Raw genomic sequence first — 121,896 nt, 5'->3', positions numbered from 1 at the left:
CTGTATATTATGGAGGAGAGAAAAAGAGAATAATAGCAGTTAGGGTTTCACACGTATGTGATTGCCACGTACATATTCTAAATGTTTTGTTCAGTATATAATACAACACAAAACGTAACTAAATATATTACATTAATTAAAATAAATATTCTGACTTAAATTGCATTTAATGAAATATTTTCAGAATCAGAAACGTAACAGTCAGTATCAGGATTTGTTAAATCCTGATACAACCAGCCCATCAACGGATAAATCCTGATCCAGGGCGTCAGGATCTGTCTCAACAAATACATCAACGGATAATGCACACTCCGTACTTCAATGGAAAAAATACATCAACGGATACTGAGTTCTGTGCATCAACGGATAATGCACACTCTGTACTTCAACGGATAAATCCATCAACGGATACTGAGTTCCGTGCATCAACGGATGTTGCTTAACAAACCCATATTGTTATACAGATTCAATATTTATCATAAAATAAAATAATAAGTCAGTAAATATTTTAATTAAAGATTAGGTAAAATTCCTCGCCCAGGTCGCCTCGTGTACGCGAGACGCCGAGACATTCGCCCAAATCGTCATTCGGTCCGGTCCATCCCGGTAACGATGTGTGGCGAGGCTAGGCGGCGGCGCGTGTGTGTGTGCGCGAGGCACACAATAACACCATGCACACCCACATGCCTTAATAGTTGTATACTACTCTTGCACATGGTACTATATAAAGCACTACACCCCTCTTTTTTTAATCAATGTGGGACAAAACCCACAAACCCATTCCAAGCTACTAACTTCACCTCAATTTCTATATGGATTACACTAACAAAATGACTTAGATCCAAACATGAAAATTTAAGTCCTCATTACAAGGAATAACATCCAACAATTAATTTTAGGAAATTACATCCAGAACATGTATAAAACATGCCTCAAACTTTCCATTTTCTAACAATCCCCCACAAGTCCGTACAGAAATGCATATCAAATTTTATCATGACTTGCTTTTCAGAGTCAGTACCCTTCCGAGTTTGAACCCTCCTAAGTCCCCTACTTGGATGGCTACCAGATATAGATGAAATGTTTCACCTTGAATCTCTATCCGTCTGGTGTAACCACACTCCATAGACGATGACAAGTTAAAAGGCTATGGTGCAGATCTACGGCTTTGAAACATTATAGTCTTGTCTCAATCCTGTTCGTCGAATGCTGCTAGTAATAACCTTTTCCTCTAATTGCGACCTCATAATTACATTCGCTTAGTTGGGCATCTCCAAAGATGTACTGCCAATATCTCGTCTTACGACTTGAGCCCATTCAAAGTTTATAAATCCTAACACAGTAATTGGTCCATCAGGATTTGTCAAATCCTGATCCAAAACTGTTTCCATCAGAGTTTATTAAAACTCTTGCTAACTAGCAGTTCAAGTACCTCTTAAGGTTTACAGGGGATAGAATCAGATACATAAGTATCTAAATGTATATGGTAGAGATACTACCAATTCATCCTTACAACTTGTTATTACCACATTAAATATACTTCGAGGGATCTCCTCTCAGGCTTATTGGGTTCCCGCTGTTGATGAATCATGATGGGTTAACAGTCCCATCCCCAACCTCGACTTAAGGACTATAGCATGCTCAAGCCCTTTAGTAAGTGGATCATCTATATTATCCTGAGTTCCTATTAACTCTATAACAATAATCCTATCAGACATAATACCCCTTATAGAATTCAGTCTAACTTGGATGTATCTCTTTGTCTTTGCATTATACTTCACACTTCTGATCTTGTCGATAGTTGTACGGCTATCACAATGAACAGAAATGGCAGGAAGCGGCTTGTTTACTATAGGTAACATTGACATGAGTCCATATAACAATTCAGGCTCCGTCCCCGTGGCATCAAGTGCACACAACTCAACCTCAAAAGTAGACTGAGTAATCAAAGTTTGTCTAGAAGACTTCCAGGACACTGCTTCATCTGCATGGGTAAACACATATCAAGTTACTCCATTGGAACCAGATTTCTTAGCTATCCAACTTGCATCACTGTACCTCTCGAGTACCCCCGGAACCTCTGGTAATGCAAGCCAAGGGAAATAGTTCCCTTGAGATATCTAAGAACTCTATCCAGTACTTCCCAATGAGTCTTGTTTGGACAGCTTCTATATCTAGCTAACTTAGACACGGAATAAGAGATATCTGGTCTAGTCACATTAGCAAGATATTGCAAACTGCCAATAATCTGAGAATACCTTAACTGAGACACATGAACTCCTTAACTATTCTTGACTAAAGCAACTTTTGAATCATATGGTGTACTAGCGATTCTACAATTTAAATAACCGTACTTTTCAAGTATAGATTTCTCTATATAATGAGATTGTGATAATGTTATTCCATCAGTTGACTGAGTCAACTTGATCACAAGAATCACACTAGCCTCACCCGTATCCTTCATTTCAAAGTGCCTCTTCAAGAAACTCTTAGTCTCGTTAATAATCTCAATATTGGTTCCAAACAACAAAATATCATCTACATACAAGCACACGATCATACAATCACTACCTCTAACCTTGTAGTCGACACACTTGTCACTTTCATTAACTAAAAAGTCAAAGTTTAAAACAGTTTCATCAAACTTTTTATGGCAGTCAATAGGTGCTTGTTTAAGGCCATAGATGGACTTGACTAGTCTACATATCTTCCTCCCATTATCAGAAGCAACAAATCCCTCAGGCTGATCTATATAAATCTTTTCTTCAAGGTCACCATGAAGAAAAGTCGTCTTTACATCCATTTGATGGATGATAAGACCATGTACGGAAGTCAATGCAATAAGCATTCTGATTATTGTCATTCGAGCAACAGGAGAGTATGTATCAAAATAGTCTATGCCTTCTTTTTGCCTAAAGCCCTTAGCAACTAACCGAGCCTTGTACTTATCTATTGAGCCATCAGGGTTTAGCTTCCTCTTGAAGATCCATTTACATCCAATAGTAGACCACCCAGGGTCCGGTCGCGATGCGTGACGAGGCTAGGCGGCGGCGCGTGTGTGCGCGCACGAGGCACATAATAATACCATGAACACCCACATGTCTTAGTAGTTGTATACTTCTCTTGCACATGGTACTATATAAAGCACTACACCCCACTTAACTTAATCAATGTGGGACAAAACCCACAAACATATTTCAAACTACTAAATTCACCTCAATTTCTATATAAATTACACTAAAAAAATGACTTAGATCCAAACATGAAAGTTTAAGTCCTTATTATAAGGAAAAACATCCAACAATAAATTTTAAGAAATTACATCTGGAACATGTCTAAAACATGTTTCAAACTTTCCAGTTTTTAACAATCTCAATCTATCTAGTACCATCTTGTTTTTTCCACAATTTTGAGTGGTCAAGACATCAAATATTGAATGGGGTCATTCGGGTTCATGATGTCTGTAATTTCCAGCAACTTTGATATATTGCTCCATGATGACAAAACACTCCTGCTACCTCTATTTTCATGGTTGAATGTCTATTTCTAAAAGGTAATAGTCACCAATTCCGTCTACTTAAATTAGTAATTTTGGCGTTTCTTTTATATCTAATTATCTATGTTTGAAAAATCTTAAACTAGTAATTTTTGCGTTTCTTTTATATCTAACTATTTATGTTCGAAAAATCTTAAACTAATAATTTTTGTGTTTCTTTTATATGTAATTACTAGTATAATAACCCGTGCGAGACACGAGTCATTTTCTAGAATTTTTTTATGCATCATGCAATTATAATGTTTTAGAGCAATTTCAACAATATCCTTATATAGGCTCTTGAGTCAAATTTTGAAGAAATGGAGATAAAATTTCTCTCCAACAAGCTTCATGTCCCCCTCTATAACATTAGTAGTTTCGAATGCTTTTTCACTTTTAGGAGTGAATATCCCTTCAACTATTATTATATTATATTTTTCTGACCCGTTATTTTATATTTAATGAATGAATATAAACAGGGTAGTAAGTGTACGTTTAAAACTAAACGATAAAACTTAATCTATAGAATGCCGTTTGTATGTTTATAAATAAAAAGCTAAAAATTAACATTCATGTTGAATACAGAATTGACCAAAATCTTGAATTTTATTTAAATAAACTATATGTCCTGCTCTATATTATTACTGTGTTCACTACTAACTTACAATTAACTTACTCAATTTAAAAAGATAAAAATTGCATAATTGAAGTCAAAATGACTTGAAATCATAATATACAATAATGTAAAATTTACATTATTGTTAATATTAAAGTTGATTTTAATGAAAAATATTAGCTTTTGAAATTCAACGTCTGTATGTATGGGAAATGTTAGTTTTTTATTTACACTACTTAAGAAATTAAGATTAAGTTATATGTATGTGTGTGTTAGCATATAAATTATTGTATGATATATCTTTTAGTAAATTATGATGGTTTCAATTATTTATATGTTAATATCTTATTTATGTACATGTATAATTATTATTAACATCTAGTGAGACAATTGATTACTTAAATAACATGTATTTATAATTATTCAAAAATTGAAATTATGTAATAAATAAATTACTATAATTTATATATGGTATTCACATTATCACTGACAAACAATCCATATCTATTTTTTACGCAACCGGGTATTAGAAAGAAAATTGTAATTATATCGTTATCTAATCCGCTTTTAAGTTTCTTTCATTATGACTCTAATATTTCTTCATATAATAATTTGATAACATTTTATACTATTCTCCTAAAATTAAAAAATTTCAGTTCGATAAAGTTTTATAAATATCAGTTGAACTGGTTAATTCCTTCAAATTATTGAATAATATATGTTTTTTCCTTAAATAATACAAAATGTATTGAATCAAATGCTACAATATAGTATATATATAACTTTTATTTGAATAAATAAAAATATTAACGTATGTTAGAATGTGAATTGTCGTATGTTACATTTCTTAGAAAATTACGATGGTTTCAATTATTTATATGCTAAATATTTGATTTATGTACATGTATAATTGTTATTAATATCTAGTGAGGCAACTCATTACTTAAATAACATGTATTTATAATTATTCAAAAATTAAAATTATGTAATAAATAAATTGTAATAATTTATATATGGTATTCACATTATCACTGACAAACAATCCATATCTGTTTTTTACGCGACCGAGTATCAATCATGTAACATAAAAATAAATTATATATTGTAAGACTTATTATTGATGTTCATGATTTTTTTCAAGAATTTGAAGGAAAAATTATAATTATATTATCATTTAAACTATTTTTAAGTTTCTTTCATTACAACTCTAATATTTCTTCATATATTAATTTGATAATATTGTATACTATTCTCCTAAAATTAAATATTTTTCAATTTGATAAAGTTTTATAAATATTAGTTGAACTGGTTAATTGCTTTAAATTATTGAACAATATATATATTTTTTAAATTGTATTGAATCAAATGCTACAATATATATATATATATATAACTTTTATTTGAATAATTCAAAATATTAAAATAATTCAAAATATTTGTACAATATTATCTTGATCAATAAATATTGTTTATCTAAAAGAATTCTTTTTAAAATGCTAGTTTTTTAAAGTGAAAAATGAAAAATAAATCGATTTAATATATCATCGTAGTTTTAACAAATCTCGTGACATCTCATATCAAATTTCAAATATTTTTAAAATCGAGACAAGTCCCAAAACACTATTGCATTTGCGCTACGAGTGAAGTTAGTAATTTTAATATAAATAATCAATTGACTTGATCCTATAAATACCTTAAACACATTAATTTATATTAATATAAGATATCAAAAAATTTCAGATTATTGATAAGATATTCTCGTCGAACTTGTAATTTAAATTTACTAAACGTAGAATGTGACAATGTTTTTCGGCTAGTCAAGTAGTCAAATTTCGAGTATTTTTTTAACAATGGGCCAAATTCTGATTTCAAATTCAAGATAAACTAAAATTCATTGACTCATTATAATTCGAACTTATCTAAATATTTAATATCAATCTAGATTATTTATATATAGGCGATTCTATTTTCAATATTTTCTTTAAAAATTATATATGTACATTTTAATTACTTTTTATAATAAAAAAATATGTTAAAAATATATGAGATATATTTTCAAACTAAAAAATAATAATAAATAAGATAATAATCCATTTATGTACTATGCCTAACTTTATATCTGAAATTCAGTTCTTTAAAATTAATTGTACAAATATTCAAGTAACTATCATTTTTTTTTGCGGAATTCAAGTATCGATCATTTTTTTTGCGGAATTCAAGTAGCTATTTTTAATGTTAAATAAAATATTCTTTTAACACACTTACATATTTTGTGTATGATAAAAATCACATGTGACACTATGGTGCATGGTACGAGCTTGTATAGAAAAATGAAGCAACTCGAGTTTGATTCCCACAAAACACAATTTTTATGTAAATATTAAAAACGGGGGTAGTTTAATCTTTTCAATGAGACTTTTTAATCTCAAAATATTAAGAGATTTATGTTGGAAAAATCTTGCAACAACCATTAAAATGATAAAAAAACCCTAATTTCATCAAAAATCAGCTACTAAGTCGGAGGTAAGCAATGTACTCGTAACGAGAAAGCCATATTAACGCCGTCTATCTTATTTTTGTGGTTTAGATCAAAGTTAAACGTTTAAGAACATGTTAGTCAAACCATGTCGTATGTGATAGGATGGAAAGCAGTAGTGAGCCGAAGGTAAACTATGCAAGTAAAAATGTCTGGATAACTTTTGAAGTGGTTACATTTAGGCCGACTAATTTAAAGTTCTTTGGATATAAAATGAGTTACATTGGTTTGCTGTATTTTAAGAGAAATTTGAGAATTTCAAGTTACATGATTGTTGTAATTAACATAAAATAGGGGAAATTTGTAACAAAGTTCCATCATAGTCATCACAAATTACCTACGTAGTTATTTAATATAAAAACTTTAATTACTTATCAAAATTAACTACATAATCTTTAATTATATATCAATAAATTAAACACGTATATTTTAATTATCTTGAAACTTATAATTGTAACCTAGTTAATGGAAAGTTCGAGTTTATATGTAACTGCACAAGTTGACGAAACAAACAATGCCTTAAAAGTTCAATTTGATTTACAAGTCAGGGATTTTCTTATTAGTTTCAGTTAGCAAGTCACGCCATCTCCAAAGGATATTAGATAAATTTATGAGCTAAATTATTGTTAAATATTAGTTAGTTAAAAATTTCCGGACCTGTAAGTTAGAGTTTGTATACTTCAACCGAACTGTATAAATATAACCTATAATAGATAAGTAAATTTATGGGTCGTTTGGTTCATAAGACGGTAGGAGTTTGAGAAATCATTCCTGATATCGTGTGTTTGGTTCGGTGCTATAAAGAAATATGTTAATTAAATATTTTTTATTCATTGACTGAATCAAATTTTTATATATTATATATGTCGAATTTAATTTTGTATACAACTTACAAACAAAAAAAATTAAATATAAGTTATTAAAAAATTAAAATTAAAAAATTTTAATGTTAATTTATAATTTTTAAAACAAACAAATAAAATATTACTAATTTATATTAAATAAAATAAGCACAACTAATTTAAGATTAAATAACATAATATTTAAGAAATATGTTTTAAAATTGTATTTAACTTTATAAATAAAAATGAAATAATAAAATTTAATTTGATACCCCATACCCCTCTCTCAAACCCACCTCCCCATAAGATATCAAATTTGATCCCAGACGGATATAAAGAATGGATATCAGATTCTAAAAAGGGTCAACCAAACACAAGGTATGTGTTTGGAATAAACGAAATTTATACATGATACCACAATAAACCGAACCAAATAACTCCTAAAAAGTTGGATATAATATCTAAAAGATGGATAGAATTGACTTAAACAATCAATTTTTTTAAATATTCTTCTCAACCGCCTCCCTTCTTTTATCCTCTCTGTTAGGGTTTATCAATTTTCAAGTAAATCGAGGGGCTTCCACTGGTTTTCTCCGGTGGAAAGCCCCAACCCCTTCATTCTCTGTTATTCTCGTTTATTTACTTTCAATAAAATCCAATTTTTTGGGTATTTGTGTGTCTCTCCTCTTGGAGTGTGTATTTTGTCTCTTCTTTTAGAGTGTTTGTTATGTTTTTATTTAGTCATGCTTGGGTTTATCTGGTGATGGATCTGTTGAGGACGAATTTATTGATATTTTTGGTGATCTGCAAAACCTGCATCGGATCTGGGTCGGTGGTGATAATTGCAAGAGCTTACCTTTCACAACTAAAGATTGTTGATCTTTCATGGGTTTATACTTTCGACATGTCTATAGCTGGTATTCGACATGTAGATAGCTGGGGTGCCTTCGGCATGTCTATAGTTGGTGTCCGACATGTAGATAGCTGGGGTGCCGCTTCTCCAATCTCATTTTATGCGATTGGTGTTTCTGAACACTGGGCTAACCATAGTTTTTATGTGATATGGTCAATTGCGATACTTCTATTTTCAGAGATGCTGCTGCAATTTGGATCGCTTGGGATGTCTTTGATTTCGTTTTTAATTTTAAAAAATTTTAAATTCTACGTGTTAAACGATCAGGAAACAAATCATCTAATTATTTTTAGTATGTTATTTGTTTTATCACCTGGTTGTATCGACAGTTGGGGGTTTATCCCGACTGTACTATATTTAATTTAATGAGAACTTTCTACATTTGTCAAAAAAAAACAATCAATTTTTTTTCTGACATGTGCTTTTTTATCTTCCAAATCTGGCGATTCAAAATATTATTTTCTAAATTTTTGCCAAACAAATTGTTATCCTTAAAATATGTTTTTTGAGGACCGTTACTTATATCAAATGTCAATTAAGATATGTTAGGCAAGACATGCATCCCAGACATAGATGCACAAAAAGCCTATGAGGCCAGAATTTATTCGAGCTTTAAAAAAACCCAGTTTTTTTTGAAAATAGATCAAGTCTGTTTTTTTTTAAATCGGGCCAGACCGGACTTCCTAAAAAATATAAGGTCCGTTTTAGGCTTGCGGGCCAGGCCGGATCGGGCCGGGTCGGGCTTTTTATTTATATATTAAAAATATTTTAATATTTTATAACTCGAATTATGAGTAGTTTAAATACCGGAGATAATAATATCTTAATATATCAGATAGAGTAGTTTAGACACCGAAATAAATAATTACTTTAATATAATATATAAATAATCATACATACCTTAATTGATTCTAAGATTAAAATATAATATTTTAAAAATCATTAAAAACATTGTATTTTTTCAAATTTTATATAAATAATTTGATTTTTTAATCGGGCTTTTCAAAAACCACGGGATTTTATCCGGGCCGAACTGGACTTTTATCTGGGCTTTTTTAGATTCGGGCTTTTATTCGGACTTCTTTAAATCCGGGTTTTTATTCGGGTTTTTCGGGTTTCGGGCTAGGCCAGATTTCAAAAAAAAAAGAGAGGCCCATTTAAAGTCCGCGGGTCAGGCCGAATCGGACCGGGCTTTTTTCCAAATCGGATTTTTCGAATTTTTTTCTAGATCAAATATCGAATTTTGGAGTTTTGAACGTCTCTACTTGGGGATGTTCTTAATCTGAAAAATTCTTATATTCAATTAGATTGATGTGAAAAATCACAACGATTTGAGATTCTTTAAATATCTTAACGAGTTGCATTAACTTCCTAACAATCATTTCGGAGTCTATCTCTTAAAAAGTTTTACTTTTTGATAAATATGAGGAGAAAAATGTACAAGGACATAAATTTATGTAAATTCGAAAATTTCATCGATAAGCAAAAGCAACAAGGGGGCGTGAATAAAATTAGGTCCCACGTGTCAGTTGATAACGGGTACTAATAAAAGAGGAAGGCCAGAATTGATTGATCCTGGCTGGGGGTGACTTGGGGTTGGTGGGGGTAAAGTTTGTGTACCCCATTCGTAGCATGCACTTCACTTCTTCTGACAAAACACCGCCGTTGGATCTTTTTCATGGTCCTGATCTTCACTTTGCTCCTAATGGTCCTCCGTATACCAATATGTCTCAGCTTTCTTTCATGGCCCAAAACAGTTCCGACTTTGGAGTTGAGCGTAATTCGAGCCGAGATTAATCGATTCGAGCTGAATCGTTTAACTCATCGAGCATAAATTTCTACCCGAACTTGAATTGTTTAATTTACAAGTCAAGCCGATTCGTTTATCTAAACAAACCGGTTTTAATTAATCGAACAAACCAGATCGTTTTATTTTACACTTAATCGAATCTAAAATTTTACCCGAACTAAATTCGTTTAATTTCATCAGTGAACTCGGCTCGTTTAACCATAAAAGCTGAACTAAGATGTAACTAAATAAAATTGATTCTTGGGTTATAACCTTGAAAAAATATATAACTAAGACATAATTTTCATAATTATAATTGTAGCATATTTACAGGTTGACAAAAAAACACCCTTTTTTTAAGGGGGTAGAGAAGGGACAATATATAGAAAGGCTTTTGAACTTTGAAGCAATCGACTGAAAAAAGAAAACATAATGCAAACATTTTCAAACAAAAAAAAAGTTTAAAGAGGGTCCCTTTAAATTTATACAAAGGACACCGTGCTTGCTGGCTAGCTTTAATAAAGAAACTCAACTTTCAGGCACACAAACAGGACAATATAGAGAACACTACCCCATCTAAGATATCAATCTCTGTTTTTTGTATAGCCAGTTATCAGTATGCTGCGGTATATCTTACAAATTTCGGAAATCGGAACTATTCGGTTGAGGTACCGATTTATAATTTATCGATGAATTTTTAAAAAATCGGATAATTTATCGGCAATTTATCGGAAATCGATTAAATCGGATAAATATTTTTGACCAATTTTTGAGCAATTTATCGATATTTTTTGAAAAATCGACTGATTTCTATAACAAAGACAGTAGAAGACTTTCATTTGTTCAAATCCAAGCGTAAATTTATCACTTGTCATATTATTTGGATTTTCGAATTTGAACCATCCTGTTACATCTTGTTTATTTAAATTTCCGCAATCGAACCGTTTAATAATTACAAACAAGGATGGCTTTGGATATTAGCGAACAACACCTGCGTCTAAGGTCTCCATACTTAAACGTCTCGCAACTGTGAAATCTTTTGTTTGTAAATTTACTAAATATGCAGCTTATAGATGTTTTACCGTCCCAAAATTTGATTTCGACTATTGGACTGAGAGATTTATTATGAAACTTTGTTTTCATTAGTTAAACAAAGGTCATTGTCAAGTAATGTGAATCAAAATTAATATAAAGATCCAAAAAGAGGAATGTACAATTTGAAGTTTCAAGTGAAGACTAAGATACAAGGGGGGGGGGGGGATGATTAATTGTGAAAGTGCTAACTTATTCTTTAGCTGCTTCTTTCACTGTCATGTGCTAGTGGTGACACTGTACATTAAAGCGATATATTTGCATGCGGGAATATACAAACATTAGGTTCTCGCTTAGCTCTTCCGTCTCCGTATATATGCTGACATTTCTGCACTAATTCACATTCATGCTTGTGCATTTTTGTAGTCTCTTCCCTCATATATAAACATCCTTGTGTATTCATCCCAGTCTTGAGAGATCAACACATATCACATACCCATCATATTGGTCTGCACTTCTCAAATGGCGTTCTTTCGAGACGAGTACTTCTGGTTGAGGCTCATTCTCTGTTTGAGCTTCCTGCATATGATGATCAATAGAGATGGTCATGGATGACTCTTGAAGTGATTGCAGGAAGGTTCTTCGTGGCCAAGAACGAAGAACCCTAATGCAGGCATGATTCGTCGTCGTATGAACAAGCAAGGGGAATCAAGATCACCTGGTCCGAGTACTTATTTAGTCTCTAGTTGAGTTAGAAATTGTTAATCTTAGTATCTGCTGAGGAGATTGAGTTATATTTCTAATATGATTCGTGTTCTTTTCGGTTCTAGTTTTCTAGTTGTTGTGTACAACATTGCTGAGTTAGTGAGTTATACTTATATATAGTACTCACCACATTCCTTTTTAGCTCAGAAGTGATAATGTTTTTAGGTTTTTCTCTGAAATTATGTTTTCAGAGCAAGTAGCAACATAGTGTCCGTGTATGTTTGATGAGTTTGTGTCAACTATTGAAGGTATTCAACACTGATGCATAACAAAGACTATATACAAAAGCATTTTCAGTTTATTTTAGTATACAGTTGTAAAACTCACCCAAAATAGTATTGAATCAACAAATAACTGGTCATGTTAACACGAATCACCAATTTGTAATGACAGATGTATGGGTTTAATCTTGACACAGTGTGGTTGTTTAAGGTTCTCCATCATAACTAAAAAGTCATAAACTTGTGTTGTGTTGTGCCAGTCATTCTGTTTTTCCAACTAATCAAGACAAGGGATTTGGTGGAGAGCTACAGCTTTAAAGACAGACAGGGAAACGAGTCAAATCTGTTTGCTTGTCTCTCTTTTCCGCTTCGTGGTGGAAAGAGATGACAACATTAGGTGCAAAAAGAAAGAGAGCTCAAAAGTTGGAGTGTGTGTGTGTGTGTAAGTTCAAGTCTTCAACCATCATAGTAAGATCATCCGCTCGTTGGGAATCGGGAACCAGAAAATCTTCTGAATAATGTAAGATATCTAAAGATAACATATAAGTAATGGAATTAAACCTGTTCAACTTGTTGCTAGTAAACGTGTAGATGCAAAGATAACAAAGATGCTTCTGATATCAGTTCCCGAAAGCATTGCTCATTCATTGAGAAACATTCTCCAAGAGTTGATGGTTATGTCTCAGTTCTGCAAGTTCAAGGTTATAGGAGCAATTGTTGCATATGTCTACCATACAAACTTCCTCTCACACACACACATTGGGACATATTAACAGCTACAAAGTTTACCAGCAATAATACTGCTGAGTGTTGATGATAGGAAGACTTAGGAAGGATGCACAAAATAATCGACAGTAATAAAATGTCGCGGAAGTTCTAAAAAAAAATTTGTCCAGCATAATCAAAGGAACAATGCACAAGAATGAGCAGTGATCTTACTCTACATATACACACCCCAAACTACCAATGAGCAATGACCATTAGATGCACTGACATGAAATATCTTAAAAGATAGTCTTGATATCCATGTTGGTAAAACAATTCACATAAAAACAAATAAATACACCAGATATTTTGGTTTCTCATACTGCCAGCTGAACCTGAACCTCGGAGGACCTCAGATCAGAAAGCAAATGTAAATTTGTTGAAATCAGATAAAGAAAACTGTAATATACTCTGCTATTCCACTGCAATGATCTAATGCTTGAATTATATGAGGTTTTATCACATCTGTAATTATCAACTAGATAATTCACAATTAGCAAAAAAACTAGACAATTCACGAACAAATATATCTAAAGTAAAAAGCATGTCAATTTGGCATGTATTTTCAGGGTCAGGTTTCACTTAGAACTGTCTAAACTTAGAACCTTAAAATTATTTACATGTTCTTCTATGTAACATAATACTCTTTTATTTTATTATTAAATTAAGCATTTACTTACATAATTGATTTTCATACATTTCATAAGAGTTAAAAACCAAATATGTTGTGTAGAAAAATAATTGATTTTATTAAAATTTTACGTAAATCAGGAAAAAGAATATTGTGCACCGCAAAAGTACATCACATACTACAATACACAAAGACACATATTGCATTCCATAGCAAAATCATACAAGTGCGTACTTCAGCCGATTAGCCGAACGAATATATGTGGGTCATTGATTAAACAATATCTAAGGTTGATATTGGTTCGAAATTCTAATTCAGAGTAGAGTTTAAATATGAACCTGGACCTAGATTGTAATTTAGATCAATATATATGTTACTCGTAGGAAAGTTTGAATATGATGCAAAACTAGGATGGCTGTGAAGATTTCATGTCAGTTACTATGTTTAAAGCCTGAAAATGAATTAAAACGCATTAAATTCAAATAATAAATACATGAGTACCAAAGTATTGTATAAGATATGCAATAATATATTACAACTTTACAAACCAACACCAGAAAGCAAGTGATGTCCCATTTTACCAACCAAAAACCATGTTGCATAAATTATTTCTCTAGAGGAGTAACTTGTAAATTAAGTTTAATAAAAAATTAAGTTTCAGAACATACCTATGCCAGCAGCAAATCACTCGGCCTAACATGCTGTATCTACCATATTTACAAGTACTGTATAGACTACAACACTAGTAAGTTGTGACGATATACAATAATAGTTCAATGTGTGCCTACGGGTTAATTAATTTTTTTTTGTAAATATGAAATTCTAACCTGCTACCAACCTTTCTGAAAAATGCTAACACTCTGTATTTCTCAAATGTCTTCAACCCAAAACTATCTGACCCATGTCCACAGCCGAGCTAGAAAGGTAAGATGGCAACACTTGAATGTGCAGCAACGACTAAGGAGCCTTTAAGAGATCACTCTTCACCACTTTGAAATGTATAGTCGGAGATCTCCACATTACAGGTACATGTGACTTTTTCACGAGTTTCTCGAGGAAGCCCTTTTAAAAGATCTGAAACCATCTGTTTGTGCTTCTTCTTAAGATTATCCAGCTCTCTTTGCTGCTCAAGTAAGAGGCACTTAAGTCTTTCTGCGATCAACTTATCATCGCCTAAATCAATGTAATTAAGTAATTTGTTTCCTAAAAGTGGATGATCTCTATCATCAGTGTGTAATTCAGGAGGAACAACTGAATGATCAGCTAAATCATATTCTTGATTTTTCCTCACATCGTCAAGCACACCGACGTCCTGCTTTTCTAGTGAAGCACCATCTTTTATATCAACCCCGGACTGACAGCTAGCTGGTGATTGTTCATCGTCATTGGTCGAACCATCTACAGGGGTTGCAGGCTCCTCAAGGGACAAGCTTGAAGGTCCCGGTGTAAGTGGAGAGCCTTCATTACCATCTTTGGGTGTATCACACCAATACTTCCTGCCTGAAGGCCTCTGTTCCAGAACAAGATTGCCAGGACGAGCTGCTGACACATTTGTTGTGGGAGAAGTATCATCCTGGCCTTCAGAGACAAAATTATCAGTGATATCTCCTTCAGTATGATCATGATCACTAAGAAGATCCCCGGGTGCCCATTCTGGATTATAGGAATGAATTTCTGTATCAATCATCTCAGCAATGGCTGTAACATCTTGGTCAGTCAGATCCAGCTCTTCAACCATTTCACTAGCAACAGCAATTGCCGTATCAGCATCAATATCGAATGGGAAGTGAATATTTCGTATATGACCTGAAATAAATGCAAAGTTCAGTTACATGCTTTAAGGAGTACAATGCTACATTTTTATGAAAATGAGAAGTAGTGTAAAGAAGTTATAAACAGAAAATAACCTGTGGAATCTGTCATTCTTAATTTTAAAAATATGGTGTTTAGGTCTTTCCTTTGACCCTGCACCGTAAAATCTCGATTCCCCTCATTTGTAAAATCTTCTGCATTTTTACCTATCATAAAGATCACTGTTATTATCTGAAAATTAAATGTGTAAGAAAAACAAGGACAATGAAATCGACCAATTGGCCAGCAATATTTACCTTCCCGTTGGTGATTTGGTTGTAAAGATTGATCTATGGCTTCAGTATCGTTATCTGACAGGAGGAATGGATCCGCTAAGAGCTCTTTGGCAGACAACCGATCAGATGCCTTTGCAATACATTTTTCTATAAATGCTCTGACTCCAGGGTCCTTCACTTTAATTAATGACGCAGGTTTAATTCCCTACAAAGGAAGACGGCAAACAGCACAAACAAGGGAAAATAATTATTTAAAATAGAATACTAAAAAGGGTCTAGAGAGTTGGAAACACATCTGGTTAGTCACAATAAAAAACGCATGCTCAATTAAAATCCAGCTTTGGTTCAAGCTGCAAATTTTACTGGATAGGAAATGTAGTAAAACATGATTTAGATATTTCTGTTTGGACTTGCATAAATTCTCTAAACTCATGATTATGAAAAACTTATGTATTTATCCAAAATGCAATCGCTCTCAGGCAAATGATAAAAATAAATTATTAGTTGATTTGAGGTGGCATCTATCTCAAGTACTAAATAACCACTTTTTATATTTTTCCTACCCATTTTATATTTACAGATAATTGATAGCTTGGATACCGTTTCCTTTCTCTAGTAAAACCAAATCGCTGATGATCAAAGGTACCAAAATTCCTGCTAGCGAGACACAAGTTGCCACATCAAGGATAAATCCAAAAAAAAGTAATTCTCGCTCCTCTATAAGAGTATCCTAATTCTGCTATATGTTAATCCTTTTTCATGGAGTTGGGATAGAGTATTTGCATGATGGCCCTAGCCTGTGTTGCCTTTCTAATGTAGCAAACAGAAATCAAGAACTTTTGAGTTATGTATGTCTTTGTAACTAAAGAGTAACATATTTACCCATGTCAGCCAATATCATCATATAAACAAGATATTAAAGGACCTAATGAAACAAAGCAAGACAAAAATGAGCCTAAAGAGTTGTAAGTTTCTTACTGATGTCACTTTCTTATAAATTTGAGCAGCATTAGTGCATTCCACATAAGGGTATTCGAATGTCACCAACTCCAGTAAGCACATTCCAAAGGCATATATATCTACTAGCTCATTATATTCCTCCTCGTAGAGTTCTGGTGCCATGAATTCAGGAGTGCCTGATTTCAAAAATGTGATTACATTTAAATTTCTCACAAAAAGAAGTAACTAACATAACATCAAACTATGATGGAAGGAACTGGGAACCAGAAGAAGCAAAACAAGGCTTTACCGATGACACTATGAGCTGCACGAGCTTGTTGAAGAATAGCAGCAAGTCCCAAGTCACCAATTTTCACTTCTCCTTGATTGCCATTAACAAAAATATTATCACACTTAAGATCACGGTGAATAACTGGAGGATCGTGACTATGAAGATATGAAAGGCCCTCTAAAATCTGCCTAGACCATTTCTTCAACGCCCGTAAATCAACATGCTTATGCTTTTTCCGATACCTAACATATTTAAGAAAATAAATCTTCACCCAATAACACGATTACAGCCACATTAATATCGGATAAAAGAAAACGGGAGAAAATCAACTTACTGCCTGAGCGTCCCAGAAGTAAAAATCTCAGTAATAAAATTAATGTTCTCAGTTTTCGTATCAACCCACGAATTGTAGAACTTAATAATATTCTTATGCTTGAGAGTTTTGAGCAAATGAACTTCGGAATAAAGACGGTCCAAGTCATCAGAATTCCTCAGCAAGTCAGCAACTTTAACCTGATTCCAAGCTATTTCAATGCCTTCCAATTCATCAAAAGCTCTATATCTACCCAAATTTTATCAAGGAATTCACATTAATGCTAGTATGTTACAAACAATAACACTATATAAAGTAATAGAATTGCAACAACAAAACTAAATCGAATAATCGACAAAGGATACACTTTCTTGAAAGCCCCCTTTCCTAGCACCTCTTTATACTGCAATTTACACAAGATCATAATCATTATAAGAAAATCAAAACTTTCATATATAAAAAAACAAAAAAGATTAAAACTTTAGTAAACAAAGCTCAAAAACAATTCAAGTACATAACAACAATAACAATACAAGTAATCAGCATCAATGGGGTTGAGAAAAAGAACAGAAAAAATCACAATTACAGCACAATTACAATAAAAAAATCAAAACTTTCATACATAAAAAAACAAAAAAGATTAAAACTTTAGTACACTAAGCTCAAAAACAATGCTAAGTACATAACACTAATAACAATACAAGTGATCAGCATCAATGGGGTTGAAAAAACATATCAAAAAAGCACAATAACAGCACAAAACTAATAATAAAAACATTAAAAAAATTTAAAAAAAAAGGAAAAAATTAATTAACTGACCCGACCATAACGACCAGAAGGATCAATCTCAACAAAGTCAGCTTCAGAATCATCAGCATCATGATCAGACGTTGATTCATGGCCCATCTTCTATATATATTTTAAATTATTAAATTTAAAACACTCCAGCTCTGGTAATAATAATAAAAAAATAGATAAATAAATTGGATCTTTATTGATTGATTGAGTAAATTATATATAGAAGAGAGATTTGTGTTAAGTAAGGATTTGGATTTGTAATCGGAGAGGTGTTTGTAGTGTATGTATGTATAGATGTAAGAATGTGTATGTAATGTATAATTATAGGATGGATTTTAATGAAGGATGTAATAATAAAAGAATGATGATATGTTGGTACGAGAATGGAAGAACAGAGTTTGTTTGTCGGACTTTGGGATTCGTGAAAACGGCGATTTTGGATTTAGTTGTAAGTTGGATAGGATCTCTCTTTACGTTTCTCTATTTTATTTTATTTTAATTAATTAATTAATTTGTAACAAAATATTATTTCTGGCACTTAAAAGTTACTACCTCTTTCTAATTTATGATTGATTTTTTGTGATCAAATTAACCTAATTTTGAGCAAAAATTCATATAATGCATAATAAAAAAAAGTTATAAAATTATATCATTAGAAATCTACTTTAAAATCTATTTTTCAGTTTTTTAAAATAATGAAAGTTTGATATTTAATTTACGGTCAAAATTGAGTTAATTTGATTATAAAAATTCAAATAAAACAGATAAATTAGAATGAAAATAATATTATCTAATGCTCTTTTTGGACCAGGTTATAATAATACTATTCAATTTAGAAAATAAAAGCTGTTTTGAGAAAACAACGGTTTGTCCGAAGTTGAAAATGATTTTAATAAGAAAAAAGCTAATTTTTACATTTATTCGTATTTGGAGTTCTAAAACGAAAGGAACACGGACAGAATTTCTGTTTCAAGTAGAAGGAAAATTGAAGCGAATAAAACTCTTACTTTTTATATTTGCGTTCAAATTCTAGAAAGAAAGGAAAACTGAAGTGAAAAGAACTCTTAGTTTTCAGAGGAACAAAAGAAGAAATACTACTAAAGAAAAGATTTATCACATATTAATCTCCTTTTTTGAAGCCTTTTTCTTATTTATTAAAATCTCCATCACCGAACATTTTTAATAAAAAATGTCCTTGGCAAAAAAAAACATTTTTAATAAAAAAAGGTCAAGTTCCACATGCTCGAAATATATAAAATAAATTATGTTCTAAACGTGTTTGTGTAGTGCTCGAGTTCTTAACTTTTCCAAAAGAGGTCAAAGATTCGACTCCCGGTGTTTGTTCAGGCCATCAATTTCACTTTGCTTCTGCTTGCTATTTATTTCTGATCATACGAAATTCAGAAACAGGTATTAAAATTTGAATGTTAAAAAAGAGTCTGTTCCTTTCGAATAACAATATACTACAGTTTATTTCGTTTCTAGGGTGAACCCCGGTGTCTCGACTCTCCGTTAACAAGAGTCGTTACAAGGCCACGAACAAGAGTTACTAAGCACAATAAGCTTGCAAGAGAATTATCATAGCTTTGTTAGGGAAGCATGAGTCAACTACTTGCACAATAATTCAATACGCAAATTATACAAGATTTTGTGTAGAGCAGAAGCAAAATTATCCTCACTTTGTTTCCAACATAATTCTATATTTTACCATGTATATCATTTGAACGATATGTTCAAGTGATTGCTGTTCACATGACCAATAATATTTTGTGTGGCCAAATAGACAGAGAGGCCAGAATTAATTGGACAAGGAAGAATTCCGCGGAGTTGAAGACATAAGTACGACTGTCACAAACCACAATAGGATGTGTGCCACTCAGATGACAAAACAGAGATATTCTAATGCAATTATGCAATAATACTATCCATTCACAGTACAAAAAGGGTAGACAGATTTAACATTACAGAAAAATTGAGTGTCCGAGGGTGAGTCTCACCGAATGAACTTTGAACCCTACCATTACTCCAACCATTAGCCTATTACTTGTTCTTGAGTGGATTCAATCGATCTCTGAGATAATAAAGCTTAGCCCTCCTCACTTTCTTCTTGTCCAGTACCTTTATCTCCTTTATATTAGGTGAATACCTGTCATAAGCCACACAACTTGGTTAACATGTGCAGCACTATCTAGGTGAAGGTCATACTCAAAAAATTGTTACACAAATGTATCATAGTTTCAATCTTATCATTAAATTAGAAAACTGTGCGATATGAAAATTTTGGTCGATATTGATCAAGTTTGCATTTCATCACGTGAAAGACCAGCTGTCAGCTGAGAAACTTGATGACACATTTGTAAGTTATACAACGATCTTAGAAGGAAAAAAACTAACATAGTTAACTTGGAAAAATGACATAAATATAATACATATATTGATGCTCGGTCTTCTGAGAAGATAATTTATTTCTGAAGATTATCACAATATTATCTTTAAACAATGAACGTAGATCAACTCAGTAAGAACACCTAATAAACAATATAATGTGAGTGATTACCGCAGATGTCTGTAAGGGGTCTGTTTATTAGTCATATACCTCTATATAAGTTGTCAGCTCAATTTAACAAAATCATAGGCTGACAGATAATACATGCAGGAAGACATTTTATTTATTTTTTTCAAATTTACTTACAATGGGAACAGAGATTCAACGCCAATTCCTGTAATCAGCCTTCTTAATCTGATTGTGGTATTCAGACCAGCATTTCGCCTTGCTATCACAATGCCCTTCAGAGTTGAAATCCGTCTCTTGTTTTCAGGTGTTTCCTGTGACAGGATGTATCATAAAAGATTATCCCATAGACCGCAAGGATGATAATGCTACTATAATAACAAGAACTTTCCAAAATGAAGTTGGATGATAAAAACAAAAAACCTTAAGACTTGACATACCACTTTAAGCTGGATTATATAACCAGGCTTTATATCAGGTATTTCCCTTTGTGCTCTTACTTCCTCAACAGCTTCCTTGTCAAGAATCTGCAACGTATAAATAAGCATCCTATGCACACAAGAAGTAAACATCTACGTTTAAAAAAGTGCATTTGTCGAACTAAAACCAATTATAACAAAAAATTCATGCCTGCATGATATTCCTGGCTGTTTTATCTAGTCTCTTAAATTTTATGCGAGGAGAAATTTCAGTGTCAGGAGTAGAAGCATGTTGCGAAACTGAATCACTTGAACTGCTTGTTGTTATGCATCTGCTAGCAATGTTTGGTGTCACAGCTGCCCACTGTAAACAACTTAGATTGGAAATTCAATAACTTCATATAAGGTTATGACTGCATGAAGTATGATAAATAATGATATACATTCAATCAATCTATTTATGAGTTGCTTAAACTATGGAACCAGGTTGGCGCAACTAATATTACTTTATCAAGTAAATCAGAAAGACATACAGATGACAACTGAAAGAAGTAAACAAGTAATCAATCATCAACTTTGTGATAGTCCAGTCCAAAATTAATATACAAATTAGCTTTCCCATAGTTATTGGAAGGTAAACCATGTTATTGGTCTTGCGTCTAGCTTGTGGGGGTAACAACTCTTGAAAAAGCATAACCAGTAAATCTGGTGTTCCAATGCGTACAAATGGCATAACATTCATTTCAGACGCATGTGTTTTTGTGATGTATCTATATAACACCAGACAACATGGTGAAAACTACTATTTCTCTTGCCACTACTTAATTAAAACAACAACGTAATAGTTTTAATACTCCGTAGCTCCTCTAAACAATTTCCTGATACCAGTAGGTCAAATAAACTAAACACTTCAAAAATTAGATTAACACGCGTGTGCAGATACATATTCAATAGTACTTTTCTGCTTTCAAAAACAATAACTGTCAATTGAGCATAGACCCTGTTGGCTATACTAGCCCTTAAGTGGTTAATACAATGCCGTAGCTTCCCTAAACAAGACCCTGTTGGCTATGCTAGCCCTTAAGTGGAATAGCGTTAATACAATACCGTAGCTTCCCTAAACAATACCCTTGTACCAGTGGGTCAAATAAATTACATACTTCAAAAATTACACTAACCAAGAGCGTAAAAATACATGACCTAATACTAATTCTCTACTTTCCAAAACAAATTAACTGTATATTGGCCCTTTACCGAGTTGCTTATACAATTTCATAAGTGGAATGCACAAGGCATCTTACTAGTCCGGTATCAGGACCGCAGCCTAATAAGTGTGTTTCAAAAGTCATCTAAAATCATGTGCTAACACTCACGTGTCACCTCAACTTTCCAATAAAGGATAAATCCATTATCAAAGAGCATCTTATACTCATCGATACAAAAAACATTGTCCAGCACAACACAAGGCTCTCCGGGTGCTAAATGCACAATCAGTAATTATCACTCTCATCACCAAATGGTAGACCCGATTAATGCCCCGGGCTACAACCTCCTCTAAATGATGGCTGTTAATTCTACATCTAACCCTAATTATAGGTTTTTAAGTCCCGGCTTAAAATCCCAATGAAATATTATAACCCAAATCTGATTTGGGTTCTATACTTGCTAAAGCTATATGATCACAGTAAAAACTAATCACATTTAATTCCCAGCTTAAATGCCAATAAAAACTTATATAACGAATCTGATTCGGGTTCGATACTTGCCAAAGCTATATTATCTCAGTAAAACTAATTACCTTTGCTTAAATGCCAATATAATCTAATAACACTAATCTGATTCGAGTTCGATACTTGCTAAATCTATACCATCACAGCAAAAACTAATTACGCAAAGTCGGAAAGTACGAACGGAAAGTGACGAAAGCAATTTACAAATTGGGGCTTACACAGGGTAACAATTTGGCGAAACAATCGGGGGAAACGCTACTAGTGTTTCGAATTGATAATAAATCAACGAGCTTTTGATTAGTAACAGAAAGTCTCGTAACAGATCGAATTTTCCCCAAAAGGGATTGCATTTCTAGGGTTCAATCAAACAACTCTGCAATTAAAAGAAAGAGTCAATAACATTTAGCAATTAATAAAAGAATCGAATTACAAATATATGTATACATGTGTGTGTGTGTGTAGAGTGAAGCTAACCTGACGCAGTGTGCAATTTTTGGACGAATTGAAGAGGGGTTTTGAAATGGAGAGGATGATTGATGTAAAAGCCCTAATCTGGGTTTATGATGTTGACGATAATGCCCCCACTATTTAGCTTCATAATTATTTTTTCAGCAAAATTATATATTTTTTTTATTTGGAAAAATAATTAGACTAAATTGCATTTTTTAGCATGTTTGCAAAAAAATGACTAAATTTTTTTTGTTAGTGTGGGTTGGTTAATTTTTGAATTTCTCAAATATTACAGTGGTTTTGCGTCCAATTTAACAATTATAAGGTTAATATCGTAATAAGGGTTTTATTTTTATTTCTCGACAAAATATAAACACGAACATATAAGCATACATATCTTATAAATACGCGCACACACGTACCCATCGAACACATGCCTTTATTTTCCATTGTGGTGGCGTACGAAACACACACATGATGAATTCGCACATACATACATTAATTACTGCACACATTCAGACTATGTATAGAATGACACACACCTCTCCCGCTTTTATTTTCTCAATTCATCTATCCCCTACTTCTCTTCTGCGGAATCCATTCAGGCCATCGCTAATGACCACAGGTTGCGATGCTAGCGCCCTCTTCAACAATCTATCATTCACAATATACACACTAACATAATCGGTATCACGTCTCAATCTATTACCACCATTCCATTACAAACTCAAAAAATACCCACTTTTTTACATGAAACCTAATTGTCAATTTTACAGAAAACTTGTACTTTCATTATTTAACATAAATTTATAATATAAAAATTCATATATTATAAACAACAGTTATGTTTAATGAGAAATCCAACATGAGGAAGGCAGAATTATTAAAATATTGAGAAATTCGACAATTAGACATTACTCAAGTCAATTAACAATTAAGCCTTTTTGTGCAAAGAATTTAAATTATAAGTCAATAAAGTGTAATTAAATCAAATAATTATTACTATTATTATGATTTTGTTGAAAGTTACTGTTACATGGATGAATTTTAATCAAATATGTCAATTGATTATTACTGAAAACTCATGATAGGAGATACTCCAAAAGAGGGCTATTCAAGTAAATCAGAGTAGTTTGGTCAACACCTCATATGTTGTGGATGAGCCTTTAAAAAAACTGAAAACTGCTAAAGTTAAGTTGAGACTTGAAGAAATTAATAAAGATTGGAGGAAGTGAAAAAGAGCATGAAACAAAAGAGAATGAAGATGATTTCTACACAATGGCTAAGCTGAAAAGAATGTAGAATATATCATATGCTTTCATGGCTAATAAGTTTCATAACCTAAGATTCAAGAAAAGCCAGCCATTATGATCAAAAGGAAATGGAAACTCATTCAAGTCTTAAAACAGGGGAAACCCCTCTGCATGAGGATTTAAGAGAATAATTCGAGTTCGTGTGCACTCAATATCTAATAGGTCTTTTAGTAATTACTTGGACTTAAAATATCTTAATGGCTTTATTGTTATAAGTTCATTTTATTTTAAAGGTTATATATAGCATTGAGATCGGGATTATATTGTTTGCAATGATGATGTTATAAATATGAAATCTTAAACTACAAAACAGGTTTAGTAGTTATGGAACTAGGTGCATGTTTGGCCATCTCCGGATGTAACATATTTTATTGGGAATAATTTACCGAAAGTCAGAGTAAGTAAAATAAATTTGTATATTTTAACCAAAAATATGTCATATATGTCATTCCCGCAGTTGTTGAATTTTAGGGGTGTATTTAAATAATTTTTTTTTAAAAAAAAAATTGGATTTTGAAAATTCAAGAGTAACCCATTTGCATTTTAAATTATCCACTAGAAATTCGATGGTATTCAAATAGGTTTTTTTAAATACTTTAAAATTCGATGATATTTAATCAAAATTTAGAACAATTCATTAAAATCACACATTATTCAAAAAGTCATGAATTTTTTTGGATTCAATTAATGATAAATTTTAATGAATTTGTTAGGAGTAGTGCTATGTACCCAAATATTTTTTCAAATGATGTGGTGTGATATATGACAACATTTAATTTGTGAGCGCATATATATATATATATATATATATTCACACGGGGTGCATATTAGTATTAAAAAAGTTACCAATTCGCTGGACATGAGTCGACGGCAACAACGGCGACAGCTGTGCGCACAGTATGGGAAGCCGAGACGGTCGGGGGCTATCGGGGCTACAGAGTTAACTAAGACTTCTGGAAAAAGTTACGGAGATGGTATTCGCAACAGTTAGAGTGAACGTGTCAAATCACTTGGTGATAGTTATTGACGATTTTGATGAGTATAAAAGTTGAATGACAAGAAAAACTGGCAAATAAGATGAGCATAAGTGGTAGGGCACACATGAGGGTAGTTGTAAGGTATGTGGAGCAGTTTTATAAACTGCCCGACAGTTATAAATTGCATCGGAGTTCAAATTCGTGGCTGACTATTATATATGTTCGGCATTCAAATGTAAACATGCATTAGATCGATTTAAATTGCTTGTATTGTGTATAAATACAGAAGAAAATAGTGGGGAAACACTTTGGTGGATAAAATTTAATTATAATGTGGGTTCATGTGTATATATTGTGGCAATAATATAAATATTGGCGTTTGTCGTATATTGTGTGTATTTTCATATATATATATTGTGGCTGATTGTGTATAAATTTTTTTATAGGCATTCGTAGGTAAGGCTGCTCTTGTGGGTTGCTGGTAGTGGTGGCCATTCGTGCGGTCCGTGCGGTCCGGGCCGGGCTGACTACGGGTCGAGCACGTTAATTTTGGACACTAAACCGGCACGCTGGAGAATCGGGCCGGGCCGAGCCGGGTTCAGATATGAAAAAAGGAAACCGTATTCGGCACTGTGACTCGCGAGCTCACGGGCTTGTGCGAGCCGTGCGGGCCGAGTCGCGCGGGTTGAACGAGCTGCTTGATTGTTTTTCGATTTTTGGCTACAATTTTAATTATTTATTACAAATATTTGTTTAATTATTTTTTACCAAATTACTTTCATTTTAAATACATTTTTAATTCTTAGTAACTTTCATTTTTTATTAACTAAATTACTTAATTCCTAATTTAATTGTTACAATATAACAGAAGTATCTATATGCTCCCATGTAGATGCATGTTTGACTTCAAAAATAAAATATTAATTTTCACATTAATGTATCTCAACAATATGAAGGAATAAAAAGATACAGCAAACTAGTAAGTGATATGAAACCCGCGAGCCAGGTGGGTTGTGCGGGCCGGTCCGTGCAGTTCCACTTGGCGTGCGGTTCATGTGCGGGCCGGTCCGAGTCCGAATTTCAACTTCCTAATTCGTAACCGGCACTCCTATTTTAACGAGCTGTGGGGGTTTGAACCGGCCCGATTCGGGCCGAATAAAATCGGGCTTCCGTACGAGCCGGTCCCGAGTGGGCTGTTCAAACCCGCACAAGTGGCCACCTCTAGTTGCTGGGCAATCGAGGCACGAGAGCTGGCTGCGCATGCGACTAGGCAAAAAATCAGGCATGTGACAAATATTTGGAGAAATTTTTGAAAAAAATTTGAAGTATCTAGTATTTTCCATTTGTTAGTACCTATTAAATTTTTTGAAATCCAATAAAAGAAGAAAATTTTCTAAAATAAAATTTTAAATAAACTCTATTGGATTTTACATCAAATCCGTCAAAAAAAAGCAAGAATATTTCAAATTCAATTCCAAAATGATTCCCAAATTACACGGGACATTCCCTGATTGGTAATGAGACAAGTAAATAAAAAGGAACGCATGTATTTGCTTTAAAATCATATAGATCATCATATTGTCCGGTCATCTATGTCACATTATTTGAAAATTTATTTGATACCCAATTTGGGACCTCTACAACTACTCGTTCGTCAAACTCTCTATAAGATTAAAATCTAACAACAAACTTTAAAAATCAATCAATTATTATTAATCCGTTAAATATTTCATAATCTGAATAGGGTAGGCCCCTTAATATTATTATTAGTCGAAATAAAATCCAACAATTATTATGAGTCGAAATAATAATATTTGCACCTTTTTATTTAATTTAAATTAAAAATATTTAGCCTTTGCTTTGGTGCATATGCTACAACTTGCATACATTCCCCTTGTATGTTAAATTCAACTGTGGTGCATATGAATATGATACAACTTGCATGCATGTGAAAATGTGATTCTTCCAATGTCTTTTAGGCACTTCAAATCTGATGAAAAGGACCCTCTGCTTTTTAACCAACCATCAAATGAGTCTTTTAACTGTAACAAAATCTAACCTACCTTGGATTTAAAAATCTGTCCAAGTTAAAGTAAAACAATGAAAAAAATAAAAAGATTCAGTAGTTAAATAAAACAAAATCAAGTAAGAGAGCCCACATAATGTTGCAAATAAATTAATATAAAGGAGGTGATCAGTGATTATTCATTCACACTCATTCATCTGCCAGTTATGTGCCAGTCCAGTTTCAAAAATATTCCTTTTTATATATCTCTATCATTTTAGTGCTGCCAAGAACACCTCTGTCAGCACCTCTGAATCATGGCATATAGTGACTAAGATATCCTCAATCCAGTTCATTCATTATCTACATCTAGTCATCCAGTTTGATAAGTATTTCAAGTAACGGTTTCTAGTCGAAAAGTATTCGAGAAAAAAAATAATCAGAATGATGCAAGACCAGATGGGAATTCCTGCTTGTTTTTCATCAGGGGAAAGGCTTGGTGATGATTCTCGTGCAGTGACTAGGTCAGGCCAGAGTGTATTCATGTCTGCATACAGGACTAAAATCGCGGATCAGTGTCGTTTGATCACAATTACATGGTGCAAGAATTTGTTACTCCATGGCCTATCTGTGTCAGTTGAAGGGCCAGATGGAGATAGCCATTATACATGTAAGGTTGAGGTGAAACCTTGGTGCTTTTGGAAGAAACAAGGCTCGAAGCGATTTTTAGTGGATGGTAAGCCTGTCGATATCTTCTGGGACCTTAAGGCTGCAAAATTTAACGGTGAAACAGAACCAAGCTCAGAGTATTATGTTGCTGTCATATGTGATGAAGAGGTTGTGCTACTTCTCGGAGATTTAAAGAAAGATGCATATCGAAAAACTGGATGCAGACCTGCTCTGATTGATCCTATATTGGTTTCGAGGAAGGAGCATGTGTTTGGAAAGAAGAAGTTTCTAACCAGAGTTAAATTCCATGAAAAAGGTAGATTTCATAATATTTCAGTTGAGTGCAAGAACAAGAGACACAATAGTGGCAGCAACTCTTTAAATGGGATTGATCTAGAAATGGAAATAAAAATAGATGGGCATTTAGTCCTTGTCAAGCATCTTCAATGGAAATTCAGAGGTAACGAATCGATTCATCTCAACAAAGTAAGAGTAGAATTGTATTGGGATGTTCATGATTGGCTTTTCAGTCCTGGTTTAAGACATGCATTGTTCATCTTTAAGCCAAGTTTGTTATCCTCCTCCTCATCATCATCATTAAAGGCCTCATCGCCACCATTTTCGTCCTCTTTGACATCGACACCATTGTCATCGAAGACGGGTAGTTCTGATTCAACCGAAGGTATAGATGGAAGTACTACAGGATCATCTGAGTTCTCCTTGTTTCTTTTTGCTTGGAAGGTTGAATAAGAGGATGGAATATGCCAAAATGTTGCATTATCACCAGACAAAGAAAGGTTGGAAAAACAAATGAGACTAGTGTGATGGGCCATTATGGAGTGTGGTGAGGATGAAAATTGGGTTGAGATTGAGAGAAGGCACATGGGAGAGAGTGGGACATAAAAATGAGGTTTGGAGTTAGTTACAGCTTGGTATAATATACAAGTTGGCAAGCATATATGGACAATGCAAACTGTAGCACATCACATGCTTCATATTCTTTTATTTCCCCTGATTTATATCCTCTTCTTCTGTCTCCTGATCTTATCTTGATATATGAATATCAGCATTTGTCTAGTATACATAATTGATAGTTCATAAACATTTTACATTTGTGGTTTTTATTTTTTCAGAAAAAAAATGTTTGAACTTATACTTATTGAAAGACAAACTAATGCAAATGTACTTGCTGCAACTTGCAAGGGTTTGATGAGTGAGGATGATGAAACAGTTAACTAAAGAGTTTGTACAATGCATCAACTGGAATTACTTTCTTTGTAGTTGTGCTATTGCCACTATATATAGTCTTAGATTTCGCCTTCCTTCATGTCTTAGATATCGCCTTCCATGATGATAATTGCGTAGCAGAATTCAAAAATAAAATGTAAATTAAGTTGCAGAAATAAAATTTTCATATATCAACATGAGATAAGAAGCTACAGCATGATCAGAATCACAGCATGCAAATATTTACTAAGGCTTTCTAAACTGTAAGCTGGTTTATCGACATGTATTAGTCTTAATCATCTAATGTATTATCTTGTCACCTGCTATGTCTAGCCTTTTTTAGTACAAGGAAGAAAAGGGAGAAAAGCATGTAGCCAGATATGGGAGACTATTGAGCAGTGAAGTCAATGTTGTCAATTTGTCATTATGAATATTCTTTTATCTTTCACTCTCCAGCGTTTGGCATCTCTAAAAATTGGTTAATTATTATCTTCATTCTTCACTAGACTTGATTAACCTGTGCAGAATCAGATTGAATGGATGCTGTTATGTGTCATGCTCTTATAACTTGTTAGTTCTGTGTCGAAACTAGAACAAAGTTAGGCTCAAGCTCTCAACCATGCTCACAAACAAGCCAACTTGAGGACTTGGATCTACGTTTTGGTTCAGACATTACGTCTCTAAAGATTCTGAATTATATATTATGGAATTTTAATTATTACCAGGGATTAATTTTCATTACAGACATAGAGAACACATGTTAACAAGAATCATATCATGGTTTTTTAGATGCTCCTTCGTCTACTCTTATTGCAAGTCCTAAGATTTACTGTCTAGTGATTTATGACCGTTAGGAACCAGTCGCTCCGGAGCCTCAGGGTGTTAGAGTAAGACTCTTTCCAGGATCTATTATTATTCCAACAATGACCAAGGAGACTCATTGAGGTTAAGATGGAGTTGATAAATTACAGAGGAAAGAGAGAAAAGTAGGTTTTATTATAATTTGACTTATTCTTGATTACAATAGAAAAGGGGCTTATATAGTCAACAACCATACAGAATAAAGGAAAATATACTAAAAAGGAAAGTATTATAATAATGAAACTATTCAATACTACAATACCATTATATATGTTAACATCCCCCTTCAAACTCACGATGTTGAATCGGGAGTTTGTCAACCAAAAGACGGAGCCACGTAGCCAAACAAATCCAAAGCTGTAACACCAGATTCAAGAGCATCCAAACAAATCCAAAAATAGAGTTACGAATCCAAACAAACCAAAAACTTCCAAACGAATCCAAAGACGCAACAACAAAGGAGAACGACAAAATAATCAAATTACCAAAGTAACAAATCTGCAACCATCGAAAACAATACCAAAATTGTATGCGAAACTGAAGTCTAATCCAAAACCAAACTTCATAATCAACCCAATACAAACTCCAAATAACTGAATTCAAGTCAACAAACTGTATCCAATCATCAACCAAACTGTATCTCAATTCAAATTGTATCCAAATCTAATCAAATTCCGCGAAGGGCCAGTGTGATTAAAACACCAGATAAACTAAACTAATGTGTCAAGAACACCAAATAACTAAACTAATCCCCGTGACGGGCCAATGTGCCTATAGCACCAAATAAACTAAACCAATCCCTCAAAGGGCCAATGTGCCTAGAGCACCAAATATACTAAACCAATGTGCCTAGAGCACCAAATAACCTACACCAATCCCGCGAAGGGCCAATGTGCCTAGAGCACCAGATAAAATAAAACAAAAAAACGGAGAAGTATACAGATGTGCCTAGGGCTACACCCATCATCAACACGAGAAATGAAAGGAGAAAGGGAAAAAAGAGAAAAAACAATATTATCAATGAGTCAATATCATCGAAGCGAGACCGAGATTGTGTATTAGAGTCCCAATCAAAACCAGCATAAAAATTATACGAGAGTTCCAACCAAAACCAGCAGAAAAGTTGTATGACCCACAAGAAATCCAACCAAATCGAAGAAGAAGAAAAAAATAGTCATGATTAAAACTCAAAATCATCCAAGAAAAAAAAGAAAATAACTGATTTGAATAAGAAGAAGATGAGAAGAAATAATAATTAGAACACATGTTTTAAACCCAACATGTGAAACCCAACCCGATATAACTCATCATTGACCTATCCCGGATCGAACCATAGCTCTTGATACCATGATAAAGTTGAACATAAAAGAGAAAAGTAATGTTTTATTATAATATGACTTGTTCTTGATTACAATAGAAAAGTGGCTTATATCGTCAACAACCATACTTAATAAAGAAAAATATACTAAGAAGGAAAGTATTATAATAATGAAACTATCCAATAATATAATATCATTATATATGTTAAGAGGAGCGATGTAAATGATTTTATGATACCAGTATCTAATCCAAAAACCAGCTCTTAAGCTTAGCTTGAGTGACATAACATTCTTGTTTACATAAAAAACAGACGACACGACATGACATCCTCGTTTAAGTAAAATCATTTCTATCTTAATTAATCATAATCAGTCTGAACAGATCGAGACTCTACGATTCAAAGACATTGTGTGCATAGATTTCAGACTTTCTTATAAAAATTTGGTTCGCCACTCAAAAATGCAGTAAAAGAAAAACAATCCATCTCACACAACGCGATGCGATACAATGGTAACGCCATTTGACCCAATTGTGACTTGGGTCCTGAATACCGATTCTGTGCTTACTATATATACTCTATGAAACATTTTTTGAGTCTGTTATTATTTGATATATATGTTTTTCTGTGTGCTTAAGTAATATTTACATTCCTTTTGCAATTCTTGCGCTATTGTTGACATCGAGCCTGCTAAATTTTTTTCCCTAGTCTGCCAGTATCATCTGCAGCTGCGTTTCACAACTGTTGTCCACCAAATCAGTTCTCAATGCATTGTACGGACATTATAGTTGTAATCTCCGTAAAATTCTTTTTTTCTTCATCACCGTATCCAGTTCATTAGTCGGTGACTCCATAGTGGCTTTTTATGTAATTTGTTCCAGAATCAGAAACGTTGATATAATATTTTTGCTCCTTTGAATTTGCCGGAGCCTTGGTATATGCTGTTTAATATATGATCCTACTGAGGCTTTCTTTAACACCTTAAGGTTTTAGATGAGCTGGTTACTCATGGTTACTCAACATGGTATCAGAGTTTAGGCTGTTTATTGTGGACACTAAAGGGCGCCGGTGTTTCACTCTTCCACCCATAAATGGACTCATAAATGGGCTTTCGAGTGAGAGGGAGTGTTAAATATATGATCCTATTGGGGCCTTCCTCTAACACCTTAAGGTTTTAGATGAACTAATTACTCAACATATGCAGCCCTGAACCCATAGAGAATCATCAGACTTAGCCTACTTTGAACATCAACAACTCGAAAACAATAGGGGTGTCAATGATGAGACTTTGAACGTTGGCTTGGTGTTTGATTCAAGATTGAATTGTTGATCCACTCATTTCACATAATTATCTGTTGAAGCTGCTTGAGACATCATATTACCCATAGAGCACAAAGCCAATGACCTTCTTCCATATAAATTTTATGCTCCGACTCCCTTATCTTGCAGCCTTCAAAAATGTCCCATTAGAGAGTTGATACAAGGTAACGAGGCTGTTCACTACTAAAATTATAGCCTCTGACATCGCACATTAGACATCAGTTAGAAAAACCACTAATGTTAAAAGCCTTTAAAAGCAAGAGTAGCAACATGAGGCTTAGAGGGTAAGTCCACGACCTTTAATATCATAATCAAGCTGAATGAGTGATATTAATATTAGAAAAACGCAACTTGAGGTAATATTTTTATACATGTTTCTTGTTAGATTTATGGTAGTCGCTGATTTTGGTCCTTTGGAAACCTTTGTAGCCTTTCGAGCCCTGTTCTGGAATACAAAGTGAACTTCTGACTTCTCTAAGACTTAAAAAATACTCATGCTGATCCTACAAGAGTACAATTCCACTTGATAGTTTAGTTGTTCGGAGCTTAGACTAGCCATTTCATTTTGCTATCTGATGATCCGGGAGTTTGGCACCACGGGAGGAACCAGGATTATAGTTTAGGGGACCGCATAATTTTCAGGGGAACTGTGTCAAATTATTTCATATTTTTTCAAAATTTTATGCTAAAATTTATGTGAATTTTGACGGTTGACGGGGACCGGGACTCACTCCTATCCCCCTCCCCCCCTAGTTCCTCCCTGCTTGACACGGATAGGAGCAGTCGACAGCAAAGAGTAAATTTCGGTATGTTACATATTTTTCAGTAAATTAGTTTATCTAGAATACGGTAAAGGAGACTATTCCAAGTCATGACCTTTGTCGTCTAGTATCGATTGTCCAAGAAAAGGCGGAGCTACCATATGTTTTGCAGGGCCAATGAGCCAAGAAAATTACAGTAGATAACTTTTCCCAGAGAAATTAAGAATTTGCATAACCATTGTAAAACATCCAAATATCTCAGTACCTTAAACAATATTCAGTATAAAATATAACTGTACATTAATAATCCATCTCAAAGTCAAATTTTAATAAATTAAACTCTAAAAGACAGACTTTCCGTATCAGCATAACCCTACCCCTTGAACAATCTTGATGGCCACTGTCATTTTTAAAAATATCTTACTATCCTTCACTTATCTAATATCCTTCACTGCAATTGTCGAATCAATCATGAAGCTCTTAACTATTTTGTTTTTAGCTTTAAGCTCACTTTCCTTCTTCGCGTTAAGCTGCTATGCTAGCGGAACTTTATCTGCCCTACCAAATTCACTTATTGTCACATCATCACCAAAAGCCGGACAAGGTACGTACAGGTTCAAAAGAGATATACATGTTGATATCGGTTTAATATTGCTTGGTATTCACTTATTGCAATATTTGACAAAATACTTAGTTATGTTTGTTAACATTTTTTTTGCTTTCAAGACAAAGTTCTATAATAGGATGTTAAAATGAATTGCAGTATTAAAAGCCGGGGAACTAAACATCACAGTGACATGGTCTTCCAACAAAACCTTCCGAGCTGGAACAGATTCGACATACAAGACTGTCAAGGTGAAGCTCTGTTATGCTCCCATCAGTCAAAAAGATCGTGGATGGCGCAAAACAGAAGATGAGCTTAAAAAGGACAGAACATGTCAACACAAGATTGTGACAAAACCATACAATGCTTCAACTAATTCTTTCACTTGGACTATAGCAAGAGATATCCCCTCGGCAACATACTTTGTCAGAGCTTATGTTTTCGACGCAAAGGATAAAGAAGTTGCATACGGCCAAGCCACTGATGATGCTAAGAAAACAAATTTGTTTGAGGTAGAGGCAATCACGGGACGCCATGCGTCCCTCGATATTGCATCTGTGTGCTTCTCTGTATTTTCTGTAGTGTCTTTGGCTGGTTTTTTCTACTTGGAGAAAAGAAAGGCAAGAGTTCCGCAGCAAAAGTGAGGGAATGGCTAATTAGGACACTTTTATGGTTTCTGTCTGAGTGTATCCTATTGAAGATGTGGTGTTTAACTACTGGTGTTGTGAGTTTTCTGAAATATATAATAAAATTGTAATTTTAATGGAAGGATCACAAAAAGACAGGGAACAAATGTTGAACCTGTCATCTTTCAAAACACAGTTAGTCGGTCCATCAAGGAAATTCTTGTTATGAATATGATAGTAGTAGTAGTAAACCAAATCAAGGAAGAATTCAGAGAAAAAGAAGAAAGCTGAGAAGAATCAACAACTTGGTTTGATCGTTCAGATCTAGTAAATCTTTTTTGTGACTAATGTCGTATTTCTACTGTTGATGTTTTATCTTGGATAAAATGAAACTGACGTCTTGGATATTTTAAATCATATATATTTACGCGGTGACGGTATGAAAGATAAGACAATATTAAATTTTTAGTCGAGTAAAAGGACTCTACATCATGTATGGTATATGATACGCCACTGACAAAAAATCACAAGGTGATAACACTAAAAGATAAACGGTACTATTTTAGAAATAACGTGAGGTACTACGTGTCGTTATAATAAGATAATGACGATATAAGATAAGGTTATGATATCACGGAAAATAAACAATACTAATTTAGAAATGGCGGATACAAGATACAAGTAATACAAGTAGAGCAGTCAATTTGATATACGACACGATATAAATGAATATGTGTTCAGCTTTTGGTTACACGACACGATGAAACACCAAGTCTCAATGGGTACGGATATCTGTTTATCCTTGAGTACATGACACGACACGAAAGTACACAAAATAAATAAATTTATGAATACATATATAAATACATATAAGAGATTTATATATCCATTAATATAAACAAACATATTTTTGTAATATTATATGTATATAAACATATAATTCATATATATTTATAAAAAATATATCCAAAAATATACCATTTACATATCCAAAGATATACCATTATATGTAAATATATATTTTTAATAAATATATATATTTTTTCAAAATTATAATATATATATATTCATTTATTTATATATTTTTACAAGAAACGATGAATTATGAATATGTGTTTACCCTTTAATACATGAATGCTAAACATGTCGGTTATGTATTTATTTTTCGATAAACGAAAACGAAAGTACACCACACGAAAGGAAAGTACACCACACCAAAGGACAAGAAACGATCTGAATTGCCCGCTCTGAATACGAATAGCTCTGAATACATACAAATAGACTTTTACCTATGCGATCGATACGAATTCACTCCCACATGACATAAGTTGTTCAGTCCATCATACTCTCACGTTTTACATCAATTTAAAGTTTTATTTTATGTCTTTGAGTCGGGTGACTATCATTTCTAAAAATTTGCTTCTAGGCTATTCGAATTGCATCGATTTTGGGGTAAAAGTCGAATCAAACCCTGAATAGCGTTTTCAGGAAATTGTCATTCGCCGCCGTATTTGCGATTCTGATTAACCGCATCAATTACGGTTGCGATTTTGCGATTATTGCGGATCGGTTGTGGCTCAACCCCTCATTATAAAATAATTAATAATTTGCAAAAGGAAATAAATTCTAAACATTAATAAATTTAAGTTTAAGTTTATTGATAATTTTACATTCAAAAATAAAATATAAATTATTGTACTATCCGACTAATAGCTAATAAAGTTTTAATGAGATATAGAACTTGAGACGGAAGTGGGGATAGGTATTGAACTACTAGTTGGGCTTCAAGTAATGTGTTTTCAAGTCGTGACAATTAAGAATTAACAAAGGCACGTTAAAATTAGAATATTAAAAATAGCTCTTTTAACAAATAAATATGTTTACATATTAATTTATATAATATTAAGTATATTTTTAAAAATTATCTTATTATAGATATATGTAGCGGTTTGCAGTTGCGATTTTTTAAAATTTTAAACCGTATCCAAACCGCAAATAAGCAAAAGATATTCCCTCGGCAACATACTTTGTCAGAGCTTATGTTTTTGATGCAAAGGATAAAGAAGTTGCCTACGGCCAAGCCACTTATGCTGCTAAGAAAACGAATTTGTTTGAGGTAGAGGCTATCACGGGACGCCATGCGTCCCTTGATATTGCATCTGTGTGCTTGTCTGTATTTTCTGTAGTTTCTTTGGCTGGTTTTTTCTATTTGGAGAAAAGAAAGGCAAGAATTTCGCAGTAAAAGTGAGGGAATGACTAAGGGCACTTTTATGTTTTCTGTCAGGGTGTATCCTATCGAGGATGTGGTGTTTTAACTCCTGGTGTTGTGAGTTTTCTGAAATCTATACTATACTATTATAAGCAAAACACCCTCTATTTCGTAGTTGCTCGGTACAGTTGTTTAGTACGACAAATAACAAATCTCAATTTTACGACAAATCTGGTTCGATGGCCGTCAGATCTAAAGTCAGAAAAATGAGAACCATTTGATACAATAATAAAATATTATTATATTAATATTTAAACTACTCTTATGGATTCAGGGTTCGAACCCTGTCAACAGCTTATTATATTTAAACTTTTATATTCTTTATTTAAACAATATATTATATTATATTATTTATTTTCAGTCAAGTCTCAAATTATTATAAAACATATATTGTTATAATTTATTATATTCTTCGATTTATTTTTCAACTATTGAAAATTATATTATAAAATATATTATTAAAAACTATCGAATGTTAAAAACAATCCGTGCATCACATGAGTTATAGGCTAGTATATAATAAAATTGTAATTTTAATGAAAGGAGCGCAAAAAGAGAGGGATGAACTTGTCATCCACAAAACACAGTCGCTAATCAGAGTCCATCAAGGAAATTCTTGTTATGAATGATAGTAGTAGTGGTAAACCAAATCAAGGAAGAATTTAAAGAAAAAGAAGAATGAAGAGAAGATTCAATAACTTGGTTTGATCCTTTAGATCTAGTAAATCTTTTCCGTAAATGATGTCATATTTCTACTTGATATTGTCGGATAAAATGAAACTGACGTCTGAGATATTTTAAATGATATATATTTATACGGTGTGAAAGATAAGACGATATTAAATTTTTAGTCCAGTAAAAAAGTCTCTACATCATGTACGATATTTGATACGCTACTGACAAAAACAATAAGGTGATAACACGAAGAGATAAACTGTGTTATTTTAGAAATGACGGGAGGTACTACGTGTCGTTATAATAAGAAAATGACGATATAAGATAAGGTTATGACATCACGAAAAATAAACGGTACTAATTTTGAAATGACGGGACATAAGTAATACGAGTAGAGCGATCAATTTGGCATACGAAATGATATAATTGAATATGTGTTCAGTTTTTCGGTACATGAACACGAAAATACATGATATGATGAAATATGAAATCTAAATGGATACGGATATGTGTTTACCTTTGGTTACACAACTGGACACGAAAGTACACGAAATAAATAAATTTGTTAATAAATATTTAAATATGTATAACAGTATAAGAGATTTATATATTCATTTATATAAATAAACATATTTTTGTAATATTATATGTACATATACATATAATTCATAAATATTTATAAGAATATATCCAAAAATATATCATTGTATATATATATGTGTGAGATTATAACCGAAATTATAATTTTTTATTAATTTATTTAATTATATTTTTACACGAAATGTACACGAAAAGAATACGAAATAATAAGTTACGAATATGTGTTTACTTTTTCGTACACAAATGCTAAAAATGTCGGATATGAGTTTACATTTCACTACACGAAAATGAAAATATACGACACGAAAATATACGAAACGATATGAATTGCTAGATCTAAATACGAGTAGGCTTTTATCTATACAATCCATATAAATTCACTCCCACGTAGCTCAAATATCGTCTAAGAGAATCCTCAAATGTTTGATAAATATACTTAATAGACGTAACTGTCTTACGTATTGTTTGGGAGATGCTGGAGAATTGGTTTTAGTAACTATAAGTGATCCAAATGGAGATCTACAACAGTGATTCAAAGATCCAAATTTAGGGCAGATTATCCCAAATTCTCCTTTAACAGTGATCTAAATGGAGATTCAAATTTGGATCAGTGTATAGTACTGATCCAAATTTGGATCACCCCAGTTCACTGATCCGAATATACTTTAATATAAAATAATGATTTTATTACTTTTATAATTTTATTTTATTAGATTTAAAATTAATTTGTGAGTAATTAATATATATTAATGATATTTTAGATGTTAATTAATCAAATGAATATGTTTTTAGCTAATTAAGTGTATAACTTTATTATTTTTAAGTGTGGTAAAAGAAATTATTTTTGATTTAACTAATTTATTAGATATAATACAAATAGTTACTAATGTTTAAAAAATAAATTTAAGAATAAAGAGTTTAATAAGATATTTGCGTATTATAATATGTAAAAGTTAATTTGGATCACGATGTTGGAGTTCATCAGAAATTTGGATCAGAGTTTGGATCAGTCCAAATTTGAATTTTTGGATCAAAACTGTTGGAGGTGGTCTAAATATCGCTCGAGAGATACTCGAGAACATATGCTTGAGTATAATTAGGCTCGAGTGTTTTAGTTTTGATTATGTATTATAGATAATTATTTTGATTAATAATATCAGTTTTGATAGTGTCTTTGGCTGGTTTTTTCGAAAGTGAGGGAATGGCTAAGGGCACTTCTATGTTTTCTGTCTGAGGGTATCCTATCGAGGATGTAGTGTCTCAACTACTGGTGTTATGAATTTTCTGAAATATATAATAAAAATGTAATTTTAATGAAAGGAGCACAAAAAGAGGGTATCCTATCGAGGATGTAGTGTCTCAAGTACTGGTGTTATGAATTTTCTGAAACATATAATAAAAATGTAATTTTAATGAAAGGAGCACAAAAAGACGGGGAACAAATGTTGAACTTCTCATCCACAAAACACAGTCGCTACTGCTAGTCATGCTAGTCAGTCCATCAAGGAAATTCTTGTTATGAATATGATAGTAGTAAACCAAATCATGGAAGAATTCAAAGAAAAAGAAAAAAGAAGAGAAAAATCAATAACTTGGTTTGACCTTTTAGATCTAGTAAATCTTTTTTTTGTAAATTATGTTATATTTCTATGGTTAATATTGTATCTCGGATATAATGAAAGTGACGTCTTGGATATTTTAAATGATTAGATGATATTAAATTTTTAGTCGAGTAAAAAAAGACTCTAAATTATGAATGTACAATATAAGATATAGTACTGATGAAAAATAATAAGATGATATCACTATAAGATAAACGATACTATTTTAGAAATGACGGGAGATACTACATGTCGTTATGATAAAATAATGACGATATACAATAAGCTTATGACATCACGTAAAATAAACGGGAATAATTTAGAAATGACGGGACATAAATAATACGGGTAAGCTTTTACCTATATGATCGATACGAATCCACTCCCACCACGTCACGTTTAGATCAATTTAAATACTCTCGCCGTTTCAAAATAAATATCCACTTTAAAAAAGATTGCGTATATTAAAAAATTCTAAAATTGATAATAAAAATTTAATAGTATTAGTATTTATTGCATTGACTCCATTAAATACATATTAGTTTATAACATATAATTAGTTTTGGAAATTCAAAATAGTGATACAATAATTATACGTGTCATAAATTACATCTTCCATAAACTACATATTCAAGGGTAGTGGTTGCAGGTTATCTACAATAAAAAAAACTATTTTGAAACAAATTTTTGTCATAAAAAATAGAAAATTATTTAAAAATGGATGGAGTATTTAATATATGTCTTCGAGGGGGGACTTTCATTTTTAAAAGTTTACTCCTCCGCTAGGAGGTTACTTATTTGATCCAAACTTGCTGAAAATTCGATAGTAGCAACTACGAGTTGATCACGTTTGCTGAAAACCCTTTGATGACAAAAGACGTAATTTGATTATTTAATAAGTGCATGGTAGATAATTATTATCATAATTGAATTGAATAATAATTGTACGAGTAGATAATTATTATAATAATCAAATTATGTATGTTTTGGTGGCTAAATTTTGAATGGTTATTGTTGATCACCGGAAAATTGGTGTCTACGTGGCTGTCCTAGCACAAGCCTCGTGTGTTCCTTTACGTGACTCAGTAGTAGCTATGATTGGGCCAGGGTTATAAACCATAAAGCATTGGGCCTACAACTTCCTTATTGGGCTAGGAATATTTGCGGACCATTACTCGCTTAAAGCTTCTACAAGTATCGTAGGGAGGCCTAGAAATTTTTTATAACCCGGAGGTAGACCTGGTAACGTTCCGTGTCGTGTACAAACGTTCCGTGTACTTTCGTGTTTTCGTGTACCAAATGTTAAACCCGAACCCGACCCGTATTTGGATTTGTGTACCTATTTGGTGACACTAACCCGACACTAATATATTCGTGTTTACCCGCTTTAGTACACTAAAGTACACAGATTTTATAAGAAAAAAATTAAATATTAAAAAATACAATAGATAATTAAATTATCTTTAATAGTGAACAACAAAGTTCTGAATACAAAAGTACGAAATAAGTGAAAATATTTTTGCGTATAACAAATTACAAATTGTTCGACATTCAAAAGAAAATAAAATCATAAAGTCAACTACTTGATCTAAATTAAGTAATATGTATGGATCTAAATTAGAAAGAGAAGAGTTTAGAAGCGGGATATAAGTTTGTACAAGATGAGCGGCCTCTTAAATTGGGGGAAATGAAAAGTAAAGGGACAAAAGCTAAAACCCTAAATGCTCACGGCTACTCAACTAGTCAAATGACCAATAAAGTGTATTTTAGACTTTTAGTATTTACAAATTACACTTATATATATATATTATTTAGAATACGTAAAATTCATATTTTGTATGTAATATATATATTATATTTTTTTAAAATTTTAATTATTTATTTATTCCGTGTACTTTCGTTCCATGTCGTGTACCTATATTGGAAACCCAGACCAGGCACTAATTATATCTGTGTTTTTTCGTATTCGTGTACCAAATTTTCGAACCCAAATACTAAGTATTCGTGTCGTTTCGTTCCGTGTTCACGTGTCGTATACCAGTATTGTCAGGTCTACCCGGAGGCAGTAGGGAACTTAATATGACTCCGACATGAGTTTGATTTCATTTGCCATCAGTTATATATACATAATCATATTATATTTGATAGGTTTGCTTAATAAATATAGTCGTCTTAGATATCGTCTGGGAGATACTTGAGTATTGGTTGCTTCAACTTTCGATAAGAATAATGTTGAGCTTAAGATGTAGGACTTAGGTATCGCTCAATAGATACTTGCTAGCGGATATTGAGTATTGTTTGACTTGAGTGTTATAATTTTGATTATGTATTATTAATAACTATTTTAACTAATGATACTACATTTGTTCCCCTCACTTTTTTTCATTTCTTTTTCACTGTTCGGCACACATTTAAGGCATATATAAAGTATAGTTTCATAACTTATTTTTAAAATTTTCTTTTTCTCAATAAAAATTTAAGCATTGAATTTTTATTCAGAATAATTTTTAAATAATAATAATTTATGAACGTATATTATAGAGCAGTTTTAAAATACGCGCCGAACCATCTCATAAAAAATTGAGAGGGGCGGAGTGTTTACAATTTAGGGATCCGGACATATATTTTGTGTGCGTACTCTCCGTTCTCAATTCGTAGATTCGTAGATTGAACGGATGTGTTGCCTCCAAACACTACCCCCATCATCGAAAATAAAACAAGGATCTTCTTTTGTTGTTCATACAAATTCCTACTAGTAGAGCCGGTCAGACAAACGGTCCGTGCGGTCCGGGCTGAATTTTTAACGGGCCGGTTTACTTACAACATAACCCGTGAACGACCCGTGTAATTAAACGGTCCGTACCGTGCTGAGCCGGTTATTAAAAGGTCCAACCCGCGTACGGCCCGCGAATCAGGCGTGCTACACGGTTCCACGGTTCTGCGAATAATAGGCGAATAAGCCTTTTCTTTAATTGGTTTGCAGGGTTTAATTGGTTTACAAACTAACTTGTACAGTCTACATATATATAATTTTTACTTTTACCTTTTACTTCTTCTGTTTTACTTTTACTTTTAACTTTGTTTTTTTTGTTTATGTTTTTCTTTTTATCTTTGTTTTGTTGTTTTCTGTTTTACAGTCACGTTTTTTTCTATTTTTTTCTATTTTTTTGTTTTGTACACTATTGTATGCAAATTGTACATATGTTAGTTTTATTTTTACCGTTTTTTTTTCGATCTGAATTTTTTTTGTTAAAATATATTTACTTGAAAAACTAATATGTATTAAAATATAATATGTATTAAAATAAGTAAAAGAGGACGATACCTCTATAAATTTTATTAATTAAAAAAATATTACAATTGATTTGAGAGGACTCCTCTCTAAAAAAACGGAACATACCGTGTTTACATTTTAAATAAAATATAAAAATATAACAAATTCTAAAAATACATGGCAAAAATATTCCATCAACTATTAAAATTCTTCTTCTTCTTGTGGATCGTTCGCTGATGTGTCCGATTCCGATGAAGTATCCATCGTCATCCAAGTATCCTCTTCGCCGTCCGAGTCATCTTTTTTCCTCCCTTGTTGTCTCTTTGCCGCTTGATCCCAATCCTTTTTGCAAACACATATCTTGACCACATCCGGTGCAAGACTTGATCTCTTCTCGCCCAACACTCTTCTACCGGCACTAAAAGCGGACTCAAAACAATTGTAGAGGCCGGAACTACTAAAATGTTCCTTGCAATTTTAGCTAATACCGGAAATTAGTTCTCATGATTCTTCGACCACGTTAGTATTAAAAAATCCTCATCCAACTCATAGTTATTTGAAAAAACTCTCTAATCATGCTAAATGAATTTGTAGGTTTAGATGCATTTTCGGGAATTTTACACTTTTGTTTTTTAGTTAGGATACCAAGCAATGTGGGATTAAACCTACTAGAATGACTAGTCTTAGGTGGTATAATATTTTGAGTTTCAGGAGTATATAGATCTATAAGACGGTGTAATAAGTCTAAACAATTTTGCACATAAAGCACGTGATTATATAAAACACCTAACACCGAATAATAATGTTCTAACATATTTTCTAAACCTTCTTTTCTGACACCGGGATCAATAAGACATGCAACACCATAACTATAAGGAAATTCGGTAAAATATTCTATCCACTTTTTTTCATACCAACAATAATTGCACCAAAACAATTATCAGTTTCATATGCTTTTAAAGTAGTAATAATATTAACACACTCAATAATAACAAGATGTACATTTGGCTCGTAAACGTAAGAAAATATCTTAGTACCACGTGCATAACAATCAAGCAAATCACGTACCCTAATTGCCAAGTCCCATTCATTTTCGGTAATAAGTCTATCCTCCACTTGATTTCTTGGATTGGAATTATATAACTCGGTGATAACTACCTTATATTTAATTGCCTTGCATAGTAATTTATAAGTCGAATTCCATCTCGTGGGACAATCAATTCCCCACTTTTTGGGTATTAATCCGTTTTCTCTACATAATTTTTTATATTGTCTCTTTAATGTGTGTGCGATACGTAAATACTTAATTATTTTTCTAATAGGTGCTCAAAATTCGGTTATTTGTCGAATACCCTTTTGAGCCGATAAGTTGATTATGTGTGCACAACATCTAACATGCAAGAAAACACCATCTAAAGTAGTAGGAATATCTTGTGCAATATAGTAAATAGCTTTATCATTTGCCGAAACATTATCTAAAGAAATAGTAAACACCTTGTGTTGCAAATTAAATTCGTTAATAGTTTCGACTATTCTCGTTTTTATATTATAACCGGTGTATGACTCATCCATAACATCAAAGGCAATTATTCGTTTTTGTAAAAAATGATCCGAATCAATCCAGTGAACGGTAACACAAATAAATGGCTCACCGCAACTCGAACTCCAACAATCACTAGTTAAAGAAATCATGCCATCATAATCACGAAAAAATTCAATTAATTACGCACGTTGACTATAATATTGTTTTTGTGTGTGACGTTTAAGCGTATTTCTAGGAATTCTTTTAAATTCCGGGTTTATTGATTCTCTCATCATGTGTTCTAAATTCGGACTCTCACCGTGAGAAAAAGATAACTCGTCTAGTGTAACATAAGTAGCAAAAGATTCAATCATTCTATCTCTACTATAAAGGAAAGACATACCTCCACCGGGAGACGATTGCACGAAACCACCAATTTGTGTTTGTTGCGGTGATTCTCCACGTGCCTCTCCACTTTCGCGACTTTATTTTGAAATTCCGTGTTGAGTTTTCAAGTGCCGATCAAGTGTACCCGTACCGGCCCCTTTAGAGTGAAGAAAAATGGATTGATTTCGGCCACTTTGAATACAAAGTAAACAAAAACATTTAAATTTGTTGGGATCTTCTGGTATTGCTTGTCTTGAAAAATAACTCCAAACATGTGAGGAATGTCTCGAAGTACAGGAGCTCCCTGAAAATTTTATATATAAAAAAAGTTATCAATCAATTACCTATTCAAATTAACATTCGAATTTTCTGTTTAAAAATTATAATATATAAACAATTGTTAAAAATTACAAGATATTTTATGAAATCACATAATATTTTATAAAAAAACAAAATAAATATTTTGAACATAAAATTCAAACAAATAATTTTCTTCCCAAAATTCAAATAAATAATTCAAACAAAATAAATATTTCGAACATAACTAAAAAATAATTTTCGAACTTAAAATTCAAACAAATAATTTAAAAATAAATTCTTACCAGCTTCCATGCTTGCAGGTCTAAGGGGTCGCATTAAATTTGCTTGACTGGAGCCCTTAGAGGATTGTGTGCCTCTTCCTTCCTCCATTTTTGTAAAGCTTGTCGCCAGAAAATTGTAAAGCTCGCCGGAATTTTATAAAACTCGTCGGAAAACTGTTTGCAACTGTGGTGACTGAGTGACTGGTGACTGAAGTCGTGGAGTGGTGACTGGTGAGGTGATTACATGACTGAGTATATTTAAATAAAAACAGAGATTAAGAATGAGAGATTGAGAAAATAGAGATTAAGAATGAGAGGGGAAACTGTAAGTGCAGAGAGGTGGAGGACTAGAAGTATATTTATAGGGGAAAGAAACTGGAACGTTGTAAAGAAGTAGACGTTGGAGGTGCAGAGCTTGAGTTGCAGGTGGCCGTTAAAGTTGCAGTCTTGCAGCAGGAGGCCGTTGGCGCGTCTTCACCCACGCGGGCGGTTGAACCGTGAACCGCGAACTGCGAATAACTGCGATAACCGCGAATAAGCCGAATCACTGGGCGGTTTGCGGGCCAAATAACCGCGGTTAGCGGTTCGAATAACCGATTTAAATAATTACTTATTCTACTTCGGTTTCGGCGAATGGTTCCGGGCCGGTTACGATTTCAAATATTGTAATTCGTGTTCGGCTCGTGTGCATAGACGGTTAGTGCCAAATATTAAACCGGCACGTCACGGGGCGAGTTTCACGAATTTCCGGCGAGCCGAATTATGTCCGGGCCGAGCCATATCACATACTTCTACATTTAATTAATAAAAATTTAATTCACAAAAAATGCTCATGAATTAAATTTTGACACTTGTGCTGCCACGTCATTTTATAATTATTTTGATCCATGTTTTGGGTTACCTAAAATTACTCCAAATAAATAACTAGGTCATAAAATTAATTCACATTGTGAGCATGCTCAAACTTCTTTATAACACTTTTTCAGAACATAGAAAAAGGAAGTTAACTCTCGTAGGATTGCTACACTTCTCTCATCAGGTTATTGAAGTTTCTGGTAGCAGCTGTAGGCCACAGTAAGAAGAAGTATGAACCACTCTAATACTCTGTTTCCTTCTCTTCGAGTAAACTTGAAAAGAACATGGGACATCAAACTCTTAGGGGTGTTTGGTTCATGGTTAATGAACCCGGTTAATGGGAATCGGAACCTCAATCACACATATTAGTGTTTGGATTAACAATTTGGTGATTGGGAAATGAGAACTTCATTCCCATTAAATGGGTAAATCGATCCTACTTATCCCTTGGGATACTATGTCATTACCTTTCCCATTAACCCCCATTCCCTTATCTCTCATTCTCATTCCCATTCCCGTGTCCTATTCCAACTAACGATCCAAACGCACCCTTAGTTAACTTGCTTCTTCAATAATACTGCAAACATCAAAAATATATATTCCCTTCGTTATTCAGCTGTCCAATAATCTGAAAGGAGTAATCTTCTAAACTAGCATTTTGTTAAACTCTAATCTCTGGCAAATCTGAGGACTTCAACAGCCGCCATAAGTTTGTAACTTCACTCAATAAAACATCACCCTAAAGTGAACTTCTGACTTCTCTAAGACGTAAAAAATACTCATGCGGATCTTACAAGAGTACAATTCCACTTGATGGTTTAGTTGTTTGAAGCTTGGACTAGCCATTTCATTTTGCTATCTGATGATCCGGGAGCTTGGCACCAAAGGGAGAATCAGGATTATAATTTAGAGGGACTAACTAATGTTCAAGGATCACATTTTTTCAAAATTTTAAGCTAAAATTTCTGTGAATGTTGACAGTTGACGGGGACCGGGACTCACTCCGGTCCCCCTAGTTCCTCCTCTGCTTGGCACGGATAGGAGCAGTCGACAGCAAAGAGTAAATTTCGGTATGTTACATATTTTTCAGTAAATTACTTTATCTAGAATACGGTAAAGGAGACTATTCCAAGTCATGACCTTTGTCTTTTAGTATCGATTGTCCAAGAAAAAGCGGAGCTACCATATGTTTTGCAGGGCCAATGAGCCAAGAAAATTACAGTAGATAACTTTTCCCAGAGAAATTAAGAATTTGCATAACCATTGTAAAACATCCAAATATCTCAGTACCTTAAACAATATTCAGTATAAAATATAACTGTACATTAATAATCCATCTCAAAGTCAAATTTTAATAAATTAAACTCTAAAAGACAGACTTTCCGTATCAGCATAACCCTACCCCTTGAACAATCTTGATGGCCACTGTCATTTTTAAAAATACCTTACTACTAGCTCTATATAAAGCATCACCTGCACGGATTAGCCCAAAGCCCTTCATCTTCTCTTCCCTTATCTAATATCCTTCACTGCAATTGTCGAATCAATCATGAAGCTCTTAACTATTTTGTTTTTAGCTTTAAGCTCACTTTCCTTCTTCGCGTTGAGCTGCTATGCTAGCGGAACTTTATCTGCCCTACCAAATTCACTTATTGTCACATCATCACCAAAAGCCGGACAAGGTACGTACAGGTTCAAAAGAGATATACATGTTGATGTCGGTTTAATATTGCTTGGTATTCACTTATTGCAATATTTGACAAAATACTTAGTTAGGTTTGTTAATATTTTTTCGCTTTCAAGAAAAAGTTTTATAATAGGATGTTAAAATGAATTGCAGTATTAAAAGCCGGGGAAGTAAACATCACAGTGACATGGTCTTTGAACAAAACCTTCCGAGCTGGAACAGATTCGACATACAAGACTGTCAAGGTGAAGCTCTGTTATGCTCCCATCAGTCAAAAAGATCGTGGATGGCGCAAAACAGAAGATGAGCTTAAAAAGGACAGAACATGTCAACACAAGATTGTGACAAAACCATACAATGCTTCAACTAATTCCTTTACTTGGACTATAGCAAGAGATATCCCCTCGGCAACATACTTTGTCAGAGCTTATGTTTTCGATGCAAAGGATAAAGAAGTTGCATACGGCCAAGCCACTGATGATGCTAAGAAAACAAATTTGTTTGAGGTAGAGGCAATCACGGGACGCCATGCGTCCCTCGATATTGCATCTGTGTGCTTCTCTGTATTTTCTGTAGTGTCTTTGGCTGGTTTTTTCTACTTGGAGAAAAGAAAGGCAAGAGTTCCGCAGTAAAAGTGAGGGAATGGCTAATTAGGACACTTTTATGGTTTCTGTCTGAGTGTATCCTATTGAAGATGTGGTGTTTAACTACTGGTGTTGTGAAATATATAATAAAATTGTAATTTTAATGGAAGGAGCACAAAAAGACAGGGAACAAATGTTGAACCTGTCATCTTTCAAAACACAGTTAGTCGGTCCATCAAGGAAATTCTTGTTATTAATATGATAGTAGTAAACCAAATCAAGGAAGAATTCAAAGAAAAAGAAGAAAGAAGAGAAGAATCAACAACTTGGTTTGATCCTTCAGATCTAGTAAATCTTTTTTGTAACTGATGTCATATTTCTACTGTTGATGTTTTATCTTGGATAAAATGAAACTCCCGTCTTGGATATTTTAAATGATACATATTTTAACTTGTCATCCCAAAACACAGTCCATAGTCCGTCCATCAAGGAAATTCTTGTTATGAATATGATAGAATACCAAATCAAGGAAGAATTCAAAGAAAAAGAAGAGAAGAATCAATAACTTGGTTTGATCCTTCAGATCTAGTAAATCTTTTTTTTTAAATGATGTCATATTTCTACGGTTGATGTCGTATCTCGGATAAAATGAAACTGACATCTTGGATATTTTAAATGATACATATTTACACGGTGTGAAAGATAAGACGATATTAAATTTTTAGTCTAGTAAAAAAGACCGTACATCATGATGTGCGATAGATATATGATTCGCTACTGATAGAAAACCATAAGATGATAATATTAAAAGATAAACTGTGCTATTTTAGAAATGACGAAAGGCAATACGTGTCATTATAATAAGATAATGACAATATAAGATAAGGTTATGATATCACAGAAAATAAACGGTACTAATTTAGAAATGATGGGATATAAGTAATACAAGTAGAGCAGTCAATTTGGTATAGACACAATATAAATGAATATGTGTGTTCAGTTTTTTGTTACACGACACGATGAAACACAAAGTCTAAATGGGTACAGATATTTGTTTATCCTTGCGTACACGACATTACGACACGACACGAATATACATAAAATAAATAAATTTATTAATAAATATTTAAATATATATAAGAGATTTATATATTCGTATAAATAAACATATTTTTGTAATATTATATGTGCATATACATATAATACATATATATTTATAAAAAAAATCCAAAAAATTATAATATTTTTAAATATTTATTAATTAATTAATTTATTTTTTACAAGAAACGATGATTTATGGATATGTATTTACCCTTTAGTACACGAATACTAAATGTGTCGGATATGTGTTTAATTTTCAATACACAAAACGAAAATACACCACTCGAAAGTATAAGAAACAATCTCAATTGCCATCTCTGAATACGAATAGCTCTGAATAAGAATAGACTTTTACCTATGTGATCATACAAATTCACTCCCACATAGACAAAGGTTGTTCAGTCCAAGGTTGTACAGTCCACCACACTCTCACGTCTACATTATACTAACAACTGACATCATCCTAATTTATGTGTCAAACTCTCATCCTATGTGTCAAGTTATCATTAATTTTGTTGATGTCATCTTTCACTAACAATTCCCTCCTCATTTAATTTATCTTCAACCTCTCTCTCTCTTTTATATTTATTATCTCCACTAATTACCTCTGACCCATTTCTCATTTTTCTTATACCCATTTCTCATTCTCTTTATTTCTCATTTTTATATTTTTAAATAATAACTTTTAATAATTTCATTTTCTTCACTAATTTTATCTTATTCAAAATAAATTTTAGTTACACAAATATTAATTATTATATTTTTTGTATTTAATAAAAAGTTGATGATCAATATTTGTTGTATGGGTAATGTCATTTTTTAAGTTTTTATGTTTATATTTTATTCTATTCTCATTAGCATGTAATAAAAATATTGTATTAATATATATTATTCAAATTAAACTATTTCAAAATAACTTTATAAAAAATAATTATAATATAACCAGGTATCTGCCCGGGAACAAATCTACTTTTACATCAATTTAAAGTTTTTTATCTTATGTCTTCCATCAAGTGGGGTGACTTTCATTTCTTAAAATTTGCTCCTCCACTTAGAGGCAGAGGCAGGAGTATATGCGGTTTGGATCGGATCGATTTTGGAATAAAAGTTGAACCAAATCGTGAAGAGCTGTTTTAGAAAATCGTCATCCGCAACCGTATTTACGGTTGCGGTTAATCGTGTCAATTACGGTTACGATTTTGCGATTATTACAGATCGGTTTGCCGCCCAACCACTAATTGTAAAACAATTAATAATTTGTAAAAGAAAATAAATTCAGAACATTAATAAATTTAAGTTTAACTTTATTGATAAGTTTACATTCAAAAATAAAATATAAACTATCCTACTATCCGACTAATAGCTGATAGAACTTGTGCGCAGTGAGAAACTTCAGACACATAGGTTCTTAGGGAGGGTCTGAGACGGAAGTGGGGATAGGTATTGGATTTCTAGTTGGGCTTCAAGTAATGGGTTTTGAAGTCGTGACAATTAAGAATTTAAAAAGGTACGCTAATATTAGAATTAACAAACTTTATATGCCCTGCAAAATTCACTTGTCACATCATCACCAAAAGCCGGACAAGGTATGTAAAGGTTCAAAAGAGATATGCATGTTGATGTCGGTTTAATATTGCTTGGTATTCACTTAATGCAATATTTGACAAAATACTTAGTTAGGTTTGTTAAAATATATTGCAGTATTAAAAGCCGGGGAAGTAAACATCACAGTGACATGGTCTTTCAACAAAATCTTCTCAGCTGGAACAGATTCGGCATACAAGACTGTCAAGGTGAAGCTCTGTTATGCTCCGATCAGTCAAAAAGATCGTGGCTGGCGCAAAACAGAAGATGAGCTTAAAAAGGACAGAACATGTCAACACAAGATTGTGACAAGACCATACAATGCTTCAACTAATTTCACTTCGACTATAGCAAGAGATTTCCCCTCGGCAACATACTTTGTCAGAGCTTATGTTTTCGACGCAAAGGATAAAGAAGTTGCATACGGCCAAGCCACTGATGATGCTAAGAAAACAAATTTGTTTGAGGTAGAGGCAATCACGGGACGCCATGCGTCCCTCGATATTGCATCTGTGTGCTTCTCTGTATTTTCTGTAGTGTCTTTGGCTGGTTTTTTCTACTTGGAGAAAAGAAAGGCAAGAGTTCCGCAGCAAAAGTGAGGGAATGGCTAATTAGGACACTTTTATGGTTTCTGTCTGAGTGTATCCTATTGAAGATGTGGTGTTTAACTACTGGTGTTATGAAAGGAGCGCAAAAAGACAGGGAACAAATGTTCAACCTGTCATCTTCAAAACACAGTGGCTAGCCAGTCCATCAAGGAAATTCTTGTTATGAGTATGATAGCAGTAAACCAAATCAAGGAAGAATTCAAAGAAATAGAAGAAAGAAGAAAAGAATCAATAACTTGATTTGATCCTTTAAATCTAGTTAATCTTTTTTGTAAATGATTTCATATTTCTACGGTCGATGTGTGACATCTTGGATATTTTAACTAATATATGTTTAGACGGTGGGAAAAATAAGATAATATTAAATTTTTAGTCTGAGTAAAAAAGACTCTATATCATGTGTACGATAGATATATGATGCGTTACTGACAGAATATCGTAAAGTGATAACACTAAAAGATAAACTGTGTTATTTTAGAAATGACGGGAGGTACTATGTGTCGTTATAATAAGATAATGACGATATAAGATAAGGTTATGATATCACGAAAAATAAACGGGTACTAATTTAGAAATTAGAAATGACAAGACATAAGTAATACAAGTAGAGAGTCAATTTGGTATACGACACGATATAAATGAATATGTGTTCAACTTTTGGTTACACGGCACGATTAAATACAAAGTCTAAATGAGTACGAATATGTGTTTACCTTGGGCACACGACACGATACGACATGAAAGTACACAAAATATATAAATTTATTAATAAATATATAAATATATATAAGAGATTTATTAATTCATTAATATAAATAAACATATTTTTGTAATATTATATGTATATATACATATAATTCATATAAATTTATAAAAATAAATCCAAAAATATACCATTATATATAAATATATATTTCTAATATATATATATATATAATTATAACCAAAATTATAATTTATTTATATATATATATATTTATTAATTAATTTATATATTTATTACACGAAACGATTAATTATGGATATGTGTTTATCTTTTATTACACGAATGCTAAATATGTCGGATATGTGTTTATTTTTCGGCACACGAAAATGAAAGTACACCACACGAAAGGATAAGAAACTATCTGAATACGAGTAGCTCTGAATACGAATAGACTTTAACCTATGCGATCGATACGAATTCACTCCCACGTGACAGAGGTTGTTCAGTCCACCACACTATCACGTTTTGCATCAATTTAAAGTTTTATTTTATGTCTTCGAATGGGGTGACTTTCATTTCCAAAAATTTGCTCATGCACTTAGAGTCAGGGGTGCAAGCGGTTCAGATCGAATCGATTTTGGGATAAAAATCGAACCAAATCATGAATAGCGGTTTTAGAAAATCGTCATCCCCGGTTAACCGTGTCAATTGCGGTTGCGATTACTGCGGATCGATTTGCGGTTCAATCACTTATTACAAAACAATTAATAATTTGCAAAAGGAAATAATAAATTCATAATACTAATAAATTTAAGTTTAAGTTTATTGATAAGTTTACATTCAGGAATAATATACAAACTATCCGACTATCACACTAATAGCTAATAAATATTTAGTGAGAGATGATAACTTGTGCGCATTGAGAAACTTGATAGGTTATTATGGGTTGAGACGGAAATGGGGATAGGTATTGGACTACTAGTTGGGTTTCAACTAATTGACTTTGAAGTAGTGACAATTAAGAATTAACAAAGGCACGTTAATATTAGAATATTAAAAATAGCTCTTTTAACAAATAAATATGTTTACTTATTAGCTTATACAATATTAAGTATATTTTTAAAAATTATTGTATTATAAATATATGTAGTATTTTGCGGTTATGATTGCAATTTTGCGATTCTTTAAAATTTAAAATCGTATTCAAATCGCAAATAAGTGATTATTAAAATTTAAATCTGTAACCAACCCACATTTCACGTTATCCGCAAAATACGGTTCAGTTACTAGCGGTTGAGCGGTTCAATGTGTTTGAGCGGTTCGTCTGTACACCTACTCAGAAGTGACTTGCTTGATCCAAACTCGCTGAAAATTCGATAGTAACAACTACCAGTTGATCATGTTTGCTGCAATTTAATATTAGCTTGAAACTACCATGTTGGGTTTAAACCCGATTGAAATTCACCATTAGCTTAAAAAGACCATTAAGGTGAAACTTTGTTATGCTCCGATTAGTCAAAAAGATCGTGGATGGCGCAAAACAGAAGATGAGCTTCAAAAGGACATAACATGTCAACACAACATCGTGACAAAACCATACAATGCTTCAACTAATTCTTTCACTTAGACTATAGAAAGAGATATCCCCTCGGCAACATATTTTGTCAGAGCTTATGTTTTCGACGCAAAGGATTAAGAAGTTGCCTACGGCCAAGCCACCGATGATGCTAAGAAAACGAATTTGTTTGAGGTAGAGGCAATCACGGGACGCCATGCGTCCCTCGATATTGCATCTGTGTGCTTCTCTGTATTTTCTGTAGTGTCTTTGGCTGGTTTTTTCTACTTGGAGAAAAGAAAGGCAAGAGTTCCGCAGCAAAAGTGAGGGAATGGCTAATTAGGATACTTCTATGGTTTCTGTCTGAGTGTATCCTACTGATGATGTAGTGTTTAACCACTGGTCTTGTGAGTTTTTTGAAATATATATAATAAAATTGTGATTTTAATGTAAGGAGCACAAAAAGACAGGGAAAAAAGATTGAACTTGTCATCCCAAAACACAGTCGATAGTCAGTCCATCAAAAAAATTCTTGTTATGAATATGATAGTAAACCAAATCAAGGAAGAATTCAAAGAAAAAGAAGAAAGAAGAGAAGAATCAATAACTTGGTTTGATCCTTCGGATCTAGTAAATCTTTTTTGTAAATGATGTCATATTTCTTTGATTGATGTCGTATCTCGGATAAAATGAAACTGACGTCTTGGATATTTTAAATGATACATATTTATACAGTGTGAAAGATAAGATGATATTAAATTTTTAGTCGAGTAAAAAAGTCTCTACATCATGATGTACGATAGATATATGATCCGCTACTGACAGAAAACCATAAGATGATAACACTAAAAAATAAAATGTGCTATTTTAGAAATAACGGGAGGTACTATGTGTCGTTATAATAAGATAATGACGATATAAGATAAGGTTATGATATCACGAAAAATAAATGGTACTAATTTAGAAATGACGGGACATAAGTAATACAAGTAGAGTAGTAAATTTGGTTTAAACACGATATAAATGAATGCGTGTTCAGTTTTTGGTTACACGACACGATGAAACACGAAGTTTAAATGAGTATGGATATTTGTTCATCCTTGCGTACACGATAGTACGACACGACACGAAAGTACACAAAATAAATAAATTTATTAATAAATATTTAAATGTATATAAGAGATTTATATATTCATTTATATAAATAAACATATTTTGGTAATCTTATATGTATATATACATATAATTCATATAGATTTATAAAAAATATATCCAAAAAATATACCATTACATGTAAATATATATTTTTAATATATATATATATATAATTTTTATTTGATCATTTGCCTATATATAGAATTATATCCAAAATTATAATATTTTTGTATATTTATTTATTCATTTATTTATTTATAACAAGAAACGATGATTTATGGATATGTATTTACCCTTTAATACACGAATGCTAAATATGTCGGATATGTGTTTACCTTTCGATACACAAAAACAAAAGTACACCATGCGAAAGTATAAGAAACGATCTCAATTGCTACAAATAGACTTTTACCTATGCGATCGATACAAATTCACTCCCAGGTGACGAAGGTTGTTCAGTTCACCACACTCTCACGTTTTACATCAATTTAAAGTTTTATTTTATGTCTTCGAGTCGGGTGACTTTCATTTCTAAAAATTTGCTTCTACGCTATTCAGATTGCATCGATTTTGAATAAAAGTCGAATCAACCCGTGAAGAGCATTTTCAGAAAATCGTCATTCATAGCCGTATTTGTGAATCCGATTAACCGCGTCAATTACGGTTGCGATTTTGCGATTATTGCGGATCGGTTTGCGGTTTAACCCCTTATTATAACATAATTAATAATTTGCAAAAGGAAATAAATTCAAAACATTACTAAATTTAAGTTTAAGTTTATTGATAAGTTTACATTCAAAAGTAAAATACAAATCGTCGTACTATCCGACTCATAGCTAATAAAGATTTAATGAGATATAGAACTTGTGCGCAGTGAGAAACTTCATACAGATAGGTTCTTAGGGTTTGAGACGGAAGTGGGGATAGATATTGAACTACTAGTTGGGCTTCAAGTAATGAGCTTTGAAGTCATGACAATTAAGAATTAACAAAGGTACTTTAATAATAGAATATTAAAAATAGGTCTTTTAACAAATAAATATGTTTACTTATTAATTTATATAATATTTAGTATATTTTTAAAAATTATTTTATTATAAATATTTAAATATGTATAAGAGATTTATATATTTATTTATATAAATAAACATATTTTTGTAATATTATATGTATATATACATATAATTAATATAAGTTTATTAAAATATATCCAAAAATATATTATATGTATATATATATATTTTTTTTTTGCTAAATTGTATATATATATATTTAATATATATATATGTATTATATCCAAAAATATAAATTTTTTGCTTTTATTTATTTATACATGAAATGTACACGAAAAGTACACGAAACGATAAATTGCGAATATGTGTTTATTTTTTCGTACACGAATACTAAACATGTCAAATATGTGTGTATATTCCGGTACACGATAGCGAAAATACACGATACAAAGATATACGAAACGATACAAATTGCTAGCTCTAATTACGAGTAGGCTTTTACGGTTTTACCTATGCAATCGATATGAATTCACTCCCACGTGACAAAGATTGTTCAGTGACTTCAGTCCACCACGCTATCATGTTTTATATAATTTAAAGTTTTATTTCTAATATTTTTGTTCATTCACTTAGAGGTGACTTGCTTGATCCAAACTTGTTGAAAATTCGATAGTTTCGACTACAAGTTGATCATTTTGCTGAGATTCACCATTAGCTAGAAAGTAAAATACCATGTTGGGTTTAAAGTCAATTGAAATTCACCATTAGCTAAAAACTGCCGTGTTGGGTTTAAATTCAATTGATTGTATATGTTTGATGGTGAATTATGTAGTAATTATATGGGTAAATAATTATTATCATAATTGGATTTGATCATAATTATATGAATAGACAATTATAATTATAATAATAGAGGAAAGTTTTATGAAGACCACGTTTTCATTGGAGACCTTGGAGACCACATATGTTCTGCAATCAAAATAATGTAAAATATATTATTTTGTGAAGTATGTTTTACGAGTATCACTAATTCATTAAAATTATTGAAGATCATTTAAGTTTAATAAGTAGAATGTGTATGTTCTGCAAGCTGAACAAATGTTCTGCAAACTTAACATGTTTTGCAGAATAAAATATTTTTATAATGTTTTACATGCATTACATATATGATATTCAAGATTTTGAATAAAATAAGGATCTTTGTAGAGCATGATTGACAAAATAATATATTTTGCAATATTTTTATGCAATATTTAATTTGCAGAACATAAGTGGTCTCCAAGGTCTCCAAAAAAAAGTGGTCTCCATAATAATAATAATAATAATTATTATTATTATTAGGTTAGGTATGTCTTGATTACTAAGTTTTAAATAGTTATATATATAAGGACATGATCAAATATAAACTAAAATTAAAAAATATATATATAGGCTTATTAACCTTTTGGCACTTAAAATATATGCGTTTGTACCCATAAATCTCCGAACTCTGCGAGCGTACCGTTTGACCCCCAAGGTATGTATTTTCATACCTTTTAGTCCTTTTTACCGTCATAGTAAAAAATCGGAGGGGCAAAAAAGATATTTGACCTCCGAGTTGTACCGTTACATTTATGATACTTTGAGGGTGAAAAGGTATACTGTAATATTTTATTTAGGGGTTCACCCAAATGCACTCTAAAGTTGAACATACAAAAATATTCTATAGCTTGAATTGGAAATTCCTTTTTGATGCTCTCACTCGGATGGGGTTTCTAGCATTATTTATAGATTAGATAAAGCTCTGTGTCACCACTCCATCGTATTCGATTAAATTGGCTGGCTCCCTCGTTGGTTACTTCAGTGGTAAAGCTGGTCCCCGTCAAGGAGACCTGCCTTCCCCCTATTTATTCGTTATAGCTATGGAGGTTTTTACTGCATGCTTGAAGGATAAAACATCTTCTCCGGATTTTGAGTATCACGGACAAACTGAGTCTGAGACTAACAGGTTTTTATCAGTAGAGAATTCAGTGAGCAAAAGGCCTTAGCTTTTATTAATAACACAGGAGGGTATATATAGGTACATATCCTTATCGAGGATAAGTTGCATTGAAGTCTATCTATTTATCTATATGTTTTTATTGTTACAACAGTTTAGGAGATGAGCTTTAACTTGATCATGCAGGATACACGTTACGCCCCCTCAAGATGGAGGCTCCATTGGAGACTCCCAGCTTGACACGAAAATGAAGAAAACTTTGTCGACGAAGAGGTTTTGTAAGAATGTCAGCAAACTGATCCTTAGTATGGACATGTACAACACAAAGAGATCCAGCAACTACTTGTTCACGAACAAAGTGATAATCCAAGGAGATGTGCTTCATACGTGAGTGGAACAGGGGATTGGAGCTCAAATATGTTGCCCCTGTATTATCACAGTAGATAGTAGGTGGAGATGAAACAGGAATATGTAACTCAAACAACAAATTTCTTAGCCAAATAATTTCAGCTTCTGCAATAGCAACATCCTTGTACTCCACCTCTGAAGAAGATCTCAAAACAGATTTTTGTTTAGATGATTTCCATGAAATTGGATTAGAACCCAAGTACACAACATAACCTGTGGTAGAGCGCCCAGTGTCTTGTTCCCCCCCCCCCCCCAATCTGAATCGCTAAAGGCAGATAACTGCAGAGGAGAATTTTTCTGCAAGAATAGACCATAATGAATTATCCCTTTAAGGTATCTCAGGATGCATTTAAGAGCAACCCAATGATTTTCAGTAGGAGCATGCATAAATTGGGATTGTTTATTAACTGCATAAGACACATCTGGACGAGTGATTGATAAGTATTGTAGTCCTCCAACAAGCTTGCGATATGTAGTGGGATCTATGGATTGAGAACCATCGTGAAGCACTAAATGTGAGGTAGCTGACATAGGCGTAAACATCTCTTTGGCACCATCTAAACGATGTTGTGATAATAAATCAGAGATATGTTGAGCTTGAGACAAGAATAGACCTGAACTGGTAGAGATAACTTCAACTCCCAAAAAATGATGTAATGGTCCCAAATTTTTAAGTGAGAACTTTTGATTCAAACATGCAACAAACTTATTTATAGACATCACATTATTCCCTGTAAGCACAATATCATCCATATAAACCATAAAATAAATAATAATTCCAGCTGAGTGGTAGATAAAAAGTGGAGAATCAACAACAGAACTTTTAAAACCATATTCAAGCAAAAAAGATTTGGCCAACCACGAAAAAGAGCTATACTCAACACAATCCGAATTGTCGCTGGTTTGGTGACAGGGCTGAAAGTTTCTGAATAATCAACACCTGGACGTTGCTGAAAACCTTTTGCAACAAGGCGCGCCTTGTATTTATTGACAAACCTGTCTGGATTTCTTTTAATTCGAAAAACCCACTTACAGGCTATGATTTTCTGATTTGATTTTGGCACCAAATCCCAAGTACCATTTTTTGTGAGAGCATCAAACTCAAGGGACATCGTTTCTCGCCATTGAGGATCTTTTAAAGCTTGTGATGCTGATTTAGGCTCCAAGGAAGGAGAAAGAGGGTGAAGTATAGTATGATTTATGAACTGGAAGTTAAAGTATTTTGGGTTTGGGCGTTTAACACGAGCTTCCACTAATAAACTGGAAGAGGGTAAAGGTGGATGAGGTACTGAAGTAGACTCAAATTCAGTCAGTTGTGATTGTGGTAACAATGTGGTAGGTATATGTGATGTAGTAACAACATGTGAGAGCAGAATCAGGTGCCTTATTATGCATAGGAAATTGGGACTCCACAAAATGAACATGTCGTGAGTGTTACAAACAATTATGAGTGAGATCAAGGCATTTATAAGAAGACTTAGAAGGAGAGTATCCTAAGAAAATACATGGAACAGATTTAGATTGAAACTTTGAGTTATTGTACGGACGGATCTATGGATAACAAAGGCAACCAAATACCTTTAATCGAGAGTAATTCGGTTATCTTCTGAAGAGTGACTCAAATGGAGTACGGTACTGAATAGTTTTGGATGGCATACGATTAATAAGATAGGCCGCTGCTGGAAAAGCATGAGACCAAAAAGTTAAAGGTAGTGATGCATGATGTAAAAGAGTTAGACCTGTTTGGACAATATGACCATGACGACGCTCAGCCATTCCATTGTGTTCAGTAGTATGTGGAGGAGTAGTAAAATGTGAGATTCCATGAGAATTAAGAAGAGAAGCAAGTGCAACAAATTCACCACCATTGTCTGAAAAAATGGATGCAATGGATAAATTAAAGAATTTTTCCACAACTTGTTTAAACTGAACAAAAACTTGGTACACATCTGATTTTTGTTTTAGAAGATAAAGCCATATGTATTTGGTGTAATAATCAACAAATAAGAGATAATATTTAAATTGATCAATAGAAGTGATAGCAGGACCCCAAACATCAGTATATATCAATTCTAAAGGCCGAGAACTTGTCATTGATGAAACACAAAAGGTTGTTTATGGCTTTTATTATAATTGCATGTATTACATGAAAACATTGAATCAGATGGAACAGACCTAGCTAAATTATTTGATAGAAGCTGATGCCTTGGAATAGGAAAAGCTGGATCGCCTAAACGATTGTGCCAAAATTCAATCAAGGTGGAGTTGGTGACATCAATTTGAGGAGGCCGAAGATTTTATGAAATAGATTGAGCATAATAGACATCATTGTGATTCTCCCCGCGCAGTAGCACCACCCCCGATTTGAGGTCCTTGACCAGAAACTGTAAGGGAAAAAATTCAATTGAAACATTGTTAGTGTTGCAGAATTTTGCCACTGAGATAAGATTTTGATTTAAATATGGAACACATAAAACATCATTCAATATAAAAAAAAATCATGAGAATTTAAATGAGATGTTCCTGTATGTGTTATAGGAAGACCTGAACCGTTGTCGATTAAAACTTCTTCTCGACCTCCATCTCCCAGAATCCAAGCATACAATGCAGAAGAAAATCAGGAAGGACAAAGGTTGGCCCTGGACCTGATTGATGAAGTACGTGACGAGGCGTATGCCAAGATAGTTGAGTATCAGAAAAAGGCCTCATTCTATTACAACTTAAGTGTAAAAGAAAGGTTCTTCAAGTAAGGTGACTTGGTTTTAAGAAAGGTGGAAGCCTCTGGAGTAGGGCAGAAAGGAAAACTCGCCCCGAATTGGGAAGGGTCGTACAAGGTTAAGAGCGTTCAAGGAAGAGGATCTTACAAATTGGAGACCATGGATGGAGAAGAATTACCTCGAACTTGGCATGCTCAAAACCTGAAAATTTACTATCTATAGCTTGCACTTGCTATAGTGGTGGTAACAAGGTTCAAAAGCACCTGGAAGCTTTGATCGCTTAGGATTTTTTATAGATTCAATAGGAGTTATGTTTTAGTTTTATCAGGGTTGAACCCATTTCATGTAAGGTGTTAAAAAGACCAAGTTATAATACAATTCATTTGGTTTGATCCAGTTTGTTGAATTGTTAGATTCTGAAAAAACCAAGTTATAAACTTGAGTTAAGGTCGTAAGGAACTTGAAAGGTTAAGTTATGATAATACCTCAGTTACTTGAAATTTGATTACTTGACAAAATTAAACAAGACAAGTAAAAACATGAAAAAGTCTAACACAAAGTCTGAAAACATTTGAAGGAAAGTAGATTACATAAGGGAAATGAATTAGGCATTTGGCTTAGAAGGCCCAGAATCCTCCCCAGAGCTGCTACCGGAGCCATCCTTGGAACTTTCCTCGGAAGTTTCCTGAGTTGGCCCATCAGAATCAGAAGCTTCCTCGGAAGTTTCTGAAGAGGTCCCAATTGAAGTCTCTTTGGCTGAATCTTCAGTCTCCGTCGGTTGGGGAGTTTCCTTTGTAGCCTCCTCCACCCTGGCTTTTCTTAGCAGTAGAGATAGATTCTTCTTCAGAAGAGGATTCATATTCCCCTGAGCTAGACTCGATCCCCTTCCTATTCTGTCCTTGGCCCTGGCTCCCCAACGGCGCTCTGGATGAGGAGGCTCCCTGAGTAGGTGAAGGGGCAGAGTTACCTTCCTTAATGAGATCAGCCAGCTTATTAGCGACGCCTCCAAGGGTTAGGACTTGTTGAGGACAAGGAAAGGGAGATTTCTTGAGAATTTCAGGAAACTCGTCCTGAATAGCCTCTACAGCGGCGTCCCAGCCTTCCTTATAGTTAACAGGATCAAGGAGGGCGTCGTGATCCACCATCAAATCTTTGAACTCTTGAGAGTCCATCCAGGCGTCGAAGGCTTTTTCTTTTTGATCTTTAAGAATCACTATCTCAGCCCGAGCCGTTTCCAGGTTAGAGGTTGAAAAGGCAAGTTGGGCCCTGAGGTTTTGAATTTGCTGGTTAGCCTCCTCTAGTTTCTTGGTTGTGTCTTCTAAACCAACCTTCCAATCCTTAGCTTGGTGAAGCGCCCCTTGAAAATGGACGTTTTCCTGAAAGGAATAAAGAAAAAATGAGTAAGACCAAAAAATATCTTGGTAAGGAAAATTATAACAAAAAAAGGTTACCGTCGCAAGGGCCTGAGCACCAAAAAACTCATTAGCCTCCAAGTCTTGTTGGAGGAAAAAGTCTTGGTAGTCTACCGGGGAGATAGACTGAATTGACCATTCTTTGGCGTGTTTCGTATTGCCAACAATCGTGTCTTTTTCTCGGATTCCCCAGGCGAGTTGGAAGAAGGCCCCTGGCTTCTGTTTTGTAGCAAAGGTTGGTCCGGGCCTTCTTCGTCCCCTTCTCTTGTTTGAAGCAGAAACTCAGGGAAGCGATCCCCATGTCGCGGGTCCTTAAAGACCTTTCCAGCGCGCTTCATCCCGGTTGTTTCCAGGTCCTTAGGCTTGGTAGCCTCTTCAATCTTTTTAACCACTGCACAAATTAAAGAAAAAGGAATTGAAAAGATAGTAAAGTAAAAGGCAAAAATAACAGAAAGCAACTAAAAAGGAAGGGAACTTACGTTTCATAGGAACGGGAGAAAGACCACGTTCCATAAGAACCGTCTCTCTAATAAGGTCCCAGGAATGGGATGTCATATTGTCCTGGGTAAGGAGATTAAAGGCCTTAGTCTCCTCCTCAGTCAAAATGATGTCGTTTGGGCTGCCGTCAACAACTTGCCCAAAGGACGAGCGAAAAAGCGTCCCCTAGTCTCCGCCTTCCCAATGAACATAGAGAAACTCTTTCTTCCACCCCAAGTTGTTATCGGGGATGGACTTCCCATTCACGATGTGAGGGATGGTGGGGCGCTGATTCAGAGAAACCCACCTTGGATTCTTATCAGGGCTATTCTTGAACTGAAAAATCTTTCTAAACACAGCAATCGTAGGAGGTACGTCATGCTTGGCGCATTGCGACAAAAAGCAAAGAATCAACCTCCAAGAATTTGGAGGGAGTTGGCAAGGGCTTATGCCCACATCTGCTAGCAAGACTGGAATAAATGGATGAAAAGGAAGTCTGATCAGGGTGTCCCTAAAGATACATAAGGAGTTCTTCTTTTAGTGGCAAGCCCTATCGGCCGGACCTGCAAGAACCAACTTGTTCGGCTCCTTGACCCTGAAGAAAGACCTCATCTTGTCCAACTCCTTTGGATCCCAAAAGATGTTGACGTGATCAAACGCATCCAGATGAGCGTCGGACGGATATTCGTCCCCTCGGGTGTTGATCATGTCAATCAAGGAAGTATACCTTGATCTATTAGGGAACTCGTTCGACTTTTTGGCCACGTTCATCTTGGCCAAACGAGTTATTCTCTTATCTGTCATATGAAGAAATCATAAAAATAGCAGTTTTAGATACAAACTCTATGCATAAAAAGTGCAGAAAAATTAATAGAGTAAGAGAGTATCTATCTTACCTGGAACGATGCTCGAAATAGGGCTGGATTGCTAGAAAGAAAGCTTTGAAAAACTTGATCTCTGACCTACAGTTATCCTTAAGCCTCTAAGGTTTTTGAGAAGAAGAAGAAAGGTAGGGAATTGAGAATGAGAAGTGAGGAGTGAACAACTTCACTCACTCCTTTATATAGGAAGGGAGAAGAAGATAAAAGGACAAAAAAGCCCATTAAGTGAAGGCCCAAGGGAAAAAGCCCAACTTTCAGAACTTTCAAAGGAATTCTAAAATTTTCCAAAGAACCCTGGAAGGTTCACAAGAATTATACATATTGATCCAGGCCCAAATCCAAATTGGATTAGGAAAAGCCCAGTTCAATACATATCCCTAGTCCAAAGAAAGACCAGGATTGAGGTCGTAGATGAGGTCGCCATTCTTGTTCGAAATCTTTCGAACAAGAGCCTGAAAAACACCCATTAAATAGTCCAGGATTGAGGTCGTAGCCCAGGTTGTCAATTCTGTTCGAAAATCTTTGAACAGGAGGCCCATAAATTTAATTTTGTCAGACCAGGATTGAGCTCGAAATATGAATAACTTCGACCAGAACCCTGGTCGAAATCCAGGTCATGAATTGAGGTCGAAGTCTTTCGAACAAGAGCCAAGAAATGGCCAAAAATTAGACCAGAATCCAGGTTGATAATTCGACTAGAATTCAGGTCGAATTCCTGGTCGTGGATCCAGCTCGTCTGAATTCGAACAGGAGCCAACAAATGACCAAAAATTTGACCAGAATCCAGGTCGTGAATGCGACTATGATCCAGGTCGAATTCCTGGTCGTGAATCATGGTCGTTTATATTTGACCAGGCTCTAATAGCTGGCCAAAAATTCGACCGGAATCCAGGTCGAATTAACGACTAGGATCCTGGTCGAAAAAAAGCAGAAAAGGGAAAATTCCTGAAAAATAGAGAAAAATCTCAAAAATTAAGGGAAAATTCCTGAAAAATAGAGAAAAGTCCCCGAAATTAAGAAAAATTCAAAAAATTCCTAAATAATAGGAATAAGGTAAAGAAAGTAATAGGGAGGTTTCAAAACAACCCTGAAGCCACGTATAAGGCGAATCGTTATAAATGTGTAGGTCGCTCCACACTTTACGAAAAAACGATACCCTGTAAGGGAACAAATGAACTTAACTTCTGAGAAATCTTTTACGGTTTCTCAGAAGTTGGGGGACAAATGATAGGGAATAAAATAAACCGTGATTGCGTAATTAATATCGCATTGATTACGAGAATTGGGCTACCATTAAAGCCCATAAGGGCCCAAAGCCCTGAATATTAATTAATTTCGTAATTAATTAATAAAGGGTAAATCAGTTTCAAAGGGATAAATAAGCCTTGACTTTGATACAAGGTCTGAGCTACGTATAAGGCCCATTGAGAAGATGTATGACATTCAAAACAAGAAGTATAACACATTGATCATGCCTGATGGACCAGATCAGGCCTGATGGAACAAAGAAGGCCCAAATGGCCCAAAATATTTACTATTTTCGTAGTTGATAAATGTGGTAAAAATCAGCCACTAAAAAAAGTCCTAATAAGGGTCTGAAACATTGTGGATCAGCATCCAAGAGACCTCATAGGATAAGGAATCAATTTTCTACTTCTTAGGACCCCAAAGTCCATTTATAATTTTGAGACTTGTCCATCAAGTCTTCTAGACCTAATCTAATTTGAGGTGTTCCACACCTATATAAGGGGTCTCACCCCCACAGATTAGAACTACGTTTTTTGGTTTAATTCTCTAATTCACAGAGATACGTAGGCATCTCGTAAAGGCAGAGTTAAGCTACGAAACACGAGAGCAGCCATTAAAGGCCTTGAGCTCCCGAACCCTAGTAATAATTACAATAATTAATACACCCTAGTTTTTTAATCCATAACACGTGCTAAGCAGGGGAAAAACTAGGAGGGGGACTGGAGTGATTTCTGTCCCCGTAAATTATCAAATTAACATAAATTTTAGTGTAGAATTTTGAAAAAATATGAAATAATTTAGTTCGGTCCCCTGAATGTTATTTGGTCCCCTCCAAATTATAATCCTGGTTCTGCCCCTGACACCAAGCTCCCGGATCATCAGATTCTAGTCTAAGCTCCAAACAACTAAACTATCAAGTGGAATTTTACTCTTGTAGGATCAGCATGAGTATTTTTTAAGTCTTCGAGAAGTCAGAAGTCCACTTTGTATTCCAGAACATGGCTTGAAAGGCTAAAAGGTTTCCAAGGGACCACAATCAGCGATTTCCATAAATCCAACAAGAAAGATGTATAAAAATATCACCTCAAATTGCGTGTTTCTAATATTAATAACACTCAAATCGAACAATAGTCAGGGGCGGACCTACGCTGGGGCTGTGGTGGGCCCCAACCCAGGTGAACTTTGTAACTTCTTACAAATTACTATTAAATTTGAATATTGAATTTACTTTTGGCCCTTGTAATAATATTGAATGGCCCTTTGTGATGATTCTATAACTTTTAATAATGAAAATTAAACTAGGTAATTTTGGAAGATAGAGTCTTGGGATAATGATGTTGTACAAATTCAATTATCTTTCCTATATAATTTAATAAAATATTTAGAAAAATATTTATTTATCTATCTTGTAAGATATAATATTTAACTTTTTATTCGAATACTTAATATTATAGACATTGTCTATATTGGCTTTTTGTCAAATAAAATAGCTTTTTGGTTAAATTTGAGTTTTAACCAAATATAATATTAGTGTTTGATAATTAAGGGATTGAAGGATCTTTTTGCCTCAAAAAATTAATTTTGAAAAGTAGATAATGCAAGGAAAATGAAACATCTATTTATAAAATAGTTTTATTCGAAATAGTTAAATCAATCAGTTTATCAAAACAGTTTACTCAATCAACTAGTCAAAAACTAATTTAATTATCTAAGAATAAAAAGTAATTCCTATGTATTAATTTTTTTATTCCATTAATTTAAATTTAACTAATATTTTTTTCTAAAAATACGCTTGTGTTTAACGTAAGTCTAATAGTTTGTTCTACTTTACTAATATTTCATTGCAAAAATGCTTGTAATTTTTTTTAATTGTTAGACCACTTCCCTGTAAAAAAAAAAATTAGCCCAGGTGAATTTTAAAGTCTGGATCCGCCCCTGAACAATACTCAATATCCGCTTCGAGTATCTATTGAGCGATACCTAAGTCCTACATCTAGAACTTAACATTGTTCTAATCGATAGTTTGAGCCAACCAATACTGAAGTATCTCTCAAACGATATCTAAGACGACTACATCTATTAAGCAAACCTATTGAAAATAATATGATTATGTATATATAACTGATGACAAATGAAATCAAACTCATATCGTAGTCATATTAAGGGGGCGTTTGGTATAGGTATTCAACAAAGGGAAAGGGAAAAAATTAGACTCATTCCCTTTGTTGATGTTTGTTTAGTAAAAATAATCATTCCCTTTCCCCTTTTTTAGTGGTAGGTTTACCCCAAATTCCTCAAACTCCATTCCCCACCTCCCACTAGGTATTTGAACTCCCTTTCCCACTTTTGGTTTTCTTATTTCAATTATAATTTAAATCTTGGACCCAAAAAATTGATTGTATGCAAAATTAATTTTAAAATTAAAAAATGATTTATAATTTAGTTTTTATAACTTAAAAATAAATTTGATATAAATTTATATGTTAATTTATTAAAAAAATTAATGGTTCTATTAAATAATTAAATATGTTGGTTTATTATAATGCTAATATATTATATTATTGTAATATAAATATATTTGACTATATTGAGATTGCTTAATATTAAAAAAATTAAAAATAAATATAATCGTGTAAATTTTCATTCCGTTTCGAGATCTGAACCAAACACGTACAACAATTCTGGGTCATTATTTTTTTTTCTCCTCCTTTCACTTTCTCAATTGCATTCCGTTTCCCCACATGAACCAAACGTCTCCTAAGTTCCCTACTGCCTCCGGGTTATAAAAATTCTCTGGTACTCCCTACGAAACCTGTGGACAAGGTCACGGAGAAGCTTGAAGCGGGTAATGGTCCCCAAATATTCCTAGCCCGATAAGGAAGTCACAGGCCAATGCTTTATGGTTTATAACCCAGGCCCAATCAAAGCTACAGGATCCAAGATGAGTCACGGGGGCTTGCGCTAGGACAGCCACGTAGATTCCAATTTTCCAGTAATCAACAATAACCATTCAAAATTTAGTCACCAAAATATACATAATTTGATTATCTATTTTGTTATTCAATTCAATTATGATAATAATTATCTACCATACAATTATTAAATAATCAAATTACGTCTTTTGTCATCAAAGGGTTTTCAGCAAACGTGATCAACTGTTAGTTGCTACTACCGAATTTTCAGCAAGTTTGGATCAAGCAAGTAACCTCCCAGGGGAGGAGTAAACTTTTAAAAATGAAAGTCCCCTCCTCGAAGCCATATATTAAATACTCCATCCGTTTTTAAATAATTTTCTATTTTTTATGACAAAATTTTGTTTCAAAATAGTTGTCAATTTATCATTTCAATATCACTATTTAATTCATGTAGTTTAGTTTATAGTTTGAAAATGTAGTTTACGACACATATAATTATTGTATTACTAGTTTGTATTTCCAAAACTAATTATATGTCATAAACAATTATGTATTTAATGTAGTTAATGCAATATATACTAATACTATTAAAATTTTATTATCAATGTTAGAATTTTTTAATATGCGCAATCTTTTTAAAGTGGATATTTATTTTGAAACGGAGAGAGTATTTAAAGTGATCTAAACGTGACGTGGTGGGAGTGAATTCGTATCGATCATATAGGTAAAAACTTACCCATATTACTTATGTCCCAACATTTCTAAATGATTCACGTTTATTTTAGAGAAAATGTCCAAAATGACACAAAAATATGTAAGACTGTGCAAAATAGCACCCTGTAATTGTTTGGCCCCCACTAGCACACCCTTAACGCATATAATACATGTGTTAGGGATGTTATAGAAAACACCATGCCACAAGAGAGTAGTAGGTCCACAAGAGAGTAGTAGGTCCAACAAACAGAATGACACGTGTTAGGGCCCACTTTACTAATGATTTAATTTGTGAGCGAACACCAGTTAACGTCTGCATTTAATGCGTCAGACTTTAAACGTAGTCTGGTTGTGCGTTGAAGCCTCAAACGCATTATTTAGATGGGTTAATAATAATGAAATCTAAGCTTTCTGCAATAGGAACGCATGCTTAAATTCCGTTTCTGTGTAACACATGTAGAACATGCGTCACTGAAGTGCCATACAGGGCCATGTTTTCACAGAATGCTATTTTGGTCGCTTCTATTCAAATTTGTGCCAATATGGGCCATAATCCTTTATTTTACGTGATGTTATAACCTTATTGTATATCGTCATTATTTTATCATAACGACATGTATCTCCCGTCATTTTTAAAATATTATTGTTTATCTAATAGGGATATCATCTTATTATTTTTCATCAGTACTGTATCTTATATATATATATATATTTTTTTTTTTTGTCGGAGAGATATAAAATCTCGAAACATAGATTGTACTGAGATACAAAATAAAGAAAGGAATTTTATTCATACAATAAAGTTTATTATCTAACCGAAAGTCATGCATGATGGCCCCAGAAGTTTAGACAATAATGCCTTAAGGTTTGAAGAGAGAACACCCGAATAAATAAAAGAAAAGTATGATCACTTATCTGAAGTATATGCTCAAACAGACTACTTGTAGATTAATCCAAATCATCGACTTTCGAATCTAGTCTTTAAAAAACCCACTAGTCTGCCATTTAATTTGATTGAAAACATAATCAAAGTAACACAAACTTCAGATAAGTGATCATATTTTTCTTTTTAGCTAACATCCCGTTCAAAGATCATACCTGAATAAGATAACAAAAAAAAAATTAGTCACTTAAATAATTTCGGTCAGAGATGTAGATTCAATTAATATAGAAATTCAATTTGAAAACATAATTATAAGATAGTTAGAAGTATTAACATTATGTAAAAATCTAACCAAAGGGAATTCCTTTGGTTAGATATATGAAAATATTTGAATATGTTTCAAATATTGATATATTTCAACTTTCGTGGCCCTCAGACATTATTAAATACTGACATATGTTTAACCTATAAAATGCTTATTATAAAATAAAATATTTTTAAATTATAAGTTCGATATGCCCACTACCATAATATACAATGGTATATGCCATCAAACCCAATTTGGTACCATATACCCTTCGAAAGGCACAGACAATGGTATACACCAGCAAATCCAATTTGGTACAATAATACCTCTCAAAAGACACAAGACAATGATATACACCACCAAACCCAATTTGGTACAATATTACCTCTTAAAAGGCCCAAAACAGTGATATACACCATCAAATTCAATTTGGCACGACTTTACCTCTTGAAAGGCACAAGACAATAAATTAAATATGTATATATGACTTAAAACACAAATACAATGAATTAACACAAAAACTAGCAAAAACTAGCAAAAGTTTTAAATACTAAACCTTTAGTAATTAAAATATAATAATAAAGCCTAATTAAAGTCAACACAATCAAGTCAAATTAAAATAAATTAATGCATTAAATCTCAAATTAAATTTCAAACCCAACCTGCAAAAATTAAAAACAATTGATATCCGCTTAACTAAAAAGGCAATTACAAAAATACAATTCAAGATAGATAAACACAAATTAAACTACCACATTGATCTAAAAAAGATACCATTAAAATGTCTACAAAAATAGCCTTTAATCAAGGTACTGAATAAAATTATCATGTCAAAAATCAATCCAATCAATAGCCAAGATTATTGAACTTCACTGATTAAATTAGTCATAATTGACTAATTAATTACTACGAAAAAAAATTAATACACTAATTACGATTCAAAATTCAAAGATTCCTTAACTTAGAAATTACATCAAAGAAATCTTTTAAGTTACGTAACTTCCTAGTATAATTGCAACAAATATTTAAATATTTAAATTACCATACTGAGAGCATTTAAATATAAGAACAATTAAAAAACTGTTCATCAACAAAAATGTTACACTAATATTAAGCCCAAAACTTACACTCTCGTTTAAATGTATTAAATTAAAACGTTACGACACTTAAAACAATTAATTCAGATTCAAAATTAAATATTTAAATAACCATACTAAGAGCATTTAAATTTAAGAACAATTAAAAATCTGTTCATCAACAAAAAATTTTAACTAAAAATCTAGAGTTTTTTTTACTCGACTAAAATTTTAATATCATCTTATCATTTAAAATATCCAAGACGTCAATTTCATTTTATCCGAGATACGATATTAACCATAGAAATATAATATCATTTACAAAAAAAGATTTACTAGATCTAGAAGGTCAAACCAAGTTATTGATTTTTCTCTTCTTTTTTCTTTTTCTTTGAATTCTTCCTTGATTTGGTTTACTACTATCATATTCATAAGAAGAATTTCCTTGATGGACTGACTAGTAGTAGCGACTGTGTTTTGTGGATGAGAAGTTCAACATTTGTTCCCCGTCTTTTTGTGCTCCTTTTATTAAAGTTACAATTTTATTATATATTTCAGAAAATTCATAACACTAGTAGTTGAAACACTACATCCTCAATAGGATACACTCAGACAGAAAACATAGAAGTGCCCTTAGCCATTCCCTCACTTTCGAAAAAACCAGCCAAAGACACTATCAAAACTTATATTATTAATCAAAATAATTATCAATAATACACGATCAAAACTAAAACACTCAAACCTAATTATACTCAAGCATATATTCTCCAGTATCTCTTGAGCGATATTTAGACCACCTCCAACAGTTTTGTTCTAAAAATCTCTTCTATATAATAGCACAACAAGGGGATAATATTTTGAGATTAAAAATCTCATTGAAAAGTCTAAACTACCTCTATTTTTAATATATATATAAAAGTTGTGTTTTGTGGGAATCGAACTCGAGTTGCTTCATTCTTCTATACAATCTCGTACCACTACACCATATTTTCACATGTGCTTTTTATCATACACATAATATGTAATATGTAAGTTAGCTAAAGAAATATTTTATTTAATTTTAAAGATAGCTACTTGAATTCCGCAAAAAAAATAATAGTTACTTGAAAATTTGTACAATTAATTTTAAAGAACTAAATTCCAAATATAAAGTTAGGCATAGTACATAAATGGATTATTATCTTATTTATTATTTTTTTTTGTTTGAAAATATATCTCATATTTTTTTTAACATTTTTCTTATTATAAAAAGTAATTAAAATGTACATATAGAATTTTTAAAGAAAATATTAAAAATAGAATCGCCTATATATAAATAATCTAGATTGGTATTAAATATTTAGATAAGTTCGAATTATAATGAGTCAATAAATTTTAGTTTATTTTGAATTTGAAATCAGAATTAGGCCCATTGTTCAAAAAATACTCGAAATTTAACTACATGACTAGCCGAAAAATATTGTCACATTTTACGTTTAGTAAATTTAAATTACAAGTTCGGCGAGAATATCTTACCAATAATGTGAAATTTTTTGATATCTTATATTAATATAAATTAATGTGTTTGAGCTATTTATAGGATCAAGTCAATTGATTATTTGTATTAAAATTACTAACTTTACTGATAGCACAATAGTGTTTTGGGACTTGTCCCGATTATAAAAATATTTGAAATTTGATATGAGATCTCACGACATTTGTTAAAACTACGATGATATATTAAATCGATTTATTTTTCATTTTTCACTTTAAAAAAACTAGCATTTTAAAAAGAATTCTTTTAGATAAACAATATTTATTGATTAAGATAATATTGTACAAATATTTTAAATTATTTTAATATTTTGAATTATTCAAATAAAAGTTATATCTATACTATATTGTAGCATTTGATTCAATACATTATATATACTATTTAAAAAATATATATATTGTTCAATAATTTAAAGTAATTAACCAGTTCAACTAATATTTATAAAACTTTATCAAATTGAAAAATATTTAATTTTAGGAGAATAGTATACAATATTATCAAATAAATATATGAAGAAATATTAGAGTTGTAATGAAAGAAACTTAAAAATAGTTTAAATAACAATATAATTACAATTTTTCCTTCAAATTCTAGAAAAAAAATCATGAACATCAATAATAAGTCTTACAATTTATAATTTATTTTTATGTTACATGATTGATACTCGGTCGCGTAAAAAACAGATATGGATTGTTTGTCAATGATAATGTGAATACCATATTTAAATTATTGCAATTTATTTATTACATAATTTTAATTTTTGAATAATTATAAATACATGTTATTTAAGTAATCAATTGCCTCACTAGATATTAATAATGATTATACATGTACATAAATCAGATATTTAGCAATTAAATAATTAAAACCATCGTAAAATTCTAAGAAATGTAACATACGATAATTCACATGCTAACATAGATACATATAACTTAATTTTATTTTGTTAAGAGTAGTGTAAAAAACTAACATTTTTCCAAATATACATACGTTAAATTTCAAAAAATAACATTTTTCATTAAAATCAACTTTTATATTAACAGTAGTGTAAATTTTATATTATTTTATATTATGATTGCGAGTAATTCTGAATTCAGTTATTCATTTTTTATCTTTTTAAATTGAGTAAGTTATTGTAAGTTAGTAGATAACTCACTAATAATATAGACCAGTTATATAGTTTATTTAAATAAAACTCAAAATTTTTGGTCAACTCTATATTCAACATATATGTTAGTTTTTAACCTTTTCTTTGTAAACATACCAACGACATTCTACATATTAAGTTTATTTGTTTCATTTCAAACGTACACTGACTACCCTGTTTATATTCATTCATTAAATACAATTATACAACGCAAACACGAATCTATATATATTTCTTAATGAGCTATATTGGAAACGTTGTGTAATTTAGTAATGTCTTGTATGAAAATGAAACACAGATAAATACGTTAGACATTATACAACATTTACAAATAAGAATATAATTAAAAACATTATAATTACATGCATAAAAAAACTCTAGAAAATAACCTGTGCGAGCCGTGACTCACACAGGTTATTATGCTAGTTCAAATTTGAATTACCAACTGATCCAAACTCTGATCCAAATTTTTGATGAACTCTAACATCGTGATCCAAATTAATTTTTACATATTATAATACGCAAATATCATATATATTAAACTCTTTATTCTTTAATTTAATTTTTAAACATTAATAACTATTTGTATTATATCTAATAAATTAATTAAATCAAAAATAATTTCTTTTACCACACTTAAAAATAATAAAGTTATACACTTAATTAGCTAAAAACATATTCATTTGATTAATTAACATCTAAAATATAATTAATATTCATTAATTAATCACAAATCAATTTTAAATCTAATAAACTAAAATTATAAAAGTACTAAAATCATTATTTTATATTAAAGTATATTTGGATCAGTGAACATGGGTGATCCAAATTTGGATTAGTACTATACACTGATTCAAATTTGAACCTTCATTTATATCACTGTTAAAGGAGAATTTGGGATAATCTGCCCCAAATTTGGATCACTGTTGTAGATCTCCATTTGGATCACTTGTAGTACTACATCTTAAGCATTCTCTTACATGATAATAAAGTCGATCAATGCTCCAACATCTTCCAAACAATACCTAAGACAATTACATCTATTAAGTATATCTATCAAACATTTGAGGATTCTGTTAGATGATACTTAGTCACGTGGGAGTGAATTCGTATGGATTGTATAGGTAAAAGCCTACTCGTATTTAGATCTAGTAATTCATATCGTTTCGTTTATTTTCGTGTCGTATATTTTCGTTTTCGTGTAGTGAAAGGTAAGCTCATGTCACATTTTTAGCATTTGTGTACGAAAAAGTAAATACATATTCGTAATTTATTATTTTGTGTTCTTTTCGTGTACATTTCGTGTATAAATATAAATCAATAAATAAATAAATATATTAATTTTTTGGTTATAATTTTGCATATATATAATGATATATTTTTACAAATATATATGAATTATATGTATATATACATATAATATTACAAAAATATGTTTATTTATATAAATGAATATATAAATCTCTTATACATATTTAAATATTAATTAACAAATTTATTTATTTCGTGTACTTTCGTGTCCAGTCGTGTACCCAAAGGTAAACACATATCCGTATCCATTTAGATTTCATATTTCATCCTGTCGTGTATTTTCGTATTCGTGTACCGAAAAACTGAACACATATCTAATTATATCGTGTCGTATACCAAATTGATTGCTCAACTCGTATTACCTATGTCCGGTCATTTCAAAATTAGTACCCGTTTATTTTCCGTGATATCATAACCTTATCTTATATCATCATTATTTTATTATAATGATATGTAGGACCTCCCGTCATTTCTAAAATAGCACGGTTTATCTTTTAGTGTTATCACCCTACGGTTTCCTCTCAGCGGCGTATCATATATCTATATCATATATCTATCGTACATCATGATGTAGAGTCTTCTTTACTCGACTAAAAATTTAATATCATCTTATTTTTCCAACCGTGTAAATATATATTAGTTAAAATATCCAAGATGTCACACATCGACCATAGAAATATGAAATCATTTACAAAAAAGAATTACTAGATTTAAAGGATCAAATCAAGTTATTGATTTTTTTCTTCTTTCTTCTATTTCTTTGAATTCTTCTTTGATTTGGTTTACTACTACTACTATCATATTCATAACCAGAATTTCCTTGATGGACTGTGACTAGCGACTGTGTTTTGTGGATGACAGGTTCAACATTTGTTCCCTGTCTTTTTGTGCTCCTTTCATTAAAATTACAATTTTATTATATATTTCAGAAAACTCACAACACCAGTAGTTAAACACCACATCTTCAATAGGATACACTCAGACAGAAACCATAGAAGTGTCCTAATTAGCCATTCCCTCGCTTTTGCTGCGGAACTCTTGCCTTTCCTTTCTCCAAGTAGAAAAAATCAGCCAAAGACACTACAGAAAATACAGAGAAGCACATAGATGCAATATCAAGGGACGCCATTGCCTCTACCTCAAACAAATTCGTTTTCTTAGCAGCATCAGTGGCTTGGCCGTATGCAACTTCTTTATCCTTTGCGTCGAAAACATAAGCTCTGACAAAATATGTTGCCGAGGGGATATCTCTTGCTATAGTCCAAGTAAAAGAATTAGTTGAAGCATTGTATGGTTTTGTCACAATCTTGTGTTGACATGTTCTGTTCTTTTTAAGCTCATCTTCTGTTTTGGGCCATCCACGATCTTTTTGACTGATAGGAGCATAACAGAGCTTCACCTTGACAGTCTTGTATGCCGAATCTGTTCCAGCTGATAAGGTTTTGTTGAAAGACCATGTCACTGTGATGTTTACTTCCCCGGCTTTTAATACTGCAATTCATTTCAACATCCTATTATAGAACTTTATCTTGAAAGCAAAAAAATATTAACAAACATAACTAAGTATTTTGTAAAATATTGCAATAAGTGAATACCAAGCAATATTAAACCGACGTCAACATGCATATCTCTTTTGAACCTTTACATACCTTGTCCGGCTTTTGTTGATTCTTAATCCTTTGTTAATTCTAATATTAAAACACCACATCCTCAATAGGATACACCCTGACAGAAAACATAGAAGTGCCCTTAGCCATTCCCTCACTTTTGCTGCGAAATTCTTGCCTTTCTTTTCTCCAAATAGAAAAAACCAGCCAAAGAAACTACAGAAAATACAGAGAAGCACACAGATGCAATATCAAGGGACGCATGGCGTCCCGTGATAGCCTCTACCTCAAACAAATTCGTTTTCTTAGCAGCATAAGTGGCTTGGCCGTAGGCAACTTCTTTATCCTTTGCATCAAAAACATAAGCTCTGACAAAGTATGTTATCACCTTATTGTTTTTGTCAGTAGCGTATCAAATATCGTACATGATGTAGAGACTTTTTTACTGGACTAAAAATTTAATATCGTCTTATCTTTCACACCGTATAAATATATATCATTTAAAATATCCCAGACGTCAGTTTCATTTTATCCGACAATATCAAGTAGAAATATGACATCATTTACGGAAAAGATTTACTAGATCTAAAGGATCAAACCAAGTTATTGAATGTTCTCTTCATTCTTCTTTTTCTTTAAATTCTTCCTTGATTTGGTTTACCACTACTACTATCATTCATAACAAGAATTTCCTTGATGGACTCTGATTAGCGACTGTGTTTTGTGGATGACAAGTTCATCCCTCTCTTTTTGCGCTCCTTTCATTAAAATTACAATTTTATTATATACTAGCCTATAACTCATGTGATGCACGGATTGTTTTTAACATTCGATAGTTTTTAATAATATATTTTATAATATAATTTTCAATAGTTGAAAAATAAATCGAAGAATATAATAAATTATAACAATATATGTTTTATAATAATTTGAGACTTGACTGAAAATAAATAATATAATATAATATATTGTTTAAATAAAGAATATAAAAGTTTAAATATAATAAGCTGTTGACAGGGTTCGAACCCTGAATCCATAAGAGCAGTTTAAATATTAATATAATAATATTTTATTATTGTATCAAATGGTTCTCATTTTTCTAACTTTAGATCTGACGGCCATCGAACCAGATTTGTCGTAAAATTGAGATTTGTTATTTGTCGTACCAAACAACTGTACCGAGCAACTACGAAACAACTGTACCGAGCAACTACGAAATAGAGGGTGTTTTGCTTATAATAGTATAGTATAGATTTCAGAAAACTCACAACACCAGTAGTTAAAACACCACATCCTCGATAGGATACACCCTGACAGAAAACATAAAAGTGCCCTTAGTCATTCCCTCACTTTTACTGCGAAATTCTTGCCTTTCTTTTCTCCAAATAGAAAAAACCAGCCAAAGAAACTACAGAAAATACAGAGAAGCACACAGATGCAATATCAAGGGACGCATGGCGTCCCGTGATAGCCTCTACCTCAAACAAATTCGTTTTCTTAGCAGCATAAGTGGCTTGGCCGTAGGCAACTTCTTTATCCTTTGCATCAAAAACATAAGCTCTGACAAAGTATGTTATCACCTTATTGTTTTTGTCAGTAGCGTATCAAATATCGTACATGATGTAGAGACTTTTTTACTGGACTAAAAATTTAATATCGTCTTATCTTTCACACCGTATAAATATATATCATTTAAAATATCCCAGACGTCAGTTTCATTTTATCCGACAATATCAAGTAGAAATATGACATCATTTACGGAAAAGATTTACTAGATCTAAAGGATCAAACCAAGTTATTGAATGTTCTCTTCATTCTTCTTTTTCTTTAAATTCTTCCTTGATTTGGTTTACCACTACTACTATCATTCATAACAAGAATTTCCTTGATGGACTCTGATTAGCGACTGTGTTTTGTGGATGACAAGTTCATCCCTCTCTTTTTGCGCTCCTTTCATTAAAATTACAATTTTATTATATACTAGCCTATAACTCATGTGATGCACGGATTGTTTTTAACATTCGATAGTTTTTAATAATATATTTTATAATATAATTTTCAATAGTTGAAAAATAAATCGAAGAATATAATAAATTATAACAATATATGTTTTATAATAATTTGAGACTTGACTGAAAATAAATAATATAATATAATATATTGTTTAAATAAAGAATATAAAAGTTTAAATATAATAAGTTGTTGACAGGGTTCGAACCCTGAATCCATAAGAGCAGTTTAAATATTAATATAATAATATTTTATTATTGTATCCAATGGTTCTCATTTTTCTGACTTTAGATCTGACGGCCATCGGACCAGATTTGTCGTAAAATTGAGATTTGTTATTTGTCGTACCAAACAACTATACCGAGCAACTACGAAACAACTGTACCGAGCAACTACGAAATAGAGGGTGTTTTGCTTATAATAGTATAGTATAGATTTCAGAAAACTCACAACACCAGTAGTTAAAACACCACATCCTCGATAGGATACACCCTGACAGAAAACATAAAAGTGCCCTTAGCCATTCCCTCACTTTTACTGCGAAATTCTTGCCTTTCTTTTCTCCAAATAGAAAAAACCAGCCAAAGAAACTACAGAAAATACAGACAAGCACACAGATGCAATATCAAGGGACGCATGGCGTCCCGTGATAGCCTCTACCTCAAACAAATTCGTTTTCTTAGCAGCATAAGTGGCTTGGCCGTAGGCAACTTCTTTATCCTTTGCATCAAAAACATAAGCTCTGACAAAGTATGTTATCACCTTATTGTTTTTGTCAGTAGCGTATCAAATATCGTACATGATGTAGAGACTTTTTTACTGGACTAAAAATTTAATATCGTCTTATCTTTCACACCGTATAAATATATATCATTTAAAATATCCCAGACGTCAGTTTCATTTTATCCGACAATATCAAGTAGAAATATGACATCATTTACGGAAAAGATTTACTAGATCTAAAGGATCAAACCAAGTTATTGAATGTTCTCTTCATTCTTCTTTTTCTTTAAATTCTTCCTTGATTTGGTTTACCACTACTACTATCATTCATAACAAGAATTTCCTTGATGGACTCTGATTAGCGACTGTGTTTTGTGGATGACAAGTTCATCCCTCTCTTTTTGCGCTCCTTTCATTAAAATTACAATTTTATTATATACTAGCCTATAACTCATGTGATGCACGGATTGTTTTTAACATTCGATAGTTTTTAATAATATATTTTATAATATAATTTTCAATAGTTGAAAAATAAATCGAAGAATATAATAAATTATAACAATATATGTTTTATAATAATTTGAGACTTGACTGAAAATAAATAATATAATATAATATATTGTTTAAATAAAGAATATAAAAGTTTAAATATAATAAGTTGTTGACAGGGTTCGAACCCTGAATCCATAAGAGCAGTTTAAATATTAATATAATAATATTTTATTATTGTATCCAATGGTTCTCATTTTTCTGACTTTAGATCTGACGGCCATCGGACCAGATTTGTCGTAAAATTGAGATTTGTTATTTGTCGTACCAAACAACTATACCGAGCAACTACGAAACAACTGTACCGAGCAACTACGAAATAGAGGGTGTTTTGCTTATAATAGTATAGTATAGATTTCAGAAAACTCACAACACCAGTAGTTAAAACACCACATCCTCGATAGGATACACCCTGACAGAAAACATAAAAGTGCCCTTAGCCATTCCCTCACTTTTACTGCGAAATTCTTGCCTTTCTTTTCTCCAAATAGAAAAAACCAGCCAAAGAAACTACAGAAAATACAGACAAGCACACAGATGCAATATCAAGGGACGCATGGCGTCCCGTGATAGCCTCTACCTCAAACAAATTCGTTTTCTTAGCAGCATAAGTGGCTTGGCCGTAGGCAACTTCTTTATCCTTTGCATCAAAAACATAAAGTTTCTCACTGCGCACAAGTTCTATCATCTATTAGTCGGATAGTGGGATAGTTTATATTTTATTCTTGAATGTAAACTTATCAATAAAGTTAAACTTAAATTTATTAATGTTCTGAATTTATTTTCTTTTACAAATTAATAATTGTTTTATGATAAGTGGTTGAACTGTAAACTGATCCGCAATAATCGCAAAATCGCAAAATCGCAACCGTAATTGACGCGGTTAACCATAACTGCAAATACTGTTGCGGATGATGATTTTCTAAAACCACTATTCACGATTTGGTTCAACTTTTACCTCATAACCGACCCGATCTAAACCGCGTACACCCATGTCGGAGGAGCAAATTTTTAGAAATGAAAGTCACCCCGCTCGATTGAAGACATAAAATAAAACTTTAAATTGATGTAAAATGTGAGAGTGTGGTAGACCGAACAACCTCCGTCACCTGAGAGTGAATTTGTATCGATCGCATAGGTAAAAGTCTTTTCGTATTTAGAGCTATTCGTATTCAGAGCTGGCAATTGAGATCGTTTCTTATACTTTCGCGTGGTGTACAACATTTTTGTGTATTGAAGGGTAAACACATATCCGACACATTTAGCATTCGTGTATTAAAGGGTAAATACATATTGATAAATCATCGTTTCTTGTAAAAAAATAAATGAATAAATAAATATATAAAAATATTATAATTTTGGATATAATTATATATATATATTTACATTAATGGTATATTTTTGGATATTTTTTTATAAATATATATGAATTATATGTATATATACATATAATATTACAAAAATATGTTTATTTATATAAATGAATATATAAATCTCTTATATATATTTAAATTGTTATTAATAAATTTATTTATTTTGTGTAAATTTGTGTCATGTCGTACTGTTGTGTACGCAAGGATAAACACATATCCATACCCATTTAGACTTTGTGGTTCATCGTGTGGTGTAACCAAAAGCTGAACAAATATTCATATTTATATCGTGTCTATACCAAATTGACTGCTCTACTTGTATATTACTTATGTCATGTCATTTCTAAATTAGGACGTTTATTTTCCATGATATTATAACCTTATCTTATATCGTCATTATCTTATTATAACTACACGTAATACCTTCCGTGATTTCTAAAATAGCACAGTTTATCTTTTAGTGTTATCATCTTATGATTTTCTGTCAGTAGCAGATCATATATCTATCGTACATCTTGATGTAGAGTCTTTTTTACTCAGACAAAAAATTTAAAATCGTCTAATCTTTCAAACCGTGTAAATATGTATCATTTAAAATATCCAAAACGTCAGTTTCATTTTATCCGAGATATGACATCAACCGTAGAGATATGACATCATTTACAAAAAAGATTTATTAGATCTGATTTTATACATCTTCTTCAGGGCTTGCTGAGATATGATCCTTTTGAAAGATTAGCAGAAGCCCTGAGACACTTATTTTTCACTGGTGATGATCTCAGGAGATGATAGATGATAAAACTCGGTGAATCACTGATTGTGTTGTTTGGGTGATTTTATATATACACGTTGGCTGGATATTCTAAGAATCTTGATTACAAGCTTAGTCCGTTTAACGAAAAAGGAGTGTTTTCTGTACAGAGCATGTTGATTTGCAGATTTCTGATGATGACCTAATTCAAGATGTACGTGGAGAATGTAGATTATGGGTCTTAGTTGTTGTAAGTGATAGGGTTTGGTGTAATTCTAATTTGACTGGGTAAACAAGTTTATCTCCAAAATAAACTCTATCTTGATAAACCTATTTGAATTATTCTAATCTTATCCTTTCTAAGGTTTATCTTTTACAACCAACTAATGGGTTGTTTTACAAGGACTTATTCAAATATTTTCAAACAAATAGATTATCCAATCTTATCTCTTCTTTGTTTTGAAAATCAAACCCGTTAGATTTGTGTGTATAAATACACATCTTGTTTTTCAGATTCAACAAGAGTGCTTATTCCACGTTCTATCTTTATTCTCTGAAAAACTCTTCTTATTTCATTCTCTTGAATATTCTATCAAAGAAGAAGACACATCTCATATTTTCAGTTTACACCTAATGATTCCATGTTCTATCTTTATAATCTGAAACACCATTCTTATTTTATATCTCTTGAATATCCAGTCAAACAAGAAGCCTAGTTTGAGTTATAATTAATTTGTTTATTCTTGTACTCGTGTATTCATATCAACTTTGTGCCGGGTTGTGACAAGCTTGATTCCAAAGTATAGCAAGGTAGCTAGAAGGCTAAGGAATAGCAGTGGGCTAGGTAGCAAGGTAGCTTGGGAAAGGGTTTCTTTCTGGTGCTATATTTGTAATCAAGGAAAGACTGTAAGTTCTTTATTAAAGTTGATATAATACATTCTCTATGCTAGTTGGCATGGGGACTTGGATGTAGGCCATAGACTAGGTGTAGGGGCCGAACCAAGTGAAAACTCTTGGTGTTCTGTATTGTTTAATTTCTTTATTACTGAATTTATATTTCAGTAATTTACTTTCTGCAGTTAAAAGAGACTGTCCCATACCATGTCTCATTTGTAAAGGGACTGTCCCATTTGCATAAGAGACTGTCCCATTTGCCTTGACAGTTAGAATATTATTTTATCTATCGAGCCATTGAATTTTATTTGGTATCAAAGCAGGTGCATTTAATTCTCTTTTTAGTGTTTATTTTGCTAGCGATCCATGGCTCAACCAGATAGGTATTCAAACAATTATCCACCACTGCTTCATAGTGCTGAAAACTACAATGACTGGAAGTTTCGGATGAAAATCTTTCTCCAGCGTGATGCTTTTGAATGGGATGCTGTAGAAAATGGTTTCACAATTCCTATGAAAGAAGGGAAGCCAAAATCTCTCAAGGATCTTTCTCCCGAAGAAGTGAACGCAATGAATTCCAATGCTAAAGCTATGAACTCACTTCTCAATGACATGGTAGCTACAGAATTAAGAAAAGTTTCAGCATGTACTACGGCCAAGCAGATTTGGGATACGATCAAAGTCAACCACGAAGGCACGTCTAAGGTACGTGAAGAAAAATTAAGTATGCTAATGAGTGACTATGAAGGTTTCAGGTTGGAAAGAGATGAAAGCGTGCGAGATGCTCAAGGGAGGTTTCTGACATTGATGAACTCTATCTCACTTCTGGAAAGGATCATTCCTCAATCTGAGATTAATAGGAAAATCCTCAGAGCAATGCCAAAGAAGTTTGCTCCAAAGGTTACCATTCTGCAGGATTCTACGCTGCTTTCGACTATGGACACTCTAACACTGTTCAATGAATTGGAAGAATTCGAAAATCAGCTACGCAGATATGATGAAGAAGATGAAGCTCCTCGCAAGAAAACTCTGGCACTTAATGCAGATGCAGACGAGTCTCCTGATGATTTTGATTAAGAGATTGCTATTCTAACAAAGAAGTTTCATAAATTTCTTGCCAAACAGAATGCTTCCAAACGACCTATGAAGTCACAGTTTCCAAAGAAGGACTTCAAATCTAATTCGAGCAAGGATAGTAAAACAAATCAAAGTAAGGATACCTGTTTTGAGTGTGGAAAGAAATGGCACTTCAAAAAGGACTGCTACAAGCTGAAGAACAAAAATAAGGCATTAATTACTTGGAGTGATGATGAATCTGACGTGGAGATCGATTCAGACGATGAAGTTGCTCAACTTTGTTTTGCTGGACTAGAGGACAACTCCAGTGACAATGATGAGGTACATAATATTAAGTATAATTCAAATATATCTTCATCTATTTTAAATTTGCAGGTCCAGGTTAAGAAGTTGAAAGAAAAGAATGCTTATTTAAAGCAAGCTTTAAGTGAAGTTCTTAGTGAAATGGATGACCCCATGAAGGAAGAAGCTCTAGTTGCTGAAAACAAATCTTTGCTTGAAAGGGTTTCAAAACTTACTGAAGAAAATCAATATCTCAAAAATGAGATTGAGATGAAGGATGTATGCCTTGAAGCCTTGAAGAAAGAGTCAATATCTGTTGATCCAGAAACTGTTAAAGAAGATAGTGCTCCTAATCCCCTTGTTCTTGAATTAAAGCAGAAAGTCGAACAGCTTGAAAAGGATCTAGCTAAATGTTTCCATGGAGAAGGAACTTTGAATGCTCTTCTTGGAGAATAAAAATATTCTCTTGATAAAGGAGGTTTAGGATGTGAATCAATCAAGAAACGTGCATTTCAAGGAGGGTATAAGCGAGCTCCTATGAAATATAAGATGCCTTATGAGAAATGTCGAGATTGTGGTAAAGCTGGCCACCCTACATCTGAATCTAGATTATGTGGTATCAAGGGCCACTCCTCTAACTCATCTTATAAATCGTCTGCTAGATATAAATCTGCTAATACTTCTGTTAATATCGTTCAGATGTGGATTAAGAAATCAGATAGACATTTATATAAGATTTGTGATACTAACCAACCAGGACCCAAGGTTAAGTGGGTACCTAAGAGATAAAGCAATTCTTGCAGGTTTGTTTAAAGGTCCATGTTCCGTGAAATAAATGGATCATCGACAGTCGTTGTTCACGTCACATGACAGGTGATAAATCCAAGTTTCTATCTCTAGTTTCCAAGGAAGGTGGCTTAGTTACTCTTGGAGATTCAAACACCGTCAGAATTATTGGAAAAGGCACCATTGGTAATGATAGGTTTGCCATTTCTAATGTTCGTTTAGTTGATGGTTTGAAATATAATCTCATTAGTGTAAGTCAACTTACTGATGCTGGTCATAAGGTTAAGTTCGATAAAGATGTATGTTATATTGGCACTAAGTCTAACGAGTTTGCTTTAGTTGCCAAAAGGAAAGGAAATATTTTTGTGTTAGATTTTGATGAACAGCAGGAGGAAATTTGTCTTGCTACTGTTCAAGATCAGCAGAATCATTGGCATCGACGTCTAGGCCATGTTCACATGGATCTTCTTCGGAAGATATCTTCTCATGATCTGGTTCGAGGTCTACCAAAGCTGAAGTACAAGAAAATAGAACCTTGTTCAACTTGCCAACTTGGAAAACAGGTGAAAACTTCCTTTACTACTAAGAATAAAGTATCAACTTCTGTTCCTTTGCAGCTTCTTTATTTAGATCTTTTCGGTCCAGAAAGGTATGTAAGTTTGGGAGGTAATAATTATGCTTTTGTTATAGTTGATGATTATTCTCGTTTTACTTGGGTATTATTTTTACGAACTAAGGATGAAGCTTTTGTTGATTTTAAGGATCTTATTACTAACCTTGAGACTAAGTATTCATTTAAGCTCAAGACTATTCATAGTGACCATGGAGGTGAATTCGAGAAGGATTTCATAACCTTCTGCAAATTAAGAGGAATCACTCATGAATTCTCAGCTCCTCGAACTCCTCAGCAGAACGGAGTAGTAGAACGCAAGAACAGGACTTTACAGGATACTGCCAGAACTCTACTGCATGAGAGTAAGCTTCCAAGAAAATTTTGGGCTGAAGCGGTACACACTTCCTGTTATGTTTTAAATAGAGTACTTATTCGTCCTATTTGCTTAAAACTCCGTATGAATTGCTTAAGAAAAGGACTCCTATCATTAGTTATTTTCAAGTATTTGGTTCCAAGTGTTTTATTTTAGATACTCAAAATAATCGAGGCAAGTTCGATGTGAAATCTATGGAAGGAATCTTCTTGGGATATTCTACAACAAGCAAAGCTTATCGTGTTTATAATTCTGTCAAGAACAAAGTAGAAGAATCCATCAATATTGCGTTCAATGAATCCTCAAGGAATATATCTCAAATTGATGAAGACACTGCGGATCTATCGTCTCATTCCCAAATGAGACAGTCTTATTCTGAAAAGAGTCAGTCTCATTCTGACAAATCAAACAGTCAAGACTCTCCAGGTCCATCTCAGTCTTCTGATAATTCTTCAGGATCTACTCAAGCTTCAGATGAATCTTCTGGCTCTCCAAAGACTCCTGATAGTGTTTCAAATGTGAATTCTATTACTCCTCTGGATAAATCTTCACAATCGGAAATGAGGCAGTCTCTTTTGAATGAGACAACTCCTATTCATTTCCAGGCAGATAATTCTAATGAGGAAGAAATGAGTAATATTCAACTTTCTAAGTCTTCTAGGACTGTGAAGAATCATCCACCAGATAATCTTCTCACTGATTTAGATCAAGGGATTTCCACTCGAAGCAGACTTCATAATCTATGTGCATTTTGTGCTTTTGTTGCTGAATTCGAACCAAAAAATGCTCAAGAAGCAGTTGCAGACGAACATTGGTCTGTTGCAATGCAGGAGGAATTGAACCAGTTCGAGCGTTGTGATGTTTGGGAACTCGTCCCACCTCCTCAGGATGCCAAGATCATTGGTACTCGTTGGGTTTTCAAGAATAAAAAGGATGAAGATGGCAACATTATTCGAAATAAAGCTCGTTTGGTTGCTCAGGGATACAACCAACAGGAAGGAATCGATTACGACGAGACATATGCTCCAGTAGCTCGTTTAGAAGCTATTCGAATCTTAATGGCTTTTGCAGCTCACAAGAAGTTCAAGCTCTATCAGATGGACGTCAAGAGCGCTTTTCTAAATGGCTATCTCAAGGAAGAAGTCTACGTGAAGTAGCCTCCAGGTTTTATTCACGAGAAGTACCCTAACTATGTTTACAAGCTCAAGAAATCTGTCTATGGATTGAGACAGTCCCCTCGCTGTTGGTACGAGCGTCTCAGTCAATTTCTTGTGAACAATGGTTTCATTCGTGGTACACTCGATCCAACTCTCTTTATTTTTCATAAACGTGATAACTTTCTTTTAGTTCAAGTTTATGTTGATGATATAGTATTTGGATCTTCTAACGAATCTCTGTGTAAGTGGTTTTCTGATTGTATGCATAAGGAATTTGATATGAGTTTGATGGGTGAATTGCAGTTCTTCCTAGGTTTGCAAATTAATCAGTCTAATGTAGGAATATTTATTCACCAAGGCAAGTACATAAAGGATTTACTCAAAAGATTTGCACTTGATCATGTCACACCTAAATCAACTCCGATGAGTACTTCAGTTAAGCTTACAAAGGATGAACAAGGTACACCTGTAGATGTCACTAAATTTCGAGGTATGATTGGTTCATTGTTATATTTAACTTCCTCACGACCTGACATTATGTATAGTGTATGCTTGTGTGCTCGTTTTCAATCTCAACCTAAAGAATATCATTTGAATGTCGTTAAACGTATTTTTAAATATTTGAAAGGTACGAGTGACTTGGGATTATTTTATCCAAGCTCCTCTTCCTTTGACTTAATCGGTTTTTCAGATGCTGACTATGCAGGGTCACAGGTTGATAGAAAAAGCACAAGTGGTGCTTGTGAATTTTTAGGAGATTGTTTAGTTGCATGGCATAGTAAAAAGCAAACTTCAGTAGCTCTTTCTAAGCTGAAGGAGAGTACATTGCAGCTGGAAGTTGCTGTGCTCAAATTTTGTGGATGCAACAAATATTGCAGGATTTTGGTATTTCTTACTCAAATATTCCTATTTATTGTGATAATACCTCTGCAGTTAATATCTCTAAAAATCCTGTCATGCATTCTCGTACTAAGTATATTGATGTTCATCACCATTTTCTACGAGATAATGTTTCTAAAGGTAATATTGAGCTTATTTATATTTCTACTGAGAAACAGCGTGCAGATATCTTCACTAAGCCTTTAGCTGAAGATAGATTTTGTTTGATGCGTCGAGAACTTGGTATGTGTTCTTTGTGTGCTTAATTCTTTTGTCCCTTTTATGATGTTGAGGGGGAGAAAGAGTTGTTTTTTTGATTTTGAGTATGTACTGATTTCATTTGATTCTATACTTATTGTTATATCTGTTGCATAACGATATAATCTGCATATGCTATTTTCTTGTTACTAACATCTTGAACAGAGCTTAAAGTGTTTTTGATAGGGGGAGCAATTGTTCTCTTTGTCATCATCATAAAAGGGGGAGAATGTTAATTTGCAGATTTCTGATGATGACCTAATTCAAGATGTACGTGGAGAATGCAGATTATGGGTCTTAGTTATTGTAAGTGATAGGGTTTGGTGTAATTCTAATTTGACTGGGTAAACAAGTTTATCTCCAAAATAAACTCTATCTTGATAAACCTATTTGAATTATTCTAATCTTATCATTTCTAAGGTTTATCTTTTACAACCAACTAATGGGTTGTTTTACAAGGACTTATTCAAATATTTTCAAACAAATAGATTATCCAATCTTATCTCTTCTTTGTTTTGAAAATCAAACCCGTTAGATTTGTCTGTATAAATACACATCTTGTTTTTCAGATTCAAGAAGAGTGCTTATTCCACGTTCTATCTTTATTCTCTGAAAAACTCTTCTTATTTCATTCTCTTGAATATTCTATCAAAGAAGAAGACACATCTCATGTTTTCAGATTACACCTAATGATTCCATGTTCTATCTTTATAATCTGAAACACCATTCTTGTTTTATATCTGTTAGGTCACACACACTGTAGAGGGGGTGAATACAGTGTATAATACAATCAAATCGAACTTTAATATATTAAGTAACAGAAAACAAACTTTATTGAAACAATAAACTCTGTTACAGTATGGAACTGTTACCTCTCAGTGATGAACAAATATCACGAGAGCTGCTAGGGTTACAATGAATAATCTTCTCGAATATATTAACACCTTTAGTGTAAACCCTATGTCTGTGTTTATATACTACACAGTTACAAGATAATTGCTAATTGATATGGAATATAATTCTGCTTCCTAAAATATATCAATCAGATATCTTTTCTTCCAAGTATTCCATTCTTCACGGAATTCCTTCTTCATGCATATCTCTTCTTATGTTTATCTCGATCTTCTTTCCTTTAATCAACTACTGTCCTTCTCTGATCATCCTTCAACACTTAAGTTCTGATATCTAACTTCTGATGATTATCTCCTGATAATATAAGTACTGATATCCTTAAGTCCTGACTTCCAGTATAAGTACTGATCAACAGTTAAGTACTGATTTGTCCTGTTAAGTAAGATCTGAAATCTAAACATAAATTATATTAGCCATTACATTATCAAATATATCTAACAATCTCCCCCAACTTGTAAATTAGCATAATATACAAGTTTAACAGATATTTGATTATGTCAAAAACATTAAGTACAAATGCATGAGAATTGGACTAGATAACTACAACTTACAGTCCTTAAAGCTTTACCAATATTCAACTTCTGATAACAACTTCAGTCTGTACAAATATCAGAATTTAAGCAGTTGTAGATCTTCGACTTGGCTTCATCATCTGATCTCTCTGATGTCAGGAGTTGTTCTGAGATAGTTCTTCAACAAACATTTCTCAGCATATCTGAGTTCATCAATCATTCTCCTTGTTAGGAATATATGTGCATTAGTTTGATGATATGTTTAACAAAATACTTAAGTAGAAATTTAGTGTCAGTAGCCTCAACGGATAAGACCACTTTGGCTATCCGTTGATGGTGTAGCTTTACTTAGAAATAAGTCTAGTATTGTAGCATATTTCAGTCTCTGTATTTAAAATGTAATTCTTAGAAGTTGAGAGAAACTATAAGTCATGTTGACTACTAGATGATATGCAGATAGGAAGGCCAATTGTAAATATTTCATGCCTTGTAATTTTGTATAAATGAAGTGGTATCAACGGATGACTTAAAGACCTTCAACGGATGAGAAGCTAAGCTTCAACGGATGTCTCTAAAGCTTCAACGGATAACATCCTTCAACGGATGAGAGCATCAACGGATAAATGCATCAACGGATGAAAGCTTCAACGGATAACATCCTTCAACGGATGAAGTCATTAACGGATGAAAGCTTCAACGGATGTTCTGCTAATTAGCCGTTGATAAGTGGTAGTTGTACCTACAGACAGAGGCACATGGGTTGACAGAGAAAACTGAGATGTGGTAGCCGAATTTCAGGATCAACAGAAAAAGCAGCCGTTCTTCTTTAGTACAAAGATGCAATAGTCAACAAAGTACTGGAGTGAACAGGAAAAGAAGCAAGTGAAGAACTTATTTTACTATTGTAATTTTATATTGTTTTTCACTTGTACACTTGGTAATATATAAACCAAGAAGAAGCTAGTAATTAGAGAGAGATTTTCCAGAGCTGTTAAGAAATATCTTGAGAGAAAATTCATCTAGTTTGTACTAGGATGCAGCTGTGATCAACATTGTTGAACACAGATTTTCTAATATACCATCTCTGGTGGAACAACAAATCCACCAGAAAAGTTTTTAAAGTTTGTTGTGTTCTTTACATTTTGTGTTTGAATATATATCTGTCTGCATTAGCTCAAAGCAATTCATACACTTGTTCATCTAGAACACACTGCTTTAATAAACTTCTCAAAACCTGAAAAAGTTTTGAGATTTACATTCAACCCCCCTTCTGTAAATCTCATTGTTAGTCCTCTAGGAATAACAATTGGTATCAGAGCAAGCTCTTGACACACAAAGAGTTTAAAGATCTTGGAATCTAACAAAGATGAGTAAGAAGGATATTGGAGTAAAGATCCCAGTTCTTGACAAAGACAGTTATCACCACTGGAAGGTGAAAATGCACCTTCATCTACTCTCCCAAGATGAAGGTTATGTAAACTGCATTGAGAATGGTCCTCACATTCCCCACAAAGTAGCCACAGTTGCTACGGCCACAATTGCTGTTGGTCAATCCATTCCAAAACCTAGAGCAGAATGGACAATGGAAGACACAGAAGAAGTCCACAAGGATAAGAAGGCTATGAACATTTTGTTTAATGGTCTTGACAAGGATATGTTTGATAATGTGATAAATTGTTCAACTGCCAAAGAGGTTTGGGACACAGTTCAGTTGCTGTGTGAAGGTACAGAACAAGTAAAAGAGAACAAAATGCAGCTTCTCATTCAACAGTATGAGTACTTTCATTTTGAAGAGAATGAATCTTTAAATGACACATTTAATAGATTCCAAAAGCTGTTGAATGGACTGAAGCTGTATGGTAGAGTGTACCAGGTGAAGGATTCAAATCTTAAATTTTTGAGATCCTTACCAAAGGAATGGAAACCCATGACTGTTTCCTTAAGAAACTCTCAGGATTATAAGGACTTTACTCTTGAAAGATTATATGGAATCTTGAAGACTTATGAACTAGAGTTGGAACAGGATGAGGTATTGGAGAGGGGGAGAAAGAAAGGAGGTTCAGTTGCATTGGTAGCTGAAAATGAGAAAGAATGCAGAAAAGAAACTGTGAGATCTACATCAAGCTCCAAAGATGGTGTAAGAAATCCAGAATCAGACAAGGGTAAAGAGCAAGTTGCTGAAAATGAAGACAACTCCAGTCAAGATGACTCTGATGGTATTGATGAGCATCTTGCATTTCTGTCCAGGAGATTTGCAAAGATGAAGTTCAGGAAAAACACTAGAGCCACTAAACCCTATAAGAACATGGTGGACAAATCCAAGTTCAAGTGTTTTAATTGTGGTATAAGTGGACACTTTGCAAGTGAGTGCAGAAAGCCAACCTCTGAAAAGAAGAAATTTGAACAAGTAGATTACAAAAAGAAATATTTTGATCTACTCAAACAGAAGGAAAGGGCTTTCATCACTCAAGAAAAGGACTGGGCAGCTGATGGAGATGAAGAGGATGAAGATGTGGATTATGTCAACCTTGCTCTCATGGCTGATTCTGAAGAAAACGAAGTTAGTTCATCAAGCAATCAGGTAATCACTACTGATTTAACACAGCTTACTAAAGAAGAGTGCAATGATGCTTTCAATGACATGTCTACTGAATTGTATCATTTGCGTGTGTCTCTTAAATCTCTTGCTAAAGAAAATAGTAGGATCAAAGAGAACAATCTGTTTTTAAGTAATAGAAATACTGTGTTAGAAAATAAGTTGATTGACCTAGAGAAAACCAAATTGCATTGTATATCTGTTGAAAATGAACTAGCTGAATCTGTTAAGAAAGTAGAAATACTTTCCAATCAATTAGAGAAAGAGCAAGAGGTGATTAAAGCCTGGAAAACATCTAGGGATGTAAGTGCTCAAATTGCCAAAGTCCAAGGAATTGAATCATTCTGTGAAACTGCCTGGGATAAAAATAAAAAGAAACTGGAATTAATTGATGGACTGTCAACGGATGTGGAATCAACGGATGATGAAAGTTATCCGTTGAAGGAAGAAAAGGAACATCCGTTGAAGGTTCCTCAATTAAAACAGGCAGATGTTTCTAAAAGAGAAAATCTAAAGAAACTCAACAAAAAGTTTGGTTCAACTTCAAAGAACTTTGTCAAAGAAGGAGCAAGCACATCCAAAGATGTCAGAAAGGTGAATGTAGGGCACATGACCTTAGAACAGTTAAACAATAGGCTCAAGATGGTTGAGGATAAAAAGGAATCCAAAAGGAAATCCAACAGAAATGGGAAGGTAGGAGTTAACAAACATAACAATTACACACCTGACAAGTATGCTCCTAGAAAAAGCTGTGTGCATTGTAGTAGTGTTAATCATCTATCTGCTAACTGTAAATCTATTAAGAAATCTCCCATAACTGTACCCTCTTCCATGCCTAACATGTCTGTATCACCTCTACATGCTATGCTTGTTATGTCTCAACAAAATCCTTATGCACATTTTGCAAACATGCCATATTTTAACAATCCTTATCTTGCTGCATTCAGTATGCCTCAAATGCCATACAATATGCCAATGTGGAATAACATGTATGCACAATCCATGCCTAATGATTCTATAAATGTGATGGATAATGTTGTGACTAACCCTACACCTCAACCAACCACATCTAAGACCAAGGTTGACTCAAACTCACCTAAGTCTAAAGATGCAGGAGGAATGAAGTCTAGGAGAAAGGCTAACAAGAATGGACCCAAGGAAACTTGGGTACCAAAATCAAATTGATTGATTTTGTGGTGTGCAGGAAAATAGAAGAAATCTATGGTACTTGGACAGTGGCTGTTCAAGACACATGACTGGAGATTTCTCCCTGCTCACAGAGTTTAAAGAGAGAGCTGGCCCCAGCATAACCTTTGGAGATGACAGCAAAGGGTTTACTATGGGATATGGCTTGATTTCAACAAGGAATGTCATCATTGAAGAAGTTGCATTAGTTGATGGTCTCAAGCACAACTTACTGAGTATCAGTCAACTATGTGATAGAGGGAATACAGTTTCCTTCAATTCAGAAGCCTGTGTTGTCACTAGTAAGGAAGACAACAAAGTGGTTCTAACTGGAGTTAGAAAAGGAAATGTGTACTTAGCTGACTTCAACTCTACAGATGCAGAATCTATTACTTGTCTCTTCAGCAAAGCAAGTTCAGTTGAGAGTTGGCTATGGCACAAGAAGCTATCCCATTTGAATTTCAAAACAATGAATGATCTAGTCAAAAAGGACTTAGTAAGAGGAATTCCTCTTGTTGAATTCTCAAGGGATGGTCTGTGTGATGCTTGTCAGAAAGGCAAACAAAGGAAAGCATCATTTCAGAAGAAGCTTGAAACAACAATTGATGAACCATTACAGCTGCTACATATGGATTTGTTTGGACCAGTCAATGTATTGTCAATAGCAAGAAAAAGATATTGCTTAGTGATTGTAGATGATTTCTCTAAGTTCTCATGGGTCTGTTTTCTTGGATCAAAGGATGAAGCAAGTGAAATCATTATCAATCACATCAGGCAAGTCAACAATCATCCTGACTTGAAGGTTAGAAATATCAGGAGTGACAATGGAACTGAGTTCAAGAATTTGACATTAAGGCTGTTCTGTGAAGAAAATGGAATCATGCATGAGTTCTCAGCTCCAAGAACACCTCAGCAAAATGGGGTTGTTGAAAGAAAGAACAGATCTTTAATTGAAGCTGCCAGAACAATGCTTGAAGAATCAAAGTTACCAACATATTTCTGGGCTGAAGCTGTTAATTGTGCCTGCTTCACTCAGAATATTTCTTTGATCAATCAAGCTAAAGGCATGACTCCTTATCAGTTGTTCAAGAGAAGAAAACCAACTCTAAACTTTCTTCATGTCTTTGGATGTAAATGCTTTATACTGAGGAATCAATCTGACCATAAAGGGAAGTTTGATGCAAAGGCTGATGAAGGAATATTTGTTGGTTATTCAGCTGGAAAATCTTATAGGGTCTACAATCTAAGAACCAACATTGTTATGGAATCTGTGCATGTTGTGTTTGATGATAAAAAGATTGATGGACTAACAGATGAGGGACATAATGAGAGACTCAAATTTGACAATATTGAGATATATTGTGATGATAGTGAAGAGGAGACTGATGGAGATGACACTTCAAAAGGGATTCAAAACATGCCCCTGGATAATGCACAAAATACTGCATCCATTGATAGAAGCAATGCAGTATCCGTTGAAAGACATAGTGCACCATCCGTTGAAGTACAAAATGAAGCATCCGTTGATCATAGTTCATCAACGGATAATCGATTTACATCATCAGTTGATAGAACTCCAAGTTCCCTGCAAAGGACCAACAACTCAGGGGGAGTTTCAACTAGTCAACACTCTGTCTCACATCATGACAATACTGAGGCCACCTCATCTAGAGCACATCTTCCACCACAAAGGAAATGGACCAAGAATCATCCCTTTGAACTGATCATTGGTGATGCATCATCTAAAGTGCAAACAAGAAGAGCTACTCAAGATGAATGTCTGTACAGTAGTTTTCTATCTCAGGAGGAACCTAAGAAAGTGGAAGAAGCTCTATTGGATCCAGATTGGATATTAGCTATGCAGGAAGAGCTAAACCAATTTGAGAGAAACCAAGTTTGGAAGCTGGTACCCAAACCAAAGAACAAGAGTCCTATTGACACAAAGTGGGTATTCAGAAACAAGATGGATGAAAATGGCATTATCATAAAGAATAAAGCCAGACTGGTTGCTAAAGGCTATTCTCAGCAAGAGGGAATAGATTTTGATGAAACATATGCTCCTGTTGCAAGACTTGAAGCCATCAGAATATTTCTAGCCCATGCAGCCCATGCCAATTTCAAAGTCTATCAAATGGATGTCAAGAGTGCATTTCTAAATGGGAAATTAGAGGAAGAAGTCTATGTAAGTCAACCTCCAGGATTTGAAGATCCAAATTTTCCAGACTATGTGTATTATCTGTTGAAAGCACTCTATGGACTGAAGCAAGCACCTAGAGCCTGGTATGAAACCTTATCAAAATTTCTTTTGGAGAATCACTTCACTAGAGGTACTGTTGATAAAACTCTCTTCTTTAGGGATGTTAATGGCTCTAGTATACTTGTTCAAATTTATGTAGATGACATAATATTTGGCTCTATAGATGATAAACTTTGCAAAAAGTTTGCTAAGCTAATGCAAAGTAAATATGAAATGAGCCTAATGGGAGAACTAACCTATTTTCTTGGTTTACAAGTTAAACAAGTTAGTGATGGAATTTTCATTAGTCAAACTAAATATATTTATGATCTTTTAAAGAAGTTTGACTTAATGGAATGCTCATCTGCAAAAACTCCCATGGCCACTGCCACCAAACTTGAATTAAATAAGACTGAAAGGTCTGTGGACATTACAAGTTATAGAGGCATGGTTGGTTCACTTTTATATTTAACTGCTAGCAGACCAGATATAATGTTTGCTACATGTCTGTGTGCTAGATTTCAAGCTGATCCTAGGGAGTCTCACTTAATTGCTATCAAGAGAATTTTCAGATATCTCAAGGGTACACCAAATTTAGGAATTTGGTATCCTAGAGAATCTGGCTTTGATCTAATTGGTTATTCAGATGCAGACTATGCAGGTTGCAAAATAGACAGGAAAAGTACAACAGGCTCCTGCCAATTCCTGGGAAACAAGCTTGTATCATGGTTTAGCAAAAAGCAAAATTCAGTCTCTACTTCTACAGCTGAGGCTGAATACATTGCTGCTGGAAGTTGCTGTTCTCAAATGTTATGGATGAGGAATCAACTCCTTGATTATGGACTTCATGTTGATAGAATACCTATCTTTTGTGACAACACAAGTGCCATAGCCATAACAGAGAATCCTGTACAGCACTCAAGGACCAAGCACATTGATATCAAGTACCACTTCATTAGGGAGCATGTCATGAATGGTACAGTGGAACTACATTTTGTTCCAAGTGAACAACAAATTGCTGACATATTTACCAAGCCACTTGATGAATCAACATTCACAAGATTGGTAAGTGAGCTAGGTATGCTTAATTACTCTTAAAATTCATGTCTTCTTTGCAATTTGATGAGAAGCCTGAAATATATTAGTTGCTAGAACAAATTTGACTTTTAACAAAGTTTATTCCATCAACGGATGTTCCCTATCCGTTGAAAGTCAAAATTGCTCTATCAACGGATATTCATTATCCGTTGAAAGACAAGTATATCTCTGGAACTTTTATCCGTCAACGGATAAAGCTGAAGTACCTTTCAACGGATGACAATTTACATTATCCGTTGAAATGTCACATCAGACGTTTGAGGTGTTTCACAGCCGTTGATTCTATTTTCTTAACCGTTGATACCATACATACATCTGTATGTATTGGTTTCAAAGGTAGTTATTAGAATACTTACAGTTATTCTTAAACGGCTGAAATTCACTAACACCTACTTATTGATTAATCCTTTATTTATTTCTTTTTCTTTGAAAGCATATAAGCCCTTCTGATTGTTCATTATTACTTTACGCTTTCTTAGAATTTCAAGCATTTACCATTTTCTCTCTGCAAAACCTTCAAGTTATTCTCTGCAATTTCTACTCACAACAATGGCACCAGTCGTGAAGATTATGTCTCAATCTGGGTTCATCTACGAGAAGAACAATTTCATAGCTCTGGTAGAAAAGAATGAAGCCCACTCAGATTATCACAAAATGATGGACTTCATCAAAAACTGTAAACTCAGCTATGCAATGCTGGAAGCCCCAACGATTTTCTGTGAAGTAGTTGAGGAGATTTGGACAACTGCTGAGTTCAACTCCATGGATATGACTATCTCCTTCACTCTCAAAGGTAAAAATCACTGTATTAACTGTGATGACTTACAAGCATGTTTTAAATTACCTGAGAACAATGCCATGACACCACACACTGATAGTGATGTATCCAGCATGTTAGATTCCATAGGTTACTCTCTTAACTCTGCTAATTTAGGGGGTATTAGACGAAAAGGCCTTAGGAAAGAATGGAGTTTTCTTGGGGATGCCTTCATAAAGGTTTTCTCTGGGAAAATTAGTAATTTTGATGCCATAACCTCATCTCTTGTTAATATGTTCTATATGCTTGTTTCTGATAGGTACTTTAACTTTAGCAACTATGTGATGCTAGAATTAGGTACTAGATTAGGTAACAAAGCTAATAGACCTAATAACATCTATTATGCTAGATTCTTTATGTTATTGGCTAACCATGTTGCTGAAGGTTTAGTCATAATCAATGAGAATAATAAACTCAAGTGCTGGGCACAAGAGAAAAGAGTTCTTGCAGACTTGAAGAGAATGGATCTAAACAGCAGTGTGCAATTGGTATATTTACCAATCATGAATGCACCCCAGGTAGGTGAGGTAATTGCTTCTACAACTCCTACTTCTTCCAACCCCTCTATTTCTTTATCTTCTAGTGTGGCCATGAAATCTGTGTCAATGCCCCAACAGATTTCTACCAAGGTCACCAAATCTAAACTTTCAAAATCCAAGACAAAGAAAACCACCTCTGTTGTTTCTCAAAAGACAACAGTTGTAACAACAACCATTAACCCTGAGGGAAGTGAACAGGGTGTGAGTGGTGAGGGGAGGGGTGAACATCAAAGAAACCCCCAGGATAAGGAAGGAGAGTTGAGTGCTTCCCAAGCTAGCCAAGCCCCAGTTTCTCAAAAAGCTGTGGTGGTTGAAAAGGTTTCTAGCACATCCCTAGTAGCATCCTCCCAAAAGGATGTTACTATTGAAAAGAGTTCCCAACCAGGAACACAGAACAAAAGAGGGAGGGACACTAAAGCCAAACACTCACCTACAAAAGCTTTTATTAGAAGGAAGAAGGCTAGAACCCAATCTTCTACACAGGGTGCACACACTGCACAGATACATCCATCTGTCTCTGTGCCTTCTCAAACTCAGTTTGATGTGACTCCAATAAATGTGGAGTCACAGCCCCATTCTCTCACAATAACTACACATCAATCACCAAATACTTCTTCACCATCTCTGGATGTGGATATGTTATTCCCATCAATTCCTGATTCTCCCTCTTTACAACTCAGGGAGGAGCCCCACTCAAATACAGGTGATCATCATCTTTTAGATGATTTGTTGGATCACCCGCAAATTCTTTCAGATATAATTGAAGGATCTGTATCAACACATATCAAATCAATCTATACAGATTCAACAATTATATCACTTTCAATTTCATCTTCTTTTCCTTCTTCAACGGATATCACTCATCCGTTGACAAGTGGTTGCTCTTCAACGGATAAGCTTAACAGCAGTTATCCGTTGATAACAACAGTTTCAACTTCAACGGATATTCCACATCCGTTGATAGTCTCTACACAAATAACTGAAATGATTCCAAGTGTAGAAGACATGAATACTGTGCAATCACTTTTAGGATTGAGGGCAGGGAGTGAAAATTTGAGTGAGAGGCTGGGTTGCTCCCAGGCAAAAGGAGAGATTGAGAGCACAAAAATGCATGCTATTTCTTCCAGCATGGCAAAAGTCAGTGAGTGGAGTACCACCTTAGAAGGTGAAGGTGAGGGAGTGAGATGTGTGAGCCAGGGGGAGCCCCTGATGCAAGAACATAGAGAAAAAGAGAGAAAAGCAGGTACAGTTGATACAAGGGTGGAACCAGCCATTGCTCATGAGTCAATGATTGTGGATGATGCTGAAAAGGAAAGACAATTTCAGCAACATTACAAAGCTGTAATTGATAACATTTCCTTGGATGCTGACACTTTTACTCATCCTGTGACAGCCTATCATCTGTTGGCTGCTCAGGGCAATGAGGAGGCAGAGAGGACACTACATCTAGTGCACTCAACAGAATCTCTTCAAAGGGATAAAGCTGCTATTAACAGGATGCCTTCTACAGCTGGTGAGCCATCTGAGGAATTTGGAGTAAATTCTGATGATGATGACTCTATTTCTTCTGATGGAAGCATGAACATAGGGGGAGATGAAGACCCTAATTCCATTCCTAATCTACCTGAATGGGCCTTGACTAAGGAGCATAGAACAGGTGAATTCAATGTCCACTTGGTCAAACAAATCATCACTATTCAACAGGCCATTCAGAACACTTCAAATGCAAATATCAAGGCTATCCTCCAAGCTCACCTGGACTCACTGCATCTCATGAAGTTGCAGAAAGTAAAGCAAGATATGAGTCTAGATGATCTCAGGAAAGATATTGCTGACTTGAAATCCTTCACTTCAGAAATATTGGATTCAGTCATGCCCTATGGTACTTTGCAGGACTTGGTTTCGAGATTGAAAAAGGAATCAGTTACTGAACAAAGGCTGGCCAAGTTGGAAGACAGAGTTCAAGGAATTGAAGATTCTGTGGCCACCCTTCTTCTCAACCAACAATCTCAAACCAATCTCCTAATGCAGCTGGCAAAAGCACAAGGCTTGACCCCTCTCCTTGATGATAACAAAAAGGGGGAGAATAAAAGGGAAGGGGAAGGAGAGCCCTCTACAAAGATTCAGATATCTAAAGTGCTAGTTCCTGCCATCACTACCTCTCCAATCATTCAAATCAAGGGAAAACCTGATGGAATTGATTTGATTCAGCTAGCAGCAGCTGAAATACAAATGAAAGAACAATGGAGGAGAATTGATGAAAGGTTGCAATTGGTGTTTGGTTCTACACAAAATAAATCAACATCTGTGAAATTTAGCACAAAGATTGAACCAATCAACATGGAGCTCAAGCCAGTAGGGAGAAATAAGGTTGGAGAGACTTCTTTCAAGAATTTAAAACCTATGGTTCTAAAGCCTAACACTAGATCCAGTATGGACTCCACAAAGAATCCCCTAGACTTTGCTCAGATACAGGAAGTAGACTTTCCTCTTCCAAAACCTGATGGAGACAAAGTTCTAAGTGCAAGCATCATAAAGAAGAAGGAGACCAAGGACAAGGGTGAGAGAATGGACATGGCCTTTATCTATAGAGAGGGAAAGAGTATCTGTGTGATGCAAGGACATCCCAAATTTCTAAAGGCCAAAAGGGAAGAAACCAGAAGGTTGAAGAAAGAAGCTGTAAAACTCAAGGCTGACAAAAGAGCACAAGCAAAGCTTGAAAAACAGCTAAAGTCAAGCCAAGTTGAAGAAATGAAAGGAATTGAAGTCAGGGGTGAAGAAAAGATTGCTAACTTAGATGAGGTTCTTGGGAGCATATTTGGTGAAAATATGGAAGAAAGAGAGGAATGGCAGAAGGGAAACAGAAGAAAGGCCAAGGCACACAGAAGGAGTGAAGATAACCCTGAAGATACCAAATCTATATCTAAACCACTACCTTCCATACCTAAACCTTTTGTTGCTGATCCCTCTATAAATATCCATGGTGAACCAATCATTCCAAAAGAGGAACCTATTGATTGGGACAACATCACATTGCCTACCTTTTTAACCACTCTACCACTACCAAAGAAACAGAAAAGAAAATCTAAATCTACACCTCCCCTAACCTCTAAGAAATTCACTCAAAAACAAAAACCTAACCCTAAGCCACCCATTTCTAAAGATGATTATGTTCACATCTGTGACATAAAAGAAGCTTCAGACATTAATCTCTATCTGGATGAGCTGGAGGAAGTAAGGGGAATAGCTGCCTACAGACAGCTACCAGAGAGATTGGTTTTCAGATATAAGGGATCTGGGGAAAGAACATGGCCTCTCTACAGGATTCTAAATGAAGGCTACTCTACCTTGATCAGAGTCTTTTCAGCCATCAAAAAGGATTCTGGCTTTACCAGAACAGCCAAGACTGAAATTCTCAACAAGATTGCCAACATAAGGAAGACTTGGAGGGAACCAAATGCTTTGCCCAGAACCTTACTCATACAAGAAAGGGGAACTAAAATTCACAAATCACCTCATTGGTTGATGGAATTTAGAGATGACAAAGGAGTCAGAAGATTTTTCAGACTTGAAGACCAACTCAAGATTGCCAGCAATGAAACTCTCAAAGAAATGCAATCTAAGTTGGATATCAGTGATGAAGATGAAGCTGAATTCTTCAGACAACTCCAACTCCAATTTGAGGAAAATGACAAAGGGCTAGGAAAGAAAACCAGGGAACAAAGAAGAAAATAATGATTTGCTCAGGCTAGAGGAGCACCCTTGGAAATACTGTAAATCTTCAATTACCTCCTAGTACATACACTTTTGCAGCACTTTTATATTTCTACTTAGTTTCAATTCAAATATTTGTTAAGTGTTTTGTTATCATCAAGTTAACCCTGAATTTATGCCTACAATTCTTATAGACATAAATAGGGGGAGATTGTTAGGAATATATGTGCATTAGTTTGATGATATGTTTAACAAAATACTTAAGTAGAAATTTAGTGTCAGTAGCCTCAACGGATAAGACCACTTTGGCTATCCGTTGATGGTGTAGCTTTACTTAGAAATAAGTCTAGTATTGTAGCATATTTCAGTCTCTGTATTTAAAATGTAATTCTTAGAAGTTGAGAGAAACTATAAGTCATGTTGACTACTAGATGATATGCAGATAGGAAGGCCAATTGTAAATATTTCATGCCTTGTAATTTTGTATAAATGAAGTGGTATCAACGGATGACTTAAAGACCTTCAACGGATGAGAAGCTAAGCTTCAACGGATGTCTCTAAAGCTTCAACGGATAACATCCTTCAACGGATGAGAGCATCAACGGATAAATGCATCAACGGATGAAAGCTTCAACGGATAACATCCTTCAACGGATGAAGTCATTAACGGATGAAAGCTTCAACGGATGTTCTGCTAATTAGCCGTTGATAAGTGGTAGTTGTACCTACAGACAGAGGCACATGGGTTGACAGAGAAAACTGAGATGTGGTAGCCGAATTTCAGGATCAACAGAAAAAGCAGCCGTTCTTCTTTAGTACAAAGATGCAATAGTCAACAAAGTACTGGAGTGAACAGGAAAAGAAGCAAGTGAAGAACTTATTTTACTATTGTAATTTTATATTGTTTTTCACTTGTACACTTGGTAATATATAAACCAAGAAGAAGCTAGTAATTAGAGAGAGATTTTCCAGAGCTGTTAAGAAATATCTTGAGAGAAAATTCATCTAGTTTGTACTAGGATGCAGCTGTGATCAACATTGTTGAACACAGATTTTCTAATATACCATCTCTGGTGGAACAACAAATCCACCAGAAAAGTTTTTAAAGTTTGTTGTGTTCTTTACATTTTGTGTTTGAATATATATCTGTCTGCATTAGCTCAAAGCAATTCATACACTTGTTCATCTAGAACACACTGCTTTAATAAACTTCTCAAAACCTGAAAAAGTTTTGAGATTTACATTCAACCCCCCTTCTGTAAATCTCATTGTTAGTCCTCTAGGAATAACACTCCTTTTGGCATCTTTAAGCTCTGCAGTATCTTCACCAGTTTGAAAGATTGCAGCTCTGAGATCATTGATCTTTGCTTTTCTCAAATCCTGATCTAGTCTTATGACATAGGCTTTGTCAGACTCCAGATTGAATTCAAGTCCCTTAATACCAAGATATGTTCTGATCTGTGCAGTATTAGGCTTCATATCAATAATATCACCATTGTGATCTCTGTACTTTGGAACATATGTGCTGTCAGGCTTAACAGAATAAAGCCTTTTCTGTCTCTGAATCTGTTCTTTTAAGTAGTTTGCAGCAGTCCCTGTTATTCTGTCATCCACTTGAAGTAAGAAAAGTACATGCTCCAATTCTTCAAAATACTTCAATGGAATGGCATTTTGTCTTATATGATAAACCCTACCATCTGTCATGAAATAAAACATGATGTATTCTTTCAAGTAGGTATGGTAAACCATCTGTACAGATTCCAGTTGATTCAATCTCTCAGGAGTTGCTCCAATACCTGGTTCACTCAAGGAAGTTGGATCATTGGTAGTGTTGTGTACTCTTCTTTCATCAGCACTTCCCAATCCAGTTTTATCTCTTGCTTCCTTTCCAGTAACTACTCTAGCTTCAAAACCACTTGCAGTAGTCTTCAACGATTGAGTCTGTTTTGCTTTAGTGAATCCTGGTAGGAGTGTCTTTGATCTATCTTCCGATATCAAGTTAACTTGAGCTATGTCAGAGGTTACTTGCTTCTTCTGAATATCAGAACTTACAATCTCTTGACTCTGAACAACTTGAGCCATGTCAGAGGTTGTTTTAAGAACTTTTCTTGAAGTCAGAGCAAGATCATCCTTTTCATCAGTAATTTCTTCATCCTCAGGAGGTACATAAACCTTGATAGGTTCACCAACCTTTTCTTTACCCTTGGATCTTGGATCTATCTGTGGTTGTGATCTAGCCAATGTTGCTTCAGTATGTGTCCTTTCTTTGATCACAATGCCTTTGAGTTTTGGAAGTGGCTTTTTATCAGAAGCTTCAGATTTAGATGTGACTTTCTCTGATTTAAGTCTGGCTTCTTTTCCTTTAAACTTTCCAAGTCCATTCCTGGATTTTCCTGAAGAAATAACTGTCTTGACATTTCCTCATCAAGATCTAGAAGTTCATCAGAACTTATCCTTTTACCAGCAGTAAAACTTATTCTTTTCCCAGTATCAGAATTTGTCCTGTGACTAGCTTGTCTTGATGTGAATCCTCTACCTTGACTATGACTTCTACCCATTCCAGAGCTTCCTTGATCATCTTTTTCATTATCCTTTCCTGTCAGTGTCTTGTTAGTCTTGCATTTGGACTTAATCACTTTCTCCCCCTTTTTGGCATCAGCAGGTAGTAGAAGAGAGATAAGCAATTCCACTGAGGATTGGATTTCAGTTAGTTGTGGTTGCTGAGAAGCTTGATTTTTCAGAATTTCATCAATCTGAGCTTGTTGATGATCTTGAGTCTTCTCAATATAAGCAATCCTGTCAATGGTAGGTTGGAAGAACTTTTTCTTATCAATTTTCCAAACTTGTTCCTGTTTGATAAAGTTCTCCTGAATCTTGTGTAGCTCTGCATGAGTAGTTGAATGAAGACCTTGTAAATGTTTAGTACTCAATGAAGTGACTCTAAGCTGAGTTTTGAAATCATCAGAATTTAACATTTCATCAGCTTTAGTCAAGTGCTCAGCAAGATGCTTGTCAGTTGGAACACATGAAACTGATTTCCATTCCTTAGTCCACTCCTGACCTGCATGAGTTTCACTCCAAGGTACTGGTGCTTCTCCGGTAACAAACTTCTTAACCAGTTCAGACTTAGAAAGAGTCTGTTGAGGAGTTAGTCCTGAAGGACCTGCTTCATCAGCATCTACAGTTGGAGCAGCATCACCAGTATCTCCAGCATTTGTAGCATCAGAACTTAAAGAATCAGTATCTTCTGATAAGACAACAGTGTGAGTAGCAATGCAGGCTTCAGCATCCTCTAATTGCTGATCTTGTTCTAAGTTCTGATCAACAGCCATATCCTGATGCTCACCTAAATTCTGATCATCAGCATCTTGATGCAGAGAAGGTGTTGTTGATAACTCTGGAGTTTGAACAGCATCAGTAACAGGTGTTGTGGAAGGAATATTTGTTGTTGGAGCTTCTAAGAGAATTACTGCAGGCACAACCAAGTTTTGAACATCAATATCAGCACTTGTGCCTGGATCAACAGAAGACACAGAAGGTGTGTTAGCCTTTTCAGGAACAGCTTCCTGAGATGTAGTTGATGGAGAAGAAGTAACTGGAGCAAATTCCTTGTCTTGTGAGATCAGAGATCCCTGATCCCCTTTCTTAGCTGCTTCCTCTTCATCATCTGAAACTGGCCTGTGTGCTCTCTGTTTCTTGTATCTCTTTGTTGATTTGGATTCCTTTGGAATTGTAGGAACTGTCATTCTTCTAAGCCTCTTGAGAAGCCTAGCTCCCCCAATTCCAGAATCCCTCTGAGAAGTCTCTTTCTCAGCTTCACCTACAACAGGTTCTGAAGAAGGAACCTGGTCCTCAGTATCAGATTCATCTCTCAGTACAGTCCTCCTCCTCTTTTGAGGTGTTTGAGGAATAGTTTTTGTCCTCTTTGGCTTGGAGGATGAGGGTTGAACAGTCTGTGAAGTAGAGAGATAGGATTTGAGATAAGTCCTGAGGGTAGGTTGAGTAGTATGAGTGGTAGTTGCTGAGGATGATGGTTTTTGGGTGTTTGTGGTTGGTTGGACATCAGAGAAAACAGATCTATAAGTATCGGGATCAGCATTTACTAGGATCTGTTTTACAGACTGAGGAATCTGTAATGGTCTAACCACTTTTTTCTTAGTATCAGCATTTACCAGATCATTAAAATATCATTTTGCAACTCTAAAAGGTGGGGTTGAGGAACTGACTAATTGAGGTTCATCAGTACAAAAAGTATATATAAGTTGACAGAATCTAGCAAAATAGACAATATTTCTATCCTCTGTCATCCTATCCCCAATAAAACCAATTATTCCATTTGCAAAATCAAAATGAGTTTGATGGATAATAGCATACCCTATGTGCTGACTCAGAATTGGGATAGCATCAAAATTCGAACATTTGTTCCCAAAAGCTTTGGTGATGCAGTCAAAGAAAAAACTCCATTCTCTTCGGATATTAGCCCTTTTTAACTGCCCAAGCTTTGCCAAACTCTTTTTATATCCCAAATCAGCCATTAACTCCTGAAGTGCTGATTCCTCCGGAGTTGAAAAAGTACAATTTTCTGGGAGATGTAGAGCTTTGCGTATTGTACCAGGAGTGACTGCATAAGATGAATCACTCACTTCAAAAACAATACTGGGAGTGCCATGTTTACCACCATCATCAAAGTGCCCAGTCCGCCAAAACGTCAGAACTTGTTGACTCGAAAAGACTTCAGGCTGAGTTAATGCATATCCAATCTCACTGTGTGCAAGAAGATCTTGCACAAAATGCAATTCAGATGGAGCTTCAGCATGATCAAGAATTGCAGCATAGTTGTTTGGAACAAACTTAGCTCCATCAATGATTAAATCCTTAGGTGCCATGTGAAAAATTGAGATTCAAAAGTGCCTGTTAGGTGTTTGATAAGATGTCTGTATGAAAAACCAACGTGAGAAGAAAGAGAGTAAAAGTAAGTAAAGAGAAAAAAAATGAAGAAAATAAAGGATTAAAGAAATCCTCTCTCTGTTGTACTTATACTCTGAAGAAAAATGTTACCGTTGGACACCTGTCAGACATGCAGTAATAACGGATAGTTACTGGGCTCGAGAAAACAAGAATCATTACTTACTCAGTTGCCTGTTTTCAAGGAAAAATCGTTCCACTTACCCAGATATTCCATGAATCAAGGTGAAACAGTTTTAATTCAAAATTGAAACCGTTCCCACTGAGTTAATTATTTTTCACTGCATCATTAATATTCGGAAAGTAAATCACGTAAAAATGACCAAGATAAATGAGATGAGTAAGTGCTGATAAAAAAATTAGAACTTAAATTAAAGCAGAATTTATATGGTCATCAGAATATCAATCAGGATTTAGCAATGCATTACCAAATATCTTAGAGACAAAATCTTGAAAATCTTGAAGCAAACACAAATTTCATTAATATATCAAGAGAATACATTTATAAAATTGAAATTACATCAGTACTTATACAAGTTTTCCCTAAGCTACGAAACCTAACATCAACAGCCTTAGTCCTAGCTAAGAAGCCTGACAAAGCTGATGATGAAGAAAAACAGGAAGAAGACAAGATTAAATCATTTTTTCTTCTTCCTACTCTCGACAAACAGAATGGCGAGTCTGATGATTCGCTCTTGCTGGCGGAGAGCTGCCAGTCTTTCCTCCTCCGTTCGCTCCAGATGGCGATGGTAATCCATATAGAAGAACAGGAGGTGGGTCAGTACCTCCTGTGGGACAGAGTCCCATATCTCCTCAGGAATGGCCGTGACGTGCCATTCCTGCTGCCATTCGGCACAGTGTAGCTCCATATTGAAGTTTTGGTAGTTCAAAAACATGTTGAATCTGACCATTGTATTTTTGAAAGAAAAAGTATGAAGGTAAGTGTGTGAGAAAGAATTTGATGGGAAGGCTGATGTGAAGTGGTTGCTTATATAGGCAAGAGAATGCCAGAAGACGTAAAAGTATTTAATGCTGACAGGTAGAATTAATTCTATCTCGTCTCCCTAGACTTTGAAAAAGAATAACATTCATTGGAAAGAGGAAACATGGTTTAAAGCGCACAAGAAACAAGTAACAGTGGACTGTTCAAGTACAAATACCATTAACCCTAACCATAGTGACTATTAATCTTCCACTTCAACATATTCAAATATTAACTGAGACTGTTATCAAATTTTATTCACAGATAAGTCAAGTAAAATATTAGACTGTAATATCAGAACTTAGACTTATATCATAACTTAACAGTCATCAGAACATAATTTCTTAACTCGAAAAGGAATGCCTATCTTAGTAAGTTCTTATACAAGTTCTGAGTTATACTCTTCAGAACTTAATCATCAGAATATGCAACCAGAGCTTGTCCTCAGAATTTGTGCAATAATGACACAATGACTGTTTATCTAAAATAACATAGACCACCACAGAAATTTTCATCATTCAGATGGAGTGATTAGTGTGTGCATGAAGCTAAATAACAGACAAAGAGTAAAGTCTGATTCACTTCAGTACATCTTAGAAATAAGGCATAACTAAAATTTTGCTAAAGAGCTGTCATTGTCCTAAAACCTACTGATGAATGAGTTCATGCTTGAGTCCACCTCAACTTTTTTTTATGTTAATTTTATGCATCTTTTGAAATTCTATGTTACAGTGGCTTCTCAGTGTAAGTGAGTCACGACTACTTATCAGAATTTATGCTATTATCAGAGTATTTCTCCAGTAATCATAGAGTGTGAAAAGTCACCAAGAAAATTTGCTTTTCTAATGCATATTTACTTAATACCAGCAATGCACTTGGGTCGTCCCTTCCACATTTTACTCTAGATCTCAAAGGAGTACCTGATTTTATTCTTTGATCTTTTTGCTTTCTCATAGAGTGTGAAAAGTCACCAAGAAAATTTGCTTTTCTAATGCATATTTACTTAATACCAGCAATGCACTTGGGTCGTCCCTTCCACATTTTACTCTAGATCTCAAAGGAGTACCTGATTTTATTCTTTGATCTTTTTGCTTTTTCTTTTGATAAGTGAGGTTTATCAGCACTTAGTACAATCAGCAGTTTTACTAATATCAGAACTTAACAGATGAGTAGCATTATTCTAATTTGTGACTTAGTAATAAGATAAACAAAGTAAACTCAACTAAGCTCAATTATCAGAATTTGCTAGTGTCATAAGATTTCCACTGAAATAATTACTTCTTACATGGAATCATTTGTTTATTGAAGACTACTAGGTCAGTATCTAGCACAGTTATCCTCATAGGATCGAATAGTTACTTGAACAGACATATCACTTATCAGAGTTTAGAAACATATATCAGACAACAATCAGTACTTAAACGTGTATTTCAATTAAGCACAGAATAAACAAAGAGATTACATTCTGTAAATACTGATCATAAAGTCTGATGCATCAGAACAAAACTAGACAGATTTAGAAAAAGAACCTGAGACCATTCCAAGTTCATTTACCAATCTTGTAAAAGTGGCTTCACATAGTGGTTTTGTGAAGATATCTGCTAGTTGTTGATCTGTTGGAACAAAGTGCAATTCCACTGTACCTTCATCCACATGTTCCCTTATGAAGTGGTACCTTATGCTGATGTGCTTTGTCATAGAGTGTTGAACTGGATTACCTGTCATAGCAATAGCACTTTGATTATCACAGTAAATAGGGATTTTGAAATATGTTAACCCATAATTCAGTAACTGATTTTTCATCCAAAGAATCTGTGCACAACAGCTTCCTGCAGCAATATACTCTGCTTCTGCAGTTGATGTGGAAATTGACTTTTGTTTCTTGCTGTACCAAGAAACCAATCTGCCTTCAAGAAATTGGCAGCTTCCACTTGTGCTTTTCCTGTCATTTTTGCAACCTGCAAAATCTGCATCCGAGTAACCTATTAGTTTAAAATCTGATTCTCTAGGATACCATAATCCCAGAGCAGCTGTTCCTTTAAGATACTTAAAGATTCTTTTCACAGCTGTTAAGTGAGGTTCTCTTGGATCTGCTTGAAATCTTGCACAAAGACAGGTAGCATACATGATATCAGGTCTACTAGCAGTTAGGTAGAGTAGAGAGCCAATCATACCTCTGTAGTCAGTAATATCTACTGATTTACCGGTATCCTTATTCAGTTTTGTTGCAGTGGCCATAGGAGTGGATGCACTTGAACAATCTTGCATTCCAAACTTTTTCAGCAAGTTTCTGGTGTACTTGGTTTGACAAATAAAAGTGCCTTCTTCATTCTGCTTGACTTGAAGGCCCAGAAAATAGCTAAGTTCCCCCATCATACTCATCTGATATCTTGACTGCATTAGTTTGGCAAACTTCTTGCAAAGTTTGTCATTTGTAGACCCAAAAATGATATCATCAACATAAATCTGAACCAGAAGTAAGTCCTTTCCATGGTTGAGGTAGAACAGTATTTTATCTATTGTTCCTCTGTTGAATCCACTTTCCAGAAGAAACTGAGCTAAAGTCTCATACCATGCTCTAGGAGCTTGCTTAAGTCCATAAAGTGCTTTATCAAGCCTGTAGACATAATCTGGATGTTTGGTATCTACAAAGCCTGGAGGTTGTTCAACATATACCTCCTCCTCCAATTCTCCATTGAGAAAAGCACTTTTCACATCCATTTAAAAGACAGTAAACTTTTTGTGAGCAGCATAAGTCAAAAATATCCTTATGGCTTCTAACCCAGTAACTGGTGCAAATGTTTCATCATAATCAATTCCCTCCTGTTGAGAATATCCTTTTGCAACCAGCCTTGCCTTATTCCTTGTAATTATGCCATCACTGTCAGTTTTGTTTCTGAATACCCACTTTGTACCAACAACAGATCTATTCTTTGGTCTTGGCACTAGGGTCCAGACTTTGTTTCTTTCAAATTCATTTAACTCTTCCTGCATTGCTTGCACCCAATCAGCATCTTGAAGAGCTTTTTCCACTTTCTTTGGCTCAGTCTGAGAGAGAAAAGAATTGTAGAGACATTCATTTGAAGTACCTGTTCTAGTTCTGACACCTGCATCAGGATTTCCAATTATCAAATCAGGTGTATGTGATTTTGTCCACTTCCTTGCAGATGGAAGGTTTTCTCTAGAACTGGATGCTCCCCCATGATCCATGCTATTTTTATTTTCATTTTCTGATGCTCCCCCTGAAACTATGCTCTCTGAGTTGGATTCTTCAGTATTTAGATTCTCAGCACTATCAGAACTTGGCTTATCAGAACTTGACGAATCAGAACTTGAAGAGCCAGATGCATGTTCTGATGTTTCTTGAGATGTGGTAGGATCTTGAGTATGCTCCCCCTGCATAGGTGCATCTTCCTTTGACGTAATCACCACAGTTTCAATAACATCAGAGTTTAATCCATCAGAGTTTACAGTATCAGGACTTAGACTGTCAGGATTTTCAGTATCAGATTTTGAGTCTTCATTTTCAAATCTCAGCTGATCATGGTCAATGAAATCTTCAAGACCAGTAATCTTCTTGTCATCAAAAGAGACATTGATAGATTCTATGACCACTTTTGTTTTCAAATTATAGGCTCTGAAGGCTTTTGTGGAAAGTGGATATCCAACAAAGATTCCTTCATCAGCTTTTAGATCGAACTTTGATAGCTGTTCAGGATGAGTCTTGGGAACAAAACACTTGCATCCAAATACATGAAAATATTTCAGATTTGGCTTCTTGTTCTTTACCATCTCATATGGTGTTTTTCCATGCTTGTTAATGAGTGTTGCATTTTGAGTAAAATAAGCAGTCTGCACAGCTTCAGCCCAGAAGTAGGTTGGAAGCTTTGCTTCTTCAAGCATTGTACGTGCAGCTTCAATGAGAGTTCTATTCTTCCTTTCAACAACTCCATTTTGCTGTGGAGTTCCAGGAGCAGTAAATTCATGCTTTATTCCTTGGTTTTTGCAGAACTCTTCCATTATCAAATTCTTGAACTCAGTGCCATTATCACTCCTTAAAATTTTCACAGAATCTTTGACCATTTTATCCTGCTGTTTGACATGATCTATCAAGATAGATGCAGTTTCACTTTTTATGTGCAAGAAATACACCCATGTGTATCTGGTGAACTCATCCACTATGACCAACGCATACTTCTTCTTTGCAATAGACATGACATTTACTGGACCAAATAGATCAACATGTAGTAGATGATAAGGCTCAAGAATTGATGATTCAGTCTTGCTCTTGAATGAAGATTTTCTTTGTTTGGCTTTCTGACAGGAATCACAAAGACCATCAGGAGCAAATACTGACTTTGGCAGTCCTCTCACAAGATTTTTCTTGACCAGTTCATTTATATTGTTGAAATTTAAATGAGAGAGTTTCTTATGCCAATTCCAGCTTTCTTCAATTGATGCTCTACTCATCAGACAGATTGCAGAACCATCAGTACTTGTTGAAAGCTTAGCTTCATAAATGTTACCATGCCTGTATCCTTTCAGAACAACTTTGCCTTTAGATTTACTCACAATTTCACAGTGTTCTTTAAAGAAATCAACATGATAACCTCTGTCACAGATTTGACTTATACTCAGTAGGTTGTGTTTAAGTCCTGAGACCAGAGCTACTTCTTTAATTATGACATTTCCAAGATTGATATTGCTATATCCCAATGTTTTTCCAATGTTGCCATCTCCATAAGAAACAATTGGGCCAGCTTTCTCCACAAAGTCTGATAACAGGGCCTTATTTCCAGTCATATGTCCTGAACATCCACTGTCCAGAACTAGAATATTTTTCCTGTTGCCCTGCAATCATAAAGACCACTAATTATTAGTTTTAAGGACCCAGACTTGCTTGGATCCTTTGGCCTTATTAAGTTTGTTAACATTTGCAGCGGATTTAGCATCAGAGTTTATGTTAATATTTTTCTTATCAGAACTTACACTATCAGACTTTGAATCAGAATTTACACTAGAAGGAACAATGGAAACTTTCTTCAAAGAAGGTTTTATTTGATAATAATCATAGTACAAGCTATGATATTCCTTACAAGTATAAATGGAATGCCATAAACTACCACAATGAAAATAAGGATTTTGTGGTTTGTATCTAACAGACTGACTCTTAACTCCTGATTTTGAAGGTAAGGAGTTAATATTCTTATTCTTCCTGCAAAAAGAAGCCAGATGGTTAGAACTTCCATAGTTATGACATGTTTTCCTAGGAGCATCAGGAACAGGTTTATAATTATTGCTTTTATTCACACCTTCCTTTCCATTCCTACTTTTCCTAGGTGATTTTACCTTGTTTGCATTCTTAACATCTTTCAGCTTATGCTTAAGCTGCTTCTTTGTCATTAAGCCTATGTTCACTTCAGCTGTCTTTTCCTGTTTTAGTTTGTCAGAAGTTAATTCCTTTGTAACTTCTGATTTCTCATTTTCAGACTTTACAGTTACAAACTTAACAGGTTTTAACTTTGGCTTTTGCTTATCAACAGGCTTAATTTCTTCAGTTCCTATATCATTCTTATCTTCTCCATAACCTAAGCCCTCTTTCCAGTTTCCACTACTTAGCAAATTTTGAGTTGTTTTACCAGAGTTAGTCCAAGTCCTGATAATCTCTCTTTCCTTTTCTAACTCAGTTTTTAGAGATTTATTCATTTTTAGCACTTCATCCCTAACATAAAAAGCATCATCTCTATCCTTCTGAGTTTGATGGAACATGAATAACTCTTTTTCTAAGAAATCATTTATTTTCTTAAATGGAAGATTTTCAGAAGTTAATCTTTCACATGTTAAAGTTTGATCTCTATAACTAACAAACATGGTTTTAAGATATCTTCTCAATTCATTAATATCATCAGTATGAAAAGCATAAGTAGTCTGAGGTACCTTTGTTTCAGCAGCTTCAGAACTGCTCTCAGCACTTTCTTTATCAGCATTTGCCATCAATGCATAGTTTTCCTCACTTTTAGAGTCTGAGGTGTCTGTCCAACTTTTCTGCTTTGTGACAAGAGCCTTGCCTTTGTCACCCTTTACCTTCTTGCAATCAGGAGATATGTGGCCTTTCTCACCACAGTTATAGCATTTAACATTGGTGTAATCTCCTCTGTCAGACTTTCCTCCTCTGCCTTCAGATCTTCTGAAATTCTTCTTATCAGAACTTATGCCTTTCCTGGAAAACTTCTTTCCCTTCCTGAACTTCCTGTATGCAATATTTGTGATTCCTTTCACCATAAGAGCACACAGCTTCATCATCTCCTCATCAGCATCAGTCTCAGGCAAGCTTTCAGAATCTGAGTCATCATCATTTTCAGAACTTGATGACTCAGTTTCAGACTTTATGACAAGAGCTTTACCCTTGTCTTTCCTTGAGGAAGCTGCTTTGGGGAATTCTTCTTCAGCCTTAAGAGCAACTGTCCTTGACTTTCCTCCTTTCCTCTTGCTTCTTTGTTCCATCTCAAGCTCATGAGTCTTGAGCATACCATAGATTTCGTCAAGAGTTGTTTCATCAAGATTATAGTTGTCTCTTATTGTCGTTGCCTTCAAATCCCAGCATTCAGGAAGAGCTAACAGGAACTTAAGGTTTGAATCTTCAAGATCATACTCTTTATTAATCAATGACAAATCATTCAAAAGTTTGATAAATCTATTATATAAATCATTCAATGACTCATTAGTCTTTGAGTCAAAGTGTTCATACTCTTGAGTGAGTATTGTCTTCCTGTTCTTCTTAATTGTCTCCGTTCCCTGACACCTTGTTTCCAGAGCATCCCATATCTCCTTAGCAGTCTTGCAGTTGATTACCCTCTTTGACATTACATTATCAATGGCACTATGCAGTAAGTGTCGTACCTTGGCATCCTTAGCAATTGATGCTATATCTTCAGCAGTATAATCACTCTTCTCCTTTGATACGGTCTTTGCTGCTTCACCTGCAACTGCAACAACGAGCTTGGTTGGTTTGTGAGGGCCTTCCTTGATTCTATCAAGGTATTCTGGATCTGTTGCTTCCAGGAACATGGTCATCCTTACCTTCCATATGGAATATTCAGATGGTCTCAGTATGGGAATCCTGATAGTCTCATACCGACTTTGAATTTGTGGCTTCGGAGGTTCTTCAGTTTTGGTAGGCTTAGTTGGAGTTTCCGTGTTAGACATGATTGTGTATGGATCTTTAGCTGTATGTATGTTAACAGATTAGCTGTGATACCACTTGTTAGGTCACACACACTGTAGAGGGGGTGAATACAGTGTATAATACAATCAAATCGAACTTTAATATATTAAGTAACAGAAAATAAACTTTATTGAAACAATAAACTCTGTTACAGTATGGAACTGTTACCTCTCAGTGATGAACAAATATCACGAGAGCTGCTAGGGTTACAATGAATAATCTTCTCGAATATATTAACACCTTTAGTGTAAACCCTATGTCTGTGTTTATATACTACACAGTTACAAGATAATTGCTAATTGATATGGAATATAATTCTGCTTCCTAAAATATATCAATCAGATATCTTTTCTTCCAAGTATTCCATTCTTCACGGAATTCCTTCTTCATGCATATCTCTTCTTATGTTTATCTCGATCTTCTTTCCTTTAATCAGCTACTGTCCTTCTCTGATCATCCTTCAGCACTTAAGTTCTGATATCTAACTTCTGATGATTATCTCCTGATAATATAAGTACTGATATCCTTAACTCCTGACTTTCAGTATAAGTACTGATCAACAGTTAAGTACTGATTTGTCCTGTTAAGTAAGATCTGAAATCTAAATATAAATTATATTAGCCATGACATTATCATATATATCTAACAATATCTCTTGAATATCCAGTCAAACAAGAAGCCTAGTTTGAGTTATAATTAATTTGTTTATTCTTGTACTCGTGTATTCATATCAACTTTGTGTCGGGTTGTGGCAAGCTTGATTCCAAAGTATAGCAAGGTAGCTAGAAGGCTAAGGAATAGCAGTGGGCTAGGTAGCAAGGTAGCAAGGTAGCTTGGGAAAGGGTTTCTTTCTGGTGCTATATTTGTAATCAAGGAAAGACTGTAAGTTTTTTATTAAAGTTGATATAATACATTCACTATGCTAGTTGGCATGGGGACTTGGATGTAGGCCATAGACTAGGTGTAGGGGCCGAACCAAGTGAAAACTCTTGGTGTTCTGCATTGTTTAATTTCTTTATTACTGAATTTATATTTCAGTAATTTACTTTTTGCAGTTAAAAGAGATTGTCCCATACCCTGTCTCATTTGTAAAGGGACTGTCCCATTTGCATAAGATCAGACTGTCCCATTTGCCTTGACAGTTAGAATATTATTTTATCTATCGAGCCATTAAATTTCAGAGCACACTCCCTTGCTCGAGATATCGAGCAATTAAACTTGTCCAGACTCTCAGTGCCGGATATCTGTTGAAGACAAGGCGGGTGTGTAAATGTATTTATCAATTTGAAAAAAGGATTCAGCCACAGCTACAGCTGCTACCAGAAACTACAATTCCTGATGAGAGAGCTGGAGCAAATCCTATGAGAGTTGACCTCCTTTTCTATATTCTGAATAAGTGTTACAAAGAAGTTTGAGCATGCTGATAACGTGAATTAATTATATATGACCTAATTTTTAATTCAATGTAGGAGTGTGTGACATAATATAATTGACTTAAATTTCATAAAATCATGAATAGAGTTGATGAGGATGCTAGCCAAGAGAGTTGATGTTGGTCACAAAGTTGAAAAATTAATTTTATCCTTCTTTTGGAGAATCAATACGGTACGGACAACATGATCAAAACAAAAGGTATCTGCTACTATCAATTTTTCAGCAAGTTTGTACTAGCAAGGCACCCCCTTACTGGAAGACCAAACTTTTAAAGTGAAAGTTACACACTTGAATACGTAAATTAAAACTTTAAATTGATGTAAAACGTGAAAATGTGATGGACTGAACAATCTTTGTCGCGTGGGAGTAAATTAGTATCGGTCAGCATACGTAAAAGCTTACTCGTATTATCTATTTCCTGCCATTTCTAAATTAGTCCTGTTTATCTCATGTGATGTCACAACTTTATCTGATTTCTACGTTAGCTTATCTTAGGACACGTACCTCCGGTCAGTTCTAAATTAGCACAATTTATCTTACACCGTTATATCACCTCATGGTATTCCGTCATTACCTCAATTATATTCTACATTCACGATTTAGAGTATATTTTTGCTCGACTAAATATCATCTTATCTTTCTATTACTTAAAAAATGTAAGGCGTGTGTTTTATTTTTTGCGGGATATTTAAAATATTCAATGTGTCAGTTTCATTTTTTCCGGAATATGACATCAACCAGAGAAATATGTCATCATTAACAAGAAAAGATCACTAGATCTAATGGATCAAACCACATCAGTAATTTACTTCTTGTTTCCTCTTTTTCTTTGAAATTTTCCTTGATTTGGTTTTCTGCTATCATATTCATGACAAAAATTTCCTTGATTGACTGACTAGTGACTGTGTTTTGTGGATGACAAGTTCAACCTATGCCCCCATCCTTTTGAACTCCATTAAGTGAAAATACAAATTTATTATACATTTCAAAATACTCAGTCACAACAGCCGAAGTTAAACACTACATTTTCAACAGGTAACACAATAACAACCGGACATAAATTACCATAGAACTCTTAGAGCACCCACAATGGGGGTTGTTTATAACATTGTTAGCTGACTGGATAAGATTGTTTGCCATGGGAGAGGTAGATTGTTTCATAAATTGTTATCAAAAGTTATTCAACTTGAACAACCGATGTTTAGCATTGTTTGATAATATTTTAATCAAAAATTGGCCACATCAATATCTATGACTTAGAATTGTAAACTTGCCATACATTAAATAATAATAAAGTGGGTGCTAAACAACTTTGTAGAAGTTGTTTAGCGTTGAGTAAATTTAGAATAAAAATTGTTAGAAATAAATTTGATGAGATGGAGGATGTAAACAACATTTTAAGTTGTTAGGATTGTGGGAGCTCTTAAGTGCCACTCATCTATCCCTCTCCACTTATAAAAGATCTGTTTAATCTGTGAGATTAAAAAGTTTTATTGAAAAAACGTGGGAATCGAACTCGGTTGCTTCATTTTTCTATAAAACCTCATACCACTGAAACATATTGTCACATGTGGTTTTTATCATAAACATAATATGTAATAATATGTAAGTGTGCTAAGAAATATTTTATTTAACTTTAAAGATAGCTACTTGAATTCCGCAAAAAAAATGATAGTTACTTAAATATTTGTACAATTAATTTTAAAAAACTGAATTCCAGATATAAAGTTAGGCATAATACATAAATGAATTATTATTTTATTTATTATTATTTTTTAGTTTGAAAATATATCTCATATATTTTTAACAATTTTTTATTATAAAAAGTAATTAAAATGTATATATAATTTTTAAAAAAAATATTAAAAATAAAATCGCCTATATATAAATAATCTAAATTGTTACTAAATATTTAGATAAGTTCGAATTATAATGAGTCAATGAATTTTAGTTTATTTTGAATTTGAAATCAGAATTTGGCCCATTGTTCAAAAAATACTACAAATTTGACTACATGACTAGACGAAAAACATTGTCACATTTTACGTTTAGTAAATTTAAATTACAAGTTCGACGAGAATATCTTACCAATAATGTGAAATTTTTTGATATCTTACATTAATATAAATTAATGTATTTGAGATATTTATAGGATCAAGTCAATTGATTATTTGTATTAAAATTACTAACTTTACTGATAGCGCAATAGTGTTTTGGGACTTGTCCCGATTTTAAAAATATTTGAAATTTGATATGAGATCTCAAGAAATTTGTTAAAACTACGATGATATATTAAATCAATTTATTTTTCATTTTTCACTTTAAAAAACTAGCATTTTAAAAAGAGTTCTTTTAGATAAACAATATTTATTGATCAAGATAATATTGTACAAATATTTTGAATTATTTTAATATTTTGGATTATTTTAATATTTTGAATTATTCAAATAAAATTTATATCTATACTATATTGTAGCATTCGATTCAATACATTTTATACTATTTAATATATATATATATTATTCAATAATTTGAAGGAATTAACCAGTTCAACTAATATTTATAAAACTTTATCGAATTAAAAAATATTTAATTTTAGGAAAATAGTATACAATATTATCAAATTATTATATGAAGAAATATTAGAATTGTAATGAAAGAAACTTAAAAATAGTTTAAATAATAATATAATTACAATTTTTCCTTCAAATTCTTGAAAAAAATTATGAACATCAATAATAAGTCTTACAATATATAATTTATTTTTATGTTACATGATTGATACTCGGTCGCGTAAAAAACAGATATGGATTGTTTGTTAGTGATAATGTGAATACCATATATAAATTATTGCAATTTTATTTATTACATAATTTTAATTTTTGAATAATTATAAATACATGTTATTTAAGTAATCAATTGCCTCACTAGATATTAATATTGATTATACATGTACATAAATCAGATATTTAGCATATAAATAGTTGAAACCATCGTAATTTTCTAAGAAATGTAACATACGATAATTCACATGCTAATATAGACACATATAACTTAATCTTATTTTGTTAAGAGCAGTGTAAAAAACTAACATTTTTCCAAACATACATACGTTAAATTTCAAAAACTAACAGTTTTCATTAAAATCGACTTTTATATTAACAGTAGTGTAAATTTTATATTATTTTATATTATGATTGCAAGTAATTCTGAATTCAGTTATTCATTTTTTATCTTTTTAAATTGAGTAAATTAATTGTAAGTTAGTATAAAACTCAGTAATAATATAGACCAGTTATATAGTTTATTTTAATGAAATTCAAAATTTTTGGTCAACTCTGTATTCAACATATATGTTAGTTTTAACTTTTTCTTTGTAAACATACCAACGACATTCTACATATTAAATTTATTTATTTCATTTTAAACGTACAGTGACTACCCTGTTTATATTCATTCATTAAATACAAAATTATACAACGCAAACACGAATATATATATATATTACATGTGAATTAACCGGAAATTACATCAAGAAGATATATTACATGTGTCCTCAAATTTCCATTTTCTAACATACCTATCCCCACTTCCGTCTCAAACACTAAGAACCTATCTGTCTGCGCACAAGTTCTATCTCTCATTAAATCTTTATTAGCTATTAGTCGGATAGTACGATAGTTTGTATTTTATTTTTGAATGTAAACTTATCAATAAACTTAAACTTAAATTTATTAATGTTATGAATTTATTTTCTTTTGCAAATTATTAATTGTTTTATAATAAGGGGTTGAATCGCAGACTGATTCGCAATAATCGCAACCGTAATTGACGCGATTAATCGGAACCGCAAATATGGTTGCGAATGACGATTTTCTGAAAATGCTCTTCATTAGTTTGGTTCAACTTTTACCCCAAATTGATTCAATCCGAAGAGCGTAGAAGCAAATTTTTAGAAATGAAAGTCACCCCACTCGAAGACATAAAATAAAACTTTAAATTGATGTAAAACGTGAGAGTGTGTTGGACTGAACAACCCCTGTCATGTGGGAGTGAATTCGTATCGATTGCATAGGTAAAAGTCTATTCGTATTTAGGGCGGGCGATTCAGATCGTTTCTTGTCCTTTGGTGTGGTGTACTTTCCTTTGGTGCGGTGTACTTTCGTAAGGTAAACATATATCCGACATGGTTAGCATTCATGTATTAAAGGGTAAATATATATTCATAACTCATTGTTTCTTGTAAAAAATAAGTAAATGAATATATATATATATATGTATTATAATTTTGAATATATATATATATATATTAAAAATATATATTTACATATAATGGTATATTTTTGGATATGTAAATGGTATATTTTTGGATATATTTTTTATAAATATATATATGAATTATATGTTTATATACAGATAATATTACAAAAATATGTTTGTTTATATTAATGGATATATAAATCTCTTATACGTATTTATATATTTATTCATAAATTTATTTTATATACTTTCGTGTCGTATCGTGTACTTAAAAATAAATACATAGCGACCCATTTAGACTTCGTGTTTCATCGTGTTGTGTAACCAAAAGTTGAACACATATATTCATTTATATCGTGTTGTACAACAAATTGACTGCTTTACTCGTATTACTTGTATCCCGCCATTTATAAATTAGTACCGTTTATTTTCCGTGATATCATAACCTTATCTTATAT

General features: G+C 33.5%; 6 protein-coding genes and 1 pseudogene across 9 annotated transcripts; 5 read left to right on the top strand and 2 right to left on the bottom strand.

The window, feature by feature from the left end:
• Window positions 1–14,250: 14,250 nt before the first annotated feature.
• On the bottom strand, window positions 14,251–18,513 carry LOC141717641 (putative serine/threonine-protein kinase WNK3). Of its 3 annotated transcripts, none has more exons than XM_074519796.1 (8): window positions 18,096–18,513; window positions 17,642–17,679; window positions 17,298–17,525; window positions 16,982–17,205; window positions 16,711–16,868; window positions 15,754–15,937; window positions 15,553–15,663; window positions 14,251–15,451 (listed from the first exon to the last, which is right to left on the bottom strand). In XM_074519796.1, the coding sequence occupies exons 1-8, from the start codon at window positions 18,180–18,182 to the stop codon at window positions 14,622–14,624; spliced, it is 1,860 nt and encodes a 619-aa protein (XP_074375897.1). In that variant the 5' UTR covers window positions 18,183–18,513; the 3' UTR covers window positions 14,251–14,621. The 3 variants fall into 3 exon arrangements, with proteins under 3 accessions (XP_074375897.1, XP_074375898.1, XP_074375896.1); XM_074519797.1 differs by having other exon boundaries at window positions 18,101–18,513; XM_074519795.1 differs by having other exon boundaries at window positions 15,553–15,937.
• A 1,359-nt stretch (window positions 18,514–19,872) lies between these two features.
• Window positions 19,873–23,348, bottom strand: LOC141717640 (uncharacterized). 2 transcript variants are annotated; one of them, XM_074519793.1, is made up of 7 exons: window positions 23,210–23,348; window positions 22,954–23,108; window positions 21,217–21,369; window positions 21,027–21,113; window positions 20,767–20,900; window positions 20,072–20,220; window positions 19,873–19,919 (listed from the first exon to the last, which is right to left on the bottom strand). In XM_074519793.1, the coding sequence occupies exons 2-6, from the start codon at window positions 23,083–23,085 to the stop codon at window positions 20,115–20,117; spliced, it is 612 nt and encodes a 203-aa protein (XP_074375894.1). In that variant the 5' UTR covers window positions 23,086–23,108; window positions 23,210–23,348; the 3' UTR covers window positions 19,873–19,919; window positions 20,072–20,114. The 2 variants fall into 2 exon arrangements, with proteins under 2 accessions (XP_074375894.1, XP_074375893.1); XM_074519792.1 differs by lacking the exon at window positions 19,873–19,919 and having other exon boundaries at window positions 19,956–20,220.
• A 4,329-nt stretch (window positions 23,349–27,677) lies between these two features.
• Window positions 27,678–29,173, top strand: LOC141717639 (uncharacterized). The gene has a single exon (XM_074519791.1). It carries the CDS (start codon window positions 27,925–27,927, stop codon window positions 28,897–28,899), a length of 975 nt encoding a protein of 324 aa, XP_074375892.1. The 5' UTR covers window positions 27,678–27,924; the 3' UTR covers window positions 28,900–29,173.
• Window positions 29,174–34,045: 4,872 nt separating this feature from the next.
• LOC141716629 (high-affinity nitrate transporter 3.1-like) lies at window positions 34,046–35,003 on the top strand. Its single transcript, XM_074518821.1, has 2 exons — window positions 34,046–34,240; window positions 34,400–35,003. Exons 1-2 carry the CDS (start codon window positions 34,108–34,110, stop codon window positions 34,882–34,884), a joined length of 618 nt encoding a protein of 205 aa, XP_074374922.1. The 5' UTR covers window positions 34,046–34,107; the 3' UTR covers window positions 34,885–35,003.
• A 12,935-nt stretch (window positions 35,004–47,938) lies between these two features.
• On the top strand, window positions 47,939–49,210 carry LOC141716628 (high-affinity nitrate transporter 3.1-like). The gene is made up of 2 exons (XM_074518820.1): window positions 47,939–48,312; window positions 48,471–49,210. The coding sequence occupies exons 1-2, from the start codon at window positions 48,180–48,182 to the stop codon at window positions 48,947–48,949; spliced, it is 612 nt and encodes a 203-aa protein (XP_074374921.1). The 5' UTR covers window positions 47,939–48,179; the 3' UTR covers window positions 48,950–49,210.
• Window positions 49,211–51,539: 2,329 nt separating this feature from the next.
• Window positions 51,540–52,257, top strand: LOC141718257 (high-affinity nitrate transporter 3.1-like; the record flags this gene model as incomplete). Its single annotated transcript, XM_074520639.1, has 2 exons — window positions 51,540–51,588; window positions 51,704–52,257. Coding segments are annotated over 2 exons (531 nt in total), but the record flags the coding sequence as incomplete, so codon positions are not given.
• Window positions 52,258–53,857: 1,600 nt separating this feature from the next.
• On the top strand, window positions 53,858–54,794 carry LOC141718256 (high-affinity nitrate transporter 3.1-like; annotated as a pseudogene).
• The last annotated feature ends 67,102 nt before the right edge of the window (window positions 54,795–121,896 follow it).

The sequence above is a fragment of the Apium graveolens genome, chromosome 4, assembly GCF_009905375.1.
Source record: "Apium graveolens cultivar Ventura chromosome 4, ASM990537v1, whole genome shotgun sequence".
Lineage (NCBI taxonomy): Eukaryota > Viridiplantae > Streptophyta > Magnoliopsida > Apiales > Apiaceae > Apium > Apium graveolens.
Note: the sequence above shows the minus strand (reverse complement) of the source record. Positions and strands in the feature narration are given on the sequence as shown.

Coding starts and splice junctions, on each gene's coding strand:
- LOC141717639 (XM_074519791.1), top strand. CDS start 27,925: ATGATGCAAGACCAGATGGGAATTCCTGCTTGTTTTTCATCAGGGGAA.
- LOC141717641 (XM_074519795.1), bottom strand. CDS start 18,182: ATGGGCCATGAATCAACGTCTGATCATGATGCTGATGATTCTGAAGCT. Junction 17,680..18,095: donor CTTCTGGTCGTTATGGTCGG/GTCAGTTAATTA, acceptor TGTAAATTGCAG/TATAAAGAGGTGCTAGGAAA. Junction 15,938..16,710: donor TTTATAAGAAAGTGACATCA/GTAAGAAACTTA, acceptor CTTCCTTTGTAG/GGAATTAAACCTGCGTCATT.
- LOC141716628 (XM_074518820.1), top strand. CDS start 48,180: ATGAAGCTCTTAACTATTTTGTTTTTAGCTTTAAGCTCACTTTCCTTC. Junction 48,313..48,470: donor ATCACCAAAAGCCGGACAAG/GTACGTACAGGT, acceptor AATGAATTGCAG/TATTAAAAGCCGGGGAAGTA.
- LOC141717640 (XM_074519793.1), bottom strand. CDS start 23,085: ATGCAATCCCTTTTGGGGAAAATTCGATCTGTTACGAGACTTTCTGTT. Junction 21,370..22,953: donor TCGCCAAATTGTTACCCTGT/GTAAGCCCCAAT, acceptor AGTTGTTTACAG/TGGGCAGCTGTGACACCAAA. Junction 20,901..21,026: donor ATATAATCCAGCTTAAAGTG/GTATGTCAAGTC, acceptor ATCCTGTCACAG/GAAACACCTGAAAACAAGAG.
- LOC141716629 (XM_074518821.1), top strand. CDS start 34,108: ATGAAGCTCTTAACTATTTTGTTTTTAGCTTTAAGCTCACTTTCCTTC. Junction 34,241..34,399: donor ATCACCAAAAGCCGGACAAG/GTACGTACAGGT, acceptor AATGAATTGCAG/TATTAAAAGCCGGGGAACTA.